At 34.6% G+C, this 144,179-nt stretch overlaps 8 protein-coding genes, 2 long non-coding RNA genes and 2 pseudogenes across 103 annotated transcripts; 8 read left to right on the forward strand and 4 right to left on the reverse strand.

The window, feature by feature from the left end:
* Positions 1–6,747: 6,747 nt before the first annotated feature.
* LOC145002994 (F-box protein At5g49610-like) lies at positions 6,748–7,353 on the reverse strand. Its single transcript, XM_078962161.1, has one exon. It carries the CDS (start codon positions 7,351–7,353, stop codon positions 6,748–6,750), a length of 606 nt encoding a protein of 201 aa, XP_078818287.1.
* Positions 7,354–7,894: 541 nt separating this feature from the next.
* LOC144999878 (receptor-like protein kinase FERONIA) lies at positions 7,895–10,886 on the reverse strand. 2 transcript variants are annotated; one of them, XM_078959038.1, is made up of 4 exons: positions 9,707–10,886; positions 9,509–9,601; positions 9,065–9,254; positions 7,895–8,161 (listed from the first exon to the last, which is right to left on the reverse strand). In XM_078959038.1, the coding sequence occupies exons 1-4, from the start codon at positions 10,431–10,433 to the stop codon at positions 8,062–8,064; spliced, it is 1,110 nt and encodes a 369-aa protein (XP_078815164.1). In that variant the 5' UTR covers positions 10,434–10,886; the 3' UTR covers positions 7,895–8,061. The 2 variants fall into 2 exon arrangements, with proteins under 2 accessions (XP_078815164.1, XP_078815163.1); XM_078959037.1 differs by having other exon boundaries at positions 9,065–9,257.
* An 11,120-nt stretch (positions 10,887–22,006) lies between these two features.
* Positions 22,007–32,791, forward strand: LOC145000534 (uncharacterized). 45 transcript variants are annotated; one of them, XR_013661292.1, is made up of 5 exons: positions 22,028–27,935; positions 28,039–28,092; positions 28,190–28,236; positions 28,431–30,836; positions 30,951–31,312. It is a non-coding gene; the product is annotated as an uncharacterized LOC145000534 (long non-coding RNA). The 45 variants fall into 45 exon arrangements; XR_013661282.1 differs by having other exon boundaries at positions 22,028–26,341; positions 26,578–26,624; positions 26,722–26,776; positions 26,891–30,836; XR_013661295.1 differs by having other exon boundaries at positions 22,026–22,706; positions 22,784–22,868; positions 22,979–30,836.
* Positions 32,792–32,865: 74 nt separating this feature from the next.
* LOC144999704 (uncharacterized) lies at positions 32,866–43,846 on the forward strand. 44 transcript variants are annotated; one of them, XM_078958876.1, is made up of 6 exons: positions 32,866–33,506; positions 33,605–33,647; positions 33,849–33,881; positions 33,998–34,045; positions 34,153–36,358; positions 36,438–43,846. In XM_078958876.1, the coding sequence occupies exon 6, from the start codon at positions 39,661–39,663 to the stop codon at positions 40,648–40,650; it is 990 nt and encodes a 329-aa protein (XP_078815002.1). In that variant the 5' UTR covers positions 32,866–33,506; positions 33,605–33,647; positions 33,849–33,881; positions 33,998–34,045; positions 34,153–36,358; positions 36,438–39,660; the 3' UTR covers positions 40,651–43,846. The 44 variants fall into 44 exon arrangements, with proteins under 44 accessions (XP_078815002.1, XP_078814989.1, XP_078815001.1 ...); XM_078958863.1 differs by having other exon boundaries at positions 32,866–33,745; XM_078958875.1 differs by having other exon boundaries at positions 32,866–33,647.
* On the forward strand, positions 42,659–45,649 carry LOC145002995 (secreted RxLR effector protein 161 pseudogene; annotated as a pseudogene).
* Positions 45,650–52,145: 6,496 nt separating this feature from the next.
* On the forward strand, positions 52,146–60,207 carry LOC145000879 (uncharacterized). Of its 4 annotated transcripts, none has more exons than XR_013661414.1 (4): positions 52,146–54,924; positions 55,069–59,489; positions 59,564–59,736; positions 59,858–60,207. It is a non-coding gene; the product is annotated as an uncharacterized LOC145000879 (long non-coding RNA). The 4 variants fall into 4 exon arrangements; XR_013661413.1 differs by having other exon boundaries at positions 55,069–55,570; positions 55,666–59,736; XR_013661412.1 differs by having other exon boundaries at positions 52,146–54,735; positions 54,839–54,924; positions 55,069–59,736.
* Positions 60,208–69,401: 9,194 nt separating this feature from the next.
* Positions 69,402–79,173, forward strand: LOC145002996 (uncharacterized). Its single transcript, XM_078962163.1, has 4 exons — positions 69,402–69,678; positions 76,607–77,131; positions 77,246–78,417; positions 78,463–79,173. The coding sequence occupies exons 1-4, from the start codon at positions 69,402–69,404 to the stop codon at positions 79,171–79,173; spliced, it is 2,685 nt and encodes an 894-aa protein (XP_078818289.1).
* A 2,190-nt stretch (positions 79,174–81,363) lies between these two features.
* Positions 81,364–82,655, reverse strand: LOC145002997 (uncharacterized). Its single transcript, XM_078962164.1, has 2 exons — positions 82,168–82,655; positions 81,364–81,982 (listed from the first exon to the last, which is right to left on the reverse strand). Exons 1-2 carry the CDS (start codon positions 82,653–82,655, stop codon positions 81,364–81,366), a joined length of 1,107 nt encoding a protein of 368 aa, XP_078818290.1.
* An 18,325-nt stretch (positions 82,656–100,980) lies between these two features.
* LOC145000497 (uncharacterized) lies at positions 100,981–102,399 on the forward strand (annotated as a pseudogene). The gene is made up of 3 exons (XR_013661233.1): positions 100,981–101,719; positions 101,794–101,973; positions 102,055–102,399. The product of XR_013661233.1 is annotated as an uncharacterized LOC145000497 (transcript).
* Positions 102,372–104,934, reverse strand: RAP (RAP domain-containing protein). The gene is made up of 3 exons (XM_078959728.1): positions 102,902–104,934; positions 102,680–102,762; positions 102,372–102,548 (listed from the first exon to the last, which is right to left on the reverse strand). Exons 1-3 carry the CDS (start codon positions 104,688–104,690, stop codon positions 102,459–102,461), a joined length of 1,962 nt encoding a protein of 653 aa, XP_078815854.1. The 5' UTR covers positions 104,691–104,934; the 3' UTR covers positions 102,372–102,458.
* A 28,561-nt stretch (positions 104,935–133,495) lies between these two features.
* Positions 133,496–136,261, forward strand: LOC145001303 (Oxidoreductase family protein). Its single transcript, XM_078960674.1, has 7 exons — positions 133,496–134,000; positions 134,604–134,774; positions 134,888–135,052; positions 135,136–135,300; positions 135,412–135,546; positions 135,734–135,831; positions 135,933–136,261. The coding sequence occupies exons 1-7, from the start codon at positions 133,821–133,823 to the stop codon at positions 136,120–136,122; spliced, it is 1,104 nt and encodes a 367-aa protein (XP_078816800.1). The 5' UTR covers positions 133,496–133,820; the 3' UTR covers positions 136,123–136,261.
* A 6,406-nt stretch (positions 136,262–142,667) lies between these two features.
* On the forward strand, positions 142,668–144,162 carry LOC145001125 (3-isopropylmalate dehydratase small subunit 1-like). Of its 2 annotated transcripts, none has more exons than XM_078960472.1 (2): positions 142,668–143,579; positions 143,999–144,162. In XM_078960472.1, exon 1 carries the CDS (start codon positions 142,797–142,799, stop codon positions 143,568–143,570), a length of 774 nt encoding a protein of 257 aa, XP_078816598.1. In that variant the 5' UTR covers positions 142,668–142,796; the 3' UTR covers positions 143,571–143,579; positions 143,999–144,162. The 2 variants fall into 2 exon arrangements, with proteins under 2 accessions (XP_078816598.1, XP_078816596.1); XM_078960470.1 differs by having other exon boundaries at positions 142,669–143,579; positions 143,989–144,162.
* Positions 144,163–144,179: the final 17 nt, after the last annotated feature.

Raw genomic sequence — 144,179 nt, forward strand, 5'->3', positions numbered from 1 at the left:
ATTTGTCAAGTGTACACCATTTATGCAAACCAAGAAGGGCACCAGCAACACCTCTGTAGTAAGATCTTGTTATTGATCTAAATGATTCTTGACCATCCTAACAAATATATAAAGAAAAAAGAAGAGATTTTTTTAAGATTTCTTTTTATAATAAATGTAACAAGAGAATAAGGTATAGAAGAAAAGAAGGAGACAAACTGTGTCCCAGATTTGGAGCTTTATTGGTTTGTTGTCAATGGTGATCATTTTAGTCCCAAATTCAACACCAATTGTTAAATCATGGTTATATTTGTCTAGTGTACACCATTTATGCAAACCATAATAACATATTGCCATTTCATTAACCGAAACATTAAACTATTACATCAAAATTTATCTATTACATCATGATGATAACAAACCAAAAGATTACATCATCCCTACCATACCATAATACCCTACAACTTACACTAAACTAACCATACATCATCCCTACAATGAAACAAACAAAACAAACCATCATCCACTTGCAGAATCCAAATTCATTACTAGGCACATGTGTATTGTCACGCATTGCAATTTGATTATCAGGTTCAAGAGCATTCGCAGGGGCAATAGGGACATCAACATTCACAGGGGCAATAGGGCCATCAACAGGTATTTCACCTTCATTAACAGGGTTATTAAAAGGAATAGCTACACCCCCATTAGCAACAGCTCCTAACTCATACATTGTTTCTTTATACCACTTATTCAATAGTGGTGGGTCAATCCAACGAAAATACCCACAGTCCTTCTCTTCATCCTACATAACATAGCAAGATGCATGTTTTTAACATAGAAAAATGGGAAATTTAGAGGATTAGAAGAATTTGAGTGAGTTTTGAAGATTCTATACTATGTAATTTGGGCAACCAAAAAACCTCCGACCTGGATTCTTTCGAGTCCATGATGTCCACATCCCAACCGTATCTCCACAATAGTACGTTTTGATGTTGGTGCTTGACGAACTCGACATCGATTTCCTGTTGCCAATTTGCCCTAATCGTTCGCTCCTTTGACTGGAGATTGAAGAAGACGAGCTCGATTCAATGATTTAGCCCTCTTAAATGGCACGTAGGATGTTATTTCACATGATGACTTCCACGTAAGCTGCCACATCAGTTAGATACCGGCTAACCTATTAAATATCTCGTTTTGATTACGTTTACAGGTATTTAGGACTAAATTGCAAAAAAAAAAATATAAGGGCTAAATCGATTATACGGGCAATACTTAGGGACTTTATTGCAGTTTTCCCTTATGCATATACATAAACATTAATATGCAAACATACACTATATAAAATTTATAATGATAAACAATTGTTTTGAGTAATGTGTTATGGTGGTGTGCACACTTACGTAAGTAGATATCATCGCATAAGTTGGTAAACTAAAAACAATTCATATATAATGAACTTGTACAAAATATTGAATGAGAAAAATAAATGTTTCGTATTTTAATATTAAAAAATGGATTATGTTCCTAGGAAATCCATAAGAAATTTGTGGGAATTTCCGATGGATTTCCGAGGAAATACATTAGTCGTCACAAATTTAGGGGAGATGCATAGGAAGTTCCAAGGGATTTACTAGGAATCAAACTCATTTTTTCATTTTTATTATTTTTTATGCGTTCCATACTTTGTGAAACTTTGTTATACATGAAATACTTTTATCTTACCAACATATGAATTATGCACATACATAAACATAAATATGTACACATACACTATATAGAATATATAATCATAAACAAATGTTTCGAGTAAGGTGTTATGGTGGTGCGCACATTTACTTATGTATATATCATGCATAACTTGGTAAACTAAAATCATTTCATGTATAATGATGTTGTGCACAATATTGAACAAAAAAATAGATGTTTCAACTTTTAATATTAGAAAATGGACTGCATTTCTAGGAAATCCCTAGGAAAAATTTGTGAAGTTCCGATGGATTTCCTAGGAAAGACATTATTCGTCACAAATTTCTAGGAAATGCATATGAAATTCCAAGGGATTTCCTAGAAAGCAAACACGTTTTTTCATTTTTATAGGTTCAAACGTTCTGTTTTTTGTTCCATATTTTGTGGAACTTTGTTATACATGAAATACTTTTATCTTACCAAAATATGTATTATACACATACGTAAACATACATATATGCACATACAATATATAGAATATATAATAATAAACAAATGCTTTGAGTAATGTGTTATGGTGGTGTATTCTCTACTAAACTCGATATGATTTGTTTTGTTACAAGGGAAAAAAATGTACGGACAATGACTGTATTCTCTACTAAACTCGATATGATTTATTTTGTTACAAGGGGAAAAAAATGTTAAAAAAATATTACTAAGGAAATACCGAGGAAATTTGGGTATTGATAAAGATCCTAGGAAAAGCGTAGGAAATACCGAGGGAATACCGAGGAAAGTGTAGTTAGTACAACTTCCATGGGAAAAATGTAGGAACAATGAGTGTATTCCCTACATAAACTCGATATGTTTTTGTTGTTACAAAAAAAAATTGTTAAAAAAAATATTACTAAGGAAATACCGAGGAAAGTTGGGCATTTATAAATATCCTAGGAAAAGTGTAGGAACTTCCGAGAGATTTCCAAGGAAAACGCGTTTATGGTTGTTCCTAAGCATTTCCTCGGTAATTGGTAGGTAATACCGAGAAATTCATTTTCCTCGGAAATATCCGTAGAAAATCCCTCCTTTTTCTAGTAGCGTTAAATGGACCCTTTTAATAAAAATAAAATAAAACGCATAAGACTTTTTTTCTAAATTAGAGAACCAATTTTGTAATTTATTTTGTACATTTTGAACAAAATTGCCAAAATGTATTGTGACCAAAACCTCAAGGCAAAATGTATATTATTCATTTCCACATTCTAATTTGATATATATAATACTTATAAAAGATAATATAAATTTATGTTATATATTAAATTGTTAATTAGTTATAAATATAAACCTTAGTTCTAAATTTATGTATCTTTTTTTATTAAAAAATATTATTTTAATAAAATAACATCTCACTCAAATGGATAATATATAAATATTTAATTTGGTTATAATTTTGTAATGAATACGTTTTATAATTTTTTTTTTCAAAATAAATATGTTAAAAACTAATTAGTTGAATAGTGTGTTTGATAAATCTATATAATTTAAAAAAAAAAAAAAAAAAGATATATTATGGGAGAATGTTCTTTTTGGTGTAAAATATTGTGTAGAAAATGAGCATAGAGTAAGATGAAATATTATTAGCACCATTTTTACATTATTTTGATGTCAAAAATGGTGTAGAGTTAGAGATGGTTTTATAAAATGAAAATTAAAACACAATAATTTGGACCCATTAACAATTGCAAAGGGTCAAAAAGCATATTTAGAGTTAACCATGCTAACTTTGAGTCATTCTGAAACCTAACGCAATTGCAGCAAAATTACCCAAGAGATTATTTGTAACATAATTATATAAATTTGCATCATCCTCCCCATGTGAGAAAGACTCGACCTCGAGTCTTCTTTATCGTCACATCACCTATGCACGATGATAAGTTTACCATGTCGAAAGTGATCGACATATTATAGTGGTCGGGAAGCTGATATCATATGCATATGTATTGTCATCGAGTATATGGAGAGAACCATTAACTTGCAACTTAAGCTTCCCAAACTGACCAATAGGGAACTTCTCCTTTCGTAAATGGATCTACATAAGATCATCTATAAATAACCTGCTTCCGATGCTATTAATAAAAATCTAAAAGTGGCATACCTAATAAAATTTATTTAGATTTTCTTCCCTATTTATCTATTGTGATGTTTTCTATTTATTACAATGTTTTCTGGTGTTCGATTTGTGAGAATTGTTGATCCATATGATACATAATGATAAAAGCAAATTGAGGATTTTATAAGCTTTGAATTTCGTGCTCTTTCATTAGATTTTTGTGGTCTTTGTTTTATGTAGAGGTGGAAAAACTAATACAACACACTACTCGACACAAAACAAACGGGGTTTGGTTATTTCAACTTGTTTAACTAAACAGGTGTCAGTTTAACTAAACGGGTTGACACGACATGAAAATTAAACAAGCAAAATTAGGGTTAAATAATTCAACTTGAAAATGGTTTATTTATTTTATATGCAATTTTTATTTTAATTATTAAGATGTATTTAATGGGACCAAAACCAAAACTATTATAAAGGAAAAAACTTTGGGTATAGTCGTTTTATAATATGAAAAGAACTTAGCAGCCTATATCAAGATTTCATTTTCATTTTTTTTCTTTCTTTCCCACACTCTATTGTCTCACTCGATCACTCCCCCTCCTTGTAACCTCACCTTTCACCTTTTTAACTCATACTCTTTCCATTTTTAACTTCGCCCTTTCACTTCCGAATTCCTACTTTTTCGATTTCACTTTGTTTTTTCTGCATCTCCAACTCCTAATCTGTCAATAAGTTTAGTGTTTCAACCCGGACACAACCCATTTACAAGGTCTAGCCCCTAAACCCACTAACCCGACACAAAAATAATGGGTTGACACGAAACACTATGATAATTTAAAATATTAGATTTAAGTCAGACTCCTCGACTCTTTTAATGTTTCAACCTGACACATTTGTGACACATTTGTCTCCGGTCTAGTTTTATGAATCTTAAAAACAATCACATAAAGTATTTGATTCTCGAAACAATCAAACAATATCTATCGAAATCCATACCATTAAGTGACTCCAATGGATTTAGCAACCCTATGTGACCACAAATCTGAAAATCTATGCAACTCACAATGATTTCACCAAAAATACCAAGACCAAAGTTCTATCTTAAAATTTTCCCTTTATAGCCTCAAAACCCTACAAATGGCCATCTCATAGGTATTTATACCTCTCATCAAAATAATCTATTTATTTAAAGAATAATTAAATATAATCTCTTTTAGAATTAACACTTAAGTCCCCAATAATGGTAATTCTCTCATGAAAACCAATAATTCTGATTTATCTAAATATTTCCCCCATGAAGGAAGTATATGTAAGTCTAAGAGCAAAACTTTTATCTTGATGGAGATCTCAAAGTATCTAGGTTCCATGATCTTTAAGGAAGAGAGTGCAGTTGGTTAAATTGGAGGACAACCTCTCTTTGACTTTGAAGGGGAAATTTTAAATGATAAATGTAAGAAGGACCACAAGAGGAAATTTTATAGTAGTTGAAATGATGATTATGAGGTGGACTTGCAATAGAACTTTGATGAATATGATACTAAATGCGGATGTAAGAAGTGTGTTAGGAGTGATACAAATTAAAAAAAAATTGAGAGAATGATGTTTGAGCCTTTGAGGTGGTATGCGCATGTCCAAATGAGACTACCATTAGTCATAGTCAAGAGAGTAGACTCATTGGAGACTGATTGTAAGAGAATGGGAGGACATCAAAGAAGAATGTTGGAGAATAATAAGAGGCTAGACATAAAGGAATTTACTTTTTTTTTTTTGGGACATAGCGGTTTTAGTATGGTGCCTGCAGTGGCATGAACAACACCTGATTTTTGGCTTTTCCGGATGCAGTGCAAATTTTTCCGACATTTTTCGATTTTTTTCTACTATCCTACTATGAACTCTTGCGTCCGCCCTATAAAAGGGTATGACGATGAAACATTAGGTAGATGGGCAACAAGTCTGTTAATATATATTGTTGATACCATAGGTTGTGTTTAGCTAAACGATAACAAAGGTATAATGTGTGTTGGATCGGCACCCCTCAACTAAAGGTTGATGGTTGAAGTCTTGATGGAGACTATGGAAACTATAGATGTAGATTTAGGAGTAAAGTAAAAGACATGTAAGTAGTCGTTCTAAAAACCAATCTATGTGTATATTGTTGATACTTTCTTTTTGCTTATATACATATACATTATTTACTTAATTATTTATTTATTTTGATTACTTTGTTTTGCGGTGCTACCCACATTTACTTACTCTACCTTGTTTGCAGGTTCCAGAGGCATATGTTTTTGTTTTCGTGGGGGGCATTACAACTTTATGCTCACTTTTATTTACTATATTTCCATGTTTCTAGTGCACATGTTGGAGGTCTTCTAGAGTGATATTAAAAAGGAAATAGGGTGATAGTAAATGAAAGTGAGCATAAATCTACCTCCCCTACCCCATTTTAATGGGATCACCATGTATGTTGCTGTTTTATCTCAATTATGGTCAAAGTACTAAACATATCAATTAATGTACTTTAAAAACTCAACATACCTCAATGTTTCCCTTGTGACATCTCCGTCACATCTCAATAGCTCCATCAACTAAAGTTACACCCGAAACCTCGCTAATAATTTCTAATAAATGCAATTTTCTCATCATAAGGAAAAAAGCGTCTTTTATTTGCAAATGTTAAAATCAAACAATGTGTCACTATAACAAAACTTGCAATTGGAATGTTCAAATAGAACCATGCATTTCATATAACTTTTGCAATAAGAGGTGGAAACATAAACTTGTAAATATAAAATAATAAATAAGTGAAATGGGTACCGAAAGTTAAATCTACTAGCTTTCACCATGCTGCTGGATTATAGGAACTGTGGTAGGCCAACAAGGAAGCACAAACGGGAAGACAATAGGAATCATCAAATATTTAACCTTTGCATCTTGAGGAAAACATGGTAACTTCAGTAGCTTAGTCCTCATGTTGTATTCCAAAATTCTAAGCGAGCATAGACACCAAAAGAAAACAATATTTCCAGACTCAATGTATCTCTTAGCGCCACTTGAATACGAACCACCTTAAAACTCGTTGTTCTTCTTTGTTCTTGATTATCATTACATGAATACTGGGGATTGCATGTAAACCCAATGTAAGTGGCTTTAACATCAGTAGGAGGTGGTGGTAGAGTGATCGATTGCTTCGTTAACGGATTACAAACAAAGTAAACAACCGGAGGACATAGATCAGCACAACACAAAACTAATCCGTTGTTTGAAGCTAGGTACTGTATAGTTTCTTGAAGGAAAGATAAAGAAAACCCTGGAGATTCAAACGCCATACACATCCCTACCGAGGAAGGACGAATCTTACGCTTTCCATCCAAATCATAATGAAGAGCAAACGACTCGTTGATTTGATGATGATTCAAATAACAGCGAACGAAATTTGAACTTGAAATCAAAGAACGAAAACGTACTGAGATGCATTTGCAGATATTGGCTGGCTTTAGAGGGAGACGTATTAGGGTTTCGATTAAGAGCTCGTCAGTGAGCTTATCAAACACTGATGATGAAATTGTTTCCATATTATGTGAAGAACCGTCGAACGTCTCATCCGAGTGTATCATACTACCACCACCTGAACCGCCCTGTACGTCGGAACTCCAATAATTTGTGTTACCGACCTTCAGATTAAATAGGTTACTATGGAAACACGTGTACAAGTAGTAGACTACGACGATAATGTTTCATGTGCGAAAGCATTAGACTCGTGGTTTACAAAAACTCATAAATTTATTATTTTTTATTTTTTAGACAAAATTAGGTTTTATCAAAAATCACAAAATCATTTACTATGTAGTTTTAATTTCTTATATGGTTGGTCATTTATCCATATAAAAAGAATTTTATACCCTTTTCTATTATTTCATCTTTTCTTTAAGTAAACATATTGAGAAGAAAATAAAAAACAAAATCAACCCTCTAACCTATGATTGTTCTTACTTTCTCTGTTTTAGCCCTATGCCTCTTTCTCTCTCGGTAGAGCCAAACCATCGTACCACCGGGCGAGAAATGGCTCCATTACTTCTTGAGCTATTCACTAACATGACTATAATGGGAGTGTGATTGTCACAAAACAACCATATTTCTCATAAATAACAAAAAAAAAATGGCCACATAATTCGTGAAAATGCCTACAAATTCCGGATATCACTTTTTAAGCGTAACAAAATGTGACTGAATTGAAGTGTAATTATACATCTAGCTCTGAGGACAGTACTAGTTGATGAAACCTATGGTTTGTTTGGTGGAAGCACATTATATCTTTCGCAAACTTGTTCATAGTTTTCGGACCACCATGTCTCCGCTCCTTTCTCCCCAAATCTCCTTCGACTGTAAATAGAATCACAAATATCATAAGCTTCATGATATATACAACTACTTCTCTCATCTTGTTCATCTATATTTTATAAAGATCTATTGGTTTACACATGTGTTGCCATTTCCACACAACACCAATGGTCAAACCTTAAAAGTGAACCCAAAATGTAACTTTCACTACATAATTTTTGAGACATCATCACATGATCATCAAGCATATATCTTAAAATGGTATGCGGTTTTGACTCCTAGAAAACAAGATTTGCCTTTTAAATGAGTCAGTGGAAAGTATCCTAAATCATTGAAGTGTCCAAAACGATCAACCCTTTGGCATGAATCCTAAGTGGGTCCAAATTTTTTAGAAAACGATTCTAGTCTGGTGTGGTTTTCAAGGTTTTTACACACCTCTAAGTTAATGCCTTGTCATTTTTGGGGAAAATTGTAGGGTTTACCAATGTACTTTACTTGCACTACTAATATAGGCCATGCATATAAATATTGGCAATGTAATTTATGTCCACTTCCAATATGGACAATATACTTTACTTTTTACACATAGCAACCCACTTATATCTTTTACCTATAATCGTACCATAGTTTTATTTCTTTACCGATAATAGCAATCTACTCTATCTTATTTATTAGTTACATATTGCTTGTATTAATAAAGAAATATAAGGAGGATGCTATTAGTGTTAAGAAACTCTAAGTATGTTGCTGGTATGTGTACAGAAATGTATGTATGTTGTTGTAAGGAATTGAATGGGTAGAATAACTACATTGCTGTTATGAGTAAAAAAACCTTAGAAAAGTGCTATTTATGGGTAAAAACCATATCGTTAAAAAAAAAAAAAAAGTAAAGCAGGTTACAATTTCATGCAATTTTCTCTTTTTATTAAAAATAATAGTATATACCTGAAGCGCACTCTTTTGACCTCTCTAGTTCCATCATGGAGAGTCCCTAAGATTATATGCACACCAGGCTGATATTGTTCAATCCATTCTTCCTTGTAGAATGATACACCAGAGTTCTCTCCCGATGGAGACACAGAATCCTTGCTTTCATCAGCCTCTGTCACATCATTGTTTATTCCCATTTGTACCCCTACTGCATTCAAATACTTGTCCTTAGTATGGGTATAGAAGACTTGTCATGTTGTAAGATTCTTCTAGATATTTCTATGTGACTGTTTGATATGTAGTTTACATCTTTATTTACCTTCCAAATGAGAAAAAAAAAAGGCTATCTCTCTCGTGTTTTAATAATTAATTAATGTTCTGACAATATATACAAAGATGGATACACACAAATTTAAATTTTTTTTACAAACAATTCAGTAGTGGAATGATTAATTTTACCAGAGTTCTCTTTGTTGGAGGGGACATGGAGCTTGTCAACCATGGTAGCAAAATTTGTTGTGCCTACAGTTTGCAATGAGCTATTGATTTTCTCTGCAAATAGTACAAAACATAATCACTTTGGGAGATTGCATTCTTATATTGTAATTAACGTTCAGCAAGAATCTATAGACAAAATCAAACAAGAGGTTGAAATACCAGGATTGTCTCCATTAGAGGAGAAGATAAACATATCAAGCATTCTTCCAAATATTGTTTTCCCTGCATCTTGCAACGACCTATTGATTTTCTCTTGCATGGTCATTACAGACTCAAGAGTGACCACAACCTCAGCCATGGTAGGACGCCGCTTTGGATTACTATGCAAACATATCTCAACAACTTGAACAAATTTCTTCAAACATTTTTGGGATATTTCACCCTTAATACCCGAATCAATTATACGCTTTAAGTTTCCTTCTTTAATACATTCTTGACCCCATCTTGCTAAATTCTGTTGCTCTTCATCAAGACTCCTATCCAACGCAGGCTTCCTACAAAGCACTTCCAACAATATCACCCCTAAAGCATACACATCAGACTTCCTAGTCAATCTTCCAGTGAAGGAATAATCAGGATCTAGATACCCAAAAGTTCCTTTCACAAGTGTGTTTACATATGTCGATGGCTGATTCGTTGGGCCTATTTTGGACAACCCAAAGTCTGAAATTCTAGCAGCCCAACTTTCAGTTAACAAAATATTTGAGCTCTTGACATCGCGATGTGTAACTCCGACATCAATTCCTGTACCAGTGTGGAGGTAGTCTAATCCACGAGCAGCTCCTATGCAGATCTTGAGTCGTTGAAGCCATGAAAGAGGGGTGCCGAGTTTATGGAGGTGGTCTGCAAGTGTTCCATTGGGCATATATTCATAGATGAGGATCATCTCTTTTTCGTAATTACAGTAACCAAACAGTGACGCAATTTGGAAAGAGTCTCGACTTCTGCCCAGAACTCTGATTCCCCTTGACTTGACATAGAATCCAACCGTTTAATGGCAGCAAGAACAACAGTTGAACCGCTGATGATGTTACCTTTGTAAACTTTTCCAAAACCCCCACACCCAATTACTAATGATTCGTCAAAGTTATTGGTTGCTGAGAGAATTTCAGGAAATTCGAAGTGGCGGCATGGTTGTGACGATTCTTTGGAGAAGGAGGTGGAGGGCTGAGTTTCATTGCCATCGATCGTAGCAGCTAACATGATTATTGATGGAGTTGAAACAAAGCAGAAAAGTAGCAATTGTGTGAGATGATATTGGGTTTCTTAGTCAGCTATAAAATATGGTAATCTTCCTGGAAATCGAGATGAAGCATTGAAGCCCAGTGCGACTGATGCTTATGACATTTTTGTATTTTTTTTTATATAACTAGTCGGATCCCTGATTTATATATAACCAAAACTACAAGTAAAGTAAATTATAAATTAAAGGATCAAAAATGTAATTACTAAAATTATAATTTAGAGAAAATTAAATATTGCAACGGTTAAAAACTTAAAACCAGTGAAAATGATAAAAATAGTCATTTACACTAATAGCATTAAAAAAATAGCTAAAAAAAATCGAAATTACAAAATTAGCCAACGATTTCACAGATGAATATGTCCCATCTGCGAAATGAGCATCTCATCTGCGAATGTACAAGCACCTAAAACACAACTGTGCTTTAGGTGCTTGTACATTCGCAAGTGCTTTTAATTTTTTTTTTTTTAAATTTTCTGTATATATAGGGGTAAAATCGCAGATGGAATAGGTCCATTTGCGATTTACTCTTACTCTATCTGCGAAATTATGGTTTTTTTTTAGTTTGACTACGAAAGGTTTTATATTTTGTACATTCGCAGATGAGATGCTCATTTCGCAGATGGGACATCTCCATCTGTGAAATCGTTGGCTAATTTTGTAATTTCGATTTTTTTTGGATATTTTTGTAATGTTATTAGTGTAAATAGCTATTTTTATCATTTTCTCTTAAAACTATAATTAATATAAACTATAAAATGTCTTATCCCCGCTTCGTTGGGGAAGCGGGAGTCATATGGCGAAACCAATGTACCGTTTCTGTAATAATAATAATAATAATAATAATAATAATAATAATAATAATAATAATAATACAAAAATACATAACGATTTTTCCTACATAAATTAGTGGAATAAATTTTGTAATTACTTTTCTACATAGGATTCAAGCCTACCAAAAAAACAAAAATCTTACATATAGTTGTTTTTTTTTTTTTTTTTTTTTTTTTTTTTTTTTTTTTTTTTTTTTTAAAGCCTTTATAGAGACCTTTTTTGTAAATTTAAAAATTACAAGGATTCAATCCGCCAAAATATAAAACTTTTGTTGTAGAGACTAAATCTACCAAAAGATTTTATAGGGACTAAATCTATCAAAATATAAAACTATTATTACAGGACTAAGCTAAATATAAAATTTTTATGACTGAAACTTTAAAAGAAGCAAATTCTACTGTTCATAAGAAGTTTCGAAATAATATATAGTATAATTTAAAATTTTAAAAATATAACTATCTTAAATTAACTGTAATGCAAGTTATAAACTATAATTGTAACTTAGTACACAAAAACTCATGTTGTGTCGTAGGTTTGAATGAAATGTGGTTATAAATTATAGAAAAAGAGAGATTTTTTCTATTATGATATATTTAAATCTCCATCTTTCATATTCTTTAGCAATAATCTTCGTTACGGGATGAATTTTTTTGTTTTTTTGTACAATTTTGTAAATTACAAAGAAGGAATGGAATTGAATTCCAAATTCAGCCAAACCCATGGAATCTATCAAACCAATGTTCGGTCCTGTTTGATATATGTTTGGCCGAGTTGAATCATACGTTTTTTGCTGACTCAGTCAATAAAAAGCGTTTGGTAATCAAATTGTGGGCATCTGGCTTAGCAAGAAAGAATCTGATTTGGATTGATGTGAGAAAATAGCTATCTTTACCCTTGTCCCACATTTTCTTTCAGCGCCTTCATCCTTCTCTTTTTTGTAACGCTTCCTTCTCATCAATTCTGCATCTTCCCCCCACGAATGATCTCCTCCACAACCAGCCTCCATCGACAATCTATTGCCTCTTTATAAGGTACGAAATTGACTATCCATTTATTTGTCATACATAACATTCATAAATTGTTTTTTTTTTTTTTTGAATTCTAAACTCTTTTTTGTATGATTTCTTCAATTTATCATAATATAAACATAGCCTAGTTTAAATTTTGGATTATGATTTGTTTCTTGTTCTGAATTTTGAATTTTGAATTCTAGATTCTGATATTGATTTGAATGTCTGTTCAATAGAATTTTGTTGTTTTATTCATGTTGTTACTAGCTTGAAAGTTTCAAATTTTAGTTTCTTTTGTTCATGTTTGCTGAAAATTTTTGTTGTTCAAAAGCAATGTAAGGTGACACCTGACTTTCAGGGTTAGGGTTTGATTTCATATGAAGGAAACGAGGGGGAGGGGTGATGGGTTTAAATCTCGTCCCTTCCAAACTTAAATCCATTTGTACAAGATTGGTCCCTGCCTCCATAAATCTTTTTCAAATTAAATCCAATAGTTACCAAACAGCCATTGCTCACGAATTTCTTTATATTTTAAGTCCTAATGTTACAATATAGACCCCAAATTCTGGAATGATATCATTTAACTCTTCATGGGTAACATTGATAAATTATTACGGATTTAAGGCTAAATAAAATAAAATATAAAATACAACTCGGGGTTTTAGGGCTTATTATTTATTTATTTATATTTATATTTATTATTATTATTATTATTATTATTGTTATTATTATTATTATTATTATTATTACTATTATTATCATCATCATCATCATCATCATCATCATCATCATTATTATTATTATTATTATTATTAACGGAGTGTTATAGATTACCGCATGGAATTTGTGGTCATAAAGGGCATTTTGGGAAATCGAAGGATAACCACATGATGATTTATATATTAGAAGTGAACGACATGCATAAAAATGAATTGACATTCTAGAAATGATATTGAAACATAAACATGAAGGATCTCTTGAACTATAAGTGGTTCTAGTGATTGTTTTAGCTTAAAGGGCAATTTGGGAAACATGGAATAGAATTGAGGATTCCATGGTTATTTTATGTACTTGCAATGAGATTAATGAAGGTTTTATGTGCTTGACAACATTTATTTGAATGTTCAATAAGTTGGGAACAAGCATTGTGAGCTTTGGAATGTTCAAGTGAAAAATGGACTAATTTACCCTTCTTTTAAACACTTGAGGATCATCATGATCTTAAGGTTTCAATGAACACTTAATGGATAAAGTGGTGTGTTTTAAGATGATAAAACACCTCCTAAACATGTGTAAGAACCTATACAAATGGTACAAAGTGATTTGGAAAGGGGCCTTCAAGAACTATGCAAGTATAATGTTATTTCCAGAAAAATCGAGTTTTGGGTATGTCCAGACATGAAAACACAGACCGTGTAAATGGATGCTTTAATTTACACGGCCCGCGTAAATCCCGGATTCGGAGATTTTATTGTTTTCTTCATAACTTTTGCATACATACTCGGATTTACACATGGTTTTCGCCTACATTCATATTTCGAGGAATAGTATGAAGGAATAAAATTTAATATTTGAGCCTTTGAGAGGTATTTTGGTCATTTTCCTGAGTTATGTCCATATATGGTGTAGGTAGTGTTTGAAGAGGATTGCTATAGGGATAGGAACTAGAAGAGCACTAGCTAACCTATGTGTGATTGAGGTGAGTACGTGTGTAACGCCCGATTCCCGGTACGTATTTTTAATATAAGTTTTGCATTTTTACACTGAGACTTGACGAGTTGGAGGCCCCAACTCGTCGAGTAGATGCAAATTTTGGATGCGGGTGGAAGAGTCTACTCGCTGAGTCAGAAGCCTCGATTCGACGAGTAGATCTGTTTGGATGAAACCCTAAATTTTAGGGTTTGCACCCTATTTAAACAACTTATAGAGTCTTTACTCCAGCCTCCATCACCCTCATACCCTCTTCACAAAACCCTAATCGATTATTGAGTATTCTTGAGTTTGTTGTGCCATTTTTTGTGATTTTGAAGCTTGGGAAGGAAGAAGAAGCTTTGGGGATGCTAGAGGAGTCAAGTAGATCCAAGAATTTTGCTTCATTTCCAGCTTATTTGAGGTATAAAGATGATACCTTGACTATTCATTTCTTGGATCTCTATTTAGGGCTATTTTTTACATTTTCCAAGTCTTAGTGAAGCCATGTTCGGGATTGTGTGTATCTATGAGGTTATACTTCAGATCTTGAACCTTTGAGGGTTCCCATGGCATAAAGGTGCCAACTTTATGGCCATGGGAGTCCCATGCACCTTGTAGACTTCATTTTTGGGTCTTTTGAGCTTGAAGACCCATGCATGGACGTAAAGTTCGTGACTTTACGTGCTATATCGATCCTAGGAGGTCAGATCTATGTTCTGGATGCATTAAGCCTGATTGAAATCGACTGGATAGACTTGGACTTTGGGGGAATCTGCGAGTCGGGTCAAGGTTTCCCAACCTTTTATGTTTCTGAGCAATCTGGTTGAGTCTAAAAAAGGACTCGACAAGATGGATGTGAATATGGACTTGAAGATCAGAGAACTCGACGAGTTCATGGATGAACTCGGCGAGATCATCCATGACCCGACTGTATGAAGAAGAACTCGACGAGTTCAAGGAAGAACTCGGCGAGTCGAGGACTAAATGTTCCAACTTGCATAAAGCGGGACTCGACAAGTTTAAGGATGAACTCGGCGAGTCATGAGCAAAATGTCCCAATTATGTATGAAGGAGAACTCAACGAGTTCTTGAAAGACTCGACGAGTGGGATCGAAGTTCCATCATTTTGTGGATTATGGAACTCAACGAGTTGGTGGACCAACTCGGCGAGTTGAGTCAACCAGATGTTGACTTTGACAAAAAGTTGACTTTGACCAAGGTGTTGACCTTGACTTTGACTTTGACTTTGACCTAAGTTGACCCTTGAGAGGGTTAAGAGTATGAAATGGTAATTAAGGAAGGTTGTTATGTGTAGAAGTTTGAGAGGAGTTGATCTCAGCATCGAGGACAGTTCAGTTACTTTACGATATTAATGTGAGTTACCTTCCAGTAGAAGTGGGTCGAAAGTACCAAAGTCGGACCACTAGTAAGAGTTATAGTATGGATAATTGTCTTTGTGATAATTATCTAGTATATTGTTATCTGTTATGATTATGTGCTAGTATGTTATGATGTTATTTGATATATGATAGGAGGGGTAGGAGAGACCCCAGTACCAGACAATAGGGTCGTAGGGGTATGCCATAACCCAAATACGTTAGGCAGTACATGTCTTGTATGTTTATGCACTAGAATGCTATGTGGTAGATTAGGGGATGAAATAGTCCCCAATACTAGTCGATAGGACTGAAGGGGTAGGCCAACACCCTGATATGCTAGACAAGGTACCAATCCACAGGACCGAAGAGGGTAGGTCAACACCCTGATATGCTAGGCAAAGCATCGGTCGACAAGACCGAAGAGGTAGTTAGTACCCAGTTATGTTATGCAGTATGTGTTATGTATGGTATGTGGTATGATAGGGGAACTCACTAAGCTTTGTGCTTACAGTTTTTAGTTTTGTTTTCAGGTACCTCTTCATCAAAGGGGAAAGAGCCAGCATGGTAGCAGCACATCACACACACAGGAGATTTCCACATTATGAGATTCTTAGGAGTGTACTCTGACATTACTACTATTTTCATGAGATGGTTTGAGACATGTGATTACGGTTTTATGAAATGATGTGACATGATGATGTTTTCTTATAAATGTTTTTCTAAATTGTTATATCAAAATGAAATTTTTGGCCTTGAAATTTGGGATGTTACAACGTGTTGGTATTTTCCCCACTTTTGGGTACATGGCAAAATGATTTTTATAATAATGAAATACTAATGCTTTGATATATGAAACTTTTTGAAGTGAAAGTGTTCAGTGCTTTTGGAAAGAATGTTTTGAAAGAATGCCTTGAGGGCAAGAATGTTTTTGAAAGAAAATAATGTTTTAGAAGAACAAATATTTTGATAACGTGTTTGTTTTAGAATGAGTATATTGATAAATACTTATGAAATGAGTGAATCGTGGAAAGTAATGACAAGAAATGGGAAGTAATGAAAATGAATCGAAAGTAATGAAAAGAATTGGAAAGTAATGAAATGAAAACTACTCGGGCCATGATACCTTGTAAGAGGCACTAGAGGAATCTATCGGGGTGGCGCCACCCCTTTGCGAGATAGATTTCCTAAAGGAAATAATGTCTTGGTGGATTGATTTGTTCTTTCCACCTTGGTATAGACTTAGGAGTAGTTCCTTTATTAGACGTAGACCATAAGTATAAAAATGGCAACGATATAATACCTGAATTAGCCCTTAATGATAAAAGAAATTGCAATATGGAAATATGACTTTTGAAATGAAATGAAAGGAAATGAAATTAGAAGATCTGAAATGATATTTATGACATGTATGAAATGAGTTTTCCTTGAAAATGCTTAAAAATGTTTTATGGTCTAAAACTTTGTTTTGCAAAAATGAAACATTTTTTTTATGAAAATATGATAAATGTTTTGGATCTCAAACCCATGTAACTCACGAGACATTATTGTCTTATGTATCTCTTTTTAATGTCGTGTATCTCAGGTTACACTTAACGAGAGAGAATAATAGATGCAAGTTAGAAGTCAAGTGATAGAGAATGAAGTGGAACTTGTTAAGTTCCCTATTAATTGTATATATGTAATTCTTATTTGCTTATTATGGTTATATTGATGCTTAACGGTAACATCCAGTATTTTAAATTTGTAAATGTTTTTGTGGGACCGGTTTATGTTAAATGTGGGTTAACACCCGAATGCTTTTAAAACCATAATACAATTTGGTATTAGAACCATAGTTTAAGCGAATTAGGATTGGATCATTCCACTACTAGGCTTAGACATTGGTTATGAAAAGTGTGAATGATACATAGGATTGTTATGCCTTAATGTAGGTAGTATCCTATGCAATGAATGATGATAAGAATTGCCTTAGTTAGATGCTTATCACACTTTGGATAAGTCTAGATGAAATCATAGAATGCTACATTGAGTGATTCCATAGTGAGAAATTTAAGTAATATTAGTGTATGGATAATCTAAACCAATGGATCAGAACCTCCTAAGTGGTGAAGTTAAGGTCGGTTATGTATGATGTGGTTATAATAATGTAGGGCCTGTACAATTATATACACATGGTACATACAGGAACTTGGTGGAAACATAAAGGGTTTTGTGAAATGTGGTAAGGATTCGAGTGGCTTAAGTACATACTGAATGCATATCTTGTGTTAGATAAGAGTCATGAAGGAGTTTAAAAGATGATTAATGGATAATGGGAAATTTTTGACAACTTTGACTTTTCTGCCAAAGTCAAACAACCAGCATGAAAATGAGAAATTAATTCGGATGCATTTGATATATGGTCGAAATTAAGTTATACGCTTTTAGAATGAAATTAAGTTATATGCTTTTAGAATCATTGGTAATGAGTTGGAAACGCCAATGAATGAATTGAACTGAACTATTTAAATTGTTAACAAACATTTAACTCAAAAGGGACATGGTTGGCTTTTGGAAAAAGTCTTGAATGGGACAAGAACTAGAACTCCAAAGTTATGATTAAGAAAATTAGTCGGAGTTGGTAATTAGGGGCGAGTTTATGTTATAACATAAGAGTAATTCCTTCAAGTTACAAGTTAGTTGACTAGAAATGAATGGAATGGGATAATGAATTCCATCCTTAGATGAAAGATAATAATCTGATATAATTATTGACATTTGAAGGTAAGCCAATGGATAAGTTGGTGAAGGGTAATATGATGACGAAAGCAAGATGGTGCACGAAAATGTGACCGATACAGCTTGGGAAAGAGCTTAATGTTTTTGTGATACTGTACATGACGTACTCCGCCCCCGAACGTTTCTATCGTTCCGGTTTGGGGGTGTGACATAAGCTTCAAATCACTCAAAAAATGGTTCACACACTCACACAAAGCTCAAGCTGACTGATTAGGATTTTCTGGACAATGAGAGACGATGAATGAGGCCACAAACGGGTGTTATGTTATTTAAATAGCGTGTTAGACCCTTAAAATTAGGGTTTCATTCTAGCAGTTCTACTCGTCAAGTAGGGGCTTCCCAACTCGTCGAGTAGACTTCAAACCCCGCATCCCTCTCTATCTCTACTCGACAAGTTTGGGGCTACCAACTCATCGAGTTGCCTTTTGAAATTGATTAAATATATATATTTAAATATGTACCAGGGATCTAGGTGTTAGACTATATATATATATATATATATATATATATATATATATATATATATATATATATATATATATATATCAAAGGACATGAGAAGTTTCAACAGAAAAATTCACTTTTTATAATTTTACCATGTAATTTTTACTTCTTTATAAATTTACCATTAAAGTTTCAACAAACTTTTCTTCTTTATAATTTTGCCACTTTATTTTTACTTTTTTTATATTTTTGTCACTAAAATTTCACTTTTACTTTTTTACAATCTTTTTTCTTTATTCGTTATCATTTTTGTGTACCGTGTTTTTCTATCTTTTATTTTTTTTGCTAAAAAGATTATGTTGCGACTTTTCTTACTTTTCTTACATGTTTTTGTAATCCATTTTCACTTTTGTCTCCCATTTTTCAACTTTGCTTTATTTTGATATTTTTTTCTTCTATTATCAACCTGGAATTCTTAAGATTGTCACATGTTTTCTAAAAAATTGCTAAATTCAATCAATTTTCTTTATTCTTTTTAATTTTCGTCTATCATATTGTTCTACCCTTTATTTTATTTATTTTATTTTTTTAACATTTATTTTCTTTTTTTTTTCTAAAAAATAAGGAGTGTAATGCACAAGCCTTTTCCTAGTTATATATATATTAATTCACAAACGGGTTGGTGAACAGGAACTTTTAGTAAATTAGAATTTTGCCACATGATTACTCCTTTTTACATATCTGCCACATTAATTTTTGCTTTACACGGTTCTAACCCCTGTTCTTTAACTGATTTAACACATTGGACACACCCACCGCCTTTAACTTTTAGTAAACTACTGGTCCCAAAAAACCTACTATTAAAAAAAAATAAAAATAAGAACAACATCCGATACTACGTAAACAACTCTCTACTACCATTATATATACATTACTATAAAAAAACTCAACTTCAACCCCAATAGTGTTAATAACAAATATTTTAATCATATACACACCTACACAAATATAGGCTGCATTACTAATACCACCAAAACAGGCCACCTCACACCCTAAATACAATTGCATGCAATGACTTATCTAACCTACTATAACAGCAATGCCACCCACAGAAATTTAGATACACACACGTCATTGATTAACGACACCCATAACATCCCCCCCCCCCCCTCTTCACTCTTTTCATAAATTCTATAAAAAGCCAACAACTGAAACACGTACAATAGGCATATTAAAAGATGAACAACCAACAATTCCACCACGTGCTCCTCTCACTCATTGCTTACATTCGAGAAGTAGCAGATCTTATTGAAGCAGCTCAGACGAAATTACAAGAAGCTTCGCATTTTAACCTAATTAATCAAATGCGAACCACAAAATTTTCATTCCAGATGCGAACACAGCTTAGTTCTTGAACTCTAAACTTGCGAAATCAAAAATTCATATGTTGAACCCATATGCGAATATTAACCCAATTGACTTCAAATTGATTCACAGATGCAAACACTCAATTGTTTTACTTTCGCAAATTGAGCATCAACAACTCCACAATCGAGTTTTTAAATTCTTGCAAACAACAATTTCACAGTCCTTGACTTCGCGTTTTTCTTCACGAATCATCCCTCAATCATCAATCCAATTGCGAATCAAAACTCATATGTTCTTGCTTTATCGATTCATCGACTACACTCATACAAATGCGAACAATACTCAATTTCAAAATCGATTGAAACTACTGGTCCCAAAAAACTTACTATTAAAATAAAATAAAAATAAGAACAACATCCGATACTACGTAAACAACTCTCTACTACCATTATATATACATTACTATAAAAAAAACTCAACTTCAACCCCAATAGTGTTAATAACAAATATTTTAATCATATACACACCTACACAAATATAGGCTGCATTACTAATACCACCAAAACAGGCCACCTCACACCCTAAATACAATTGCATGCAATGACTTATCTAACCTACTATAACAGCAATGCCACCCACAGAAATTTAGATACACACACGTCATTGATTAACCACACCCATAACATCCCCCCCCCCCCCTCTTCACTCTTTTCATAAATTCTATAAAAAGCCAACAACTGAAACACGTACAATAGGCATATTAAAAGATGAACAACCAACAATTCCACCACGTGCTCCTCTCACTCATTGCTTACATTCGAGAAGTAGCAGATCTTATTGAAGCAGCTCAGACGAAATTACAAGAAGGCTTCACCATGGATGAAACCTCTCACACCTGTCTCTCGACAGATGGTGACAACCCCATCTCCAGAATCCTGAAAACAATCCTGCAAGATACCAAAGAGGAGGACCAGTCCATGGAAGACAACATCTCCTTCATGCTTGGATCAATTCATAAACGAATTGGAAAATACAAACGCACAATCAAAGATACAACTGATGACTAAACGATGGCGTTGTCTTTATGTTTCCCTATGTTTATTTCCTTTACGTTTATGTTGCGTTCATTCCTATCCTTTAGTGTTATCATGTAAAATACCTTCCATATGGGTATATAAATAAATATTATATTACAAACCAACGTACCTTACATAAGCAGTTAACCCACAACCCTCCAATCCACATAACGTCAAACTATCCATTGACAATTTCCACATAAATATTTATCATCATTTAAATGCAACACAGCGCCAAAGGCGCACACTTGATTCCTGCTAGTTACATATAAAAAACCATATCTCATAATAATTATATTTTTAGCTGATGATAATAATTATAATGTGCTTAAAACAATAGTTTTGTGTTTGATTTATCTCTTCCATCGGATACCTTAACATACGCACACAAAATCCAGTAACTTCTATTATATTCTATTAAATTAAAATAATAATTTCACGATAAACGACATACAACGATTAAAATATGTTTTTGTGGAATTATCATTGACACGTATCATGATTCCATTGATCCACTTTACATCTGGTCCACAGCCCACCCACGAAAACGGTCCACAAAAAAAAAAAAAAAAAAAAAAAAAAAATACCAAACCGCCTCAAGTAGTTGACTTGTTCCGTGTTTGGCGCGTAAACGCGTAAACCAAACCGACATAGATGTTGTTATATATACACTCTCCCAACATACAATTTCGATTACAAATCAAATCTGATCTATATGGGTCGTAAGCTCTTCATGAATCTTTAGTTATATTGTTTATTTTGATTTTATATTTTGATTTAGGATTTGTTGCTTTGATCGATGGTTATGATGATAAATTCGTCATGGCAAATCTTGATCCGCAACGGTTTTCAGGTTCATATACGCTCTCTAATTTAAGATTTGATCGGTCGATAGTTTCGATCTGAAAGATCAGATCTTTATCAGGTGTTTCCAGGTTCTTCCTCTCTTATGCTGTTCTAAGTGGGTTCAGGTTCTTTTTCTAAGTATCTTCTATGAGGAGATGCGGGTTATAAATAAAATTTTATCTGCAAATCTACTTGCTGTGGCAGATCGATAGGGTTATTGGTCCAGATCTGCAAGAAATTAAAGATTAGATATTATTGACGACGACAATTCTTGGATCATGGTTATGGAAGATACATGATCAGGTCATTGGTTGGTAGGTGGGATAAGTTATGACAAATATTGTTAGCCTTGTTCAAGTTTCTACCTTGGATGATAATCTGAATCTGAATTAAGGCTCTGTTTTGCCAGATCCATAGGGTTTTTGGTCTGTAGGTGGGGAGAAACTGTCGGCAAATATTATCGGCCTACGATTACATTTTCTTTTTCTGGTAGCATCTTCTTTTGATAACAATAAAGTTTTGATTGCAAAGCCTGGTGTGACATAATGCCCTGTCTGTGTTTTTAGGGGCTGGAAATTAAGATCCGATAATAACATCTTTTAAAGAAGTCGTTATATCAAAGATTTTGATGATCAATTCATGTTGGGTGGAGTAAGATTTAATTGATAGTTGGTTGCTGTTATTCTGCCTTCTCAATTTGGTTTTGGTATATATGACAATCAAGAAAGGTTAATTAGATCCTTTATTTATTGTGTGTGTAGTGTTATTTTGCTGGTTATTGGGAAGCTACCATCTGCTCATCATGATTTGACTATTGGATTAGTTCATAAGGTTTGTTGGTAAATGAAAAGCAACATCCTTTATGGAATTTTCTCAATTTTCGTCTGTAAGCTGCTGATAATATGGGGAAGAGATCTGCTTGTGTTCTTTGTTGATAGGTACTGCAGAGATTCTGATTGTTGTTGATGGAGTCTTAAGATTGATGCCAAATAATAGGATTGTGATTTGTCTATGTAGGTTTGTTGGGTGCCAAAAATCATGATCCAGGCATCTTGATGACCATCTATTTTGCTGGGTTTTCTTCAAAATTTATGATCATATTCTTTTTAAAATTATTGGTATTCCCTGGTTATATCATATGATGTGGGTTATTTCGCCTTGCTCTCTTGTTGATAGGTCTAAGAAAAGCTTGGATATGGATTGGAACAGATGATTTACACTTGCAGTTGATTAGTATTTTTTCATGTCCTATGAACTTTTTTTTTTTCTTAGATCCTAAATGGCCGTCTTCAATTTTATGTTCCAGAAATAAGAGGATTGTAGTTGTGTCTGTGTAGGTTTTGATGCGTGCCAAATACAATGGTGCAGACATCTTCTTATTTGATCATTCTGCTGGTTTTTCTTTGATTCTTATGATCATTTTCATTTTGAAGCTTACTAGTTTTCATCTTTCCAACATGACAAGATCAGTTTTGTCTTGTTATCTTGCTGATAGGTCCAAGGAAACTTGAACATGGATTGAATACGTTGTGTAGTTTGCAGAAAGAACAACACATGAATTGATGACCTTTTCAGTTCGATAAGTCTCATGTGGCCCCATAAAACTTTTCATCCTTTTCTAGTTCTTGCAATGACTGACATCCTTAATTTATAGGTTCCAGAAATACTAAAATTGTGTTTTGTGTATGTAGGTCTGTTGTGCGTCAAACACCATGGTCGAGAGTCCCTTGTGATCATTTTTCTTGTTTTCCTACAATTTTTAACATCGTTTTCTTTTCTAGCTATAACATGATTGGTGTTCCATCCTTTGTCGATAATAAGAATCTTTTGTCTTGTTCTCTTGCTGATAGGTCTAAGAAAGCTCATATGTGAATAGGCCTTGTCCATCCTGGTTTGTTTCCAGCTAGGTCTATTCTGTCGATCCTTTTGTGTAATCTTGCTTTTGTAAATTTTGTAGTAAAGAGGCTACCCTTGGTAAAACATTTGTATATTTGGGTATGTCCATAGGCCGGATAAGTTATGATTGGGTATTATTATCTGAAGAGAGGCAGGTTATAATTAAAATTTTGACTGCGAATCTACTTGATTGACAGGGTTATTGGTCCATATCTGCAAGAAATTACGATTAGATATTATTATCCAAGCGACAAATCCAGGTTCTTTTTGTATGCCCATATATTCGATCATGGTAATATTTCAATAGCAAAGCTAAGCAGATACATGATCAGGTTATTGGTTGATCTTAGGTGGATATATTATATATGCCAAGATTGGTTGATCAGGTTCTTCAATTTTCTAGCTTGGAATTGGATGATAATTTTATTTTGATATGAATGTGGCACATCTTTAGGGTTATTGGTCTGTAGGTGGGGAGAAACTGTCAGCAGAGATAGTATTGGCTTATGGTTTCAGGTTCTTCTACTGGTAGCATCTTCTTTTGATAACAATACAGTTTTGATTGCAAAGCCTGGTGTGGCATAATTAATGGCATGGCTATGTTTTTTAGGGGCTGGAAATTTGGATCTGATAACATCTTCCAAAGAAAGAACTCATAATATCAGATTCTTGATTTTGATGATCATCAGTTCAGTTGTAAATGTGGGGTGGAGTAAGATTTAATTGATTGTTGGTTGCTGTTATACTGCCTTCTTAATTTGGTTTTGGTATGACAATCAAGAGAAGGTTAATTAGATCATTTATTGTGTGTGTAGTGTCATTTTTCTGGTTATTGGGAGGCTGCTTTCTGCTCATCATGTTTTGACTATAGGATGGTTATATCTCTCTCTTCTTTTGTCTGGATTAGTTCATTCTATTTGTTGGTAAATGAAAAGCAACATCTTCTATGGGTTTCTTCCTGAGTTTTCTGGATTTTGATCATCACCATATCTCATTGCTGGTTTCTATAGGCTGCTGATATATTTTTCGTAATTGGGGGAAAAGATCTGCTTGTTTTCTTTGTTGATAGTTACTACAGAGATTCTGATTGTTGTTGATGGAGTCTTAAGATTGATGCCAAATAATAGGATTGTGCTTTGTCTATTTAGGTTTGTTGAGTTGGGTGCCAAATATCAAGATCCAGGCATATTGTCTTGATGACCATTTATTTTGATGGGTTTTCTCTACATCTTATGGTCATATATTTTTTTAACATTACTGGTATTCTGTAGTTCTGTCATCATGATGAGAGTTTTTTTCGTCTTGCTGTCTTGTTGATAGGTCATGTATGTGGATTGGAAGAGATGATTTACACTTGAAGTTGATTAGTACTTTTTCATGTCCTTCTTGGTTCCTAAATGGCAATCTTCGGTTTTATGTTCCTGAAATAATAGGGTTGTAGTTGTGTTTATGTAGGTTTGATTGGTGCCAAATACAATGGTGCAGGCATCTTCTTATTTGATCATTCTGCTGGTTTTTCTTTGATTCCTATGATCATTTTCATTTTGAACCTTAGTAGAATTCATCTTTCCATCATGACAAGAATTTTGTCTTGTTATCTTTGTTGATAGGTCCAAGGAAACTTGAAGGTGGGTTCAGCCTTTGTGCCTCCTGGTTTGTTGTCACCCATGGCTAGCTGTTATGTGAATCCTTGTTGCGCATATATGGAATAAAAATAATACTATCATATCTGATTCGCATATCAGTTTGTGGTAAAGATTAAAAAAAAAAAAAGTTCGTTGTGCATTTTTGTAGCATAGTCAGTCGTCTTACTGTCTGATTTAATTTGGAAAGCTCAATCATTCATGGTGTAATTTGCAGAAAGAACAACTCATGGATGAAGCTTGCAGTTCAATAAGTCTCATCATGTGGTCCCCTAAAAACTTTTCATCCTTTTCTAGTTCTTTCAATGACTGACATCCTTAATTTATAGGTTCCAGAAATACTAAAATTGTGTAGTGTGTATGTAGGTTTGTTGTCTGCCAAACACCATGGTCCAGCCCCTTGATGACCATTTTGCTGGTTTTTTCCTATAATTTTAAGATCATTTTCTTTTCAAGCTATAACATGATTGGTATTCCATCCTTTGTTGCTAATAAGAATCTTTAGTCTTGTTCTTTTGCTGATAGGTCTAAGAAAACTCATACGCGAATAGGCCTTGTCCATCCTGGTTTGTTTCCAGCTACTAGGTCTCTTCTGTCAATCCCTTTTTGTAATCTTGCTAATTTTGTCAATCTTTTTAGTAAAGAGGCTAGCCTTGGTAAAGCACTTGTGAAGTAAAAATTACAAGCCCTGTTTCAGTTTTATGTATTATTTGTGATGAAAGTCGTGTAGATTAGAGCAATGGGGTTTCATTGGTGTCTAATCGCCTCATTGTCCAGGCTAGTTTGTAAGGCTTAATGATTGTACATGGTTCTATTTGTAGGTTTTGTTGAAAGGAGCAATACATGGTTGACATTTGCAGTTCGATTAGTATTTTGTCTTGTCCTAATTTTTTTTTTTTCATTCTCATAAAAAGAGTCTTCATTTATGTGTGAGAACTAAGAGGATTGTAGCTTTGTCTGTGTAGGTTGTTTTGGTTCCAAATACTATGGTTCAAGCATTTTGATGACCATTCTTCTCTGGTTTTTCTTTGATCCTATCTACCAACTTCCCATTCTTTCCTAGTAGTTCCTTTATCAACCAACATCCTTAATTACTTGGTTCCTGAAATAATAGAATATATCTTGTCTATGTAGGTTTGTTGGGTTCCAAAATACCATGGTCCAGGCATCTTGATGGCTATTTTTCTGGTTTTTTCTTGATGTCTTATTAGCATTTTTTGTTTTTGCATTATTGGTATTCAGTAGTTCCATCATGATGTGAGTATTTTGTCTTTATCTCTTGCTGATAGGTTCAAGAAAGCTTGTACGTGGATTGGGCCTTTGTCCTTCCTTGGTGGCTTTTCCATGAATCCTTTCTGTGATCTTTTAATCGTAAAAAGCAAAAGCCTCGTACAAATTTCAGATGATACTTTGTGAAAAGATGAGGTTTATTAAATCTATGGGTTTCTTAGTTGCATAATTGCGTCATCGTCTGATCTAGTTTGGAAGGCTTGATGATTTGACCTATTTCTACATGCAGGTTTTGCTCAAACAATAAACAACACATGGTTGGCATTTGCAGCTGATTAGTATTTTTTTTCGTGTCCCAAAATCTTCGTATCTTTCTCTTAGCTCCTATATTGACCGTCTATAATTTTATGTGCTAAAATTAAGAGGATTATTGTTGTCTATGTAGGTTTGCTGGTTGTCAAAAGCTATATTAATCCTGGCCCTTTTGATTTTCCTTTGATTCTTACAATCCTTCTCATTTTATACATTACTGGGTTTGAGTAATCCCATCATGACATGAATTCTTTGTCTTGTTATCTTGCGGATAGGTCCAAGGAAAGATGTGCGTGGATTGGACCCTTATTGTTCCTGGTTTGTTGTCATCTGTGGCTTTTCTTTGAATCCTTTCTGTTAGATTGCTTTTGTATAGTAAAAAATAAAGGTATCTTTTTGGTTTTATATGTGATGTGACATGTTCATGTATGTAGGTTTCACAGAAAGAACAACCAATGATTAACCATTTATTTGGCTGGGTTCTCTTCACATCTTATGATCATATTCTTTTTTAAATTACTAGTATTCCGTAGTTCTATCATGATGGGAGTTATTATTTTGTCTTGCTCTCTTGTTGTTAGGTCTAAGAAAGCTTGTATGTGGGTTGGAACAGATGATTTACACTTGCAGCTGATTAGTATTTCTTCATGTCCTATGATCTTTCTTTTTTCTTAGTTCCTAAATAGCAATCTTCAATTTTATGTTCCAGAAATAAGAGGGTTGTAGTTCTGTCTATGTAGGTTTGATCGGTGGCATAGTAAACGGTGCAAGCATCTTCTTTGATCATTCTACTGGTTTTTCTTTGATTCTTATCATCATTTTCATTTTCAACCTACGTAGTATCCATCTTTTCATCATGACAAGAATTTTGTCTTGTTATCTTGCTGATAGGTCTAAGGAAACTTGAATGTCGGTTCAGCCAGCCTTTGTGCTTCCTGGTTTGTTGTCACCCATGGCTTTTTTTGTGAATCCTTGTTGCGAATGGAATAAAAATAATACTATCATATCAGATTTGCATAATAGTTAGTGATACAGATAAAAAGAAGTTCAATGCACATTTTTGTAGCATAGTCGGTCATCTTACTGTCTGATTTAGTTTGGAAAGCTCAATCATTTGCGATGTAATTTGCAGAAAGAACAACTCATGGATGAACCTTGCAGTTCAATAAGTCTCATCATGTGGTCCCCTAAAAACTTTTCAACCTTTTATAGTTCTTACAATGAGTGATATCCTTTATAGGTTCCAGAAATACTAAAAGTGTGTTTTGTGTATGTAGGTTTGTTCTGTGCCAAACACCATGGTCCAGTCCTTGATGGCCATTTTTCTGGTTTTTTCCTATAATTTTAAGATCGTTTTCTTTTCTAGCTATAATATGAAAGCTCATATGCGAACAGGCCTTTGTCCATCCTGGTTTGTTTCCAGCTAGGTCTCTTCTGTCGATCCCCTTGCATAATCTTGCTTTTGTAAACAAAAAAAAAAAAAAAAAAATTAGTAAAGAGGCTACCCTTGGTAAAGCATTTGTGAAATGAACAAGCCCTGTTTCAGTTTCATGTGTTACTTTGTGATGAAAGTCCGGCCTGTAAGATTAAAGCAGTGGGGTATCATTGGTGTATAATCACCTCATTGGCCAGTCTACTTTGGAAGGCTTAATTAATGATTGTATATGTTTTTACTTGTAGGTTTTATTGAAAGAAGCAATACTTGGTTGACATTTGCAGTTCGATTAGTATTTTGTCTTGTCCTACAATCTTTTTATTTTTATTGTTTTTTCTTTCTCATAACGAACGTACGTCTTCATTTACGTGTGAGAACTAAGAGGATTGTAGTTTTGTGTGTGTAGGTTGTTTGGGTGCCAAATACTATGGTTCAGACATTTTGATGACCATTCTTCTCTGGTTTTTCTTTGATTCTATCTGCCAACTTCCCATTCTTTGCTAGTAGTTCCTTTATCAACCAACATCCTTAATTACTCGGTTCCTGAAGTAATAAAATATGTCTTGTCTATGTAGGTTTGTTGGGTTCCAAATACCATAGTCTAGGCATCTTGATGGCTGTTTTTCTGGTTTTTCTTGATTTCCTATTTGCATTTTTTATTTTTGCGTTATTGGTATTCTGTAGTTCCATCATGATGTGAATGTTTTGTCTTTTTCTCTTGCTGATAGGTCCAAGAAAAGCTTGTATGGGGATTGGACCTTTATCCTTCCTTTTGTGGTTTTTTCCTGAATCCTTTCTTTGATCCTTTTTTTGGTAAAAACTAGAAACCTCATATACCATTTCCACATGAAACTGTGATAAGAAGAGGTTTATCAAACCTATGGGTCTTTAGTTGCATAATTGTTTCATCGTCTGATCTAGTTTGGAAGGCTTAATGATTGTACATATTTCTACATGCAGGTTTTTCTGAAACAACACATGGTTGGCATTTTCAGTCGATTAGTATACTTCCATGTCCTAAAATCTTCATATCTTTTTCTTAATTCCTATAACAACAGTATAATTTTATGTTCCATAAATAGGAGGATTTTTATCTGTGTAGGTTTGCTGGTTGTTAAAAGCTATAATCCAGGCACCTTGAGGCCTCCTTTTGATTTTTCTTTGATTCTCACAGCTGTTCTCATTTTATAAGTTACTGAGTTAGAGTATTCCCATCATAACAAGAATTCTTTGTCTTGTTATCTTGCTGATAGGTCCAAGGAAAGATGTGTGTGGATTGGACTGTTGTCATACCTGGTTCCTGGTTTGCTGTCATCTGTAGCTTTTCTGTAATTCCTTTCTGTTAGATCCATATTGTATACAGTAAAAAATAAAGGCATCTAATTGGTTTTACACGTGATGTTACATGTTCCTGTATGTAGGTTTCATAGAAAGACGTTCCAATGATTAACCCTTGCCGTTCGATCAGTATCATATTGTCTTCTTTTAGTCTCAATTCTTTGTTTTGAAGTCCTTTTCCAAAACAAATAAAGAGTATTTTTCTTTTGTCTACGTAGGTTTACTGGTTTATCTTTGATTTTTATTATCTTCCTTATTTTTAGTGACACCAGGTATCTATCTCGCTTTTCATGATGAGATTCTTCCGTCTGGACTAGTTTTGGAATGCTTGATGATTGTACATCCAGGATTGGAGGAAAGAGCAACAAATGTCCAACAGCTGCCAGCTGATTAGTTTATTTTTTCACGTCCCAAACTCTTCCTTTTTTTTTTCTTCGTATGCTTTGATTTTATATTTCATAAGTAACTGGTTTATAGTTTTGTGTACGTAGGGTTGTTCGGGTTCCAAATACTCTATAATCCAGGCATCCTGATTTTTTCTCTGTTTTTCTTCTACTTGAATGGTCATTTTCTATTTAAATGTCACTAGTTTTCAGTCTTTCCATCATGAAAAGAAGTTTTTGTCATGTTATTGTGCTTATAGTGATAGGTTTAAGGAAACTTGTTGGTGGATTAATTGGATTATTGTCCTTCCTGGTGCATTGTCGGTTGCGGGTTTGCTTATGGAGTTAAAAAAAAAATACAAGCATGGCTTGATTGTTTGAGGTAAAAGATAAGAGGAGCTTTAATGGGTTTTTCTTAGCATAATCACCCTTTATTGTATAATCTGGACAGCTTCATGACATGTGGTGCACCTTTTTTGTTTCTAATTAACTGCAGTTCTTGCTGAAAGAATAGTAGATTGTTGACCCTTGCAGCAGTTCAGTTAATGTCATGGTGTCTACTAAAGCTTTTCATCGATTGCTTGGAATTCCTATATAGGTTCAGTAATAGTGAGATTGTGTGTTGTCTATGTAGATATGCTGATTGGCAGACTTCTTGATTAGTATTTTTCTTCTGTTCTAGTCTTTTTTTTTCTTACTTCCTAAAATTATGGTGTCCAGTATTATTTTCCAGAAATAAGACAATTGTAGTTTTGTTTATGTAGATCCGTTGGGTTCCAAATACAATGGTCCAAGCGTGCATCTTCTTGGCTGCTGGTTTAAATTTTCTTTGATTATTATAATCATTTTCATTTTAAACCTTGCTATCTTTTAATCTTTCCATCATGACAAGAATTTTGTATTCTTATCATGCTAATAGGTCTAAGGAAACTCGAATGGGATGCGACCATTGTGCTTCCTGGTTTGCTGCTATCAATGGCTGTTGTGTGAATCCTCATTGAGGTCTTGTTTTTGGTTTAAAAAAAGTATTTCCTTCTGTTAAGTTATCCGAACAAACAAACGGGCACAAACTGATAAACGAATGAGTTTTTTTGTTCATGTTTGTTCGTTTAACAAATTACATTGTTCGTGTTTGTTCATTTATGTTCGTGAACATGCTAAACAAACATAAACGAACGAATGTAGATGAACAAATGTAAACAAACATAATTGTACATATGTGAACATGTAATATAGTAATGTAATCTAACACAGCTAAAAATATATGAACATAAAATGAACTTATATGAACGAACATGAACATATGTTCAAACGAATGGGACCGTTGTTCATGTTCATTCGTTTAAGTAAACAAATAAAAATTTCTGTTCATGTTTGTCCATTTATTAAATAAACAAACTTTCCACTTTCAGTTCATTTACAATCCTAATTTCTATACTAGATTGCATGATACTTTGTGATAATGTTAACAGTTTTAAAATTTACAAACCAAACACACAATAAATTTCAAATCATCAAAAATAATTTTAACACATTTAAATACCCCCCCCCCCCCCCCCCCCCCCCCTTCCCTTCCCTTCTCTTTTCTATATATTCTATTAGATTAAAATTATAACCGACAATCAAAATATGTTTTTGTGGAATTATCATTGCCACGTATCAAGATTCCATTGATCCACTATACATCTGGTCCACAGCCCACTAAAATAACAAACCACCTCAACTAGTTGACTTCTGTGCTTGGTGTGTAAAACACGTTAACCAGACCGACATAGATGCTATTATATATACACTGTTCCACCATAAAATTTCCATCAAATATCAGCAAAAAATTAAGATGACAGTTCCAGGTTCTTTTTGTATGATCTTATCTTCGATCATGGTAATATTTCGATAGTAAAGCTAAGCAGATACATGATCAGGTTATTGGTTGATCTTAGGTGGGCAATGTTATGACAAGATTGTTAGCCAAGGATATTATTGGCCTACGATTCCAGGTTCTTCATCTGGTAGCATCTTCCTTTGATAATGATACCGTTTTGATTGCAAAGCCTGGTGTGGCATAATGCCCTGTCTATGTTTTCAAGGGCTGGAAATTAAGATCCGATAATAACATCTTCCAAAGAACTCGTTATATCAGATTCTGGATTTTGATGATCAACTCATGTGGGGTGGAGCAAGATTTAATTGATAGTTGGTTGCTGTTTTTCTCCCTTCTCAATTTGGTTCTGGTATCACAATCAAGAGTGGTTAATTAGATCATTTATTGTGTGTGTAGCGTCATTTTACTGGTGTTATTGGGAGGCTGCGTTCTGCTCATCATGCTTTGACTATAACATGGTTATATATATATATATATATATATATATATATATATATATATATATATATATATATATATATCTCTTCTTTTGTCTGGATTAGTTCATTCTGTTTGTTGGTAAATGAAATGCAACATCCTTTATGGGGTTTCCTCAATTTTTGTTTTGCTTGCATATGATCATATTCAAGACCATGTCAAATTGCTGGTTGCTGTAGGCTGCTGAGATATATGGGGAAGAGATCTGCTTGTGTTCTTTGTTGATAGGTACTAAAAAGATTCTGATTGTTGTTGATGGAGTCTAAGATTGATGCCAAATAATAGGATTGTGCTTTGTGTACTTTGTCTATATAGGTTTGTTGAGTGCCAAAGATCATGATCCTGGCATCTTGATTACCATTTAATTTGCTGGGTTTTCTTTACATCTTATGATCATATTCTTTTTGTAAATATTGCTATTCCCTAGTTCTATCATGGTGAAATTTTTTTTGGTCTTGCTCTCTTGTTGATAGGTATGAGATGTAAGAAAGCTTGTATGTGGATTGGAACAGATGATTTACACTTGCAGTGCATGCGTATTATTTCATGTCCTATAGGATCTTTTTCTTCTCAGTTCCTAAATGGCTGTCTTCGATTTTATGTTCCAATATAAGACAATTGTAGTTCTGTCTATGTAGGTTTGATGGGTGCCAAATACAATAGTGCAAGGCTTCTTCTTTGATCACTCTGCTGGTTTTTCTTTGATTCTTGTGATCATTTTCATTTTGAACTTTACTAGTTTTTATCTTCCCATCATGACAAGAATTTTGTCTTGTTATCTTTGCTGATAGGTCCAAGGAAACTTGAACGTGGGTTCAGCCTTTGTGCTTACTGGTTTGTTGTCACCCATGGCTAGCTGTTATGTGAATCCTTGTTGCACATATATGGAATAAAAATAATGCTATCATATCATATTTGCCTAATAGTTTGTGGTAAAGATAAAAAAGAGTTCATTGTGCATTTTTGTAGCATAGTCATTCGTCTTACTGTCTGATTTAATTTGGAAAGCTTAATCATTTGCGATGTAATTTGCAGAAAGAACAACTCATGGATGAAGCTTGCAGTTCAGTAAGTCTCATCATGTGGCCCCCTAAAAACTTTTCATCCTTTTCTAGTTCTTGCAATGACTGACATCCTTAATTTTTAGGTTCCAGAAATACTAAAATTGTGTTTTGTGTACGTAGGTATGTGTGCCAAAAACCATGGTCCAGTCCTTGATGACCATTTTGCTGGTTTTTTCCTATAAATTTAAGATCTTTTTCTTTTCTAGCTATAACATGATTGGTATTCCATCCTTTGTTGATAACAAGAATCCTTTGTCTTGTTCTCTTGTTGATAGGTCTAAGAAAACTCATACGTGAATAGGCCTTATCCATCCTGGTTTGTTTCCAGCTAGGTCTCTTCTGTCAATCTTTTTTTGTAATCTTGCTTTTGTAAATCTTTTTAGTGAAGAGGCTACCCTCGGTTTTATGTGTGTTATTTTGTGATGAAAGTCCTATAGGTTTTGTTGGAAGGAGCAATGCATGATTGACATTTGCTCTTTACGGATCTTCAATTATATTCTATATTTTGGTATCTTGATCTAGAGGATGTTTTTTTGCATCGATGTAGTTATGATAATAAAATCATTATGGCAAATCTTGATCCACAACAGTTTCCAGGTTCATTCCCTTGTAGCATCTACGTTCTGTAATTTGGATTTGAGAGATAGTAGATATGTCAGATCTTTATCGGTGTTCCAGGTTCTTCTTACCTCTTGTATGCTGGTCAAAGTGGTTTCAGATTCTTTTTGTATGCTCTCGTCTTTGATCATGGTAATATTTCAATAGAAAAGCTAAGCAGATACATCAGGTTATTGATTGATCTTAGGTGGGCTATGTTATGACAAGATTGTTAGCCAAGGAGTTATGGGTAACATATTGATCTGGTTCTTGAATTTTCTAGCTTGGAATTGGATGATAATTTGATTTTGATATGAAGGCTCTGTTGTGGCAGATCCGTAGGTGGGGAGAAACTGTCAGCAGATATTATTTGTGGCTTATGGTTTCAGGTTCTTCTACTGGTAGCATCTTCTTTTGATAATAATACAGTTTTGAATTTGCAAAGCCTGGTGTGGCGTAATTAATGGCATGGCTATGTTTATAGGTGCCAGATATTAGAATCTGATAACATCTTCCAAGGAACTCGTAATATTTTGATGATCAGTTCAGCTGTAAATGTGGGGTGGAGTATAGTTGGTTGCAGTTATTCTGCCTTCTCAATTTGGTTTTGGTATATATCACAATCAAGAGAAGGTTAATTAGATCATTTATTTATTGTTGTGTGTAGTGTTATTATGCTGGTTATTGGGAGGCTTCCATCTGCTCATCATGATTTGGCTATGGGATGGTTATATCTCTCTTCTTTTTCTTTTGTCTGGATTAGTTCATTCCATTTGTTGGTAAATAAAAAGCAACATTCTTTATGAGGTTTCCTCAATTTTGGTTGTGCTTGCATGATTCAAATTGCTGGTTCATCCACTTGTACCATCTATGCTGTGTAATTTAGATCTGTCAGGTCGATAATTTCCATCTCAAAGCTAGTTGTTATGTCAGATCTTTATGATCAGGTGCTTCCAGGTTCTTCCTCTCTTATGCTGTTCTAAAAGCGGTTTCAGGTTCTTTTTCTAGTATCTTCTATGAGGAGATGCGGGTTATAAATAAATTTTGATCTGCGAATCTACTTTCTGTGGCAGATGGGTAGGGTTATTGGTCCATATCTGCAAGATATTAAAGATTAGATATTATTATCCAAGCATTCATGATGACAATTCCAGGTTCTTTTTGAATGCCCTTATCTTCGATCATGGTAGTATTTCAATAGCAAAGCCAAACATATGCATCAGGTTATTGGTTGATCTTAGGTGGGCTATGTTGTGACAAGATTGTTAGACAAGGAATTATGGGTAACATATCAGGTTCTTCAATTTTCTACCTTGGATGATAATTTAATTTTGATATGAAGGCTTCATTGTGGCAGATATGTAGGGTTATTGGTCTATAGGTGGGGAGAAACTGTCAGCAGATGTGACGTAATTAATGGCATGGCTATGTTTTCTAATTAAAGGCCGAAATTTAGGATCTGATAACATCTTCCAAGGAACTCATAATATTTTGATGATCAGTTCAGTTGTAAATGTGGGGTGGAGTAAGATTTAATTGATAGTTGGTTGCTGTTATTCTGCCTACTCAATTTCGTTTTGGTATATATCACAATCAAGATTAGGTTAATTAGATCCTTTATTTATTGTTGTGTGTAGTGTTAATTTTCTGGTTATTGAGAGGCTTCCATCTGCTCATCATGTTTTGGCTATTGGATGGTTATATATCTCTTCTTTCCTTTTGATTAATTCATTCTGTTTGTTGGTAAATGAAAAGCAACATCCTTTATGGGTTTTCCTCGATTTTTGTTGTGCTTGCATGATCATACAAGACCATATCAAGTTGCTGGTTTCTGTAGGCTGTTGATATATGGGGAAGAGATCAGCTTGTGTTCTTTGTTGATAGGTACTGCAGAGATTCTGATTGTTGTTGATGGAGTCTTAAGATTGATGCCAAATAATAGGATTGTGCTTTGTCTATGTAGGTTTGTTGAGTGCCAAAGATCATGATCCATGCATCTTGATGACCATTCAATAAGTCTCATCATGTGGTCCCCAAAAGACTTTTCATCTTTTTCTAGTTCTTACAGACATCCTTAATCGGTTCCAGAAATACTAAAATTGTGTTTTGTGTACGTAGGTTTGTGTGCCAAAAACCATGGTCCAGTCCTTGATGACTATTTTGCTGTTTTTTCTATAATTTTTAAGATCGTTTTCTTTTCTAGCTTTAACATGATTGGTGTTCCATCCTTTGTTGATAATAAAAATCTTTTGTCTTGTTGTCTTGCTGATAGATCTAAGAAAACTCATATGCGAATAGGCCTTGTTCATCCTGGTTTATTTCCAGCTAGGTCTCTTCTGTCAATCCCTTAATTTGTGTCTTTATTTACTTTTGAGAACTAATTAAGAGGATTGTAGCTTTGTCTGTGTAGGTTGTTTGGATGCCAAATACTATGCTCCAGGTATTTTGATGACCATTTTTCTCTGGTTTTTCTTTGATTCTATCTGCCAACTTCCCATTCTTTGCTAGTAGTTCCTTTGTCAACCAACATCCTTAATTACTAGGTTTTAGAAATAATAGAGTATGTCTTGTCTATGTAGGATTCTTTGGTTCCAAGTACCATGGTCCAGGCATCTTGATGGCTATTTTGCTGGTTCTTCTTGATGTCGTGTTATCATCTTCTTTTTTTACATGTTGTTCTTCTGTCGTTCCATCATGATGTCAATATTTTGTCTTCTTCTCTTGCTGATAGGTCCAAGAAATCTTGTACGTGGATTGGACCTTTTTCCCTCTTTCGTGGCTTTTCCGTGATGTTCTTTTATGGTAAAAAGTCTGCATGATAATGTGTGATAAGAGGAGGTTTATTACACCTATGGGGTTTTTTAGTTGCATAATTGTCTTTTTTTTTTTGTCTATACCTTTACATCTTGGATCAGTTTGCGTCATGTTGAAAACTTTTTTGTCTTGTTTTCTTTCTGTTAGGTCTGGATTGGACCTTTTTCCCTTTGTGACTTTTTGTGCAAATCCTTTCTGTGATCTTTTTATGGTAAAAGGTAAAAGCCTCATGCCAGTTTCACGTGAAACTTTGCTAAAAGATGAGGTTTATTAAACTTATCTGTTTCTTAGTTGCATATGCTTCATTGTATGGTCTAGTTTAGAAGGCTTGATGATTGTATATATTTCTACACGCAGGTTTTGCTCAAACAACAACACATGGTTGGCATTTGCATGCAGTTGAATAGTTCTTTTCGTGTCCTAAAATCTTTATATCTTTTTCTTAGTTCCTATAATAACCATCTATGATATGATTCTATGTTCCTGAAATAGGATGATTGTTGTTGTCTATGTAGGTTTGCTGGTTGTCAAAAGCTATAATCCTGGCCCTTTTGATTTTCCTTTGATTCTTACAATCCTTCTCAATTTATACATTATTGGGTTTGAGTATTCCCATCATGACATGAATTCTTTGTGTTGTTATCTTGCGGATAGGTCCAATGAAAGATGTGCGTGGATTGGACCCTTATTGTTCCTGGTTTGTTGTCATCTGTGGCTTTTCTTTGAATCCTTTCTGTTAGATTGCTTTTGTATGGTAAAAAATAAAGGCATCTTTTTGGTTTTATATGTGATGTGACATGTTCATGTATGTAGGTTTCACAGAAAGAACAACCAATGATTAACCATTGCAGTTCGATCAGTATCATATTATCTCTTTTAAGTTTTAATTCTTTGTTTTAACACCCTTTATTAAAATAAGAGTGTTTTCCTTTGTCTATGTAGGTTTTTTTGAGTGCCAAATAGTGTGGTCCTGGCATCTTGATACCCATTTTACCGGTTTATTTTTTATTTTATTATCTTTCTCCTTTTTAGCTTCACCAGTTTTCTATCTTCCCTTTCATGATGAGATTCTTTTGTCTGGACTAGTTTTGGAATGCTTGATTATTGTATGGATCTCTACATCCAGGATTGGTGAAAAGAGCAACAAATGGTCAACAGCTGCCAGTTGATTAGTATTTGTTTTTGTGTCCCAAAATCTTTTTTTTTCTTCCTATGCTTTGATTTTATGTTTTGAAAGTAACTGGATTATAATTTTGTGTGTGTAGGGTTCTTGGGGTTCCAAGTACTCTATAATCCAGGCATCTTGATGATCTCTCTCGTTTTTCTTCTATTTAAATGGTCATTTCCTATTTAAATGTCGCTAGTTTTCAGTCTTTCCATCACGACAAGAAGTTTTTGTCATGTTATTGTAGTGATAGGTCTTAAGGAAACTTGTGCATGGTTTGCGTATGGAATTAAAAAAAGAAATACAAGCGTGGCGTGTTGTGTTAAAGATCATCACTAGCCCAATAAAACAAATATTATTTAGAAGACTTTAGCTTGTTCTAGAATGCTCTAGAACATTCTAGAACATTATGGAAGACTATGGAAGACTCTGGAATATACCGGAAGAGTCTAGAATACTCTAGAACGACATGGAAGACCCTGGAAGGTTATGGATCATTCTAGAAGACACTGGAGCAACCTAGACTTCTCCAGAACATGGAAGAACGTTCTAGAAACATATGGAAGGATGTAGAGTATGTTAGATAGTTCTAGAGTTATCTAGTATGTAGTAAGTGTATGCTAGTATCTAGAACCATCCTAAGAGGCCTACAAATAGGTATGGAGCTCATTTGCTCCAAACCATCCAAGAAAGCCTCAAAGAAAGCAAAGTGTGTAGTAGTCTCACAAAGTGTAAGTTCTCCTTAAGTGTCTTAATAAAAGTCTTGTTGTTTCCCATATAAAAGAGTCGTGTTCAACAATCTGGTATCAGAGCAAGGTTTCTTGATAGTGAGAACGAGTGATTCTCGTTGTATCGTGAGTAGTTTGTGACTCTGCAAGTTTAGTGTCGAAACTAGCTTGTTTGGTATTACCGAGGTACTGCCAACACGATGGGTGATCTCCAAGTCGTCGGAGGAATCAAGAAACTCAACAACAACTACAAAACGTGGGAAACATGTATGAAGTCCTACTTACAAGGACAAGATCTATGGGAGGTCGTTGGTGGAAACGAAACTACGCCACCAGAGGAAGACGTTAATGGTGCTTTGCGCAAATGGAAAATCAAAGCAGGCAAAGCAATGTTTGCCTTGAAGACCACAATCGAAGAAGAGATGTTGGAGCATATTCGGGATGAGAACACCCCGAAAGAAGCTTGAGACACGTTTGTGATGCTTTTCTCAAAGAAGAATGATACGAGACTACAACTTTTGGAGAACGAGCTATTATCAATCTCACAACGTGACATGACGATTGCTCAATATTTCCACAAGATCAAGTCGATATGTCGGGAGATTACCGAACTAGATCCGCAATCCATCATTGCAGAAGCTCGAATGAAAAGGATCATCATCCATGGACTCAGGCCAGAATATAGAAGCTTCATTACTGCTGTACAAGGATGGCTCATTCAACCATCACTTGTAGAGTTTGAGAATTTGTTGGCCAGCCAAGAAGCTATGGCTAAGCAAATGGGAGGCATCACGCTGAAGAGTGAAGAAGAAGCACTCTACACAAGTAAAAGTCGGAGGAATTTCAAGCCACCTTCTAAAGAAGGATACAAAAATGCTGACAAAGGGAAGAGTCAGCAAGGAACCTCACAACCATGGAGATCTCAAAAGACCGACATTAAGAGTTCTTGGGGGAGGAGGTTCGAAGGCAACTGCAACAACTGTGGAAAGTGGGGCCACATGTCCAAGGATTGTTGGTCAAAGAAAAAGTCTGTGGAAAGCAATGTTGTAACTTCCAAAAAGGAAATAGAGGATGAATGGGATGCTGAGGTATTATGTGCCATAGAAGAAAACGAGTTGGCACTCATGGCAATTATGGGAGAGCGTATCGACTATGAAAATGACTGGATCATTGATTCAGGATGCTCCAATCACATGACTGGCGATCAGAACAAACTACAAGACGTGAAGGAGTACAAAGGGAGTCGCATGGTACTTACAGCCAACAATGCACGACTTCCAATTGCTCAGATTGGAAAAACGACGATCATGCCTGGTAATAAAGCTGACATGGTGTCACTACATAATGTGTATCACGTGCCAGGTATGAAGAAGAACTTGTTGTCGGTATCGCAACTAACATCGTCAGGAAACTACGTCTTGTTTGGCCCACAAGATGTGAAGGTCTATCGAGATCTTAAAATATCATAAAAGCCAACGATGGAAGGACGGAGAGTGGAGTCCGTTTATGTGCTCTCCGCAGAGTCTGCCTATGTAGACAAGACTCGTAAGAACGAGACAGCAGATCTATGGCATGCACGGCTGGGACATGTTGGTTATCACAAGTTGAAGGTAATAATGGAGAAATCCATGCTCAATGGCTTACCTCAACTTGAAGTTAAAACAGATGGTGTTTGTGCTGGATGTCAGTATGGTAAGGCTCATCAACTACCATACAAGGAGTCAAATTTTAGAGCAAAGAAGCCACTATAGTAAATTCACTCAGATGTGTTCGGTCCAGTCAAGCAGACATCAGTTAGCGGGATGCGGTACATGGTGACGTTCATTGATGATTATTCGAGATATGTGTGGGTTTCTTCATGAAAGAAAAGTCCGAAACATTCTCAAAGTTTCTAGAATTCAAGACAACGGTCGAGGGAGAAGTGAGAAAGAAGATTCGGTGTCTACGCTCAGACAATGGAGGAGAATACACCTCGGAAGAATTTAATCGCTATCTGCAAGAATGTAGTATACGTCATCAATTCACATGTGCCAACACACCTCAACAAAATGGTGTAGCTGAGAGAAAGAATCGGCACCTTGCAGAAATTTGTCGAAGCATGCTACACGCGAAGAATGTCCCAGGAAGATTTTGGGCTGAAGCAATGCAAACTGCTGCCCATGTGATCAATAAACTTCCCCAACCAAGGTTAGGTTTCATCTCACCATTTGAGACATTATGGAACATGAAACCTACTGTTAGCTACTTCCGAGTATTTGGCTGCGTTTGCTACGTATTTGTGCCTAGTCATTTACGTAGCAAGTTTGACAAGAAAGCAGTCAGGTGTATATTTGTTGGATACGACAATCAAAGAAAAGGGTGGAGATGTTGTGATCCAACAAGTGAAAGATGCTACACTTCAAGAGATGTGGTGTTCGATGAAGCATCTTCATGGTGGTCCTCAGAGAAGAAAGTACTACCAGACTCGGAAAATATTGAAGAAGTTTTAAAACAAAAGATGGGGGAGCAAACTGCACATATTTGGTCAAGTGTTGATACACCTGAAGATCCGAGCGACACTGATGTCATTGAGCAAGAAGTAACTCAAACAAGTGATGCCGGTGAAAGGGAGCCACTGCCTCCACAACTTCGAAGGACGGAAAGAATCTGAAAGCCTAATCCCAAGTATGCTAATGCGGCCATTTTAGAAGACGGTGTTAAAGAGCCGGAGACATATGAAGAAGCAGTTAAGAATAAAGCTTGGCAGAAGGCAATGGAAGAAGAAGTTACAGCCTTAAAGCAGAATCAAACGTGGGAACTGGTACCAAGACCAAGAGATATAAAACCGGTTTCATGCAAGTGGGTCTATAAATTAAAACGACGCACAAATGGATCAATTGAGAGATACAAGGCTCGTCTGGTGGCTTGAGGGTTCTCACAACAATATGGACTGGACTATGATGAAACATTTAGTCCAGTGGCGAAGATAACTACTGTACGAGTGTTGCTAGCTCTTGCGGCTAGTAAAGACTGGAAATTATGGCAGATGGATGTGAAGAATGCTTTCTTGCATGGAGAATTAGATCGAGAGATCTACATGAACCAACCAAAGGGATTTGAGGATGCAGTTAATCCCACTCATGTGTGCAAGTTGAGAAAAGCTCTTTATGGATTGAAGCAGGCACCAAGAGCCTGGTATGGTAAGATTGCTGAATTTCTTACCCGAAGTGGTTATTCAGTTGCACATGCAGACTCAAACCTGTTCGTCAAAGAAAAAGAAGGGAAGTTGGCAATTGTGTTGGTTTATGTGGATGACTTGATCATCACCGGGGATGACGAAAGAGAAATCCATCAAACAAGAGAAAATCTATCGGTGCGATTCCAAATGAAAGAGCTGGGGAGCTTAAACACTTCTTGGGGTTAGAAGTTGATCGTACAAAGGAAGGGTTGTTCCTCTGCCAACAAAAGTATACAAGAGATATACTTCAAAAGTTTGGCATGTTGGAGTGTAAGCCAATATCAACACCAATAGAGCCAAATGCCAAGATATGTGCTCATGAAGGAAAAGAGTTGGACGATGGAACGATGTATCGACAACTAGTAGGTAGTCTTATCTACCTAACTTTATCTCGGCCTGACATTGCTTATGCAGTTGGAGTTATGAGTCGATACATGCAAAGTCCGAAGAAACCTCATTTGGATGCTGCCCGACGGATCTTGAGATATGTCAAAGGTACAATTGACTATGGTCTCTTGTATAAAAGAGGTGAAGACTGCAAGTTGGTTGGATATTGTGATGCTGACTATGCAGGAGACCATGATACCCGAAGATCAACCACTGGGTATGTGTTCAAGCTTGGGTCGGGACCAATATCATGGTGTAGTAAAAGACAACCAACAGTATCATTGTCAACCACGGAAGCGGAGTACAAAGCAGCGGCCGTAGCAGCTCAAGAAAGTACATGGTTGGTACTCCTAAGACAACCAATCTGCAATTCGGCTGGCAGAAAATCCAGTATTCCATGCTAGAACAAAGCATGTGGAAGTGCATTATCACTTTATCAGAGAAAAAGTCTTGATGGAAGAAATTGAGATGCGGCAGATCAAGACCGATGACCAAATAGCAGACTTGTTCACCAAAGGGCTGAGTACTGGAAAATGTGAAGGTTTTCGCTGTCAGCTTAACATGGTACGAAGAATGAGGGCTAGTGATTGAGGGGGAGTGTTAAAGATCATCACTAGCCCAATAAAACAAATATTATTTAGAAGACTTTAGCTTGTTCTAGAATGCTCTAGAAGATTCTAGAACATTATGGAAGACTATGGAAGACTCTGGAATATACCGGAAGAGTCTAGAATACTCTAGAACGACATGGAAGACCCTGGAAGGTTATGGATCATTCTAGAAGACACTGGAGCAATCTAGACTTCTCCAGAACATGGAAGAACGTTCTAGAAACATATGGAAGGATGTAGAGTATGTTAGATAGTTCTAGAGTTATCTAGTATGTAGTAAGTGTATGCTAGTATCTAGAACCATCCTAAGAGGCCTATAAATAGGTATGGAGCTCATTTGCTCCAAACCATCCAAGAAAGCCTCAAAGAAAGCAAAGTGTGTAGTAGTCTCACAAAGTGTAAGTTCTCCTTAAGTGTCTTAATAAAAGTCTTGTTGTTTCCCATATAAAAGAGTCGTGTTCAACAATTGTTTGAGGTAAAAGATAAAAGGAGCTTTAATGATTGGATCAATGGGTTTTTCTTAGCATAATCATCTTTAATTATATAATCTGGACAGCTTAATAACGTGGTGCACCTTTTTTGTTTCCAATTAACTGCAGTTCTTGCTGAAAGAATAGTAGATTGTTGACCCTTGCAGTTGATTAGTATTTCCTTCTGTTCTATAGTCTTTCTTTTTTCTTACTTCCTAAAATTATGGTGTCCAATATTATTTTCCAGAAATAAGACAATTGTAGTTTTGTTTATGTAGATCCGTTAGGTGCCAAATACAAATAAATGGTCCATGCATCTTCTTGACTGCTGGTTTAATTTTTCTTTGATTTTTATAAATTACTTTCATTTCAAAGTTAAAACCATACTAGCTTTTAATCTTTCCATCTTGATCACAAGAATTTTGTATACTTATCTTGCTGATAGGTCTAAGGAAACTCGAATGGGATTGGACCACTGTGCTTCTTGATTTGCTGCTATCAACGGCTGTTGTGTGAATCCATTGATCCATGCATCTGGTCCACAACCCATTAAATTGTCCACAAAAATACCAAACCGACTCAACTAGTTGACTTTTTATGTGTTTGGCGCGTTAACCAAACCGACATAGATGCTATTATATATACACTCTTTCCAACAAAAAATTTCCATCACAAATCTTTTGCGATGTTGTCCTGATGGCTGGAAACGGGTCATAAGCTCTTCACAAATCTTTAAGTATATTATCTTCAAGTATATTATATATTTTGATATTTTGATTGGGAGGATTTGTTCGACGGGTCGATAATTTCGATATCAAAGCTAGTTATTATGTGAGATCTTTATGATCAGGTGTTCATCCTCTCTTATGCTGTTCTAAGCGGTTTCAGGTTCTTTTTCTAGTATCTTCTATGAGGAGATGCGGATTATAATTAGAATTTCATCTGCGAACCTACTTGTTGTGGCAGATCAATAGGATTATGGGTCCATATCTGCAGGAAAATTAAAGATTAGATATTATTCCAAGCATTCATGAAGACAGTTCCAGGTTCTTTTTGTATGATCTTATCTTTGATTATGGTAATATTTCGATAGTAAAGCTAAGCAGATACATCAGGTTATTGCTTGATCGTAGGTGGGCTATGTTATGACAAGATTGTTAGCCAAGGAATTATGGGTATATATCAGGTTCTTCGATTCTCTACCTTGGATGATAATTTGATTTTTGATATGAAGGCTCCGTTGTGCCAGATCCAAAGGGTTATTGGTCCATAGGTGGCATAATGCCCTGCCTATGTTTTTATGGGCTGGAAATTAAGATCCGATAATAACATCTTCCAAAGAACTCGTTATATCAGATTCTAGATTTTGATGATCAATTCATGTTGGGTGGAGTAAGATTTAATTGATTGTTGGTTGCTGTTTTACTGCCTTCTCAATTTGGTTTTGGTATATATCACAATTAAGAAAGGTTAATTTTAATTAGATCATTTATTGTGTGTGTAGTGTTATTTTGCTGGTTATTGGGAGGTTGCCATCTGCTCATCATGTTTTGACTATAGAATGGTTATATCTCTCTCTTCGTTTATCTGGATTAGCTCATTCTGTTTCTTGGTAAATGAAAAGCATCATCCTCTATGGGTTTTCTTCCTGAGTTTTCTGGATTTTGATCATAACATATCTAATTGCTGGTTTCTGTAGGCTGCTGATATATTTTTCGTAATTTGGGGAAGAGATCTTGTTTTCTTTGTTGATAGGTACTACAAAGATTCTGATTGTTGTTGATGGAGTCAAAGATTGATGCAAAATAATAGGATTGTGCTTTGTCTACATATGTAGGTTTGTTGGGTGCCAAATATCATGATCCAGGCATCTTGAGGACCATTTCTTTTGATGGGATTTCTTTACATCTTATGATCATATTCTTTTTTAAATTACTTGCTAGTATTCCCTAGTTCTATCATGATGGGAGTGTTTTTTTTTTTTTTTTTTTTTTTTTTTTTTTTGTCTTGCTCTCTTGTTGATAGGTCTAAGAAAGCTTGTATATGGATTGGAACAGATGATTTACACTTGCAGTTGATTAGTATTTTTCGGTGTCCTATAATCTTTTTTTTCCTTAGTTCCTGTATGGCTATTTTCGATTTTATGTTTCAGAAATAAGAAGGTTATAGTTCTGTCTATGTAGGTTTGATCGGTGGCATATAAAATGGTGCAAGCATCTTCTTTGATCATTCTACTGGTTTTTCTTTGATTCTTATCATCATTTTCATTTTCAACCTTAGTAGTATCAATATTTTCATCATGACAAGAATTTTGTCTTCTTATCTTGCTGATAGGTCTAAGGATACTTGAGCATGGGTTCAGCCTTTGTGCTTCCTGGTTTGTTGCCATCCATGGCTTTTATGTAAATTCTTGTTGCATATGTAATAAAAGTAATACAATTATATCAGTTTTGCATAATAGCTTGTGATAAAGATAAAAAGAAGTTCAATGCGCATTTTTGTAGCATAGTCAGTCATCTTACTGCCTGATTTAGTTTGGAAAGCTCAATCATTCACGGTGTAATTTGCATAAAGAACAACACATGGATTATTGACCCTTTCAGTTCGATAAGTCTCATGTGGTCCCCTAAAAACTTTTCATCCTTTTCTAGTTCTTACAATGACTGATCACATCCTTTATAGGTTCCAGAAATACTAAAATTGTGTTTCATGTATGTAGGTTTGTTGTTGTGTGCATGGTCCAGTCCTTGTGATCGTTTTGCTGGTTTTTCTATTAATTTTAGAATTGTTTTCTTTTCTAGCTATAACATGAATGGTGTTCCATCCTTTGTTGTTACTAAGATTCTTTTATGTTGTTCTCTTGCTGATAGGTCTAAGAAAGCTTATACATGAATTAAGCCTTTGTCCATCATGGTTTGTTTCCAGCTGTCTCTTCTGTCAATCCCTTTGTGTGATCTTGCTTTTGTAAATATTTTTATTAAAGAGGATATCCTCGGTAAAGCTTTTGTGAAGTGAAAGTTATGTTGAACACGACTCTTTTATATGGGAAACAACAAGACTTTTATTAAGACACTTAAGGAGAACTTACACTTTGTGAGACTACTACACACTTTGCTTTCTTTGAGGCTTTCTTGGATGGTTTGGAGCAAATGAGCTCCATACCTATTTATAGGCCTCTTAGGATGGTTCTAGATACTAGCATACACTTACTACATACTAGATAACTCTAGAACTATCTAACATACTCTACATCCTTCCATATGTTTCTAGAACGTTCTTCCATGTTCTGGAGAAGTCTAAGTTGCTCCAGTGTCTTCTAGAATGATCCATAACCTTCCAGGGTCTTCCATGTCGTTCTAGAGTATTCTAGACTCTTCCGGTATATTCCAGAGTCTTCCATAGTCTTCCATAATGTTCTAGAATCTTCTAGAGCATTCTAGAACAAGCTAAAGTCTTCTAAATAATATTTGTTTTATTGGGCTAGTGATGATCTTTAACACTACCCCTCAATCACTAGCCCTCATTCTTCGTACCATGTTAAGCTGACAGCGAAAACCTTCACATTTTCCAGTACTCAGCCCTTTGGTGAACAAGTCTGCTATTTGGTCATCGGTCTTGATCTGCCGCATCTCAATTTCTTCCATCAAGACTTTTTCTCTGATAAAGTGATAATGCACTTCCACATGCTTTGTTCTAGCATGGAATACTGGATTTTCTGCCAGCCGAATTGCAGATTGGTTGTCACAGTGAAGTGGTACTGCATAGTCAACTTTTTGATGTAAGTCCTCCATTAGGAGTACCAACCATGTACTTTCTTGAGCTGCTACGGCCGCTGCTTTGTACTCCGCTTCCGTGGTTGACAATGATACTGTTGGTTGTCTTTTACTACACCATGATATTGGTCCCGACCCAAGCTTGAACACATACCCAGTGGTTGATCTTCGGGTATCATGGTCTCCTGCATAGTCAGCATCACAATATCCAACCAACTTGCAGTCTTCACCTCTTTTATACAAGAGACCATAGTCAATTGTACCTTTGACATATCTCAAGATCCGTCGGGCAGCATCCAAATGAGGTTTCTTCGGACTTTGCATGTATCGACTCATAACTCCAATTGCATAAGCAATGTCAGGCCGAGATAAAGTTAGGTAGATAAGACTACCTACTAGTTGTCGATACATCGTTCCATCGTCCAACTCTTTTCCTTCATGAGCACATATCTTGGCATTTGGCTCTATTGGTGTTGATATTGGCTTACACTCCAACATGCCAAACTTTTGAAGTATATCTCTTGTATACTTTTGTTGGCAGAGGAACAACCCTTCCTTTGTATGATCAACTTCTAACCCCAAGAAGTGTTTAAGCTCCCCCAGCTCTTTCATTTGGAATCGCACCGATAGATTTTCTCTTGTTTGATGGATTTCTCTTTCGTCATCCCCGGTGATGATCAAGTTATCCACATAAACCAACACAATTGCCAACTTCCCTTCTTTTTCTTTGACGAACAAGCTTGAGTCTGCATGTGCAACTGAATAACCACTTCGGGTAAGAAATTCAGCAATCTTACCATACCAGGCTCTTGGTGCCTGCTTCAATCCATAAAGAGCTTTTCTCAACTTGCACACATGAGTGGGATTAACTGCATCCTCAAATCCCTTTGGTTGGTTCATGTAGATCTCTCGATCTAATTCTCCATGCAAGAAAGCATTCTTCACATCCATCTGCCATAATTTTCAGTCTTTACTAGCCGCAAGAGCTAGCAGCACTCGTACAGTAGTTATCTTCGCCACTGGACTAAATGTTTCATCATAGTCCAGTCCATATTTTTGTGAGAACCCTCGAGCCACCAGACGAGCCTTGTATCTCTCAATTGATCCATTTGTGCGTCGTTTTAATTTATAGACCCACTTGCATGAAACCGGTTTTATATCTCTTGGTCTTGGTACCAGTTCCCACGTTTGATTCTGCTTTAAGGCTGTAACTTCTTCTTCCATTGCCTTCTGCCAAGCTTTATTCTTAACTGCTTCTTCATATGTCTCCGGCTCTTTAACACCGTCTTCTAAAATGGCCGCATTAGCATACTTGGGATTAGGCTTTCGGATTCTTTGCGTCCTTCGAAGTTGTGGAGGCGGTGGCTCCCTTTCACCGACATCACTTGTTTGAGTTACTTCTTGCTCAATGACATTAGTGTCGCTCGGATCTTCAGGTGTATCAACACTTGACCAAATATGTGCAGTTTGCTCCCCCATCTTTTGTTTTAAAACTTCTTCAATATTTTCCGAGTCTGGTAGTACTTTCTTCTCTGAGGACCACCATGAAGATGCTTCATCGAACACCACATCTCTTTAAGTGTAGCATCTTCCACTTGTTGGATCACAACATCTCCACCCTTTTCTTTGATTGTCGTATCCAACAAATATACACCTGACTGCTTTCTTGTCAAACTTGCTACGTAAATGACTAGGCACAAATACGTAGCAAACGCAGCCAAATACTCGGAAGTAGCTAACAGTAGGTTTCATGTTCCATAGTGTCTCAAATGGTGAGATGAAACCTAACCTTGGTTGGGGAAGTTTATTGATCACATGGGCAGCAGTTTGCATTGCTTCAGCCCAAAATCTTCCTGGGACATTCTTCGCGTGTAGCATGCTTCGACAAATTTCTGCAAGGTGCCGATTCTTTCTCTCAGCTACACCATTTTGTTGAGGTGTGTTGGCACATGTGAATTGATGACGTATACCACATTCTTGCAGATAGAGATTAAATTCTTCCGAGGTGTATTCTCCTCCATTGTCTGAGCGTAGACACCGAATCTTCTTTCTCACTTCTCCCTCGACCGTTGTCTTGAATTCTAGAAACTTTGAGAATGTTTCGGACTTTTCTTTCATGAAGAAAACCCACACATATCTCGAATAATCATCAATGAACGTCACCATGTACCGCATCCCGCTAACTGATGTCTGCTTGACTGGACCGAACACATCTGAGTGAATTTACTCTAGTGGCTTCTTTGCTCTAAAATTTGACTCCTTGTATGGTAGTTGATGAGCCTTACCATACTGACATCCAGCACAAACACCATCTGTTTTAACTTCAAGTTGAGGTAAGCCATTGAGCATGGATTTCTCCATTATTACCTTCAACTTGTGATAACCAACATGTCCCAGCCGTTCATGCCATAGATCTGCTGTCTCGTTCTTACGAGTCTTGTCTACATAGGCAGACTCTGCGGAGAGCACATAAACGGACTCCACTCTCCGTCCTTCCATCGTTGGCTTTTATGATATTTTAAGATCTCGATAGACCTTCACATCTTGTGGGCCAAACAAGACGTAGTTTCCTGACGATGTTAGTTGCGATACCGACAACAAGTTCTTCTTCATACCTGGCACGTGATACACATTATGTAGTGACACCATGTCAGCTTTATTACCAGGCATGATCGTCGTTTTTCCAATCTGAGCAATTGGAAGTCGTGCATTGTTGGCTGTAAGTACCATGCGACTCCCTTTGTACTCCTTCACGTCTTGTAGTTTGTTCTGATCGCCAGTCATGTGATTGGAGCATCCTGAATCAATGATCCAGTCATTTTCATAGTCGATACGCTCTCCCATAATTGCCATGAGTGCCAACTCGTTTTCTTCTATGGCACATAATACCTCAGCATCCCATTCATCCTCTATTTCCTTTTTGGAAGTTACAACATTGCTTTCCACAGACTTTTTCTTTGACCAACAATCCTTGGACATGTGGCCCCACTTTCCACAGTTGTTGCAGTTGCCTTCGAACCTCCTCCCCCAAGAACTCTTAATGTCGGTCTTTTGAGATCTCCATGGTTGTGAGGTTCCTTGCTGACTCTTCCCTTTGTCAGCATTTTTGTATCCTTCTTTAGAAGGTGGCTTGAAATTCCTCCGACTTTTACTTGTGTAGAGTGCTTCTTCTTCACTCTTCAGCGTGATGCCTCCCATTTGCTTAGCCATAGCTTCTTGGCTGGCCAACAAATTCTCAAACTCTACAAGTGATGGTTGAACGGGCCATCCTTGTACAGCAGTAATGAAGCTTCTATATTCTGGCCTGAGTCCATGGATGATGATCCTTTTCATTCGAGCTTCTGCAATGATGGATTGCGGATCTAGTTCGGTAATCTCCCGACATATCGACTTGACCTTGTGGAAATATTGAGCAATCGTCATGTCACGTTGTGAGATTGATAATAGCTCGTTCTCCAAAAGTTGTAGTCTCGTATCATTCTTCTTTCAGAAAAGCATCACAAACGTGTCCCAAGCTTCTTTCGGGGTGTTCTCATCCCGAATATGCTCCAACATCTCTTCTTCGATTGTGGTCTTCAAGGCAAACATTGCTTTGCCTGCTTTGATTTTCCATTTGCGCAAAGCACCATTAACGTCTTCCTCTGGTGGCGTAGTTTCGCTTCCACCAACGACCTCCCATAGATCTTGTCCTTGTAAGTAGGACTTCATACATGTTTCCCACGTTTTGTAGTTGTTGTTGTTGAGTTTCTTGATTCCTCCGACGACTTGGAGATCACCCATCGTGTTGGCAGTACCTCGGTAATACCAAACAAGCTAGTTTCGACACTAAACTTGCAGAGTCACAAACTACTCACGATACAACGAGAATCACTCGTTCTCACTATCAAGAAACCTTGCTCTGATACCAGATTGTTGAACACGACTCTTTTATATGGGAAACAACAAGACTTTTATTAAGACACTTAAGGAGAACTTACACTTTGTGAGACTACTACACACTTTGCTTTCTTTGAGGCTTTCTTGGATGGCTTGGAGCAAATGAGCTCCATACCTATTTATAGGCCTCTTAGGATGGTTCTAGATACTAGCATACACTTACTACATACTAGATAACTCTAGAACTATCTAACATACTCTACATCCTTCCATATGTTTCTAGAACGTTCTTCCATGTTCTGGAGAAGTCTAGGTTGCTCCAGTGTCTTCTAGAATGATCCATAACCTTCCAGGGTCTTCCATGTCGTTCTAGAGTATTCTAGACTCTTCCGGTATATTCCAGAGTCTTCCATAGTCTTCCATAATGTTCTAGAATCTTCTAGAGCATTCTAGAACAAGCTAAAGTCTTCTAAATAATATTTGTTTTATTGGGCTAGTGATGATCTTTAACAAGTTACAAGCTCTGTTTCAGTTCTATGTATTATTTTGTGTTGAAAGCTCTGTTTCGAGCAATGGGGTTTTATAGTTGTATAATTGCCTCATTGTCCAGTGTAGCTCGCAAGGCTTAATTATTGTACATGTTTCTACTTGTAGGTTTTGTTGAAAGGAGAAAATACATGGTTGGCATTTGCAGTTTGATTAGTATTTTTGTCTTGTCCTAATTTTTTTTTTTCATTCTCATGAAGAGTGTCTTCATTTATGTTTGAGAACTAAGAGGATTGTAGTTTTGTCTTTGTAGGTTGTATGGGTGTCAAATACTATGGTCCAGGCATTTTTATGACCATTCTTCTCTGGTTTTTCTTTGATTCTATCTGCCAACTTCCCATTCTTTGCTGGTAGCTCCTTTATCAACCAACATCCTTAATTACTCGGTTCCTGAAATAATAGAATATTTCATGTCTATGTAGGTTTTTTGGGCTCCAAATACCATAGTCCAGGCATCTTGATGGCTATTTTGCTGGTTTTTCTTGATTTCCTATTACGTAGTAATATTTTTTATTTTTGCATTATTGGTATTCTGTAGTTCCATCATGATGTGAATATTTTGTCTTTTTCTCTTGCTGATAGGTCCAAGAAAAGCTTGTATGGGGATTGGACCTTTATCCTTCCTTTGTGGTTTTTCCCTGAATCCTTTCTCTGATCCTTTTTATGTTAAAAACTAGAAACCTCATATGCCATTTCTACATGAAACTGTGATAAAAGAAAACGTTTATCAAACCTATGGGTCTTTAGTTGCATAATTGATTCATCATCTGATCTAGTTTGGAAGGCATGACGATTGTACATATTTCTACATGCAGGTTTTGATGAAACAACAAAACATGGTTGGCGTTTGCAGTCGATTAGTATATTTTTGTGTCCTAAAATCATATCTTTTTCTTCGTTCCTATAACGATTATATAGTTTTATGTTCCATAAATAGGACTGTTGTCTATGTAGGTTTGCTGGTTGTCAAAGGCTATAACCCATGCATCTTGATGACCCTTTTGATTTTTCTTTGATTCTTACAATTGTTCTCATTTTATACTTTACTTGGTTACAGTATTCCCATCATGACAAAAATTTTGTCTTTTTATCTTGCGGATAGGTCCAAGGAAAGATGTGTGGATTGGACCATTGTCATACCTGGTTCCTGGTTTGTTGTTATCTGTGGCTTTTCTGTGATTCCTTTCTGTTGGATTGCTTTTGTATAGTAAAAATAAAGGCATCTTATAGGTTTTATACCTGATGTGACATGTTCATGTTTGTAGGTTTCACAGAAAGAACAACCAATGATTAACCCTTGCTTTTCGATCATTATCATATTGTCTTCTTTTAGTCTTAATTCTTTGTTTTAACGTCCTCCAAAATAAGTAAGACTATTTTCTTTTGTCTATGTAGGTTTGTTAGGTGCCAAATAGTGTGGTCCTGGCATCTTGATAACCAGTTTATTGGTTTATCTATGATTTCTATTATCTTCCTCATTTTCTAGTGATACCAGTTTTCTATCTTGCCTTTCATGATGAGATTCTTTTGTCTGGACTAGTTTGGGAATGCTTGATGATTGTATCGGATCTCTACATCCAGGATTGGTGGAAAGAGCAACAAATGGTCAACAGCTGCCAGATGTTGCCAGATGATTAGTATTTTTTTTTTTATCCCAAAATCTTCCCTTTTTTTTTTTTCTTCCTATGCTTTGATTTTATATTTCAAAAGCAACTGGATTATAGTTTTGTGTATGTAGGGTTGTTGGGATTCCAAATACTCTATAATCCAGGCATCTTGATTTATCTCTCTCGTTTTTCTTCTATTTGAATGCTCATTTTCTATTTAAATGTTGCTAGTTTTCAGTCTTTCCATCATGACAAGAAGTTTTGTCATGTTATTGTGATAGGTCTAAGGAAACTTGTGTGTGGTTTGCGTATGGAATTTAAAAAAATACAAGTGTTGCTTGATTTTTTGAGGTAAAAGATAATCTTTGACAGCTTCATGACACGTGGTGCACCTGTTTTGTTTCTAATTAGCTGCAGTTCTTGCTGAAAGAATAGTAGATTGTTGACCTTATTTTGCAGTGCAATTAGTGTCATGGCATCTCCTAATTAAAGCATTTCATAGATTGCTGGGAGTTCCTATATAGGTTCAGTAATAGTGAGCTTGTGTTTTTTCTATATATGTAGGTATGCTGGTTGCTGAATTTCTTGATGGGCATTTTGTTGGGGTTCCAGTAATTCTTAACTTTTTATGATCAATCATTTTGTGTTCCAACACTATTTGTGTTGTACTCTTGCTGATAGGTCTAAAAAAGCTTGTAAGTGGATTGGAGCTTTTGTCCATGTGAATCTTTTCTGTGAGCCTGCTTTTTATGGTAAAAATTAACAAGAATTCTCATCTGTTAAACTAATGGGTTTTTAGTTGTATATTCTTGTCATTGTCTAGTCTAGTTCGGAAGGCTTGATTATTTGTGCACATTTCTACATGCAAGCTTTGCTGAAAGAACAACAGATGCTTGACATTTGCAGTGGATTTTAGTAGTCTCCTTCTGTTCTATAATCTTTGTTTTTTCTTACTACCTAAAATTACGGTGTCCGATATTATGTTCCAGAAATAAGATAATTGTAGTTTTGTTTATGTAGATCCGTTGGGTGCCAAATACAATGTCCATTCATCTTCTTGGCTGCTGGTTTAATTTTTCTTTGATTTTTATAATGATTTTCATTCTAAACCTTACTAGCTTTTCATCTTTCCATCATGACAAGAATTTTGTCTTGCTATCTTGCTGATAGGTCTAAGGAAACTCTAACGGGATTGGAGCATTAATGTGCTTCCTGGTTTGTTGCTATCAATGGCTGTTATGTGAATCCTCATTGAGGTCTTGTTTTTGGTTTAAAAAAATTAAAATCGTTGTACTAGATTCTCATACTTTGTGATTAAGTCAGATAAAAAGAGTTTTACCTTTTAGATTAACGAATCTGATTAAGTTTGGAAAGCTTATGGTGCATGGTGTATTTTGCAGAAAGAACAACACATGGTTGAGCCTTGCATTCTGAGGAGTCTCATGTGGTCTCCTAAAAACTTCTCATCCTTTGCTCATAGTTCTTACAGTGACTGATAATATCTTATGTAGGCTCCAGAAATATTAAGATTGTGTTATGTCTATGTAGGATTGTTGGGTGCCAAATTCCATGGCTTTTTATGAGTCCTTGTTGTGATCAAAGGTTAGGTAAAAGGATTTTCATTGAATAAATTCATGGTCTTTTGTAGAATAATGGCTTAACTGTGTGATCAAGTTTAAAAAGAGTTAATACGTGCTGTGTATGTTCATGTAAATAGGTTTTGCAGGAAGAACAGCCATTTTCGACTCTGCAGTTCAATTAGTATCATACTCTCTCCATTAAAACAAAATCTTTTGCTCTTGGTTCTTAGAATGGACATCATCCTTTCTAGAAGTAAGAGTAGTGTCTTTTTTTTATGTAGATTTGTTGGGTGGTAGGATCAGATCGATGGCCATTTCGCTGGTTTTTCTTTGATTCTTATAATCTCTTTTCATTTTTACATCACTGGCTTTTTAGCTTACGCTCATGATGAGCTGTATTTTGTTGTCTGCTGATAGATCTAAGGAAAGCACTACAAGCATCGACTTTTCTTTCTGGGGGCTTGCTGATTGGAAGTAAAAATACATGCATCATATCAGGTCCACATGATATAACATGTGATAAAATATTAATGGTGTTCTATTTATTGAACTAATGCCTTTTCAGATGACATATGGTGTCAATATAACCTTCCAAACTAGATGAGAAATGGTGACACTTCCCAATTCGATTACTATCATGCTGTCTTCATCCTTGCTCATATATAGTTCCTATAATGATCAACATCCTCGATCTTTAGGTTTCTAGTAATAATAAGACTGTGTTCTGTCTATGTAGGTTTGATGGATACAAACTACCATGGTTCAGGCATCGATGACCATTTTGTTGGTTTTTCTCAACAGCATAGATCATTTGTTTTTAACATTACTGGTAATTCTGTAGTCCTGTCATGATGAGAACTTTTTGTCTTGTTCTATTGGTGAAAGGTCTAAGAAAGCTCGTGCATGGATTGATCTTTGTCCTTCCTGGTTTGTTACCATTTCTGGATTTTCCATGAATTGTTTCAGTAAGCTTTCTTTTTGTGGTAAAAGGTAAGTAGAAGCCTCTTACCGATTTCACTTTCACATGATACCTTTTGATAGAAGGAGATTCATTGAGCCCATAGAGTTTTTAGTTTTTTTTTTTTAATTTCTTCAATAAACTAGTTTGGATGACTTGATAATTGTACAGATTTCTTCATGGCACTTTTTTCTGAAAGAACAACACATGGTTGACACTTGCAGAGTGTTAGCATCTTTTCATGTCTTAAATTTTTTTTTTTTTTTTTTTTTTTCTTTTTCTTTGTTTGTATGATAACCAACTTTGATTTCATGTTCCAGAAGTGGGTTGTAGTTTTGTCTATGTAGGCTCTCAATTTAAATCCTTTGCTAGGTTCTGGAAATAATAGGATTGTGTTGTCTCTATGTAGGTTTGTTGGGTGCCAAATACCATGGTCCATCCATCTTGAGAATCAAAATTCTGGTTTTTCTTTAATTTTTATTTTGCATTTTGTTTTTTAATGTCAATGGTATCTTTTGGTTCTGTCATGATGAACGTTTTGTCTTGTTCTCTTGATGATAGTTCTAAAGAAGCTCCGTATGTGGATTGGACCTTCAGTGTGTTTCCATTGTGAATCCTTTCTGTAAGCTTCCTAAATAGAGATCATAAAAGGTGAAAGGATTTTTATTTGATTAATTTGATGGTTTTTCCATAGAGTAATTGTCACAATGTCAGATCTAGTTTAAAGGGTCGATGATATGTGATGTACATGTTCCTGTATGTAGGTTTTGCAGAAAGAACAACCAAAAATAGTCGATCCTTGCAGCTGGATTAGTACCATATTGTCTCCTTTAAACCTTAATCCTTTGTTCTTAGTTCTTATATCATCCTTTCTAAAAGTAGAGTATTTCCTTCCGCCTATGTAGGTTTGTTGAGTACCAAGGCTTCCTTTACTGGGTTGTTGTCATCTTTATCATACCCTAAATTCTTTGTTCTTAATTCCCCTAATGACTATGACTCTTTTTCTGATAGGCCTATAAATAGCTTGTTCCTTGATTGGATATGACTTTCCTGGTTTGTTTCCATTTATGGCTCTTATTTGTGCTCTTTTTTTGTTTTAATTATAAAATAAAAACACCATACCAGTTTCACATGACAAAAGGAGTTCATTTGATTAAAACACCACTGGGATTTTTTGTTGAATAATCCCCTTATTAATTAATTGTCCGCTTTAGTTGGAAAGGCTTGATGATTATACGTATTTGGGGTTCCTTTTGACACGTGCAGTTGAATTAATTAATTAGTATTATGTCATGGCTTAAAACATCTTTTTTTCCTGGTTCCTATGGTGTCTTTCTTTGATTTTATCTTCCAGAAATAAGTGGTTTGTAGATTTGTCTATGTAGGTTTGTTGGGTGCAAAATACCAAGGTCTTCACATCCATTTTGCTGGTTTTTCTTTGATCTTTATGACTTTATCATCATTTTAAGCATTACTGGATTTCCAGATTTCCATAATGGGTCTTGTTCTCTTGCAGACAGGTTTAAGGGAACTCACACATGAATCGGGTGGTGTTCTTCCTGGTTTGCCATTCATGGAATTCATGATATCTGATTCATGTGATGGTTTTGTTTTATCGATTAATGAGTTCTTCCGTACGATAATTGCCTTGTGTTGTCTGATTTTGCATGGAAAGCTTAATGATACGTGGTGTACCTGTTTCTCCATATGGATTTTGAGGGAAGCAAAAAACATAATGGACCCTTGCAGGGCCGGTCCGTGGGCATGGGCAAGCTGGGCGACCGCCCCGGGCCCCCAAATGCTACAGGGCCCTAAGTTTTAACTTGTTATTTTTGTTATATATTACCAGCTCATTACATTTTTAGCCAATTGGGCTACTTCAAACCCCAATACTCTGAACAGGAACTAATCCAAAAGATGGAGCGTGGGAGAGAATGAGACTTACCAGGCATGCGTCCTAATTCCAAGGCGTCGTAACTCTTCAACGGTCAGATTTCTATAGAAAATCCAAACATTGCCATGGAAAATCCAAACGACGTCTTCTCCAAAAGCAAGAGTTAACGATCATTCTTCTATTTCTTATTCAAGATTTCAAGTTAATCTATTTCTTTCATTCTTTTCTGATTTTCCGAATTCGTCCACAACAACCATTAGTGAATCGAATGTTATTTTAGAATTAAGAGACTGATTGTGTCTTGTTCTTCTCACGATTTCAGAAAACGGGAAACTCTATTGTTTCCCTTCTTGTTGTCGATTTCCTTTTTCTAATATAGCACAATGGGAAGGTAATCCGGTTATTTGATTTATTTTAGGAATCTGGCCTAGAGATTTGAATTGAGAGTTCCAGTCATTGCCTCAATTGGATTTCTTTCTCAATTTCTAGAAATTTGAACGTTCAGTTTTCAGATACGACTGTTAGAGGTGAAATTGATTTATGATAATACGACTGTGAATCTCTGTATGTTCTATCGCTCTTGAAATTTTTTATTCTTTTTTGAAATTCGATTTTTATGAGGTTGTTCAAGTTAGAGACATAATCAAATGTTAATTTTTTGAGTTAGAGACAATTCTTGAACTTTATTGCGTAATTTCGATTTGTAATGTTAATATTCTTATTTTTGATTTATGAATGGTACTCTTTTTTTTTTTTTTTTTATTTCTATGTTTTTGATATGTATAAAATTTTATGTTGTATAATTTTTTCAACTACTTCTAGGTTATTAACAACAAGTATTCTGGATTTAAGCAATTCACCTAACAACTTTTTGTCGATGATAAATCTACTTCAGTTGGAGGTCAACAACTTATGTACAGGAACGTAACTGAACAAGTTAATGAAGAAACAAAGTTGATGAGACTTTAGTATTTTAATACTTCTAATATACGAATACATAAATTTTTTGAAATAGTGTAATATACGAATACATAAATTTTTTGAAAGGGCCCCATTTTTTATTTTGCCCCGAGCCTCCAATCGTGTTGGCCCGGTCCTGGACCCTTGAATTAGTTAAGATTAGTATCATCTAAATTAAAGCTTTTCATTCTTTGCTCATAGTTTCTCTGGTCCAGGCATCTTCATTACCATTTTTCTGGATTTTATTTGACATCTTATGATCATTTTGATTTTCAACATACTTGTATTTCTTAGTTATGGGATGATGAGAAGTTTGATTTGTTCTCTTGATGATAGGTCTTAGAGTGCTCGTACTTGGATTGGGCATTTGTCGCCATTTGTGGTTTTTCCATGAATCCTTTTCCTGAGCTTTTTTTTAATGGTAAAAAAGTAAGTCATCGTACCAGTTTTGCATGATACATTGTGATAAAGGGAGTTCAAAGTGTTTGTATCTCTACATGCAGGTTTTACAGAATGAAAAACTTATGGTTGACACACCAGCACAGATGATTAGTAATTTTTTTCGTGTCCTAAAATCTCTTTTCTTCCTGATTTCCGATATTATATTCCAAAAAATTAAAGAAGGATTGTAGTTTTGTCTATGCAGGGTTGTTGGGTTCCAAATACTCTAATCCAGGTATCTTGATGACCTTTCTGGTTTTTCTTCGATTTTTATGATCACTTTCATTTTAAACATTACTGTTCTTCGTGACTCTTTTATTTATTTATTTATTTATTTATTTTTTTTGTGCTGATAGGTCTAAGGAAACTTGTGGATTGGACTGGTTAATTGGTTGTCATCCATTCCTTTCCTTGTTAGGGGCTTTCTCATGGAATCATAAAATACAAGCCTCCTATCAGATTGCATATTTGTTTGTGGTAAAAGATAAGAGGCGTACTATTAATTGGATCAATGGGTTTTTTTTTCTCGGCATAATCACCTTAATGTCTGATTTAGTTTTGAAACCTTAATGATACATTGTGGATCGATCTACGTTCCTGTAATGATCATAAATCTTTCTTTTTGTAATTCTTGTGATGTTTTTCTTTTTTGACATTACTTGTATTCCATTCTTCCCTCATGATGAGATCTAGTTTGTCTTCTACTCTTGCTGATATGTCTAAGAAAGCTTGTACGTGAGAATCAGACTACTGTGCTTCCTGGTTTGCTCATTTCTGCTATCATATTTGTAGCTTTTTAATTTGTGAAAATGAAAATGTGGATTTCGGTTGGTGTCCTTCCCTGGCTTGGCTGTTCTATGAATACTTTCTAGGGGCTTGCTTTTGGTATTTAAAAATGCAAAGATCAAATCTGAATCTTTCTTTTTATTTTATTGGGTTCAATAGTATGTCTACGGTTTTAAGTTTGAGCAATAAGGGAATTTTATGTTTTGGTGTGAATCACTATGATCTTGATGGTCCTTTTGCTGGGTTTTCATTGATTCTTATGATCTCACCTTCCCTTTAATGAGTATCAATGATCACACATACTTCCTTCCTGATTTGATGCATGCTTATCATCCACATTTGAATCATCTGGACTGTTTGCCTACATTGAGAGGGGATGTTACACTACCAATCATTGGCTATAATAATCTTTGCTTGAAGTTCATGAAATATAGTATTATAGGCTTGGGGGATGTACTCTAAAGGGAAATTTCATCTATCATGTATATATTGCTGGCCTTGTGTTATAGTTGCAGACTTCTTTTAATTCAACGTGTGCTGCTAATATGCGTTGATTCATGGTTTGTTTTGTTTCGATATTTTCAAGTTTTAACTCTGCCTGGGTTTGGCATCATAGACCCAGCCGGTCCCAAGCCCGGAAAAAAGAGGAGGGTTCCACAAGGTATAAAGAGGCCTTCACTAAAACTTGTTTCATGCTTATGGTTATCTGCCACTTGTGTGGTTTTCAGTAATTTTTATTATTATTTTTTACTGTTTTAGCGTTTGTCGTTTTAAAAAATTTAACGTTTTAGGGTTTAATCCAAGAAGACTGGGAATTTTTCCATGGTCAAAATCCATGTGTATTTTGTGGGTAAAAGGTAAACAGCCGCAGAATTACCATGAAACACACTTGGGAGCAAACGGTTGGGTAATTATTTCCCACGGAACTTGTAACATACCACCCATGGAATTGCCATGGATAACTTCCTTGATTTTTTTGTAGCTGAATGCCCACAAACATTTTGTGATTCCATTCCCATGGAAATGTTTGTAATAGAGTTCTCATGGATTTCTATCGGACTTTCTACAAAAATTTTGTCTGGAACGCAAGAATAGTTGTTGATATATGAAAAATAGGTAAAAATTAAAATTAAAAAAAAAAAAAAAAAAAAAAATCGAAATTCTTTCCACTGCGGACACAAAAAACAATTCTTGCCGATGCAAACATCGGGACCAGGCTAAATCTACCCCTACCTGGTAGCCATCCAACACATGGGTAAAAATTGCAAATTTAACATCAAATAGGGAAAATCATTCAAAATCCAAATTTTTTTCTTAATATTCCACAAAACCTAATACACATAAGACTTAAATAATTGTCTAATACACAAACATAATATATATATATATATATATATATATATATATATATATATATATATATATATATATATATATATATATATATATATATATATATTGTCAAATAGTAATGTGAGAGCTTTTTTATTATTCATTTCCTTGTACTATGTATAGTTTAGAGTTATGTCTAAAATCAAATTAAGTTACATATTTTGATGAATTTAAAACAAAATTAAAGATAAAAGTCTTTTGAAAATAGAGATTTAGTATTTTGGCCATAGTAAATTCTTATTTTTATTTTCTCTCCTCAAAAAAAAATTATCCAACAATTTCATCCTTTATTATTTTAAAGTTAAATTATTTGTATTTTATAAGTCGCGATTTGGTCCCTCATTATATTTTGAAGTTACGGTTTTAGTCTTTATACTTTTCAATTTTATTAATATTACCTTTTATTTAAACATTATAAATTTTTACAACACTATTAATATTTGTAAATTATATCTATATATCAAATACAAATGAATTACTCTATGCATTAAAGTTACATTTTGTTTCATTACATAATTTTTTTGGGCTATGGTTGAAAACTGTCTCAAAATTTCTCCACAAACATTATCCATCTCGTGCTGCGTTTTTCAATATATCAGGCTTCCGCAGCATCGCGCGGACGGTCCAAACCGTAGTTAACATTAATGTTTCAAAAATGTCTAAACCATCAAATATAAAACTAGAATGATTTAGGTGGGTTTTCGGGTGGTCGGACCCGGTGTTGCTTGAAGTGCTTCATGTGCTTTTTATTCACATTCCTTTTCATTTTCAAGAAACAAACACATCGAATTCATAATCGTAATTCAAGAGTTCGTCAGAGCATTTGAATATTAAACCGAATCAGTTTTCATACATGATGTCATATTCAAAAGAAATTGACGAGTCGATGGCAAGTGATACTATCGTAGCTGAAATCAATTCATTTCGAAATGACGAACAAATTGATTTAATTACTTCAACTTATCAAAATCAACATCGAGACCTTCAAAATATATCGGTGTTCAAGGTGAAAATAATTTGTTTTAATATTACATATTACATTATAATTTAGAAAGTCCATTCTAATTTTTTACTCAGTATGTGTTAATCATATGTTACACTGCATAATCATAAACGATATGTGTTAATCATATGTTACACTGCATAATCATAAACGATATGTGTTAATCATATGTTACACTGCATAATCATATGTGATTATGCAGTCTAATACATGATTAAACATATATGACAATGTATAAATACAAATAACTAATGATACATGATTATACAATATGAAATATGATTAATAAATATTACAATGTATAATCATATACGATTATACAGTATAATATGTCATTAGTCATATATAACAATGTAATATTATGTAATTAGTCATATATGACAATGTACAAACACATGATTGATAGTTTCATTTTATTACTTCTTTTCATAGTTTTTTTAGTTAAAACCATCTCATTTTAGTTAATATTCATGCATATTTTCTCTTTTGTTATTTTTCACCTTTATCGTAAAAGGATTCGAATATGTTATTTGATTCCTATCATTATCTCCTTATCTAGTTATCTTGTTTTATGCTATTGTGTGATCTTATCTTTCCTTTAAACTAGGATCTGAATCTTTGTATTTAAACCCATTGAGGTCACATGAATGAATTAACTGTCGATCAATCTGTTTCTTTATGGTATCAGAGCGAATCGATCCAACCAAAGAAAAACCCATCATGGGTGCCACTACAGAAGAATCATCCGGCAGCAAGAAAGGCGATGAAAAAGACAGGTCAACCAATATCGATTCAAACTCACCCTACTATTTGCGTGCGTCGGATAATCCACGACAAATGCAAGTAAATGATGTTCTCACTGATAGCAATTACAACGATTGGTCTCAAGAGATGACTAATTCTCTGTTTGCAAAGAACAAGATGGTCTTCGTAAACGGAACCATTGAAAAACCAGACGAACAAGCAGACAACTACATGATATGGATGTGGTGTGATGCCATGATCAAGGGATGGATCACCACAGCCATGGAGAAAACCATCAGATCCAGTGTGAAATACGCTAATACCTCAGCCGAGATATGGAAAGACCTCAAAGAAAGATTTGAAAAGGAGAGTGAACCCCATGCATATGAACTCAAGAGAACCTTGACCATCACGCACCAAGAAGGTACGTCTTTTTCAGCCTATTACACGAAAATGAAAGGTGTGTGTGGGATGAGATCCAATCGGTGTGTCCTTTGCCTCGATGTACATGTGGTCGTTGTACATGTGATGTTGGTAAAAAGTTAACCGAGTCAAAGGAGAAAGAGAGATTATATGAATTTCTCTTAGGGTTGGATGACATCTTCTTGACGGTAAGAACACAAATTCTTACCACAAAACCTACACCAACACTGGGAGAAGCGTACCATCTCGTTGCAGAGGATGAACAACAATGAGCGATCTCAGCCACAAGAAGGGTGACACAAGAAGTTGCGGCCTTTCAAAGCCTAAGCCTAAACAAAAGAGAAAGCTCGTTTGACCCAAATAATCAACGAAACAAACCACCGTCCAAAGAAGTTAAACGTGGAAATCAAGACCTAAAGCATTGCATTGTGTGTGGGAAGAACGATCACAATAAAAATGGGTGTTTCAAGGTGATAGGATATCCAGACTGGTGGGCAGGTAAGGGAAAGAAGGAGAAAGAAAACCCAAAAGCCTCTTGGGTTGCTGTCGAAACAAGTCCAGTAGCTGGGCTAACGAAGGAACAATACCAATGGGTGGTCAAACACCTCTCGATTGACAGAAAGATCGATGGTCTTGAAAATACAAGTGCTCACATGGCTGGTAAGTCACTCACAGATAATTCTTGTATTGTTGATACAGGGGCATCGGAACATATGATCGGTGACCATCATTTACTTGAAAACACTGTCACTTCTGATTATGAGGCACCGGTTACCATCCCTAATGGTGCTCTAGTACCGGTTGAAGGGAAAGGGAACTGTAAGCTACCAAATGGATTAAACTTGAGAAAAGTTTTATATGTACCGAATTTTAATTGCAATCTATTGTCAGTAGGGAATTTAACTGACGATCTAAATTGTGCTGTGACATTCTTCGTGGGTTTTGTGTTGCCCAGGACCTGGACACGAAAGGCTTGATTAGTGTGGGTAAACGTCATGGTGGTCTCTATCGTATGGATTCTGAAGCAAAGAAAATAAAGGCAATGTCAACTGCACAAAACATGCACTGCAATTTGGCACAAGAGGCTTGGACACGCATCAGAATCAAAATTGCATAGAGTTAATTTTTTGCAAAATTCTAGTTTTAGTTTGAACAATAAAAACTGTGATTCATGTATTAAGGCAAAATTCACACATTTGCCATTTCCAAGTTCATCTAGTAAAACCTTAAATTGTTTTGAGTTAGTGCACTGTGATATTTGGGGTGGATATCGAAAGCCTTCTTTTACTGGGGCACGCTACTTTCTTACTATCGTAGATGATCACAGTAGGTCGTTCTGGGTTTTTCTACTCAAACACAAGCATGAAGAAAGTAAATGTCTTGTAGAATTTTGTCATATGGTAGAAACACAATTTGATAAGAAGGTCAAGAAAATCAGAAGTAAATATGGTGGGGAATTTGTTTCCAATGACATGCGTGACTTCTGTGCTTCCCAAGGAATTATCCTTGAAACATCTTGCATCAAAACACCCCAGCAGAACGGTGTTGTTGAACGAAAACACCGACACCTCCTTGAGGTAGCTCGATGCTTACGGTTTGAAGCAAAACTACCAATCAAGTTTTGGGGGGAATGTGTGCTCACAGCAGCTTACATTATAAATCAACTACCATCCAAATTTATCGATCATAAAACACCTTTTGAAATCTTACACCAACATAAGCCAGACCACGACTACATGAAAACCTTTAGATGCTTAGTGTACACTCGAAACACTGAGACAAGAGGAGACAAGTTTGAAGTGAGGGGGAGACCTGGTATTTCCTTGGGCTATCCTCATGGGCAAAAAGGATACCGTGTTTATGAATTGGAGTCTAAAAAGATTATTTTCTCTAGGGACGCAAAATTACTTGAAGATATATGCTGAAGTTGAAGAAAAACAGGTCCTTTTGAGCTCGCTATTGCCTCATATGATGACGTACAGTCTAGTGCTCTAATAACACAGCTGCGACCAGTACCACCTCCAACCGAAGTTGAAAATATCGACCACCTTGAATCAGATACTCCTCCTACAGAAATCGAGAATCTCGAGCCTAACGAAAGCCAACAAAGCGAAGTGCAGTCACCCAAACATTCTCGACCCAGGGCCCTACCGAAAAAGTATGATAGCTTTGAGGTTAATTTACCTCCCTCACTACTCCATGATCTTCCTCACCCTGACCAACACCCATCCACTGAGCACTCATTAGCGAATTACATTTCCTATGAGCGATTTTCGGACAGCCATAAAGCCTTCTTGTCTTCTATCAGTTCACACATTGAACCGAAACACTTCAAACAAGCAGCCAAAGATCCAAAATGGATAGCAGCTATGGAAAAGGAAGTTAAAGCACTAGAAGATAATGGCACATGGACGTTGGAGGAGCTCCCTCCAGGTAAACGAGTCATTGGCTCGAAATGGGTCTATAAAGTAAAATATAAACCAACTGGTGAGGTGGAACGCTATAAAGCTAGGCTGGTTGCTAAGGGGTACACATATATGGAAGGGATTGATTTTCACGACACTTTCGCGCTTGTTGCTAAACTTGTCACTGTCCGAACTCTCCTTGCCATTGCAACAAAGAAAGACTGGATTGTCCATCAGTTAGATGTGAACAACGCATTCTTACATGGTGGCTTACAAGAAGAAGTGTACATGCGGGTACCTGATGGCTTTGTGAAAGAAGGTGATCACAGAGTATGTCATTTGTGGAAGTCACTATATGGCTTGCGTCAAGCATCACGTAACTGGTACCAAAAATTCACATTTGCACTTGTTCAGCTGGGCTTTCAACAATCCCATGCAGATGCCTCTCTTTTTGTTTACCAACATGGTGATTTAGTTGTTGTCGCCTTGATTTACGTCGATGACCTAATCATAGCTGGAAATAATTCAGAAAAAATACAAGCTACAAAACGTACTCTTGATGAACTCTTTAGCATTAAAGATCTGGGACCCTTGAAGTATTTCTTGGGTATCGAAGTCGCCAAAACATCAGAAGGTTTGGTACTGAGCCAGCACAAGTATACGCTGGATATTCTTGAAGACTGTGGTCTTGAAGGTTGTAGGCCCAGTTCATTCCCAATGGAGCAGAATCTTCAACTTGATCATGGTGCTAATAGTGATCACATCGATGCAGGTCAATACCTTCGTTTAGTTGGCAGACTTTTGTATCTCCAGGCTACACGACCAGACATAGCATATGCTGTCAACATGCTCAGCCAGTTGTGGCTGATCCGAGACAAATACACTTGGATGCAACCATACGTGTTGTTCGATATTTAAAAACTACCCCTGGACAAGGTTTACTTCTGCCCAAAGATGGGGGATTAGAACTCGAGTCCTACTGCGACTCTGACTGGCTTGGTTGCACTTACACCAGATGCTCTCGCACCGGTTATTTACTATTGTTGGGAGGTGAACCAATTTCTTGGAAGACAAAGAAACAAATTGTGGTTTCACGGTCATCTGTTGAGGCTGAGTATAGGGCGATGGCTGTCACAGTTAGTGAAATCCTATGGATTCGCTGGTTATTGCAGGTGTTGCAAGCTCCACAAGCTAGACCTACTCCTCTATTTTGCGACAATCAAGCAGCTAGACACATAGCTAACAACCCGGTCTTCCATGAACGCACAAAGCACGTCGAGATGGACTGCTACTTTGTACGTGAGCGGGTTGAAACCAATGAGGTTTTGCCGGTCAAAATTGATACTAAATACCAGATCGCGGATTTGTACACTAAAGCCTTGGGTGTTGAAAGACTTTGGATGCTAACAAGCAAGCTGGGCATTAGAAACTTACATGCTCCATCTTGAGCGGGAGTAAAGGATTCGAATATGTTATTTGAATCCTATCAGTATCTCCTTATCTAGTTATCTTGTTTTAAACTATTGTGTGATCTTATCTTTCCTTTAAACTAGGATCTGAATCTTTGTATTTAAACCCATTGAGGTCACATGAATGAATTAACTTTCGATCAATCTGTTTCTTTATATCGAGTGTTTTCCAGTCTTTTCAACTTATTTGCAGGATTTATCGAAGACTATTTGTCATTAGAGGTTTGGAAGGAGTTCATAACTATTGGAGGCTTGCAATTTGTTCGTGGACTTGAAGTGGTGCAATTGGGCTTGGTGTCAATATAAACAAGGAGTGCGTTGGACTTAAATTTTGGATGAAACGACGATGACTTGAGCTAAGGAAGATCAAAGTAGCATTGGACCGTCTTTGAAGGCTTTGGAAAAATATAAATGGGCTCCCAAGAGGTTGTGCAAATGGTTTGGGATGTTAATGAACAGATTTGGGCTGGTTTATTAATTAAATGGGCCTAGGCACCAAGTCAGCGAGACCTATGCAGTCCGCGTGGATCGTGCTGTGAAGAATCCGAATTTTTGGCTTTAGTCCCTACTTTGAGAAGTTTGTTGGATTGCTTTTGGCCAACTTTTAGATCCGGAAATGAGTTCCTTTTTACTGAAGATTTGTGACAGAACTAATTGAGAACACTCTCAAGAACAACCTGTTTTTTCTCTCAAGAAGGCTTTGGAAGAAATTGAAGATTTAGAAGATTGGTGTAACTTCTTTTCATCTTGCTACTTAAACAATGTTTGGTACCTCTAAACTACTTTACATTTCTTTTATTTTGTCCATGCTTGGCTAGATTTACATTTGGTTAACTAGGATTTAGCCCATGGATGATTGGTTGTTTTGAAGACTTATGTTATCTTGTGTTTGAAGTTTATGGAAATGTTTTCTAGTCAAACATCTTCTTGTGTTTATTTATCCTTGATCATGAGCTTTGATGAATGAATACTTATTTTTGTTGACTAATGTCTTGTTTAAGTAATGGACCCTCAAATTAGTAAGCAACAAATGGTTTTTATGTTTGTTTTCATTTCATTTAAACCATGGAAATGTTTCCTCCATAATGATAATGTAAGCATTTGATTATCTTTTGGACTTGGTAACTCTTTGAACTTAAAGCTAATTGATTTTCACAAGATTATATGCTTCATTAATTTTTGTGACTTTAATTAAGGAAATGTGTTAAGAGCTCCTCTAACCATTTTAATAACAATGAAGAATTGAGGTAATTTGTGCTTAAGAATTGTTATAGCCAAGTTAAATTAATTCACAAGTGTTGTTCCATTTAGTCTAATGATAAGTCAACCATGTCATCTATATGGTTTATCCCAAAATCAACCAATTTCACTTCATTGAATTTAATCAAATCTTTTACTTGTTTACTTGTCATCCTTACATTCGAGCTTCATTTTAATTTTCTCAAGCAATCAAAAAGAATTAAACCCCTCATTTTACTTTTACTCTTGTTTTATAAGTACTTGAACAAATTATCTACATAGAGATTTAATTGAACCAATCTCCGTGGATACGATCCATTTACCGTTATACACTATTCAATGTGTAATATTTAGGGTATTTATTTTGTTGGCCTCGACAACCACCAAATTTTTGCGTCGTTGTCGGGGATTGGTTTATTTTTAATCAATTTGTTTCTCTATGCCCAGATCTCACTGTACAGATGACTTGATTTATAACCCGGAAATTGAAAAAGAAGCAAGGCGTTTGGCGAAGGAAAAAAGAATAGAACGTGGTCAAACTTCAAATCCTCGTGGGGATCCGGAGATTGAAACCGCTTCATCAAGTGATACGGAACCCGATTCTAGCCCCGACCCTCGCCAAGAAATTCCCGAAACACCACCCTACAACAAGATCCACCCATTATTGAACCAATTGCAATGGGGGACGTCGGAGAAGCTCCCAAAAGAACCTTCAGGCAAATGATGGAAACCGATGTTACCCAAACTCTAACCGGTATCAATTACCCTGTTTTGGAAGGAGGTTCGGAATTGAAGTCAAGTTTAGTTCGTCACCTTCCAACTTTTCATGGATTGGAGAATAAAGACCCTCATAAGCACTTGAAGATGTTCCACATTATTTGCACTAGTATGAAGCCACAAGGTTCGACTGATGACCAAATCAAATTAAGGGCATTCCCCTTTTTCATTGGCCGATAGAGCAAATGATTGGTTATTCGATCTTCCTCGGGGGTCAATCAACTCATGGATTGACACGGCAAGAGCTTTTCTTAATAAGTTCTATCCCACTTCAAGAGTCTCAAGTCTTAGAAATAAGATTTGTGGAATCCGCCAAGGTCAAAATGAGACTTTCCATGATTATTGGGAAAGGTTCAACAGCTTGTGTTATAGTTGTCCACAACATCAAATTCCGGAACAACTCCTTATTCAACACTTCTATGAGGGATTGTTGCCAATGGAGAGAAGACTAATTAATGCCTCGAGTGGTGGAGATGTCTTTAGCAAAACTCCACAACTAACAAGACAACTCTTCAACACCATAGCCGCAAATTCACAACATTTTGGCCCCGCCAAGATATGAAGAGAGAAACTCAACAAAAATTCAATGAAGTGGGGACGTCGAATCTAGAGTCTCAAATCAAAGATCTAACATCCGTTGTTCAAAAGTTAGCCATGGGACAAACTCCACAAGTGATGGTTTGTGGAATAATTGCAACAATGGGATATCCTACGGATATGTGTCCCATTCTCCAAGAAGATACGGAACATGTGAATGCTACGGGAGAATTCCAAAATTACCACAATAAACCATCTTGTTACCAAAATGCCTACAATTCAAGTTGGAAGCCAAATCTCAATATGAGCTACAAACCAAGACCATTGCCACAAAATGCATTGGTTAGACCTTCCTATCTACCACAACAACCTCATTACCAACACCCACAACCGCATTACCAACCCAAACCGCACCCTCCACATCATCATCAACAACCTCCTCAATTCCAACCGAGTAGCTCTGGAATGTCTCTTGAAGACATTGTCAAATCCTTAGCCACTACTACCCAAAAATTCCAAAAAGTGACAAGGACTAGTATCTCCAACCTTGAAGCACAAATGGGAGATATAGTTACATCCATAAGCAAATTGGAGTCCCATGGCAAACTCCCTTCTCAAACCGAAAAGAACCCAAATGTCAATGTGGTGACCTTGAGAAGTGACAAACAAACCGGAGAAAGTAATTCAAATGTTTGGGTTTGAGGCAGTTGGGTCATCGAGGTTAGCGTTCAATTGTTGAGATTTGCTAGTTTGATGTATTGATTGTTATCAATACTCCAGGAGGAGCATCAACTGATTTGTCAATTAGTTTCATAGTCGGTATGAGTAGCTACATATGGGTTTTGATCAGTAAGAGAATGGGGTTTCGGATGGTCATCGACGTGTCCTCTGTGTTTCAATTTATGAGTGGATTACTTAGAGGTTACGAGTTGTGTGAGAGGAAGATCTATGGTGGTAGCAAGACACTATGAGATTCTGAGACGGTGTATCGCGTTGTCTGAGTTTGATGTCGTGAGTAGAAGATCAGTGGTTGAGGCAAGCGAGCGTGAAATGATGTGATGGTGTATCAGGGTATCCGAGTATGATGCCCTAATTTGCTGGATTATTTTGAGACTCGAGTTTATGAGATGGCAAGTGGAGTACCAAGTAACTATTGTTCCAGTGGGAACCCATCAGCAAATTGTCATCGAATGAGGATTGTCCAAGAATGAGAATTGTATCGAGGGAAAGTGCGTTGAGCGACAATTATTGTTAGGAGTAGTGATGCTCGGTCTGGGTGGTTGGGTGCACCTGTCCATGATGGGTCGCGGAGCATGAATTTAGTAAATGCAATATGGTGATGGCTTAATGATCAGATTGTGGGGTAGTAAAAGAGTGGAAGGATCCAGGTAAGAGTAATCACTTTGGAATATCATGGAAAAAACATGAGGAGAGCCTATAGCGAGTGAGTGAGTGATGTAAGCCTGCGGGGATCCATAGCATTCACGTGTCAGTGAGTGAGTGATGCAAGCCTGTAGGGAGCCATAGCATTCACGAGTCAGTGGGAGAGTGTTATAACACTGTGGCGAGCCATGGTATTTACTAGTCAGAGCATGACGCAGAGGGGTTCTTAGGCTTGGGTAGCCATACAAATTGAGTCTTTGGGAACCTGGTGGCCGAACCAAGGACGAGACTGGGATCTTCGTGATGGTCAGGGACCATTATATCTCGAGTTAAGGAAGTGTTGATGAAAAACAGAAGGGATTGGGGGAGTAATGTACGCGTAGATTCGCGGATCACGGGCCGTGCGTTGACTGTCATATTAGAGTTGAGTGATGCCATTTCTGTTGTTGAATCAAACTCTCGAGGTTGAGTTCAGCTTTATTGTGTAATGAGTAGGCAGGATGAGGTTCCAGATTTTCAGGTGGATTTCATTTTTGAGGAAATGGTTTCCATCTGATGTTTGTGATCTGAGTGGGTCAATTTGTTGGTTTGGGAAGGACCACGAGACGCATGGAACTAGTGAGTGATAGACGATAGAGGTCGGAGACGAGGCAACTTCAGATGGGTTGTCGTAATCGCTTGGGGTAAGGCGAACCTCGTGACTTTGTGTGTCATATGATGGGCCGAGATAGCTAATGTGAGAAAGAAGACTGTAAAGTCGTTTTATTGGGTGTGCAATGGGTAGCGTTTGAAGCTCAACTGTCGGAACATTAGAGAGGAAGCGGAGGCTTATGATTATAGATGTCAGAGGATTGTTCTGAGCGGGTAGGATCATTTTCTTGTGTCTGAGGACAGAATATTGGGGTTCATTTTCAGATGGGTTCTGGTAGCAGTACAGGTGGAGAATCTTGGGTGAGATGTGACTTTTCCGTTCCCTTAGAGTTATGAGCTAGATTGATTAGTATGTCTGACATGAGTGATCAAGAGCCAATTATGGACAACGACTTGTCCCTATCTGTCGCAACAAGATAAAAAGAGTTGGAAGCGTTTTATCGGTTCTGTTATTCGATGAGCAATTAACAGGGTGATTTTCTGCATGAGCAGTCTGTTGGGGAGACAGACCACTACAATTTTTGAGTTCTCGAGAGTCAGAGTTGGTACTGCAACGGAAAAGGGGTTCGTCCTCCTCCGGGTTGGAACTTCTCGATGGGTTTTGTTTATCTTGGGAGATCATTGTATGTTATGAGATTTTTCGGTTTTGCTTCTTGGGGTCTTTAATTCGTTCTACGTGAAGACAGGAGCAATTTCGAGGGTGAAATATAATCTAAGTGGGGGAGAATTGTAATATCCTAATTGATCATTTATGAATTTTGAGTTTTATTGGTGGAGCTTTGAGGCTGTGATGTGTTTCTAGAAGTGTAGGGCTTCTCACCACCTTTCCAGGGATATAAGGTTCGTTGGAAACAGACTTGTAACGAAGAAGTTTCGATAGTTTGAAGTTTTGGTAAATTTAGTCCTCATTGTGAAATGTGTGGCAATTAAGTACGCGGGCGTAATTAAGTGTACGCTTGGCGTACTCATGTGCGTGGAAGGAACGAGAAGGCCACCTAGTATGTTGGGCGTACTAGGTCCAGGAAGAAACCCTAATATTTTGGAGTGTCCCTATTTAAGGAACATTATGTCTTCATATCTAGCCACCATTTCCAGACCTCAACCCTCTCAAAACCTTAATTTCCTTCCCTTGAGCTAGAGTAACCATTTGTGAGCTTCTATGTGTTCTTGTGGGATTCTTTGAATGAAGAAGGATTATTGAAGAGAATGGAGTTGGAGTCCAAGCTTTGGATCTGATCTTTTCTGTGGTTGGAGCATCATTTGAAGGTATAAAGCTCAGCGTTTTCTCGTCCTTTTTGATTTGTGCATAATATGGTCCATTTTAGGATTTTTGGTCCCAAAGCTTGAAGCTTTATGAGTTGTTGAACTCCAGAGCCTAATATATGTCCCTTTGAGTGTTTTATTGGAGTGGATTCATAAAAATGGAGTCTTGGATGTCAAAACCACCCCATGCATGAGATATGAACATTTTTGGGAATAAAGAGTGAGATTTTTTGTGTTTGGGACTTCCTCAGCCGTGCAAAGGCTTAAAGTCATGAACTTTATGGAGTATGAGCCTTTAGGGAGTCAATATCTGATAGTATAGCTATGGTCTTAACGGGTTAAGACCAAGAGAGTGGATTAAGCAAAACTGGGCGTACGCCCAACATAATTCCAGTACGCCTTGCGTACTGATCTAGTGTCCCTGATTAGGATTCGCGTGTATGTTTGTGTACGCTGAGCGTACCAAGGGAGGTACGCCTTGCGTAATCTAGTTGTGGGCTTTTTGGGCTAAATCTCATATTAGGCCTTTAGTATTGGCCCTGGATTTTGGGCTTGTTATGTTGGAGATTTTGATCAGAGAAATATATGTATATATCTTAGGCCTTTGTATTGGTAATTTCTGAATGGTAATTTCTGTGTGACCAGAGGGTCTTTTCTAGGATACAGGACCGGAGGGTCCAATCTGAGCTGTGAGACCGAAGGGTTCTCACTATTGACCAGAGGGTCTTATTTGTTTATACTTTGATATGTGCATACTCTCTTTCTGACTTATGATGTTATATTATTTTGCGTATATGTTGATCTTGTGTGTTTATACTGAGATATGTGATATTATGCATTCTGTCTTGTGGTTTATGTTGTATATTATCTTGTGCATTATTGAGATAGGACCGGAGGATCCAACCCGAGTCGTGGGATCGGAGGGTTCCACTGAGACACATTGACCGGAGGGTCTTATTCGAGTATAGTCATGAGAGGCTAATTATTGTGTGTGTTATTTTAAAGGACTCACTAAGCTTCGTGCTTACTGTGTTGTGTGATATGTGTTTCAGGTACTTTTTCAGAATCGCGGGAAGGCATCGACATGATTGTACACACGAGATGGAGTTATGTTTGAGGATCCTGGATTTTTATAATGGATGTGTTTTGATAATTTGATACTTTTAGATTTTTGTGAAATGTGTTAATGAGAATTATGTGATTTTAAAATGAAATTTTTGTTTGAAAATTTACGGTGTTACAAATCCACACCACTCGCTCATTTAAGAAAAAATCATCATTAGATGAAAACCATGAATTGATACCATCATGTTTAGAAAAACTCTCCATAGCTTTCACATCCTTAAATTCCAAAGATACCCAATGACCTCCCAAGTATCCAAACTTAATATCTTCAAAACCTTCATTGTTACAAATAACCCGCAGATTAGTAAGAGATTGGAATTCCTTAATTGTCCAAATTAGAAATAACTAATAATTATGTTTGATTGAGTGATCATCATCCAATACTAAAGCAGAAACATCATTAGTATTGACAACCATGTTGACAGTTTCACCATGTAATATCGATGCATAAGAAGGTTGTTTCATGGTAAAAGAATTTGTTATAGCATGTTCCCCATTACTCCTACCACCTCCATCCTTATTTTCATTGATTATTTCTATGAAACCTTGTGATGTTTTCCACAAGTTTTCGTTTACCAATCCAAATGATACATAAGTTTGATATCAAAGAATCAATGTTAATTGACTTAGAAAACCTGACAAACACATAAGGTTTCCCCATATTTGATAATCTAGAGGCAATGAAAACATCCAACACATTCCCAAAACATTCACATATCTTCCATAATTCTTTTTTTGTAAAGTGGGAGGGAAATTTTTTCAGATTACATCATGAGAATAAAAATTTCAAAAAAGCATTTGAATTTCTTGAGGCGTACCCTAACCTAAGAAAATTGCCACGATCCATCCAGCGTTGAGGAAGAGAGAAAAACTTACTGGTAGTCGACCACAAGAATCTCTACCAATGTTTGATCTCGTAGGAAGAGAGGGGTTGAGGCAATGATCGCCATTGTGATCACTGAAATCGTCAGACTTCTAACTGAAACTTGTCTACAATCTAAACACTTTTTGTTTTCGTGTTGGCTCTCTTTCTAGTAGTGAGTCATTAAAAATTATAATATTTTCCAAAGATCAATTCTAATATTTCTTCCAACATGTATTTAATAATACTAGTGTTGTAAGCCAAGATCTTAAAGAAAGTGAATCCATGGTTGACATAAATCATTAATAAAATCCAATCAGGGCCGGCCCTTAACATATGCCGGGTGTGCGACCGCACAGGGCCCGCATTGTTTGGGGGGCCCGATATTTATATAATCATATATACATATATATATATATATATATATATATATATATATATATATATATATATATATATATATATATATATATATATGAGATGTCGAAATTAAAGTAAACAAAAAATTGGTGGTTGACATGGTAAAGGCGCTTGACATTTATCATTTAGTCCCAAGATCTAAACTTGGCACAAGCAGTTTTGTTTTTTATTTTTATTATAATAGTTCAACATATCCTTTTATTTCAAACGTAACAAACACATCTATCACATAAGGAATTATCTATATCAAACCCATCTTTAATTAAATTAATATATAAGTCCAATTAAACTAAGTATATCACATAGAATTAGTATCTAACACAAACACACATTTAATTACTACATATAAGTCCTTAGCCTCTTTTATTTATTTGTTGAGTTTGGGCAATTCAGCAACAAAGGAAGACATAAGAAAAGGTTCGTTTTTTTTTTCTCTAATGGTAATATTTATAATTCATCATTATTAGTATTTTTTTATAATCATTAGTATTTTTTTTTCTAGTTTACATTGTTATTGGTATTGCTCATTCAACGTTTTGATATATTCAATTAGATTTCTAGAGTTCTTTTATCATAGTTTTAATTTTTATCGAGTATTTGGTTGATTATTGTTATTTTATTTTCAGAAATAATGCCTCCTAAGTATTTATCTGGTAGTCAAAAACGTAAAAAGAAAAAAAGAATTGAAGAATCAACAAAGGCTAACAGTGGTTCTCTAGATAAGTTTTTCCAAAAAAAACCTAAAGTTCCTTCTCAAAATCAAAATAATGATGATATTCCTGATAATTTGGGTGTTGATGTCAAACGAGATCAAATTACTGATGTTAATGTTGATAATGTTAATTTCGATGGAGATCGTGTTGATGTTGATGATGGTAATGACGATGGTGATAACATTGAAGATGATGGTGATGATGATGATGATGATGATGATGATGATGATGATGTTGATGATGATGTTAATGTTAATAGTAATAATGTTGATATATTCGATCCAAGAAATTGGGATGGACTAAGCACAGACATGGTGAAACGTTTGGTAGAGAAAGGTCCTAAAAGGGATAATACTATTGATAAGGGTCCACCTGATAGATTTTCTAGACGGTTTTCTGCAACTATGTATACTAGAACTCTGCCAAATAAACAGACATGTAACAGAGAATGGCTAGTATACTCGAAAGAGCTTGATAAAGTTTTTTGTTTTTGCTGTAAAATATTTAGAAAAGGGATCCCGAAAGGTCAATTAGATAGTGAAGGTTATGCAGATTGGCAACATCTTAGTACAAGACTTAAAGAGCATGAAGTTGGTTTAGATCATCTCACAAATTTAGCTACTTGGTTTGAAATGCGTGAAAGATTGAAAGTTAATGAAACAATTGATAAAGTGGTGTATGATCAATTTAAGAAAGAAAGGGAGCATTGGAAACAAGTACTATTGAGGATTATTGCACTAGTGAAATATTTGGCTAAATATAATTTAGCATTTCGTGGAACAAATGAAAAATTATATCAAAAGAGTAATGGAAACTTTCTTGGAGCGATTGAGATGTTTGAAGAGTTTGACCTGGTTATGAAAGAGCATGTGCGTCGTATCAAAAATGATGAGATCCATGTACATTATCTTGGCCACAAGATCCAAAATGAGATGATACTTTTACTAGCTGATGAAATTAAACGAGAAATCATTAAAAAAGTAAAGGAAGCAAAATATTACTCCATCATACTTGATTGTACCCCTGATACAAGTCACCAAGAACAAATGTCTTTGATAGTGAGGTATGTAAATTTCTCCTCCAATGATGTTACTGTTGAAGAATCCTTTTTAGGTTTTTTGAATGTTAATGATACGACTGGTAAAGGGCTCTTTGATATTACACACGATGAATTAAAATCTCTTGGTCTTGATATTGATGATATGCGGGGGCAAGGGTATGACAATGGATCAAACATGAGAGGAAAACATCAAGGAGTTCAAAAGAGATTTTTGGACATAAATTCTAGAGCATTTTATACTCCATGTGGTTGTCATAGTCTTAATCTTGCACTGTGTGACATGGCTAACAGTTGTAGTAAAGCTAGAGATTTTTTTGGAGTCATACAACGAGTATATACAATATTTTCCAATTCTACTAAGAGGTGGCAAATTCTGAAAGAGAATATCAAAGGCTTGACTCCAAAGTCATTGTCTGCCACTCGGTGGGAAAGCCGTGTTGATAGTGTGAAGGCTATTAGACAACAACTTCCGGATTTAAGAGAAGCTTTACTTGAAGTTGCGGAAAAAGACAACGATGCTAAAATCCAAAGTGAAGCTAAATCGCTAGCAAATAATGAGCTTGGTGGATTTGAGTTTTTGGTATCCATAGTCATTTGGTATCAAATATTGTACATGGTGAACTTAGTTAGCAAAAAATTACAATCAAAAGATATGCTTCTCGATGTTGCTATTAACGAAGTGAATATGTTAATTGAGTACTTCAAAGAGTTTAGAGAAACAGGGTTCTCCAAGGCAATTGATGATGCGAAGGAACTTTCCGTTGAAATGAATATTGATCCGGTATTCTCTCAAAAGCGGCCGGTTAGTAGAAAAAAACAATTTCATGAGAATTCAAGTGATCAAGATGTTGTATTTTCAGCCGAGGGGAATTTTAAAGTTAATTACTTTTTATATATTGTTGATCAAGCGAGTGCTTCTCTTAAAACAAGATTTCAACAATACAAAGCGTATGAAAATATTTTTGGTTTTTTGTTTCCAAAAAAAATGAAGGAATTTGATGACAAAGATCTCAAGTCATGTTGTCGCCGTCTTGAAGCCGCACTTAAGTCTGGTGAACAATCAGATATCGATTCTCATGAACTTTATATGGAGTTAAAGCTGCTTGACATGTTCTTACCGAGTGAAATTACGAGCCCTATTGATGTTTTAAAGTATATGAAAAAGGTCGATTGTTTTCCTAATGCAATTATTGCCTACAAAATCTTGTTGACTATTCCCGTAACGGTCGCGTCTGCAGAAAGAAGTTTTTCAAAGCTAAAGTTGTTGAAGTCCTACCTAAGGTCCACAATGTCACAAGAAAGACTTAATGGATTGGCGATAATAGCTATTGAGAACGTTATATTGGAGACTATTGATTATGAAGAGTTGGTGAACAATTTTGCTTCCAAGAATGCTAGGAGAGTCTCGCGATTCATGTAGTTGTCTAAGATTATCTATTGTATGATCGTTCTTTTCTTTTGCTTCATATTATAACAATTATGAAATAATTAATGAATTTTTTATATAAGTAAAAAATAAATATATATTTAGGGGCCCATTTTTTAATTTCGCACCGGGCCCCTAAAATCAACGGACCGGCCTTGAATCCAATTACATTATTTTTGCTCAAATTCGGTGAATAGTAAAATCAAGTTTGTTAAAATCTCGATTTTAATCTTACGGTCTTACGATTTTACAATCGTACAAGTGAAAAAAGATCCCGACCTCACTTCTTTAGTTTTATTATAAAGATGAGTATCAAAATTTTGTCTATTCAACTTGAAATCGAGTGTCACAAGTTGTAAGAAGTCTTCTAGAGCATCACCATTTTATCAATTCATCATAATGTGGAAAAAAGTAAGCTTTTTAGGAATATGTGTTTATGAGGATGATCCCAATGATATGGTTGCAGTGCTAGGATGCGGGGTTTCAGGTTTTCTTTTTTACTTATCTTGGGGTTCCGATTGGTTATAATATGTCACGGATTGCCAATTGGAAAGGGGTTGTAGATAAATTTAAAAATAAACTTTTAGATTGGAAGGCTCGTACCCTCTCTACCGGAGGTAGACTGACGCTGGTTAAAGTTGTTCTTGGGATTCTCCTGACTTACTACATGTCCATTTATAAGATGTCGGTTACCGTTGAAAAAATATTGGAGTCTCTTTGAAATAATTTTTTCATTAGTGGTGATGAGGAAGATAGGAAGATGACTTGGATTGCTTGGGGAAAATGTTTGGCAAGTAAAGAACTTGGGGGCTTGGGTATTGGAAGTATTTTTGCGCTAAATATTTCTCTTTTGTTTAAATGGATTTGGAGGTTTATAATGAAGTCTAACGACGTATGGGCTATTTTGTCAAAAATATTCTTGGGGTTGATGGTTCTATTGATAACCAGCCCCATCACAGATCTTTGCTCTCATTGTGGAATATGACTACCGACGTAGTCAGAAAGCTGTCAAAAAAAGGTGTTGACCTTTTTGCTTTGTGTAAGCGTAAACTTGGTAACAGGTATTCTACTTTATTTTGGGAGGACGTTTGGTGTAGTGAGCTTCCCTTAAAATTTTGGTTTCGAGAGGTATTGATATTGGCTAATATTTTCTTGTGGAGGTTGTTTTTGAATAAAATTTCCACCATTATTAATTTAGATAGATGAGGTATTGATATTGGCTCTTTATTATGTCCTATTTGTGGCGTCGATGTTGAAACTGTCAACTACCTTTTCTTTTCTTGTGGGATGGCATTGGATTTATGGAGTTTTCTTTCGAGGTGGTGGGAGTTAGATTTCCCTTTCTTTTCTTCCTTTTTTGAATGGTTATCTTGGCCTAATTTTGTTCGCTTATCTATCAAGATCAAAAGATGTTTGGATGTGGCAGTTACTACTATGTTTTGAGCGATATGGACTTTACAAAATAGATTACTGTTTTCGAAAGTTAAACCTCTTAAGGCGGTGATTCAGGATTCTATCCACTCTCAATCTTTTAATTGGATTAGCTGATTGATTTCGTGAAAACCCCATCTTTTGTAATCTCTTAATGTAATTTTCTAGCTTTTGCTATTTTTTATTGTTTAATGTCGTCGTTCTAAAAAAACTCATCTCGAGTTAGGTAGAACACACTCATAATTATCACTTTATACTCTTATATCTTATTTGTACATAATCAAAATGATCTTATTTCTAATTAAGATGTTTTATTCTTAATGTTTACGGTTTATAGCAGCAAAAATTATAAATGGTGTTTAAGAAGATAAAGTTGATTACACTATCTTGTGAGCAAATTTCAATATGAGTTCATTTTGATAGGATCTTATGATCCCTATCCGATCTTACGATACGATCTTGCAAAATGTAATACGATTTGAAGTAAGATCTTGATTTTGATAACCTTTAGTAAAAATTTAGATACAACTCGGATATAATAAATCCATGAATTTATTGTGAGCCCATCATCCACCATTTCAAATATATTGGCTAAAAATGATATCGGAAGAAAAACATCTAATTACAATTACTCATTCAGTATGAAAACATAATGAATAAAACAAATATTCGATTAACAAATTCTAATCTATTTATGTTCGAACTCTATGAATGCTAAAATACTACATCCAAATTTAACTTCTTCTTAAGAAATTATGATTTGTTATATAATGAATTCATCCTCATATGAACATCCTTATGACCTCTCAAATGGATTGGCTCAAAATCAGATCGAAAGGTGAATATCCGATAAGGATGATGACTCGTTAAAACCTTTTTGATATGATCACCGCCTTTAAACCTGTAAAATGCAATTGCCTCGTACTCTCTCATAACTCTTGTGTCTGAATCATATATTGCATCTAGTGAACTTATTCCATTATCTTCTGATCTCGTGTCAAAAACATGAACTCTCTCCCATGATTCGTCGTTAGTAAGAACCCAAAGCTCCCAAAGATGACTTGTTGTCCTGTAAGCAAACCCCAACTTTCTTTCAAACTTTATGAGATGGCTTGTAGTTCCAAATGGATATTCGAGGGTTTGAATAGGCAACGAAAAGGTTGTCCACTTTTCAGAATATGCCTCAAACTTCAAGACATCGTTGTTACTCAATGGCATGTAGATTGATCCCCTTGTGGTGATCGCTTGTTGGTTAGTTAGGAAGACACCAAAAGGCAATATTACAAGATCTAGTAGTCTCCATTCCCATGTCATTGAGTCGAAGATTTCACATTTATATGTCGTGTATAGCTTATCACGTCCTCGTAAGACACTGAAAGAAAGAAAAAAAAGAATCCAAAAAGCACCATTAGAATGATTGTGTTGAACATAATCTTAATTTGTTATAATTAAAGAAAATAGAAAACCCACAAATAAAACAAGAAAATATATGCAAGTAACATCAAAACAAAGTTCTTTAATCACATAAATAATGTAAACATGTATGTAGGTACTTACGGTTTCTTGGGTTCAGATAATCTCACGATCTTGTAGTGCAATATTGGCTTTGAACCCACCACAAGAATGGCAACATTCTTGGTTAAATACCTGGTTTTGGGATTTGGCAATGTCAAAACCTCCTTAGTTGTAGGTTTACAAACATGATATGAAACCAACTTATAATCCCGTGGATGAGGACTCTCGAAGACAATAAATCCTTGCTCTGAAGATGCTAGGATTTTAGCGTTGGGTGGCAGAAAACCAAGATCAAGACTGTGGGATTCACATGATGGTGCAAACTCGTTGATGTATTTGCACCCCTTTCTAAGGTTTTGTACGAGGAAACCAGAAACAATGTTGTTTCTTTGCTTGTACAAATTGAGAAAATACGATTCATATGTGAGTTTCTCAAATTCTGTGTTGGTACAACGCATGGTATCAAGAGTTTTTAGTGTTGTTCTCGAAAGAATCTCCATGTTCATGTCGTAAGAGAACTTGGAATCCATTGAAGAAAATTTAGGTTGACGCTAAATTACAGGTGGAAGAAGAGGGGGTTAAAGCTAAATTGCAGGTGGAAGAAGAGGTTGTTTTTCTGCGGATGAAAGGTTTTTGAAAATACATATATAATATATATACCCATCGATATAGAGTATGATTCGGAGTCTGTTCAGTTCTTATAATATTTTATTACTATTTTATATGTATGGAAAGTTCAGAAAAGGAAATCAAATATCCTCAATACTAATTCTTCTATCGCACTTAAATTACGACTAGTGTCATATTTCCTTCTCCTACCCCACGTAAAATTGTGACTTTCCTTCTCCTATCCCACTTAAAATTGTGACTTTCCTTCTCCTATTTCCTAGAACAAATATATGGTTTTTTTTCTCCATGCATCGGTCAATATAAAGTAACATGTAAAAAAAAAAGGCAGCTGATCTTTTTGAAAACTTATACATAGATAATAATAATAATAATAATAATAATAATAATAATAATAATAATAATAATAATAATAAGTAATCAATTAATACTTTTAGTTCTAAATGTAAAGATTTAACATTCTAACCAATTTTATATAGTTCAAAAGTGAAAAGATTTTGGAAACAGATTGTTATCACAATGTTTCCTTAAAATGTATATTGTGTATTATTGAAGTCTTACTATTTTATGTGTGTATTGTATGCTATGTATATATATGTAAATTAACAAATTTGTTACGACAATTATAAGGTAATATCATTAGACAAAATCATACAAATAGTCTTTTTTTTTTTTCTTTTTTATAAGGTAGTTCTGTTTAAAACGGACAAATAAAATTGACAAAAGTTGAAGTCGGATATGAGTTGTCATAAATTCTCGTAAAACATGGTCGAAGAATAGAAGCAGGGGTTGCAAAAGGGCCTATTCATTCGAAGCATCCAAGGGTGGGTATCTTGTTATTTATTGACTAATTTGGAAGACACTTTCGTATATAAGACCTAGATTTTCACTTCTAAAGAATAATGGAATTCTTTACTGCCACGGACCACGAGAAGTTTGTTGTTAATTGGACTATTGGAGCCCTAAACATCTTATGAGTTAGTTGTTAACCGAAGCCAATTTGTTTCAAACATCCAAGAATAAGTATATTACTTTTGGTTTGATGGAAACAAGGATGAAAGTATGTTAGAGACAAATGTTTCACGTTAGTTGCTACTGACCAAATAGATAGATATTATTTCCTAGTTTTTTAGACAAAATTGTAGATGTTTATGAAATATATTGGTTATATGTAACTTAATAATGTTTTTAAATAAATTATGAATTTGGTTAATGCCAATTAAATATAACATATGAGACTGGTATTAATAAAACCTTTTATAACCTACATGTTTCATATATTTGTTATGATATTTGCTTGGTAAAATACAATATAACCTAAACACCATTATGAGTATAAAAATTTACTATTTTATAACATCTGCTAATCGGATTGAACATGTACATGTTACAATGATTTCCCTACATATTCCACAAGTATCTATCACTTTCTTTAAAGATCTAGGAATGGATAACTAGCTAATTCTTGTATAATGGCAACCCGCAATCCTAGTACATTTTCACCTGAGGTGCCATCAAACCAATAAGTAAATACGATTTGCTAGATCTCAAGGATCTTAATTATATCCAAGTTTTCCATCTACTCGACCTAGTAAATATTTTGGATGTTTATTTTGGTACGAAGCTCATGATCATTGCTTTAATCATTCTTGTATAGCAAAGAACAATGAAGTTGTTTCTTGGTACTACCATCATCTTTTAGATGCATGTCACTTCTTTATTTAATGACAACTCTATGGAAACTAAGGTAACTGTAAGCACAATCTACTTGTAGTTCATCATTACTCCCCAAGTTACTTAGGTTGTTTCCTAGATTGACCATCGTGTTAATCCTTTTAATTGTTGAGTTGTTTCTTGGCCTTTCTTCCATCTTCCAACTATATGCCACTTAATCGTTAAGACATATGCATATTGACCCGCAAGAAGATTTTTCGAACCATGTGATTTTGTGGTCATTGGCTTGCAACTCACACATGACCTTTTGATTGACAGGATGGTAATTCTTGGTTGGAAACAACCTTCATTTAATCATTATATATTTTATACTAAAATATATGTAAAACATGAAATGCATATATATGGTCCTATGTAAGAACCTTCCTTTGCTGATAGGGAAATCGATACTATAACATAATGATGTTTAGTTGTTGTCTCGAATTAATCAACTATGTTTTTTGCTCATTACACCATTAGAGTTTAAATTTAACTGTTAAATTATCCATTTTTTCACCTGCAACACATTTTTGTCGGTCAATTGTTGATGTGGTAACTAAAAGGTAACTAAAATGAGTGAAAAGTACATACTCCCTCCGTCTCAAATTATTATCTACGTTTGACTTTTTAAGTTTTTTTTGTTCAATTTTGTTCTTAAATAATTTACTTTTTGTTATATAATTTTTCATGAAAAATATATGAATAAATTGTTTTTTAAATGTATTTTCATTGGTATAAATTTCATCAAAAATTATTGTAACATCTCTGTTCGGGTGTCAAACCAACAAATGATGGGATAAAATAATATTAATATAACTTAAATCACTGCTTTTTTTCTAATACTAAAGATAGTATAGAGTAAGCAGGGTCGGTCCACAGAGATACTGGACTTTTTATCTTGCCATATTTTCACACATAATACAAGTAATATTGAAATGGGGGTTTGTATTTAAACTTGAATTAAACTTCATAAATAAGAAAGATTGAAAACAAACGCAGTAGAAGAAGTACATTTTCGATTTTGACTCTTATATATGTATTATGTTGAAAGATGTAATATAATTATAACTCATGTTCAATCTAGGTTGGTAAGTTGGATATTAATAAACTCTAATATCCAAATTGGCAAAAGTATTTTATTCAAAATAAGCTCTTTAAATAAAATTTCATTTAATTGATTTAACCCAAATAAGCTCTTGCATTAAATCATTAAATGACATTAAGTTCTTGCACTAATTACCAACAATGTTTAACATTCCTCTTAAGCTTGGGAATATAAACATTTAATCTTTGATTGCACTAATTTTGATCTAATTACAACCAAGTAAGTGAGTGTTACTAACATCAAATCATAAAACATATACGAATTTCATGATTTGATTAACTAGATTGAATAGAACCCTAGTTCATTGATCAAGTGAAAAAGAGAACTAACCAAACACATGATTAAGATCAAATCAAAGATTACTAGATGTTAAACATAAGTTGAATTCAAGTTACAGTCTAACAACACATACTTAAGAATTCAGATTCGGAAATGATAATAAAATCAACCACACATATCTAGGTTGGACTACAAATCAAACAAGTTTAAACTTCAAATTGACTTACAAAAAGAAATTAAAGTGTTTTCCAAGTGTTAATCTACTTGCAAAAGCTCTGAAAATCGTCTCTTCTCCTCCCAAAATCCGACCTAACCTTCATAAAAACTGATTGTCCGAATTATAAGAAGACAAAACCACTTTAAAACTGCCGAGACGTTTACACGGCCCGTGTAAACCAAAGGGTTCCATTTACACGGCCGTGTAAACAAGAAAAGTAGAATGCTTAAGTCTTCCAGGTCTTCGAAGTAGAATGTCCTTGCATACACGTTTACACGGCCCGTGTAAATCAAAGGCATAAATTTACACGGCCGTGTAAACTCCTGTGAAACCAAATTCTTCATTTCTTCATTCTCTCTCTCTTCAAAGCTCCAAAACTTCTACAACTTTGTATCCAACTCTTGATAACTTCCTCCAACAAGATCCAACCTTCATAAGTCCCTGAAATATCCTAAAAGCGTGTGAATAGAATTGCATCATGAAAAATCCCGAAATTATACAAAATGCATGAGTCTAAACCTAAATGTAATGCACTTTTATGAACTAAAACTATAAAAAATGAATGCATGAAATGCACCTAACAATCTCCCTCCGGCACGTATCACAATATTGTCCGCTTTGGGCTCCCGACGTGAAAAACTTCCCAGGGGATCACCCATCCCTAGATTGCTCTCATCCGGACACGCTTAACTACAGAGTTCTTATGGGATCTGCTGCTCTCGTGACTTTAAAATGCGTTCTGACAGAGAAGGTATACACACCCTTTTTAAGGAATGCTTAGTTCTCCTTCCCAGCCGATGTGGGATTATGTGCAGCTAACTCGACCGCCTTCACCCTCTCCCCCCATTATAGGTTTTGACGTCCTAGGTGAACACATCATCTCGTGCCTTGACTCTGATACTATTTGTAACATCTCCCTCCGGCACATATCACAATATTGTCCACTTTGGGCTCCCGGTGTGAAAACATTGTCTCGTGCCCTCGCTCTGATACCATTTGTAACATCTCCCTCTGGCACGTATCACAATGTTATATAACACAAATAAAATTATTTATGGTCAAAGTTGACATAGAAAGACTTCAAAAGTCAAATGTGAACAATAATTTTGGGACAGAGAGAGTATAAACTTGCCATGTAGGTTTAGAAGTTAAACATAAATACATTCCTTCTCTTGTTCTTCACACTAAACAAAAACAAACCAAAAAACAGGGCTAGGGTTTTTATCGATCTTCTCGTCTTCAATCTTCAATATGTCAAGATCTAACTAACCTTCTTGCATAATCTAGTGTCATAACCCCGGTCGGCAGCAGAAAAGTCGAGTTGTGCTATGTAGTCATAGATCACAGTTATTGAACATACATTGAACAATACAAAATCAATATGAAAATATAAACTTCGATTATTATCTAAATAGAGGTTGCATTGTCATTGTCTACTAGTACCTTATCAAAATACAATACATACCTAATAGTTTGGCATTTACGAAATATAGTACAATAAGCAAAAGTTTCATAGGTCTTCAGTGTGCCTGTTCTTCCAGCTGCTTATGATCCTGGGAATACATGCGTTTTAAAGATACGTCAACAATAATGTTGATGAGTTTCACAGGTTTTTACTCCATGTGTTTTTATAACCAAAACGTATCTAAGTGCCTTCCTGATTTATAAAATAAAAGGATAGTACTTACAACCCTACAAATATGTATACATTGTGTGTAGGTGTTTACCTAACTTATTGGCACTTGCCAACCCTACAAGTGTGTATGCATGTTTACTTGATTTTTATATTATATAAAAAATATACTTGTAAAGCTTTCATTGTGAAAATCTTAAGTATAAGTTCTTACGTTACTTACGTGAATACGTTCTTGTAACCCCGTACAAGTGTGTGCTGTGTATAAGTTCTACCTGATTTGTGTGAATTTGTGCTTGTAACCTTATACAAGTGAATGTGTTTTTTATAATTGTTTACTTATAAAAAAAAATATAAGTTTTATAACAACAATAGTTCTCGTGATTCGTATAAATATATAAGTATTTATTTTTACTTATATAAAATACCAATATTTATCTATCATTCTAAGTATGTGATCATGCTACATATAGTCATATTTTAACGCATATGAGTGCTTAACTTAAGCCATATTTCAACTCATATGAGTGTTTAACTTAACCCATATTTCATCTTTTAGGTTATAACCGTTCTATAAGTGTGACTGTGTGTCCTTAACTTAAGCCATATTTCATCTGTTAAGTTCAAACCGTTCTATAAGTGTGTTTGTGTATCCTATACTTTAAGTTATAAAGTTTCTAGACACATTGTTTATTCGTTGTATAAATTTTTTAATAGATTTCTAACGAAAATTGAGCAACGTAACGGCTATAAATTGACCAAAACCAGGTTTTACCTACTTTAAAACCAACAATACCAATATATGTGTAAATCCAAAATATAAGTAAATATATTATTTTTAGTGAATAAATGACGATAACAACGATATAACTGTAATAACTAACTTTTATATATAGTTATAAAATCATATTTAACATTTATAAATCAAATAAATATTAAATATAGACAAAACATGTACTCTCCTCCGAACGCATTAAAAGTTTAAAAGGGGTCTAAATATTAAATATAGACAAAACATGTACTCTCCTCTGAACGCATTAAAAGTTTAAAAGGGGTCGTAGAACTCACTTCCGCTGCATGCTTTATCATTGCGTTGTTCGGATCAAAAACCAGGATTCGAACCGCCACTCGGGATTTCACGAACGGAACCTCGTTTTCACAAAGCGAAACTCCAAGGTTGTAGATCGTGCAAAAGCAAGTTAAAAAACTATTCGAATTTGCTGGAAAACTACCCGGAGGCTCGCCGGAAAATTCCCAAAAATTATTTCGTTGAAAAAAAAAAAGATGGTTGGAAAAGTGGCTTTCCGGCATCAGGTAAAGCTGGGACCTAAAGTTTCTTGTGGAGGGGCTTATGGGGGTCAAGTGTGATTTTAGTGGCCGGTGTTAGTGGTTGATGGGTACAGTCGGTGGCATTGTGATGATTCTTGGTTGTCGGAGTTGATTATAGTTGGATTTATGATGGTTGGAGGTAGGGGAGGTGTTATAGGGTGGTTGGAGTGCTTTGGTGGTGGTGGTACATTGTGGTGCAAGGCGGAGGAGTGGTGGATGGCGATGGTTCTGGTCATCGGGAAAATAAGAGAGAGAGAGAGAGAGGGAGGGGGAGAGAGAGAGAGAGAGAGAGAGAGAGGAATATAGAGAGCCTAGAGAGAGAAAAAGAATCTAGAGAGATTGAGAGAGATGTGAGGAGGGAGGGAGGGAGACCTCTTCTATTTATAGAGATCAAGAACCTACACAATCGTAACAAGTTTCGCTCTCAAAACCCCCCAAGTCGCACCACCAAAAACGCGACATGTGTCGCATTCTCGAACAACGTGTTAAAACCCAACGAAAAACAACTTCGTTCAAATTTTCTAAATATACTAGTCAGATGTCCTAAATGTGGTGTTTCTGAATATGCAATCAAAATTCCCGAACGAAAGGGTTACTATGTTAAAAACGTGTCTGAAGTTATTATCCAATTATATTTATAGTTTTATCGCTTCAACTGATTTCGCAACACGATTATAACTTCGTGATAAAAATATTCCGAGAATGAAATCAAATAATAACTTATATTCTTAGTCCAAAAACGTGCTCTAAAATACTTAACGAGATGTGTAGCTAACCGAACAAATTGATTCAACGTTCATTTACGGAAAACTCAGTTACATCCTTAAAAAGGATGTAACTTTCGCTTACGATCTTCGTTTTCAACGCTTTTTATATGCACGAAATCGTATTCTTTGGCTCTATCTGTTTAGATTATTATTTGTTCATAAGTATACATAACACATAAATCATATTTTCAATGTATTACTTAGATACTTATATATTGTGAGTAGTGTTTTGTTCGTTAACGATCAACATTCATCAAAGACAAAAAGGGTATTCTGTATGCAATTGTAAGTATGAAAACTTTATTTTCATGAAGATGGTGAAATACAGTACATCATGTCTATTACCAGGGGTGTTCACAGTGATTAAGACCGGTGAACGATGACTTAATTTTCTGGTTTGTTACATCTAGTCGTGGTAACATGTAATATTTAGGAATTCGAACTACATATTGTACCCACACGTGTTTGTTGGCATCTTCAAGAGTTGCACCCGAATTGTCGAAGACAAATTAATAAATCAAAATCCTAATTTTGTGAGGATAAGCGCTCTTAAGTGTCTTTTGCCAAAAAGATCACATGGTTGTGGTTCTTGATCAATGTACATGTAATGTATAGTGTTGTAGTGCTATGGGAGAATCCTTCTTTTTTAAACATCTCAATGTTGTACTCAGCGTAGAGTGGTATGAGACCATATTCCAATGTCTTACCACATATCAACAAGCACCAATTTACCTTCGTATTAATCTCGAGTACACCTACAATGTCTTCGAGTGTTTGTGGAGTCAACTTATGAATGTTGATAGGGCCGGTCCATTAGATTTCTATGCCCTGGGTGAAAAGGTTTAATAGTGCTCATATATGTGTACCTATCCCATATAAAACTTATGTTTATAAAACAAAAGGGCAACATTCCATTTTATTTTGAAAAATCTATGGGGATACAAACTAGAACTTGTAAAGTTGCAATCACCTAAAATGATGCATGTATTTTTATGTAGCAAAAACATTAGTTCATCTTATAATATAAAACTATACTTGGCATAGAAAGGATTAAACTTTAAATAAGTTTATGTTTTAAGTTGTTAGTGGAAATTGCTTGAATTTTTGAAGCAAATGATTCTGAAAAGTGAAAAACAAAGAAAACAAGAATTACTAGATAAATGACACTAGACAAATCCTGACATAACATTTAGTTCACAACAATAGCCTATCAAATCCATGAAACTATACATAAAACAACATTTAATTTTCAAACATCAATCTGACTTTTGGTTACTCAACAAATTTTGTAACACTCATAAAATTCTTGAAAATTTTAAACTTTTAAAATAAACCCCAAACCATCATGGTTTACAAATAGTTTTCAAAACGAATTCAATATCAGAGTAATCCCAAAAACATGAAGCAAAACATGAGGAGGTACACAATCACGCCTTCGCCTTCCCGCGATCCTATGAAGTACCTGAAACATAATCCAAAAGTGTAAGCCCAAAGCTTAGTGAGTTCCCCCAAAATACCAATACATAATAAATGGTACACAATACAACAACAACATGTAATTGGTACATAGCTTAACAGATTGGATTACTCCTAAGCACACATGATAAGTTTGCTTGCTTCACGGACCCACATCTTATGTCTAGCTTGCTCCCCGACCTGATTAGTCAACTGATTGAATACCGCTTAACCCTCAGTACGAGTCTGGCATGCCCTACCCGGCCCTCAACTCATATCTGGAATGCTCATGAGTCCTCAATATGAGTCTGGCATGCCCTCCTTGGCCCTCAACTCATATCTGGCATACTCCAGGATTTGTTATCTACATCACAAAGCAGTACTACCTCAACCCCCCCCCCCCTCACACACATACAGGATTTGTTAGCTACATCATAAAGCAGTACTACCTCAACCCCCCCCCCCCCTCACACACACACACAATATGTCGACATATAACAGATAATATCATATACAAATAAACATACAATATCGCTAGTAGTCCTACATACCTACCAAACTAGCATATCAAATCTAGCATGTATATCTATTCCATATCCGCATATCAACAAATATCAGGTTATCAAACCAATGGGCCAGCCTTGGTGCCTTCGACCCGAAAGTATAGTGAGGAAAACTCACCTCACAAGTAGTGCAGAACTGATGAGGTCTGACTCTGAATCTCAGATCTCGACTCGAATGCCTACAACCACTATGTGACCATTCCATCAAAATCACGAAATACCCAAAATGCCCTTAAAAGCCCAACTTGGTCAACCATGGTCAATAGTCAAAGTCAACGGTCAATGTCAACAGTCATGTTGACCCAACTCGTTGAGTGCACCTATGAACTCGTAGAGTTTCTACAGTACTCAAAAAAGATCAGGAAACCCTTAGCCAACTCGTCGAGTTGTCTGGACAACTCGCCGAGTTTTCCCCAGTTTAACACATATAGTTGATTCTTCGATACTAGGGATTCCAAGGCTCAGATCTAAACTCCAAATGTGTCTAGGAGGATAAAGTTTCCAACTTTATCCTTTAGGGCTACTCTAAATGCTCAAAAACCCATCCACGAGGCTTGAAAACTCAAGGGCTTAACCATTAAGCACAAAATCCTTGAGATATGAAACCCAACTTTTCCAGAAGAGATTCTAGCCTCAAAAACATCCCAAAGGTTGATGCTTTATATACATGCATGTCCAATGCATGTCTTGAACCCAAAATGGGTCTAAAATGGAAAATATGACCTAAAATCCATGCATGGCATCAAAGCTTGGCTAAAGACCAAGATTCATAAAGTTGCAAAATTTATGAAGTCCATCCATTGCAACATCCAAGAATAAGGAGAAAAGGGACAAAACTCAAGATCTAGCTACATAGATAGATAAAAGTCGGATCTTGAATACTTACAACAATCCAAAAGAGTGCGAAAATGAAGATGAGAGCTTACCTTGTTAGATCCTTGCTTCCTTCTTCCAACTTCTTCTCCTTTTTGCCCCAAAAGAACCACACTAAAACATAAAATGAGTGGGAAGGGTGATTAGGGTTAACTAGGGCCGCAAAAAGGGTTTGGAGATTGATAAAGGATCAACCCTAGGAACTTAAGGAGATTAAATAGGGTGTAAGACCCTATAATTTAGGGTTTCTCACCCAGCCGCCAACTCATCGAGTTTTCCTCACCAACTCGTCGAGTTTGTCCAAAAAGATACGCGGCCCAAAAGCCTTCAACACATCGAGTTGAAGCCATCAACTCGCCGAGTCCCATGGGAAACTTGCATTTTAAAGAATAAATCTCATACCTGGAAATCGGGATGTTACAAATTTAATGGTCATTACAAATCAGAACATCTTTCCTCCATGTTATTAGATCAACACATTAAAACCATGAAATTAAACACAATTTTTTTTAGAAAAGTCTCTTTAAATACTATAACAATGGTAAAGTGGTACAGGCATGTGACCTAAATTTCCAACCTATATATCATCATAAAATATGCACACTATATCTAAATTTAGAATTTTTGTTCTTTCGAAAAGATATTATAACCTTTTTCTATAATCAGACAATTAAACATTTGAACTCTAACATTTTTAACAAACTTTTATGTTGACAAATGCAACAGATAATGGAAACTTTCGGTAATATTTTTTATAAATTCAATCAATATCATACAACCATTAGATAACCCACATTCCACAAACTGATTTTGCTTGCATTTTGCTTAATTTCTACTTACTGCATAATAGAAAATAACTAACAATGGTGAAGGGGTGTGACAATATTCCACGAATGGTAGAAAAAAAAAGTTTTTTTTGTACAAAGTTGAATTCAGAAAACTTACCTCAATGCTTATTGTCTTCATCTATAATAACAACTAGAAGCGTTCCAGCGTGTTGTGTCGGTCGGAAATGGTGTTGTGTGGGTCGGAATGGTGCATGTGAATTGAAATAAATGTTAAAGTATAATATTATAATAGGAGGATGAACCAACAGGCATAGTTATGAAAGTAGGTTATTATTTCTTGTATGTAACTAAATTTAAATGCAGAAATAAACAACACATTTTATCTGCATTAAGAATTTAATACAAAACATTAAACATGTTGTTAAGAGGTTCTCAAAAAGAGTTTCCATGGGGTAAATCAGTACTTACCTAAGCAAAAGAAACATTGTAATCAAATACAAATAACCTCTATAAGGAAAATGATGTAACCAAGTTTCTCAAGTGATCTAAGTTGGTGGAGTGCTAATAAATATGATGTATGGCTTGCAATCAACAATAAAAAACTTCCCATTAGAATAATCATTTATAAGGTGAAATGAGGTTGTTCCATATGTACACATAAGTCTTCACCATCTTCTTATTCCAATCAATCTCTTCCCCACCTTCTAAATGACAATGGTATGACTTTATCACTCACTTCTGCTTGGTATTGAAGACATTTTATAAGACCATTTGGTTGATTGGATGAAAGTTAAGCATAATAGACTCTATCAACTAATTTTGAAGATATTTTTTCAAGATTTCATGTCAATTGAAGCACTTTAGTATCATCTTGGATCTGCATCACGATTGGTGAAGGGTGTTAACAAACTCCACAAGTTACCTTTTTGCCCCTTATCTTTTACCATGACTCCACATCCTCATGACAACCACTCTCCTCTTTTAACCCGTCTACTTCTTCCTTTGATGGGTGCATTTTTGGAATTTCACACAACTCATAAACCTTGCTTTGTTCATCATGTTTACCATCATCCAAGCAATACTTGTTGAGCCAAATTCCATTGCTAAAGAAGATTTCAAAATCTGATGGACGTCAAATGGCACATTAGTTAAAATGATGTTTTAGATCCAAAATCCTACGTATGATTTTCAATTTTTGAAAAAAAGCAACAGAACAATGGCGACTATTATTGGACAACTCCAAACATGCAAGATTCTTGAAAGCAATCACACATTTGTTAGGGCAAAACTCAAGAGACAGTTACCAAAACTCAATAAAATCCTTCTATACTTACACAAATAACTTCATATAGCCACTGTTATCCCTTCTAAAAATAACATAAACAAAATAAAATAACTCAATAAGGAAATACATTAAACAAATGACAATATATATCATCTATTTTGAAGATTTAAATATTACCTTGTTATGTTTTCTAATTTTTACAAATGGGTTGTCGGCTTCAAAGAAGATGATTAATTCATCTATAGAAGTTTTATAAAAATAACATTATTTTTATATTCAACCTAATAAGACAAAGAATTCGTGAAATCATACTAATTACACATTTCATCATCCCTTTTTTTAATGGACCCAAAAATACAAAAAAATAACAAATCAAAAGAATGACAATTTAATTCAATAAATATAAATAAAAAGATTACTTTACATGCAGGCATCCTTCTATGAACAACAATATCCCCACCATTCCTCCTAACGACTTATTATAAAGTATAATCTGTACCAAATAAAAAATAAGGTAAACTGATTGTATACAACTGTTATGTGTGCCAACAGCCCAAAGACATATGTACAGCCATAAATACATCTATTTGTCTCATACCACCTTATACCTACATCTATTTGTACCATTCCACTTAAACAATATTTAATCACTATTTTTCACAACATATATAAAATTTAACAAATTATATCAAAAATATATCAAATTGGCTGTTTATGATTGTTTATGATTGGAACATAAGTAACCAAGATTTCAGGTAGTAGCGATCCATTGCTTTGTTGTTGTAGTAGACATGATCAATTCTAGCAAATAAAAAATTTTAAAAAAAAAAAAAACATACTTTTTATGATGACAAATAACTACAATATCCTCAATATGTCAAAAAAAAAAACTTTCTTAAATCGAGTGCAAACTCCTAAATTCTATTAACTCATAAAATCACATAAGATCTTACAATTTCAAACAGATACAACTCAGCTAATCTTTCTGCTAGATGTACCTTTGCAAAACACTTTTCAAGCCAGCATGACTACTTATTATAGGATCCATATGCAAAACACATGATACTCTAATTAACTCAGTTACATCTTCTTCATCTAACACTGTACAATAAGGATCCATACCTATCAAACAACAGAGAAAATTCTGAACCAGTCAAATGGATTTTGTGAAAATGAAACGATTTTCTAACTTACTTGCAATTTATAGCTGTAAACTGTATCAATCTGAAGCTGTTCTAGCATAAGTCATATAATGGTCGATATGGACTTACTTTTGAATCAATCTCTTGGAGAACTATATTACATTGCAGTGAAGCAGTACTCTTTAAAGTTGACGTGTATGTGCCCAACAAATCACGTGGGTTAGCTGCAGAACCACCAATCACAAAAAATGCGGTCAAAATATAAAATACTGCATGTTAGGTCTTTATGAAATGAGACGTGGGGTAATAAATCGAGCATTTTACCAAGAAAAAAGAGAGTCAGCTCCAAGTGAAAGGAATTTGGACTCTCCCGTCACAACAAAGTCTTCTGGTAGTGGAAATTGGTTCCTCACTATGGCAAATTAGAATCCATGGTAAGTGCCTGTAAAAAGAAAGAACTTTTATCAAATAAAGATTATAATGAAGGTATACACCAAACGAAATTACTAAACAGAAACCTAATTTAATCAGAAACATGGCAAAAATGGCATAGCAGAGTGAAATTAGGTTTAAATTTTGTGCAATAGATTGCACCTGAAAGCAATATCGTATCTTAGTATGAGATCCCAAAAAACCCAAAATCTTATAATAATTTACAACTACAGGGAATTGGGCATTAGGATTTAACTAAATCTGAAGGTCATAGGGGTGTCAACATGAAGAGGTGGAATCGATGCCCTCTGTTTCTGGAAGTCGGATCGATGGATACTATAGCAGATGATGACCAACAGAGCGTGCGTACCATGAAAGCAGGTCTCCATCAATCGTAGAGAACACAACAGCACAACCTTCTTCCGGTCGGTAACCACCATTCACAGACCGAGAGCATAAATGGAGAGACAAAAAGGGAAAACCAACGTCGGTCGTTGCTCGCTACCAAACTAATCCAACAAAATTGAACAAAGAAAGAATCCCAATTTGTAGAGGTTTTGGATGAGTTTAAAGAGAGACAGTGGGTTTTGGAGGCATCGGTGTCGTCGAAAGCCACCGGTGAAGGAGGAAGTTTGTTTGTGAGAAGCAATGTATCAAAGGTTTCTGGAACAAATGAGAAATAGGAGAAGGAAAATAGGATACTATATGTATACGAAAGAAATAGAGGCGTTGATGAAAAAACCTGGTGATGTGTTATTGGATATGAGAAACGGTGGATTATAAAGGGAATACATGTGTCTATGTCACACCGAGTTTTATGTCACATATCCACAAAAGAATACATATATTGGCAAAAAAAATGCCCCCTATAAAAACTAAGAACGATTGTAAACAGCTCCATAGACAAAGGACCAAAATTGCTAAAACCTTTGCAACTTCACTGTAGCTAACATTGGAGAATTTTAATATATATATATATATATATATATATATATATATATATATATATATATATATAATAATTAAAAATTAAAAATTCTTTGGGACACTGCTTTACAACCAAAATTTTAGAAATCAAAAAACATTTATAATTTGAGAAAATGAGAAAAATAATATCATAAATCAGAATAATTACCTCAGTAAAGAAAAAACATATTCAAGAATTTTCTTGCCCTGTACCGACTTGTTGCTTGCTACGGACAAACCACGACCAATCTCCATGAAATATCGTTTCTTGAGTTGAGCAGCACTACGAAATTTATGTATGGAAGTGAAATAAAAAAATCAGAGAAGAGAATCGATAACTTGAATAAAAGAAATTAGAGGGGGACTCAGATTTTAAATCAAAAGCCGATATGTGGATTGAGGGAAGCTCGTCAATCTAGGCGTGCTGCGACGTTGCATTTCTCCATACATTAAATCGTGTCTTGTGTTGTAACATCCAAAATATGGTCCCAAAAATTTCTTTTTAATTAAGTAACAAAAACAATAATAACAAATCATATCCTTCATAAACCAAAGTTATTATATTAAATCAAAGTATCATCTAGAAACATGTTATTTTATCAGAGTATATGCCTCCCAGGCTAAAGCTTCTTGGGGTGTGTGTGTGTGTGTGTATGATGCAGTCAACCCGAGCTCTACCCTCCGCTACCGGAAGTACCTGAAACCAAACATGAAAAATGTAAGCACGAAGCTTAGTGAGTTCCCCAACCTTCCACATACCATACGTAATCACATACTGCAAACACTGGGCCACATCCGCTACATCGGGCCCTATCCGACCCCAGGCCCCGCCTGGCTTCAATCCCCACTATGTATATAGATTTGTTTCTCTTAGGCCCCGCCCGCTAAACACATACAAGTATATAAGTAATTCATAACACATAAGCTAACTGAGTCTACTAAATTCCTGTACTAAGGCCTTGCCTATCTTGGGCCTCGTCCCTACCCTGCTACTGGTGAGTCATGAAACCCCATCCATGCTCCTGCTGTTAATGAGATATGGGACCGTGCCCTCACTCACTCCTCTCCTATCTCGAGCCTCGCCCCTGCTCTGCTACTAAAGAGGTATGGAACCCCGTCCATACTCTGCTAATGATGAGATACGGGACCTCGCCCACACCCATCTCCCTACCGGGCACATACAAGTATCACACAGACAATAAGTATAATCTAACATGCAAAACATTCATTGGGCAACCCCGACATCGGACCTTGGTCCAGAATATCATACTAGCATACAGCGCCTAGGGCTAACCCTCGGGTCTTCCTACTTATAACTACATAGGTCGACATTGTGGCCTTAGAGCCATTCACACAGTGAGGAGACTCGCCTTACACTGCTGAGGCTTCTGTTGATACCCTCCTGAGTGCTATCCGATAACTCTCCGAACCGCTGCTCCTCTAGCTCCCCGAGCTACCAATACCAATATAACACTTAGTCCTAAATTATCCTTCCGAAGTCAAACTAAGTTAACTTTGGTCAAAGTCAAAGTCCTGGTCAAAGTCAACCTTCCAGGTTGACCCTACTCGTCGACTCAGCCTAATGACTCGCCGAGTTCATAACCTCAGAAACCATGCAACTCGTGAATCAACTCGCCGAGTCTTTCAATCTCCGATTCCTAGTCCTGTCCAACCCACTGAGTCACCACTCAACTCACTAATCTGACTCATAACCAGAAGGGATTTGGGTTTGCAACCCGACTCGTTGAGTCCATGAACAGACTCACCGAGTCCACTTGTGTCATCTACATATTGTTGATTACAGTCCATTCCATTGCTTCCCACTTGTAGATCTGGACTCCTAAAGCTAGCATTACACGTAAAGTTGCCAACTTTACGTGCATGCAAGGTGCTATGAAGCTTGAACACCAAATCCAAGCTAAAATGGAGGCATATGCCATGGAATGGAGCCACGGCGGGGTAAAGCTAGCAACCCTAAGCTTCTAAAGCTCAAGAGTGCCCAGATCTAAAGTCCAATACATCCTCAAAGGCTTAATACTCGGATTAACCTTGGGAATGGCCCAAATGTGATAAAATACAAGCTAAGAATAGGATCTAGATGAATAACATCCAAGGCATAAGCTTTATACCTCCAAACGTTCTGAAATGCTACCCAAGATTTGGATCTACTACCTCTTCTTAAATCACCAAGGATTTCCTTCTTTCTTCTAGCTTCAAATCACTAAAAAATGGCAAGGAAAGCTTAAGAACACTCAATGGATGATTAGGGTTTCGAGAGTAGGTGAGGGGAGTGATTGAGGTTGGGGTGGAGGCCTGAAATGATGTCTAAATAGGGCACCAAGTCCCGAAATTAGGGTTTCCCAATGCAGACCTGACTCGTCGAGTCAATCTCCCCAACTCATCGAGTCGGTTACTTAATCCGCGACACGGGACACGCTCCGACTTGTCGAGTTCTCCCCTGGACTCGATGAGTTGACCCTTTGACTTAGGGTTTTCCTTTCCCTTCTTGGTGCTGCTGGATTAGGGGTGTTACATGTGCATCGTATCTTTTAGCCGCTCAATTGAATTTGATTTTTAGAGTTGACGTCGTTATAATTGCACGTATTTTACTCTAGTGGATCACTAATTTGGCCCAGAATATATTAACATATACCATAAGAAGCATATACAATCTGATGCCCTTCAACTCATTGCTGCCCTGAGCAGTGGCCCAGCTCGCCCACTCCTTGGGCTGGCTCTGAATGTTGACTAACTCGGCATACCTGACTTACGCTCTAGCATACTTCCTCTCAGGTCTTCCTGTGGAAAACCCATGATGATGCACCCTCATCGTGATATACATTGCATTTTAATAGCCATATATGTCAAATGGGAGCCTTGATGATCTAGCATTTTAAAGAACTTAAATGTTGCTATTTACATATCTTGTACAAGGAAAGTATATTGTTATTGTCATATGTGGGTTGATTATAGTACGTTGTTATCTTTAAGTCCTTAAATGTCATGCATATTGGCATTTTAAAGGCCTTAAATGTCCCCTGCATAATGACATTTTAAAGTCTATAGGGACAAAACCTTACAACTAGGTGAGTGGTACTTCACATGGTCTCCTCTTAATGATTACAATCAGGGTTTGGGATATCAACAACCGTAAAAAGCTGATTAGCTGGGATGGTCTCTTCTTCGTCTCCTATGGAATGCGAGCTCGATAATGAAGACGACATGAGGGTTTTGTAAGCGGGAATCAAAGATGTTTGTCATGTTTGTCTGGAAAGGTAAAAGGGGAACGTCATTTTTTAATATGATCTGATAAGGAGATTCCTTACCACATCAACAATCGACCAACAAAAATGTGTTGCGGTTAACAAAATTATTAATTTAATAAGTAAATTTAAATTTTAATGTTGTATTGTGCAAAAAAAAAAAAAACATAGTTGGTCAATCCGAAACAGCTACTAAAAAAATCAAATTTCAAAATAGTTCTTAAAAAGGCAATTTCGGAACTAATTGAAACTTTAAATTCCAACGGAAAAATTGAAAACAACTTCTTTTTTTTTTTTTTTGACAAAAACAATTTTGAAATTCGTAATAAAATCATAAAACGTGTGAAACTTATCAAGATGACGATTACTTATATAAATATTTTCTTTTTAACATAGCCCAATACATCGATGCCCCAGCCCGAAGGAAGAAAGAAAAAAAAAAAAAAAAATCGTGCACTCAACCCTCACTCTCTGGTCTACGCCTTGCCGCCTTTGCCCGCTGCTACCCTGCTCCGTCTCCGCCCTGTTCCACCTCGCCACTTCCCCCCGTTGCCGCCCTGCTGCCTCCATTGCTTTGCCACCACTAGCCTGCCTGCTGCTATTTTTGTTATTTGATTGATAATCATTAGCTATTTATTGTTTTTTTTTTTTTGTCTATTGTTATGATTATTTAAGTTAGACTGTAGAAAATCTGTTTGTTCATCAGTACTTGTTACTTGTTAGTAATTAATATTTTGTTAAGGTCTGTTAATTTGGAGAATCATAGTTTAAGTAGGCGTTTCTGAAAATTTTCCAAATCGTTAATTGTTAACTGTTATTGATGGAGCAATGACAATCCCTTAAACTGAAGATCAACTTTGGATTATATTTTTATTAAATTAAAAACGGTTTAAACTAGTGAAATAAATCGTTAATTGTTAACTGTTATTGATGCAGTTTTTGTTAATAGGAAATAAGAATGCTTGAAGATAATAAGAAAATAATCGGTCTTTCATGGGAACCAAAGTTACCTTCTCTTTTATTTGGAGCAAAAAGTGGGTCCCAAGATGTACATGAAAGTAGTCTCGTATATAAGCCCAATTCAGAGCTTATTGATGGACTTTTTGTTCCACCTAATGACCCAAAAAAAGTCAACAAGTTACTCAAGAAGGAAGTTGGTATGTATATGTTCACATTCCAAATGTAGACATGACTTAATCCATTAAGACATCATTTAAATATATTTTTAAAGATGATTATGTTTGAAATGTATGTAAGTTTGATATGCCTACCCCTACTCTCACACCTGAATTGAAAGAGGGAAAGGAAATGGTGTAGATTTAGAATATTTCACCTCTAGACTTACAAAGAGGGAAAGGGAGGCGACTTTAGCTGATGAGCTATTATCTGATCAATCACTCAAAGTTTACAGGTGAGAATAATTAGTTTTGCAATATGGGTGAGAAATGAAATGGTGTATATTTAGAAGGGTTGTTTGTGTAAAATTTTACAGGAAGCGTAAGGTGAGAGAGATTGAAGAGAAAAGTCAACCAGTTGGAGTTGATAAATGGAAGATAAAAGGTAAAAGTTCATGGAAATGTGCAAAGCAAAGGACGCATTGAGTCAGGAATCATGGAATTTAGGCAAAGATTTGAATTTAAATTTAAATTTTGTTTGAATACCAAAATTTGTTGTGTTATAAACTTATAATGTGTATTATGTAAGCTAAGGACTTTTCAAAATCATCCACTTTAAAAACTATATATATCCTACACCCATACATGATAATACAAAAAAAAAAAAGAAATACACCATGAACACAAACAGACCTTTAAAAATATGACAATTAGATGAAAAATTGTACAATGTGGTCAAAAAAGTACAATATTGTCATGGTTTGTACACAAAAAACCAACTTCATATCTCTTGCACTTTCAAATTCGTGTAGTTTTGAAGAATCTCTCTCAGGTAATCCAGCTGTTCATGACTCCCTTCAAGTTCTTCCCACTTCACATTTCACAACATAAAATAAAATTATTTTATATTCAACATATATATATATATATATATATATATATATATATATATATATATATATATATATATATATATATAATTAAGGACATAAAATAACTTACTTTTTGGTGAGATACTGATACAACCTTCCATCCAGCAGCTTCAAGGTATCGCCTTTTCAGCACTGTATGCCCTAAAGGGTTTCCTGTATCCAAAAAACATTAAAAGAATTATTAGTTTATAAATCACAAAAGCATTTGTTTCTTTTTTACTTAATGGGCTTAATGGGTTAAGCACTTAATCTGGACAAATGGGAAAAAAGATATCATACTCATACTACTCACCTAAATTTCTAGAAAAATGTGTGGGCCCATCGATCTCCAATGCAAGTTTTAAATCAATCAAAGCAGCATCCAAAGTGTATCCATCCACAACATATTCTCTTACCCAATCAACACCAGTTGCAACAAGAAGACGCGCAACCTCTTTTTGAAATGAAGAAGTGATCTTCTGATTAAAACGTGAACTTCTTCCAGCTCGAATTATTTTATCTTCAATTTCAGTTTTAAGACACAACGACAAATGAGGGTATTCAACTTTTAAACACCGATTCACAAGATAAACTTGAGTAGCAAACATAATATCCTCCCTATATTGATCTGAAACATTTTGCTCTTCAAATTGCTCAAGTGTTTTCCAAATATTGAAAAAGAAACCCCGATTCATTTCTCCAAGAACAGCATACGACCAACATATGTTTCCGATTTCGTCCCTGGTGAATTCAAGAACAGGAAAGCTTTCAACTTCCAATGGTTCAAGATTTTTTGATGCTTTCTTGCACCTAAACTGAAGGGTATTTTGGTAAACATTATCAAGAGCGGAAAGCAACGAATCCACAGGCTCGAAAAGCGATGCGAAAGCCCATAGCACTTGAGCAAGTTCTTGTGGTTGAAAAGTGGTGATAATATCCGAACCTCTTTTTGATAATTCCGAAAATAACCCTGGAGCCGAATGTTGCATGGATGCAAAAGCACCGGAGATATTAGCAACATTTTGTGAGTTAAACTGGTCAACTTTGGTCAATGCAACTTCTGCAACTCGATCCATTTCAGACACGTAAAGAAGATCGCCTCCGATTTTCGATAGGGCCCACGCGATATTTGAGATGCCTTGAGCGGAACATTCCGGAAGATTCATCATGGATATACCCACAAGCATAGACATTTCTCTACGTCTTGCAAATGCAAGTCTATGAGTTCTTGGCATTAAGACTTTTTCCATGTTTTTAGCAACACGATGAATTGCTGTTGCTAGGTTTAATGGAGATAAAGGTGAAGGACTTAATCCTTTTCCAACTGCCATTATCATCTCTGAGATTATTTCAAGCACTTCATCTGCAGTTTGTGCTTCTACTATTTCTCTGTTTAGATTGATCTCTTTTCTTCGATCAGATGGGCCTGAAAATTGGGATAGTTTTTCTGCAAAAGTTTTCATTGTTTTTTCTTTCCTTTCGTTGAACATTCCACCTGCGATCATGCCCACGTTTCTTAAAAGTTGATCTTTATCATCATCCAAAAGGTTTTCGATGTTCAGTTCAACATCTTCATCTCCATCTTCATCTTCATCATCAGAATTGAAATCAACAGGCTTTGGCTTGTTAACAACCAGTTTCTTCTTGATCTTCTTCTTCTTTTTCTTCTTGGTGACGAGATTTTCCATGGCGTTTGTCAAACCTCGAGTTTGAATAGACTTGAGAGCAGATTTTCTAGCTCTTACGCACCAATCTGAGGTGTCTGTTTCTTCGAGTAATTCGGATTTTTCTTTTTGTTTTCTCCTTTTTGGGGGATCGATGTGTCCTAGAAATTCGTCTTTCCAATCCAAATTAGACGCTGTATCGTGCTCCACCGCCTCATCGTCGTCATCATCATCGACCACTTTGATGACGCGAAAGTCTTTATTTAGGTTAACAGAAACACAAAAACAGCTCTTTTTGGGAAGAAGAAATCCATGGTGGAGTCGCGAATCCGTAAATCGGAAGTGTGTAATGGTTTTAATCGAGTTCAAGCATGAGACTAGTGGCTTCGAAGATATATATTTAGGACCCAAAATTGGTGAATATAACATATTATCCATCTTACAGGTTTAGCTTCTTTCTTCTATGAAACGAGAAAACTTCAGTCAAGAATGCCCGTTTGAGCAGAAAGAATTCGCGATTTATGTATGAGTATCACAAGATAAATGGTAGAATGTGGAAGTAATTGACTGAAAAGCAATCACCTGATTTGCGGAATCGTTGTAGCTATACCCTGCTCCTCTTCGAACAAAAGAGAAGAACAAAGGATAAGAAGAATGTGTTTACGGCAGAGAAATGGGAGAGGGTTTTAGAATTGTAATTTTAATCGGTAAAAAAAATAATATAACTAAAAAGAAAAAAAAAAAATCAAATATTGTCTTTTTTTTTTAAGATGGAAGGTTAAAATCTATTTTCTTTTTCAGAATCTTAACTTGAGTCTGTCTTTAAAATTATTTTCTATCATCAAATGAGAAACATCATGAAGTATTATTTGTATAATAAAAATATTACATTTTCATTTTGTACGATAAATTCATAATTCATTATCTTCCTCTTTATTTCTTTTTTTTTTTCAAAAATACTTTGTTGTAATTGTATCGGTTGTCAAAAATTACGAGATACTTTTCAAAAGTATCATATCTCTTTTGCATGGTAATAATTAGGATGAGCTACATGTTCGGATAATTTTAGAATCGGAACCGTTCCAGAACTATCGGTTATGGAACCCGCACCAACGTGACTGGTTCTGGTTTCTTTCATAATATATAGAACTGTTTGAGACCGGCTCCAATTAACAAAATTTTGGAACAGTTGCATGTTGGGTATCAATAAGTATACATTTTTTTAATAAAGAAATTATTTATAATATGATAGATAATGTAACTTACTATACCTTTAATCCAAATTGTCACGGGCTTTGCTTCAAGCCATGGATCTCTACAAATGTGTGTGTGTGTATATACACACACACACACATTTGTAGAGATCCGTGACGCGAAGCAAAACCCGTGACAATTTGGACTAAAGGTGCAGTGGAAAATTGGTTTTTTCTATTGATTATGAATGTTTGATTGACCCAATCTCAATGTTTCATTTCACAAACCGATGTTATTAAGTGAATCTTGTAAAAAAAAATGGATCAACATAAAGTGAATCTTGTAAAAAAATGAATAAATATATATTCTTTATATGTTATACCCTAACTGAGTAAGTGTGTCGTTATGTGTTGATATAGTTAAAAGTTGTTTCCGAAAAAAAACATATATAAATGCTACTATTATAGATGATGTGAAACTTGATAATGAACGTTTATAGTCGAGACGGGATTTGTTATTATATTTTTTAGAGTATGATATCGATCCAATACTTGATGAAATAAATCGTAACACTCGGAATCCGGAAGGTCAACTAAGGAAAGAAAAACCCCAGGTCAAAAGGTCTACTCGTCAAGTCCAAGGATGGTGACTCGACGAGTAGAAGCAAGATTAGGACATGGATGGAAGGACCTACTCGACGAGTTGGTCTGGGTTTGGGAAACCCTAAATTCGGGTTTTGTACCCTATTTAAGCATCCTTAACCCACACCCATTGCCTCATTTACATCCTCCATTTATCCAAACCCTAATCCACAAACCCTAGTGCCTTGTTTGAGGTTGTGGGCCATTTTGTGTGATCTTTGTACACTTTTGAAGCTTGTGGAAGAAGAACAAGATAGAGGATTCAAGTAGAATAGAGTAGATCCAGAAACTACACTTCTTTGGCTACATTTTCTAGTAATCAAGTTTCTATCTTAGCCATTAGTTCATTAGATCTCTTCCTTTCTCTCTTTATAAGGGTTTTTGGTCTAAGAATGTTAGCATGTGGGGAATGGAAGAACCAAGTAGGTATTCTTCCAGATCTAGGACTTTGAAGGGCTATCATGGCATAAAGGTGCAAACTTTATGTCATAAGAGCCACCATGCAAGCTCTAAGATGTCATCTTGGTCTTTTAAGCCCAAAAGGCCATGCATGGAGGAAAAAGGCAGAAGCTTTACGTGTTATGGCAATGCTTAGAGTATAGATCTCAGTGAATATGCCTTAGTTTGAAGTATTTGTAGCTTGTGGACCAATATCTATGTCCTAAAGAATTAAGGTTTTAGCAAAACCCATTAAGAAAGACTAGTGGCGGGTAAAGTTGGAAACTTTACCCTTGAGAAGGCATTTTTTGTATATAGAAGAAGTATGGAGTTTTGATCTGGAGAATAGGGGCTTAATTTGTTAAGATGGCCCAAACATACAGACGGACTCGGCGAGTCTAGAGAAGGACTCGACGAGTTGAGTCGATTTTTCCCGATTTTGTGCAGGGCAGAACGTGGCGAGTCTGAAGAAGGACTCGACAAGTTGACTCGTTCTGCCACGTCTATGAGTAGCGAAGGAACTCGGCGACTCAGGAAGATGACTCGACGAGTTGATTCCAATGTTTTAAAAACCGGTTTGAACCGATTGGACCGGGAACCGGGAGAGACAGCGGTTCAACTACCACCGGTTTTATATTGATTTCTGAACCGGATTGAACCGGCCGGTTTTTAGAAAAATCGGTTAAACCGAATAAAAACACATGAAAAAAAAACTATTTACATAATAAACATTGATGATTTTTTCAAATCTATTTAGTTTTCTCTAAGTAAAAATATATGGTAAAAATTATAAATTCTTTTGATGTTTTTATATTCATCAAAAACTATATTTCGTTTCGGTATTATACTTTATTTTCTTTTTAACGTATATGGATTGATATAAAACACTAAAACTTATTGTTATATGTTATTTTAATGTATTTGGATTCATCTACAACTTATTTTTATGTGTATTTTTAATGTTTGAACTTGTAAACATCAAATTCCTAGTTTCTATATGTATGTATGTGTAGGAAAATAGAAAAAAAAACATGAAAAATATAGAAATCGGTTCACCCGGTGGTCGAACTGGTTAAACCGGTTGAACCGGGAACCGGTCACCGTACCGATTCAACTAAAAAACCGATTTTTAAAACATTGGTTGATTCAACTCAGAGTGTTAACTTTGACTTTGACTAAGCATTAATTTTGACTTTTAACCAGGGGTAAAATGGTCATTTTACCCTAAGAAGGATTATCGGTTCTTGACTAAGTATTATGTTTGTAACGATAGCTCGGGGAGTCAAGTGATCAATAGTTCGGGGATCTGCCAGCTAGCAGTGAGAGGACTATTCGCAGGATTCTACAGTCAGCTATGAAGTGAGTTTTCTCCAGTAGAAGCGGGTCGAAGGCACCAATGTCGGCCCGTTTATGTATGTTAGTGTATGTCGGACTTCGGTTTGACGTTTGGCTTAGTTCGATGTAGATTACATGATCCGAACTTCGGTCTGATGTCGGGGCAAGCCCGAGGAATATTTATTTTATATGTTATGAGTTGTGTGTTCCAGACTTCGATCCAATGTCGGGGCAAGCCCGATGAAAGTTTAAGCTTTCCGGACTTCAATCCGATGCCTGGTGGGGCCCAATGAAGGAATGCATGTTTAGTTATACTTGCTGTCTTTGTGATACTTGTATGTGTCTGGTAGAGAGGTGAGTATGGGTGGGGACCCGTATCTCATCACTAGCTGAGTGTGGACGGGTTTCATATCTCATTATTAGCAGAGTAAGAACGGGGCCCAAGATAGGTGGGGACTTGAGACTAGCAGTTATAGTGTTATGTTTTATTGTTATGTACTAGCAGGATTATATGTTTGGATGTGTATAGCAGGCGGAGTCCAGAGACAGGCGGGGCCTAGTAGAAATAGATATATATTCCGAGCGGGGCTCGATGCCAGACGGGACTTGATGTCGGATTCATCCGATGCGAGGTGGGGCCCGTGCGAGCTAGGCCCAATGTTTGTAGTATGTGATTATGTGCATGGTATGTGGTAGTTTTGGGAGACTCACTAAGCTTCGTGCTTACGGTTTTCAACTTTGGTTTCGAGTACTTCCAGTAGCAAGGGAAAGAGCTCGGGATGACTGCATGACACACACCACAACTTTTAGCCTAGGATGATTTACTCTGATATTTTTATATATGACTTTGATACGGTATTTTGTTATGATGATTTGAGATACATTACTTATGACTTTTATGAGATGATGAATGGTAATTATTGTTTTTATTAATGATTTAAAATGAAAATTTTGGACCGTATTTTATTAGTGTGGCCACATCCAGATGATATTGCAATGATGGTTAATTAAGTCTAGTGGTATTATTCACATTCGCAAATTAAGAAACCTATGTATTATAGATATATGAAATATAATTCATGCCTCATGTTCAATATGATTAGAATAACGGGAGATTAAGACAACAAGTCGTTTACTATTAAAGAGTTAATGAAAGTTTTGTGGAGATAGACATACATATATGGTTAAGGGAAATGATGTATTTTATACCTTTTTTTTCTTGTGCATATGAGATTCTGAAGGATTTAGTGTGCAAGAATCATTATATCGAACAACTTCTTCCATCACAATAAGGTAATGTTGCTCGAACATAGCGAGAATACTTGTTAAATTTTAGCATGTTGGTGATCATCGTTGTTAGATTTATTTTATGCATCATTTTAGCATATTTTCTTTATCATATCATGACACCTTGTATATATTTAGCATATATTTCCTTTTAATATTTTAGATTTATGTTGCTTTTTTATTCTATTTATGATGCATGTTATATTAGTTTTTGCATAATTTACGTTCTTTTTATATTTTCAAACATTACATAGCTCGTTTATAGACAATTTTACTCATTTAAGCTATTCTTATGCAGATATATGCAAGCGGATGATGGTATTTTTTAGTACCAACAAAATTACATAGAAAACTTTGCAACCACATTTGAAATCGCGTAGCAACATTCGTGGTTAAGCACCAAAAGGTCCAAAATGAAACGATTTATTTTTTTGCACTTTTACCAGCAATGCGTAGTCTTCATCAAATGATTAGATCGACAGGTAAACATTAGGGATGAGTGTGGGACGGAACCGGTACCGACCCGTCCCGTTCCCGATTTTCCGAATACCGAATTTGATCAAAAGTTAATTCCGAGTACCGAACTGAATTAACATCATCGGTACCGGGAATGAGACCAGTACTCGGTACTAGTACCGGTACCGGCGGTACCGATTCCTGAAATTCATGTATTTGGAGTACCAAGTATCGTCCCATATTTCTAAATTCGGTACGGTTCGGTACCGGTTTCGGTACGGGATCGGGATTTGGGACAAACTGTTCATCCCTAGTAAACATAGTCCTATTAAACTAAAATCTTGCGGATGTCTTTCTACCTCATTGATCTTTAATCTGAATGGTGGATATTAGATTTGGTCCAAATTTGGTGTAGTTTGGCATCGTGAACATCAGCATAAACCTTGTCCATAAAACATCAATATGGCAGCCCAAGTGATTTATATTAAAGGGATAATGACTTGAAAGGGTAACGAACTTTCGATTTTTTTCACATTTAGTCACTAAACTTTTTTTCGTTATCTATTTGCCATTGAACTATTGAAACCGTTCACATTTTACCCTTATGACTGGTTGTTACCGGTCATAAGGGTAAAATGTGATCAGTTTCAATAGTTTACTGGCAAATAGATAACGAAAAAAAGTTTAGTGACTAAATATGAACAAAATCGAAAGTTCGTTTCCCTCTCAAAACTTCAATGACTTAATGTGAACAAACTTCCTCTTACATTATGTTTTAGCAAATTATTTATTTTTGTTAAATTGTAGCAACATTTGTTGATGAAGAAATCTATGAAATAAAAAAATAAAAAAATAAAAAAAAAACCTTAAATAATATTTAAAAAAAAACAAAAAACCGAAACCGAAATAAAAAACCAATGGTTTGACATTTTCCAAAATAAAAAATCAAAATTTCCAATCTGATTTTGGTTTTACAAAAAATTGAACCATTCTCACTGATGTGAATTATGACCATTGGTTTGGCATGCGGAATTTATGACATCCAATGAATACGTAGTTACAACATCGTCTGAACTCGTAATTCATAGTAAGGGGTTAGAGTGTCATCGCATGAATACGTAGTTATAACATCGCCTGAACTCATAATTCATCACCTACAGGTTATGGGTCTGCTGGTGTTTCGACTGGGTTGTCTAGAATAGTCCGTGGTCGCCATCTATACTCTGGTAGATGACTACATCGCCACATTCCCGGTTAAGGTTATGGTATCTCCTTTCATCCTACATCACCTATTCATCATCATCTATTTACCTAATTATCATCACCTTTCTATCATCACCTATCTCTCATCATTTTATTTCATCACACACCAACTATTTCATCTACCCATGTTTCATCCGCAACATATTTGTAGATATAAAATAAATATACCGTTTAAATCTTTTAAAACATGTATAAAATCCTTCATCCAGCATAGACAACAAGTATTCAAATAATATGCACACATAGCACGTAATTTATATAAAATACTTCATATCTATGTGTAAGATGAAAGTAACTATATATACCATAAAAATCCCATAAATGCTTCCTAACTTCAAACCCCAATGTTTACTCTACCAAAGCTTCATATTCTCGGCTCTCTGAACCTAGAGGGGTCCAGATCTATAACACAAACTTGCAAGAGGGGTTTGAGAGATTCAAAACCCCAAAGATGAAGTGATTCAAGCCCTAACCCCAAAATGGAATCTACACAATAGGGAAGGAAAGGGGTTTATTTTTGTACCTCAGAATGAAGCTCCTTGCTTGAATAACTTAGAACAATAACCTTCCTTGGTCCCTCTTGCTGGAACTCTTCTCCTTTCTTGCAAAATCACACCAAAAAACTCAAGATAGCTCTTCCTCTCACTCTACACACTCAAGCTCGCTAGGGTTCTCACTTATGGGAAAGGTAGTCGCAATTGAAGGCCATAAGTGCCTTTAAATATGGCTCGGGCCCAAAGATTTAGGGTTTCTGCCAACAGCACGGACTCGTCGAGTCCATTCATTAATCCGAGTCATCAGTCGCGACCTTACTCGACGAGTTGAGGCATCAACTCGTCGAGTCTCTCTTCTTAACTCAAAAAAAAAATACTTAAATTATGATACCTGGAAATCCGAATTTTACATTTTGTTTTTTTATTTCATAGATTTCTTCATCAACAAATGTTGCTACAATTAAACAAAAATAAATAATTTGCTAAAACATAATACAATAGGAAGTTTGTTCACATTTAGCCATTGAACTTTTTAGAGGGAAACGAATTTTCGATTTTGTTCACATTTAGTCACTAAACTTTTCTTCATTATTTATTTGCCACTAAACTATTGAAAATGTTCATATTTTACCCTTATGACCGGCAACAGCCGGTCATAAGGGTAAAATGTGAACAATTTCAATAGTTCAATGGCAAATAGATAACGAAAAAATGTTTAGTGACTAAATGTGAACAAAATCGAAAGTTCGTTACCCTTTCAAGTCATTATCCCTGTTTTAAATCCCAATAAATTTAGTCTATTCTTTGGGCCCACGTTTGCAAATTAAAAACAACCCACGATCAATGTTTTTCTGAATAAAACGTGGCAATGAAGTTAGAACTTAGAAGAAAGTATGAAAGATTAACAAAATAAAAAACAATTAAAAAATACAAGAAAATCAAAAAGGTGTTTAAGGCATTCTTTTTCTTTTTCTTTTTCTTTTTATTTTGGGGGCTATACGCACGCATCGCATCGAGACAGAGAAAACAAATGAAGATTTTTTTAGTTTTGATTTTTTTTTATTAGTAATTTTAGTTTTTTTTTTTTTTTTATAATTTTTGGTGGTTTAGCCCTTTCAAACGGTTAAATCACCGATGTTGATATCCGGTTTATAATCATGTGAATGATTATAGTTTGCTATTCAACTTGTCGATTATGTTTCTTTTTTCTTTTTATACATATGATTTCTATAATAAAAACTAAAAAACAAATTCTATTGTTATAATCCTTTTGAATTTGATAACCTCAATTATGATTTAGATGATTAAATGATATGTTGATTATGTGGATAAATTAATTGGATGTTAAATTAACTAAAGTGGCTAATAATGTTATTGACTTCGTAATAGATGTTAAGTGACATAAAATCACTTCTGTTATATATATATATATATATATATATGAGAAAAGTGAATATACCCTTAAGGGTATATAAACTTATGTATCCAAACACACCATAATATGTCGTTTTGTTTGATATATTCATTATAAGGAAATCTGCGAAAAAAATCCCAATATTTTAGGTCAGTTTACGATTTAGTCCCAAATTAAATTTTGTTTACAAAAAAGGACAGATTACCGTCTAAAACTTCGGATTAACCCTTCGTGGCCGGTTTCACATATTTAGCCGGTATCTCGTCTTTTTTCGTTAATTAATCAAAATTTTGGGGCTTTTTCATTAATTAATCAAAATTTTAGGGCTTTTTCATTATTTATTACCAATAAACCAAAATATTTGGACTTTTCTGAAGATTACTTTTAAACTAATATATATTATATGATCTAATTTAATATGTACTATTTCATGTCTTCTTTCTTATGCTCTTCTAGGCTCACTGTGTGTTTTTATCGGTGTCGTCAAACCCAACAACAAAAATCTCACTCACAAGTCTTGTTAACTCCATCGATTTTCCAAAATTATCAATTCACAACTCTATGATCATCTTTCAATCTCCAAATAAAGAACAGAGAAAATCGTTATTGATTAGGGAAAATGACTCTTGAGGGTAATTAACTTTTGCGTTTGTACTCATTTGGTCCCTTTTCTTTTTTTTTTGTATTCAATATACCATTGAACTTGTTGTTGGTGTTTACCATAGTCCTTTTGACCGGCTTTTGACCTGTGATAGCCGGTCAAAGGGTTATGGTGAACACAAACAACAAGTTCGATGGTATATTGAGTACAAAAAAAAGGAAAGGGACCAAATGAGAACAAACGTAACAGTTGGTTACCCTCCTGATTCATTTTCCCTTTACTCATTTACAACAAATCTCACATCATCTCCTACTGATATTAATGACTTTATGAGATTCATTTTTGCTTCTCTTCAAAACATAACCTACGAAAGGATATTATTCATACATGTACAACTTTGTAATGCACTTAAATATTTATTAGGGGAATCTTGACTAAGCAGGCGCATTTCATGACTACATTTACATTTTCAATCAAATGATTTATCGTATCATGGATTCTAGACAAGTCTACAAACAAGTGGAACCACAAGTGCTATGATTTTTGAGTTTACTTAGTTTTAAGATCAAACTCATGGGATAAGATGTTGGATAAGGTGTCTAAGTTCATAACTTATTTGGTATATACTTGATCCGACTCGGCATGGTCCATTTGGGTTGCACTTCACCCAAACTATTTATGGATAATTTTATGAGAGTTATACACATATGATTATTAATATATTATAAGTTATAATATATTAATATGAAGTCATGTTATTTAATTAGTCTTAGTCTTAAATTAATTATGAATTAATTTAGAGATTAAAAAGAAGACTAATTAGATTGTGGGCTATTGGTTTTATATGGTGTGGACTAACACTCATTTGTTAATGGGCTAGGCTTGTATGGAAGTCCATGGATGATCCATGGAGCTTTTAACCCATGGATCCTTGGAAAAGGAAAGGTCATGGGTTATTAGGTTTCACCCTAACCATGCACACTATATAAGCATGCTAATGTTGCATGAAATAGCCACTAGTGTGTGTGTTTGTGTGTGGCTAAAATTATAGTGTGTATACACTCTCTCAAAGTTTTCCAAGTGTTTGTGGTGATTTGTGATTCCATTTGAGGCATTCACACTATTGGTGCTTGGCCCTCAAACTCCTTAAGAATCAAACTCATCAAAAAGGTACATAATCTCATCTAATTCTTTTATGTTTAAAAGTACCCCATGCCATGTTAGATAGGTTATGAACCTTGGAAAATTATTATTTTTCATGTATTTAGACAAACATAGATCCAAGGTTTATTAGGATTGCATGCACACTTAGGAAGTGTTAGATTGCTCAAAACCCAACATAAGATACAACATCAATATGTACAATATTATGGTGATGTGTCTACAAAAGCAGCATGATATTGTACATATTGATGTTGTATCTTATCCCATGAGTTCGATCTTAAAGCTAAGTAAACTAAAAAATCACAGCACTTGTGATTCCACTCGTTTGTAGACTTATCTAGAATCCATGATACGATAAATCATTTGATTGCAAATGTAAATGTAGTCATGAAATGCGCCTACTTAGTCAAGATTCCCCTAATAAATATTCAAGTGCATTACAAAGTTGTACATGCATGAATAATGTCCTTTCGTGAGTTATGTTTTGAAGAGAAGCAAGAATGAATATCATAAAGTCATTAATATCAGTAGGAGATGATGTGGGATTTGTTGTAAATGAGTAAAGGGAAAATGAATCAGGAGGGTAACCAACTCTTGCGTTTGTTCTCATTTGGTCCCTTTCCTTTTTTTTGTACTCAATATACCATCGAACTTGTTGTTTGTGTTCACCATTACCCTTTGACCGGCTATCACAGGTCAAAAGCCGGTCAAAAGGGCTATGGTAAACACCAACAACAAGTTCGATGGTATATTGAATACAAAAAAAAGAAAAGTGACCAAATGAGTACAAATGCAAAAGTTAATTACCCTCAAGAGTCATTTTCCCTTATTGATTATGTGGATGTCCCTTTTACCTAACCATGACTTAAATCGTGGTTCCAACACTTGGATGTTCCTATTACCTAACCATGACTTGAACCCATACACTAATGGCGTTGTCCATAGTGTTGTTAACAATAGAAGACGAATCTCACATGTTCAACCACTGATACATTGGCTCAAGTCTTACTTGGCACTTGTTTCCTTACAACACTATAGAAACCCCGACATAAGATAAATCCCACATGGTTCATCATTTATTGGTTTTTTTGTCAAAAAGTAAAGCATTTTAGAAGCCCCAAATAGACTAAAACGTAATAATGACAATTATTGTAATATTACAATAATTGCCATTATTACGTTTTAGTTTATTTTGGGCTTCCAGAATGCATTAGTTTTTGGCAAGACACAAACCCTGAAAATTAGGGTTTTCACACTCAGCTCCTACTCGTCGAGTTGGGGTCCTCCAACTCGTCGAGTAGACTCTAGAAATTACGCGACCATTAACACTCTCTACTCGGCGAGTTGGGGCCTCCAACTCGTCAAGTTGATCAGACAACAAGAATATAACTTAATTAAATATTATACCTGGGAGTCGGAATGTTACACCTATTGTAAGGAAACAAGGGTCAAGTAAGACTTGAGCCAAGGTATCAGTGGTTAAACCATGTGGGATTTGTATTTTGTTGTTAACAAAACTATGGACAATGTCGTTAGTGTATGGGTTCAAAATAAGGTTCGAGTCATGGTTAAGTAATAGGAACATCCGAGTGTTGGAACCGTAGCTCGTAGGTATACCAAATTAATATTTTAATAGTTTATGATGGATAGCTTGTTGAAATTTTTTTTACAATTAGAGTTAACATTCTTCATGGTTTTCAATACATCATATCGAGTTGATTTTTTTACATATGTTGAGTTTTTTAAGATTAATGGTTCATTCTTCATGGTTTTCAAGCCCTATTGTAAGGAAACAAGGATCATGTAAGACTTGAGCCAAGGTATCAGTGGTTAAACCATGTGGGATTCATATTTTGTTGTGTACAACACTATGGACAATGCGACTAGTGTATGGGTTCGAAATAGGATTCAAGTCATGGTTAGGTAATAGGAACATCCAAGTGTTGGAACCACAGTTGAAGTCATGGTTAGGTAATATGGGCATCCACGTAATCAATAAGGATTTTCTCCGTTCTTTATTTGGAGATTGAAAGATGATCATAGAGTTGTGAATGGATAATTTTGGAAAATCAATGGAGTTAACGAGGCTTGTGAGTAATATTTTTGTTGTTGGGTTTGACGACACCGATAAAAACACAGTGAGCCTAGAAGAGCATAAGAAAAAAGACATGGAATAGTACATATTAAATTAGATCATATAATATATATTAGTTTAAAGGTAATCTTCAGAAAAGTCCAAATATTTTGGTTTATTGGTAATAAATAATGAAAAAACCCTAAAATTTTGATTAATTAATGAAAAAACCCTAAATTTTTGATTAATTAATGAAAAAAGACGAGATACCGGCTAAATCTGTGAAACCGACCACGAAGGGTTAATCCGAAGTTTTAGCCAGTAATCTGTCCTTTTTTGTAAACAAAATTTAATTTGGGACTAAATCGTAAACTGGCCTAAAATATTGGGACTTTTTCGCAGATTTCCCTTCATTATAACGTTCTTAAACTTCAACTCTTAACTTGATTTATTTTCAAAATTTTTGAAATTTCATTATTATCTTTTTCTTACGTCACATGGTTTTGGCCAACACCTACTAGGCTATATATATATATATATATATATATATATATATATATATATATATATATATATATATATATATATATATATATATATATATATATTGTAGTTGAAAATGAAAATGATGTAAGAGGAAGATAAATGTGTAATTTATAAAAAGCATGAAAGTAATTAAGTTAGAAACTAAATTATAAGAAAATTGGACAATTAGAATGTATTATATGATACAAAACGACGTAGTATAGTGAATTTGGGTACGTAAGTTTATATACCCTTAAAGGTATATTCACTTTTCCCTATATATATATATATATATATATATATATATATATATATATATATATATATATATATATATATATATATATATATATATATATATATATGAATGTAATTCGCATATAATTATTGAGAGCTTGTTCAATAATCAGTAGTGAATTAATTTCAGTTGAAGAACTTTTTTTAATTTGATAATTTTATAACATTGTTGAAAATTTGTAATCAAATGCTAAAAAAAATAGGAATTATTATTCACTAAACTTACTAACGAATATGATCAACCTAAAAAAAATTAAGAAAATATTTCACAATCATAACTTATTATCATGATTTTCCAATAATTACATGATTTTGATGCAAATGCCAATTAGGTTATTTTTACTTTATTTTGTAAGTATAATTAATACATATAGACAAGGAACGAAAACAGTAACAAGTCCAAAGTTAGGGACAATGTAGTTAAAAAAGAATTAGACCACGAGTGCAATTTCCACAGACAACCAGAATGACTTTTTTTTTTTTTTTTTTTAATTTAATTTTATATTAATAAGGGTATAACTTTTATTGCTCATTTAAAGGCATATCATTTTTCAAATTACATGTCTAGTTAGTTTTTGGTTTGAGCGGACATCATCGACAAATAGGATCATTTTTGTTGGTCAACTCACCCAAATTTATCCCTTGCACACTTTATGGAAAAATTCCTCTTGTGGATATGAAAAAACATTGTTAAATAAGTCTTATAATGATGGTTTGAGGTGAATTTTATTGGATTCTCCTTATAAGGATACGAAACATGATAATATTGTCTCTACAATGTTGGTTGAATATATGGCACATCAATAAAATATCGTAGACCATTTAGAAATAAGATTCGACATGATATCTATTAGGATGCTAAAAGCTTTGAGGGTTTGTTGCTTCCATCTAAATTCCATATAACCGATAAAAATGGTATTATATTAATCATTAATTTTGACTTTTCGATCTCTATTCCCTTAGCACACAAACACTAAGCAGGTAGCCTGGTTAGACTTTTTATTATCAAAATAGCAACTAAAGTTTAACTTATTAAGGTTAAATTATGACAAGTGTCATAATTAACTTACAATTATGCCTACAAATATTTCTATCCAATAAAATTATAACAAGTGTCATCATTTTATATTTTTTAAATTAACTTATTAAGGTTATATTATGAATATATCAAATAAGATAAAATTGAATGATCGATTTGTCAAAATTTTAATGAGTATGAATAATTATAAACATGAAAGGTAAGAGGTAATTTAATTTCTGTTAACCATGGCATTCAGTAAGTCATGTATAACAATACATTTAATTAAAAAAAATTACTTAACTATAAAAATAAATGAGATATTTTTATTTTGTCTTTATTTACTTAAACAAGATAATAAACCCAAACTTGCCGATACTCATATTTGAGTTGGCAATCCAATCTCCAAATCTTATCATTCGTATCCACATTTAGTTTTTATTTGACATTATGCACACTTGTCAAACTTTATAAAATCCAAAAACTTATCCATAATCGTTTATGCTATAAACAATATTATTTTGATATCCAAAGCCAATAATGTTCATTTGGATAATCGCAAAATAATTGTATATACTAAGAATATTAATAAGGATATCAATACACGTCGAAAAGGTATCGCATAAAATGGCCGACGAATAATCTAAATCTACCCAGAAAAACATAGCGAGAGCATCTCCAATGTAAACTTCTTTATATGTCATTTAAAGAATTATTGACCTCTTAACAAAAAGCTTTTTATCATGTAAGTCATTCTCAAAAGATGCAAAAGCTTTATACAAAATTTTATATACTTGGGTAAAAGTTTTTTTTATCAACTTGTTAATTGAAAATCTAGTTGACAAATACAATGTCTTTAAAAAAATTATGCATTGGACATGCTGTTACAACCTTATAATATCCTAAGATAGTATTATAATCTTCGACAAAGTATATAAAGCTTTTTATTAAAATTATTCTATTTAAAATAAATCAACAATGACCATCATAACATTTTTATTATCAATTCAACGAGCTATCACAATAAGATGACGTTTTTTCACTACTACTTTGTAAGTGATTTTTATATAAATCAAAGTGTTATGTTTATTTTTATAATTTTTTTTTTGGAGTGTTTAAGGAATTATCACTATTTCTTAAAACTGATATTACCGTTTGCCCCTCCCCTCAGGTGCACTTACAAAAGCTAAATAAAAGTCTAAGGCGAAAACAACAACAATGTACTAAATCAAATCCAAACAATTTTTCTAGTTTTCGATCTATATCAACAAATTATCGATTTCTAAGGCTTTGGGATAATTTGGCACAAACGAACCCCAACAAAACACTAAGATACGTGTTTATAACACCAATACATGCCACTAATCCAATAAATAAACTCATCCATTGAAATCGTTTGTTTTCTCCCTTGGTTTCCAAATTCTAACGTAAAACTAAATAAAACTATGAGAGAATCTTACCTCAACGATTATCTGGATAACCTATAAACTTAAATGGAATCCTCCTTGATTGCCACTTTCTTTCACAAAAAAATTCAAAAAGAAAACTCCTACTGATTTTTTTTTCTTTAAATACTCTGTCTCAAGAATTACCTTTTGATGAGAAAATTACAATAACGACAATAATCTCTTAAAAAAATACCCAGTTAATAACTCACCAAAATAACTTATTAATAAATAAATTGTGCAAAAACCTAATTTTTATCACCTAGACCCTCTTAGGCCCAATTTATATTCAGGTATAACATATGTCTTAAGGACACATATAAACTAGCGTTATACTTGTCTAGTGGCCGGTTTGACCGATGTAAAAAAATATATAAATTTCACTTTTTTTTATAACATCTTACTTTTATTTGTTCTCAATATAGCATCTATCATTTGTAGTAGTCTATCATCAATAATGGTTTATTCATGCAAACATGTTAGTTGTCAAAAGAAAAACGTACATGCATTCCCTAAAATCGTCAAATTGTAGGTTTCTTTTATACCATATCAAGTTGTGATCAAGCATTGCAACATAGCATCTATCATCTGTAGTAGTCCAACATCGGGCCCCGTCCGACATTGAGCAAAGCTCGGTATATATATATATATATATATATATAAACATATCAACAAATACACATAAATAGTCACATAACATAAGTGTATAAACATTCCTCGGGAGATTAGAACAAATCTCTCAAATACTAGCTTCAATAAAGCAAAAAGAGTTCACTAGCAAGAGAACTTTGACCAAGGGTGTAAGCAAACCGTGAGTAAATACCATGTCATGGCCAACATAAACCATACATGAAGCAACCAAAAGTAAACAAAACTGGGTGAGCCTCAAGATGATAATATTGGCTACACCCAGGGTCTTTAAGCAGCAGATTAGAACAAATCTCTCAAAGACCAGGTTCAGTGAAGCAAAAAGAGTTTACTAGCGGGAGAACTCTAACCAGGGGTGTAAGTAAACCCTGCGTAAATACCATGTGATGGCCAACACAAGCCATACGTGAAGCAAATAAAAGAATATGTGCAGTAATAGCAAGCATTCATACCCACAAATACAAAATAAATATTGTCAACGCCGCCGGACTCCATGCCTTTCAGGCTGCCCTTGGGGCAGCAAATACAAAAAATAAAGCAAGAAATAGAGAAAATTGTTCAACAAAGTTACATCAAAATAAACCAAACACAAAAGCTACTTACCAACAGAAGTCTTATCATCATTGGGGGAAGGCTCCTCGTTCTGAGACTCCTGATAGAGATCACAAAGCCCAGCCACGTACAGGGCGCCCAAGCGAAGATGGCCAACAAAGTCCATCTCCGTGAAAGTCACTAGGGAATCTTCCATCTCTAGAGTCTTGGCCACCACATTCTCTTTCGACTTCGGGTCGACCTCCCCGGCGAACACCTGCTCCCAAACTATCTTCTTACCCTGCTCCACACATGTCGCAACACAAGCTTCTTTTACAAGAACCAAGCCTTGGAGGAATTGTGGACTTTCAATCAACCTATGCATAACCAGACTGAGCCCGTCGCTAAGGATCCAAGAAATATCCCTCTCCAGCGCTCCCTTCAATGCGTTCTCGGTCACCAGATTAACCTCCAGCTCTGCCACCCACTTGCTCAAACTGGTGTTCTCCAATGACAGGACCCTCACACAATCGTTCAAGCCCTTCACCTCTTCCCCCAGTTTCGCCGCTTGATCCGCCAAGTTCGCTCTCTCAAGTAACACCGCCTCCTGCCTAGATGTAACACTGATTTTTCAAACAAAATTTTCAATTTTTATATAACATAATTCCACTAATATTCATAAAAACACCCATTTTACTTGTTCAATAAAATAGTACAAAATCCCAAGATCAACATGTAAAACTTCAAACGTGTGTGTACGGATCAAGCCGGCGCCTTCCCGCGGTCGTCACTAACACCTGAAACAAATAACATCAACACTGTAAGCACAAAGCTTAGTGAGTTCCCCAAAATACCACATAAAACACATATTAGCCACTCGAGGCTATAACTCTGTGGGTCCGTGCACCCAAACTCTGTGAACCCTCAGGTTCTAGCTCTGATAAACATGCACCACATAAATCACATATAAATCATGCAGTACAACACATAACATACATAGCATACGAATACTCTAACACATAACTCTGGTTACCTACTCAAGGTAAAGTATAGTGAGGAGACTCACCTCGTGTGTCTCGGTAACTCGTAACCCTGAAATCACTAAACACTCGATCCGCCGAGCTGTAGTCCCCCTATAGCACAATACATCTCTAATTAACACTCTCCCAATCTAGAGTTGATCACACTATAACAAATCACTCTTGGTCAACGCTGGTCAACGGTCAACTTTGACCGGACTCGGCGAGTGCACCATGGCGACTCGGCGAGTCCGTGCGCATGCACCAACTTCCCTGGAATCCTCCCTTGACACGTCGAGTATTTCCCCCAACTCGACGAGCTCCACCTGGCACGAGTTGTGGGGCCACCACGACTCAACTCGCCGAGTCTCAAGAACAACTCGGCGAGTCCAGTTTGACTCGGTCCACCTGCCTATCCTGACTCCCCCTTTGACCCACTGAGTTCACTCATCCCAACTCGGCGAGGCCACTCACTGAGTGGTTGTGCAACATTCAAGCTACTCGCCGAGTCTGTTCTTCGGACTCGGCGAGTCCATGCCATGCACTGACTCAATCTTGCTCAAAAGGCCAGATCCAGTCCACTAATCCATAGATCCAGTCCCCCCATGCTTATTTAGCACGTAAAGTCACGACCTTGATGCATAAATAACCTCTACATGATCACAAATGATGATTTTGACTCTATTACTTCAACACAAGGCCAAGGACTCCATTTTCACCCATAAAGCTTGATGAGTGAGGCCCTCTGGACCTCTATGGATCCAGATCCATGGTCTCAACTCAAAGAGGGGTCAAAAGGGCACCAAATCACCCCATAAATGATCATATTAAACCCTAACTTGCATCAAGTTTCACCAAACAGAAAATGGTCCGAAAATAATACCTCTAGAGTGATGATCCAAGCTCCAAATCCATGAAATAGCAACCTCCTTTGCTTCCTCTTGCCTAGAGCCTCCTTCTTCTTGCTAAGCAACACTCACAAGGTCAATATTTGCTCTCAATCCTTCACCAAACACTCAAGGACTCTATGGACACACTCTGGGGGTTGGATGAGTGCAAATGACGGCCATAAGGCCCTTTAAATAGGCCACAAACCCGGAGATTTAGGGTTTCACTACACAGCGCAGACTCGCCGAGTCCATACCTTGGACTCGCCGAGTCCAAGCGCGCATCTTCGCTCAATCCCGCGTCTCTACTCGGCGAGTCTGAGCCCGGACTCACCGAGTCCCTCTACAAAATGACATAATTAAACTTTCATTTTACCTGGTAAAAATCCGGATGTTACACTAGACCTCAAATTGCTTTTATAGGCATCCAACTTCACCACTTGGTCCTTCAATTCTTCACATTCAATGCCACTCCTGTCCAAATTAGACTGGAGGGCCTCCATCTCAAAGATGCATTCAGTGGTTGCGACTAAATAAGACGACACTTGGGCAGCAGCGTAACACAAGCCATCAGCCATATGCTCATCAGACAGGACACTTAGGGCCTCAATCATGGCAGAAGGAAATGTGTGCTAACACCACTTGAGAGCGATGTCATGATCGGAGACAAGATCATGGGCAATTAGTCCCCAAGCTGGCTTATAAGCATACGGATGAGAGCCCATCAGCAGGGGTGGTTGTGGTTTTACCATAAGAGATGGAGGCAAGACCGTGAGGAGGTGAGACCAAGTCTTTATCCCAGCTCCTTCAATTGTAGGAACGGGGCTGGTTTTCTCGGTGCTTCCTTCTCCCGTATGACAGGGTGGTTCAGTCACCCCAGTTTGCGTACCCTCCAGCAGTTTCGGAGGACCTTCATCGGTGGCATGGTTGGACTCTTTAGACCCCCCCCCCCCCCAGTAAGAGACTCAAATTACGCTTCATACGTAGAGGGGGTGGTGCTAGTTTCCTCAGTTTGACCACTGGAAGAGGCTTCCAAAAGTACAAAATGTCTCTTAACCCGATGAAGACTCCTCGGGGAACCGGACGGTGTAAGATCCTTCTGAGAAGAACTAGTGACGACAACGTCTTGTAGGGTCGGATCCTCACTAGCACCGGTAAAACTATTAGAACCGGCTGTCGTCGTAAGTCCTTGGCCAGAAAAAGTAGAAGGAAGAGCCTCCACTAGGTCAACATCACGAACCTGAAGCTCGCTGTAAAACAGGCCTTGAAGAGCTCTCTCCAAAGAAACAGTCTCCTTCACACTTGGTAAAAACAAGAAACAATGTCGGTTTAGCCAAAGCACCGCCTCGAACATAACCTCCAATCTTCTCATATAAAAAAAGAGTGTCGAAGAGAGGAAAAAAAATACCCTCTTTCTCAAAAAATAATTCAAGCATCTTCCTATGAGCCCTCCAAGCAGCACCCATCTCGCCAATGAGCGGCGACCAAGAAACTGTGAAGCCAATATTCACCGGTGATGTTGATCTTCTCCAGGGCATCAACCAGTTCCTTGCCAGTGCCAAACAACACGGGGGCACAGTCGATGTACACCTTAGTCCTCGGATAACTAAGAACCAAGAGATCGTTGTTCACCCACAAAATAAATCAATTTTTTAAATGAGTTAAAAGAGAGACATATCAAAACTGAAAAACAAAATAAGCAAAATGTGTTGAACACGACTCTTTTATATGGGAAACAACAAGACTTTTATTAAGACACTTAAGGAGAACTTACACTTTGTGAGACTACTACACACTTTGCTTTCTTTGAGGCTTTCTTGGATGGTTTGGAGCAAATGAGCTCCATACCTATTTATAGGCCTCTTCGGAGGTTCTAGATACTAGCATACACTTACTACATACTAGATAACTCTAGAACTATCTACCATACTCTACATGCTTCCATATGTTTCTAGAACGTTCTACCATGTTCTGGAGAGGTCTAGGTTGCTCCAGTGTCTTCTAGAATGATCCATATCCTTCCAAGGTCTTCCATGTTGTTCTAGAGTATTCTAGACTCTTCCGGTATATTCCAGAGTCTTCCATAATGTTCTAGAATCTTCTGGTGCATTCTAGAACAAGCTAAAGTCTTCTAAATAATATTCATTTTATTGGGCTAGTGATGATCTTTAACACTCCCCCTTAACACTAGCCCTCATTCTTCGTACCATGTTAAGCTGACAACGAAAACCTTCACATTTTCCAGTACTCAGCCCTTTGGTGAACAAGTCTGCTTTTTGGTCATCGGTCTTGATCTGCCGCATCTCAATTTCTTCCATCAAGACTTTCTCTCTGATAAAGTGATAATGCACTGATAGATTTTCTCTTGTTTGATGGATTTCTCTTTCGTCATCCCCGGTGATGATCAAGTCATCCACATAAACCAACACAATTGCCAACTTCCCTTCTTTTTCTTTGACGAACAGGCTTGAGTCTGCATGTGCAACTGAATAACCACTTCGGGTAAGAAATTCAGCAATCTTACCATACCAGGCTCTTGGTGCCTGCTTCAATCCGTAAAGAGCTTTTTTTTTTCTAGAACGTTCTACCATGTTCTGGAGAGGTCTAGGTTGCTCCAGTGTCTTCTAGAATGATCCATATCCTTCCAGGGTCTTCCATGTTGTTCTAGAGTATTCTAGACTCTTCCGGTATATTCCAGAGTCTTCCATAGTCTTCCATAATGTTCTAGAATCTTCTAGAGCATTCTAGAACAAGCTAAAGTCTTCTAAATAATATTCGTTTTATTGGGCTAGTGATGATCTTTAACAAAATGCCCTCATGAGTAAGGCGATGTGATGAACTCTAATGAGAATATATTCTAAAATCAAACTAAACACAATAAAAAACCAAGTAGAACATGAACTATTTTTGTAATTTGATCTTTGATTAATAATAACTTGCAGATATATACAGCTAAAATTAAAAATAAACATTATCATCTTAATCAATGAAAATTAAATATAGAGATTATAAAAAATAAATATTATCATATTAATCAATCACATCACTCTCGAAACAACGAGTGTAAGGTAGTCCAAGCTCAAGTAAATGGATACAAGTTGTCAACCAATGATCGCTAATATCCAAGAAGATCAATTAATGAGAAGAAACTTTGATTATAATATATTTAAAAATTATTATTGTTTAAAATCCATTAGAGAAAAAGGATTTTCACATTTTTTTGTCTATTACATTTTTTTAAAAAGGTCATGATTATCTTTAGGAAAAAGAAAATGATAAAGTGATATCTTCAAACGCAATATTTCAACTATCATAAGATGTTAACAGAAACATTCCATCCTCTCTCTCTCTCTCTCTCTCTATATATATATATATATATATATATATATATATATATATATATATATATATATATATATATATATATATATATATATATATATATATATATATATATATATATATATATATGTGGTTATGTTCATTTGAGACCACCTATATTTTGTGAGACCGTGAGACGCATTTTTTAATTTTTTTAATTTTTTTTAATTTTTTTTTTAGTTGATTCATGTTCTGAAAATAATATTTAATTTTTTTTTTTGATTTTTCCATTTATTTTGCATTTTAAAATTGTTTTTAGAATATGTACAGTGTAATATTCTATTTAAAATATTTCACGTATTTTTCAAAAAAAAAAAGATTTTTTTTTATTATTTTTTATTTTTTTTAGTTTATTCAAGTTCCGAAAATAATATTTAAAAAAAGAATTTTTAGATTTTTCCATTTATTTTGCATTTTAAAATTATTTTTTATCATATGTTAGTGTAATATTCTATTTAGAATATTTCACGTATTTTTCAAAAAAAAAAAACGGAATTTATTTTATTTTATTTTATTTTATTTATATTTTTTTTCTATTTTTTTTAGTTAATTCAAGTTCCAAAAATAATATTTAAAAAAATAATTTTTGGATTTTTTCATTTATTTTGCATTTTAAAATTATTTTTAGATTTGGTCTCACGGTCTCACAAAATTAGAATGGTTTCAAATGAACCTGAACCTATATATATATATATATATATATATATATATATATATATATATATATATATATATATATATATATATATAGTTAGGTTCATTTGAGACCACCTATATTTTGTGAGACCGTGAGACACATTTTTTGATTTTTTTTTATTTTTTTTAATTTTTTTTAGTTAATTCATATTCCGAAAATAATATTTAAAAAAAGAATTTTTTGATTTTTCCATTTATTTTGCATTTTAAAATTATTTTTAGAATATGTACCATGTAATATTCTATTTAGAATATTTCACGTATTTTTTCAAAAAAAATAGAATTTTTTTATTTATTTTTATTTTTTTAATTAATTCAAGTTCCGAAAATAATATTTAAAAAAAGAATTTTTAGATTTTTCCATTTATTTTGCATTTTAAAATTATTTTTTAGAATATGTCAGTGTAATATTCTATTTAGAATATTTCACGTATTTTTTCAAAAAAAAAATGAATTTTTTTTTATTTTTTTTTTAATATTTTTTTTAGTTAATTCAAGTTCCGAAAATAATATTTAAAAAAAGAATTTTTGGATTTTTCCATTTATTTTGCGTTTTAAAATTATTTTTAGATTTGGTCTCACGATCTCACAAAATTAGAATGGTCTCAAATGAACCTATATATATATATATATATATATATATATATATATATATATATATATATATATATATATATATATATATATATATATATATATATATATATATATATATATCAACAGCACTATCTATATAGATATAGTTATTCATTCGGTATCACTTATCAATTTGAGAACTAAAAAAAAAACAAATCAAGACCTTTTGTCTGAGAAGAGAACTGAAATAAATAAAAAAATTATTAAAAAACTAAAACTTGTTCAAAACGTATTATTTTTATTTAAAAGATGGACTATTATTGTAATAACATACTTCAATGATCAACACGTTAATAGTACAATAAAAAATTAAATAGACCATGATCCGGTCCTAAGAAATTAAATATTGTTAAAAATCTAGTAAGAACCAAAAAAAAAAAAATTATTAGTTTTAATTTTTAAATAAAAATATACAATAAAAAAATTAGAATATTATCTACTTTACCACTCAACGTCCCCATGGACCATAAACTGAACTTATATAATAAAAAATTTTGATTTTAACTCTTTATTCAACTCTCCGTTTAGCCACTTTAGGAAAGAAATAACCATGGAGGCGATATTTTTGTTTATGTTTTTAGCATTTTTTTAGTTTTGTTTCCTCACTTTTTGATATGCTGACGTTCAAAAAATATCATCCACTTAAAAATAAGGTTTTTTGATTTTTACACCCTTGTTTTAATTGAATAAAAAGAAACATGATGATGACATAAAAACCAGATTACTTGTTTTTAAATGGACATATCAAAACCATATATGGAAATATCATCTCCCCTCTAGCAGAAATATAACGGGGCCCTTTTATATTCACTTAATGTGTTAAAAGATTTAAGATGAAGATATTCAAGATTTCTTTAAACGGGAGTGATTTCAATGTAATATTTTTTTCATAAACTACAAATTATATTTTATAAAATTATATAATATAATATTTTAAAACATAATCATACAGTATAATATTTTAAAACATAAATTATTTTTTATAAAGAAAAACTATTATGGTTATCAACTTTTTTTCTTTAAAAGATAAAAAGAAACTATTCAACAATTGTAATAAACATTTTTATGGAGTATCATTTATTTGTTCAGAAGAAAACTTAAAAACATGTATTGGCTAAAAAATAACGTGAAGTTTGTCATGCAGCTCTAAAGTCATTGAGATAACATATAAGATTATAGATTTTATACAGATTCAATTAACGTAGACACTATTACAGGTTCAATGAACCTGGACACAGAGGAAAATCGGGAAATGAAATAGAGACGTTATGCTAATCTTTAAGGTACATCGCACGACGATCCTACGTGATATCTCAATTTAATATAGCCGTCGTTACGTCCTTATGACTCACCAAACATATCTTAAATACTATTTCTTTTTTTAGAAAGTATATATATAATATATTATATTTATCTAATTTGAGAAATCAAATATCCTTTTACTGGTTCTACGCATTTTCCAACTCATATACTATGACAAACTTCAAAATCAAGATAATAAATTTTAAAAAAGTATTTAATAGATTCTACATCTTATTATTTTATGAGTGAGAAGATAGCAAATGATATGAAAATATTTGATTTTTCATCTAAATTTTATTTTAGTAAACACATAAAACTAATATATTAAGATTTATATAATAACTTTATAAGGTAAAAAAATCGTGATGTAGAACAATAAATTTAGCTCACTTAAACCATTACCATTACACATTTTAATTGGTTAAAAAACATAGAAGATGTAAATGAAAGTTGATAGATTTTTTGAGATGTTTAAACCAAAAATTGATAGACATTTGATTTTTTTCATTAAAAAATGAAAGATGTAAATGAAAGTTTTAATTTTTTATTATGTTTCTAGCGGAACATTTTTTTTAAGTTATTATATATGATGTAATAAGTAGTTCATTAATTTAAATATAATATGTTTAATGTGATTGAGATGTTAAAAAACAAATTGAATTAAAAAATAATATTATAAGATTATTAATTTAAACATTTTGTTTATAAACTTTATTTATATTTTATTTATATTTTATAAATAAAATATTCTATTTTTTTCTTTATGATATCATTTTTGTGAGATCTAATGTTTTATAAAAAATTATTATTTATTTTTGACATTATCATTTAATATGTCCTAACGGTACACCCTTTTACTTTTCACCTTCAAAAATAATATTTTAAGCTAAAGAATTTAAACATTTGTGTAAAATATCTTTATTCTATTGATATTTTATAAATAAATTATTTTATTTATTTTTCTTATGATATTCCCTTTTCTGAAAAATAAAACTTTATATAAATGAATTTTTCCTAACGGAACATTTTACGCCATTAATGAACTTTTTAATGATCTCGTTAGTTAAAGTAATATATGAATTAAGTAAATATATTGAAATGGCAAAGATATAAAATAAAAGGCTAAAAAGTTACAACCAAATATATTTATATAGACAAAGGAATGTAAATTAAAATTATAAATTTTGAAAAAGATGAGGTTTTTTAGAGGTTTTCGTAATAGAAGATTTTAGTTAGGCTTGGGTGGTGTTTGTTTTTTTTTTTCTAAAAAACTTCTTCTAACTAATTATTGTTACACCGGACAGCACACGCGCAACACTTGGTCCTTTGCAGTTGTTTGTTTTTCAGAAGATTTCAGACTTAAAAATTGTTGCGCGTGTGCTGCGTGACACAGCACTTGATCATCTGCTTCAAATCTCTTGACACCTTATTTTAACTTATTGTAGCAATCTGCAGACGTTAAAAAACAAACAAACTTTTTATTACATGTTGCAGCCGTTTGGTCCTCCTCTTCTGCTACAAAGGTTTGCAGAGGTGGTCCGCAGACTTTAGACATTTTCGCTTCGAAAAAAACGATACCTTAGTATTGCTCAAAATAAATGGGTTCATAAGCAGTCAGTTTAAAAGAGTTGTCGGTTATGAAGACAATACTTACTTTTGGAAAAATAGTTGTTGTGATGAAAGACCTCTAAAGCTGAAATGCCCTAATTTATATGTGTTAGAGAAGAACAAAGACCACAAAGGGGCGGACGTAAAAATACAAAGTAGGTGTTATCGGGATGAAATAGGTGTTGCCTATACATGAAAAATAAGTAAAAAAAATCAAAAAATTTCCCACTGTAGACAAACAAATTAGGTGTTGTCTGTGCCACGCCGAGAACCCCTTAACGTGGAGCTGCATGTTTCATGTAATGATCGAGAAAGATTATGGATGTATTTGTTTAGCTTGAACATTTGTTGTTTTCCTGATCACTTTTCTTTTTCTAATAGATTTGCTTATCACACCAAGGTATTTTGTATGTTTTCATGGATTTGAAAGAATTTATGTTGTATTTTGGATTTGTGTTTAATTTGGATTTTGTATGGTGTTAAATATAAGGAATAACAATGTATTTTTATTGATTTCTCTATTATAGCATCATTACTTTCACTTTTTCCTATTAGAGAATTGTATTTTATAAACATAAACATTGAATTGAGCAAAAAATAATACAAATGGTAAAATGGTCATTTTTCTAATTCAGCATAGCAATTCGGAGGTTCCAACCAAATAACATATTAAAAATTCAGACCCTCTTAGAAATTTAAACATTTTAAAAATTAAAAGCTTAAAAGTTCAAATCCGATCAAACAGTCCTTAAGTATATATATATTTTTTCTGTTTGAAAACCAAATCATTGTGAGTTTTCCAAATATATAAGGGTCCGAGGTTCCTTTCCTTTACAATGGATGTTTAGCGAAAACACAATTGCTAATAATGTGCTTAATTTCTTTTCTAAATTTTAAAATTTCTTTTATCCACTCTTTTTTTAAACAAAAAAATGTTTTACTTTGACAAATAACCGCCACTTAACAAATAAAAACTATATCAATACGCTAAGTAACTTTTTATGGCATATTATTATTATCAAATGCCGAACATACCAAAATGTGTATTATCATAATAAGAGTATAAAGTCATACGTTGCAACAGTTTGCCACAAAAAAGTTGCCCCTTATTTGAACATTACTTTGAGATATACATTTAAAACATAAAATCTACAACAAAATTCTGATTTATAAAACTATAGATTTTGAAAAATTGTTCTAGTTGTCTTATGATTAACCAAATTTTATCAAACATTCACATAGATGATTATTTGATTATAAGAAGTTAAAACAAAATAATCTCAACAAAGACTATCTCATTTTTTTGTTTTATTATAGTTAGGGGTGAGAATCAGTTCAGTTAATAGATTTTTTAGTTTATTCGAATCGGTTTACTCGATTTGAATTTTTTTCGGTCCAATTCGAAAACCAAACCAAATGAAACTTGAATTCCTCTAGAGCAAACCGAAAACCAAATTATAATTCAGTTTGGTTCGGTTTGGAAATTGAGAAAACTAAATATATATATTTTTTAAATTAATGTCGCAATTTTACAAACATAAATTACAAAGGTTCAAACATAAAAAACTAAAATTCCAAACATAAAAATCTAAAGTTTCTATAATTGTTAGGTAGGATTGAAAACGAAAAGTGAAGTGTACGTGTGAATCATGAATTCGTGAGGGTTATGAGTCGTGAATACAAAATAGTAAAAATCCTAAATTGGTAAAAGGGCTAAAATGTTTTTTATATTGATTATTTAATACTTTAAGTTAATATATTAAATATAAAATATATTTTTGTAATTAATGCAATTGGAATTCTTGGTTTGCTATGGTCTAAAGTTGATGAGACCAAAACACAAACCAAAAACCAAATTCAAAATTCAGTTTTGTCTTCAACCAAACAAACAACCGAATTTAAATATGATTTGGTTTGAAATCAATTTCAGTTCGATGTGATATTTGGGTATTTTGGTTTCGGACCAAATAATTTTCACCCCTAACTTCAATTTGATTATTAAATACTACACATAGACACCATAATATGCGTCTTTATTAGATATAAGCACTACCAAACTAAGTTAATTTCCAAATTGTTCAATAAGACGGTAAAAATTGGTAATATTTAATTATTTGTACGGATATTTGATCGGTGATTATTTTTCTATTTTGGCAATATATATATATATATATATATATATATATATATATATATATATATATATGTGTGTGTGTTAGTATTAACCGGTAAGAAAGTAAAATACTAAAATATTATTTCATAAATTACTAAAATTGAATATATTTAATATAAATTATTAAAAATATAATATTATGGTTTATTACATCAATAAAAATTAGATTTTCATTGCATAAATTTGTATTTAACTTTTTGAAATAAGTCAGAAAAAATAAACATAAATATTAAAGTTGATAATATGAAAGCATTATATATTTTATTATTTTTCTAGTTTAACCATTCAATTTTAACTTATATTAAAAATCCATTTGATTTTGGTTTCTATAATTTAGTATAGAATATAATTTTCATATAAATACATGGACTATTTCTATAATATAGTCTAAAAACATAAAAGGTTTTACTAAAACTAAATCAAGACCAAAATTGAATGATATTTAAAAAAGAAATTATAAAACAAAACTGTAGAAACCAAAATCGAATGTTTTTCCAAAAATAAAAAATATGAACTTTGTTTTTGGCATATATCTATATATTTGTTTATAGATGACAAAATATTATAAATTTTACTACATTAATTTTTTTTTTAAATAAACACTAAAAATTAAAAACCAAAAATAAATAGTTGTTGCTTCATATGATTTTTTATTTTTTTTATTTTTTTTTATCTTGTTAGCTTTATAAATAAAATGTTTGACTGATAGGATTTTTCTCATATGGACCTAACCCGCATATTGTACTTTGTGCATTTTCCTTGTATCGTCGTTACCTCCCTTTTCAATTTCCACAATCTTCTTCCTTCTTTATGATTCGTAGATTAAATGCAATAGTCTATGAATTTAACACTACTCCTAGAATCTTCGTCCTGATCCTAAAGCATTATTCCTTCGTCTCTTTGTATTATTATAAATTGTGATCAATGCAGGCAACAATAACGACGTGAAATAAAAATTCACAAATACAAAACAAGTAATCGCAATTACCACAGCTGAATTTGGTTTCGCGTTGATCGAGTTTGAAATAAATCAGGTGAAAAATGGGAGAGAAAATGGTGAAGTATGGAATCATCGGTGTAGGAATGATGGGGAGAGAGCATCTCTGTAATCTGTACCATCTCCGGGGCGAAGGCGTCGCCGTCGTTTGTGTCGCCGATCCAAACCTCGCTTCTCAACAGATTTCGACGGAATTTGCCGAGTCCTTTGGCTGGCCACTCAAGGTACAACTCCATATTGCAGAAATACGTATGAATAGATGTGTGGTATATGCATACATGTACAACTCCCTACTGCTGCAATTCAACAAACACCTACATCAGTTTCATCCATTCATCGCTGCATCCTGCATGCATATACTGTTACGACGAACTAAAATTTTACAAACTGATTTTTTTTAATTTTACAAACTGACTCATTATTTAAAATTTTTCATTTTACATAAAAATTGTCAGATATCTCGATTAATTGGAAAACTATTTGCATACATATATATGATGCTATAAGATCTGAATCAACTCTGTTCAGGAATCATTGAGACATATTCTCGTTCTTTCAAGAATTGATAACAAATTTAGTATCGCTCCTATGAAAAGTGTAAAACATTTTCATTTTTAGAAGGTATAAATTGGAGATTTATTTGGTATCTAATGAAATTTGATTCACCACTAAAATGTTCATGAATCACTGGTGACAACAAATTTGGTGGGTCCTGTGAAAAGTGTAAAACTTTTCATTTTTAGGTGGTGAATCGGATATAGTATTGCTTTCAAAATATAAACCTGTAATTTAATTCACGAATTTTAATACCTAGATTGTTGTAACAGGTATTTTCAGGACATAAAGAACTTCTAGAGAGTGGGCTATGTGATGTTTTAGTTGTTTCAACTCCAAACATGACTCATTATGAAATCTTGATGGACATTCTCAACCACCCAAAAAGTCATCATGTATTAGTTGAGAAGCCATTGTGCACAACTGTACAAGATTGTAGACAGGTAATTTCCGTAAATACCCTTCCTCATAAATTCAAACAGGACCAAAAGAAAGATTATGATTGGTTATTTACTTATAACTTATTCTTGCTTGAACTTGAATTAATAAATTTTAGGTGATAGAAGCTGCAAAAAAGAGACCAGATATGTTGGTGCAAGTTGGATTGGAGTACAGATACATGCCACCTGTAGCTAAATTGATGGAGATTGTTAATGGTGGAAGATTGGGAAATATTAGAATGGTTTCCATTAGGGAACATCGGTTTCCGTTTTTAGTTAAGGTAATTGTGTTTGTTTGTTTTAGGTTTCTTGTAAAGATTAATGTTCTTGATCACCAATGTGTTTTTACCTTTTTTTTTTATAGGTGGATAACTGGAATAGATTTAACTGTAACAGTGGAGGTACTATGGTTGAAAAATGCTGCCATTTTTTTGATCTTATGAGGCTTTTTGTTGGTGCAAATCCAGTTCGTGTAATGGCTTCTGGAGCCATTGATGTTAATCATAAAGATGAAGTCTATGATGGGAAGGTATTGTGTTCTTGATATGCTATTTGTGAAAAGTTTGACTTCCAAGGTCAAAATCCCTAATATTTACCTTCGAATCGACATCTATTTATGTTTTTTTTTTTGTGATTTCAGGTGCCTGATATTATCGATAATGCATATGTTATTGTTGAATTTGATAATGGGGCAAGAGGGATGCTTGATCTTTGTATGTTTGCAGAAGGAAGTAAAAACGAACAAGAAATTTCGGTTGTTGGTGAAATAGGAAAGGTATTATATACAACAAATTTTGAAATCTTTTGGATCAATTTCATTAAGTCAACGTTAAAGTCAAAATGAAAAAAAAAAAAAAAATACTAAAAGTGCAATGCTATAATTGGTAGATTTTTCAAAATGTGATGCCTTAATAAGGAAGATCTTAAAGATTGAAATGTTTTTTTGGTTGTTAAATTTTCAGGGCGAAGCATTTGTTCCTGAGAATCTTCTTCGATATGGTGTGCGAGTTGAAGGTAGAGAAGGTGTAAGAACCATGAGAGTTGAAGATGATAGAATCAAGTACGTTTATTAATTTATTAATTTATATTTTCTTATCAATTTTTTAAACTATTTATATGTTTTTTTTTTTTTTTTGATTTATGGATAATTTGTTTTTTTAGATATGATGGGTTGCACCATGGTTCAAGTTACTTGGAACACTTGAACTTTTTGGCTACGGTCAAGACCCAAGGGAAGAAAACCGTGGCGGTTGATCTGCATGATGGGTTGATCGCGGTGGCTATTGGTGTTGCAGCACAGCTTTCGATTGAGTTGGGAAGATTTGTGAGTATTAAGGAAGTTATGACATGATAATTTGATGTTGATTTATTTTTGATTATTTATTGTCAAAAGAACATTGGGAGCTTCAAAAATTATCATGTGTATGCTACTCAAAGAAATGGCATGTATTTTGATCAATTTAATTATAATCATGTTCATTGTGCTTGTATTAATATTTTCAAACAAGGGTGTGTGTATGGATTGGACGTTGGGAACTAAACCGAAACCAAAAGTAAGAAACAATGGTTGATGGTTTGGTCTCAAAAGGATTAGATACTTGAGTTTGGGTTAAATGTAAAAATATACACATACGATTATTTTACGAATTTGAAAAGGTAAAAGAAAATTGATACGGTTTTTGTTTTGTGATCAAAACGAGAACCCGAAATAAATATATTTAGAACCACGATAAGAAGAGTACATGTTGAATAATTATGAGACCACTTCATAAATATGCACGATATATTATTAAATCCAGTTATTATGGTAAGAGTATAAATTATTGATGGACCGATTTATAGAATATTTACTTAACTTGTGGGTTGTGTTTCCGGTTTGACTCAAGATACTCAAGATCCCTTTCATCTCTCACATTAGGGTTTATCTCCATCTATAAATATATGTGATGAGGAGCAGATCAATACACACGAAAATACACATGTAAATTCGTTTAGGGTTTGTTGAGGGATTTTAGAAAGAGTTTTTGAGATGAACTGGAAAACTCTTCCTAGTCTCTAGATCCGAGAATCTCAATGGAACAAGGTATGTAATCATTCTTTCATGTTTAAGTTTTCTTTTAATCAGATTCGAGATTAAAGATCCAAAATTATGCTTCCAGGTTTTATGTTTTGGTTAAGAAAATAACTAACAATTGGTATAAGAGCCTACTTGAATCTGTTATTAGAAACTTGGATTGGTTTTAGTTCTTTTGGTCTTCAAACTAAAACATACATGCATGATATATGTTATTTTACTCTTCATATTGTTGTTGGCATATTCTTTCTTAACTCTTCCTTATAATATTATGATTTGTGTATGTACTTCGCTTTTGCATATGTATGTGATTCGGGTTGATTTAAAAAAAATACATTTTATATAAAAATTACATCTCTTTGTAAACCTTTTGATTCTTCAATTGGATCTTAACCTACGTATTAATTTTTTAAGGTTTTAACTTCTTAAGGGTAATTCAAATATTATATATTATATATTGATTTTGTCAAATCTTTTTTAGAAGAAGGAAATCATCCTTATATATATTTTTGGACAGTGACAGCATGTATATTTATTTTGTTCTATTTTTTGGAACTTTAGATATGCATGTATCATGTATTAGTCACTGTGATGCTGAATACTAAAAGTTTGACATTTCATTGTATTATGTTACAATATATTTAGGTAAAAGATGTCCAAGTCATTTTTTTAAATGACATTTTAAGCTGCAAATTGTCTCAACGTGACCACAATATTTGGATTTGACAATTTTTTTGGGTTTTTTTTTTCAAGACAGTAATCAAATGTATATTTATTCCATTTTTTGGGACATGTATATGTACTTATGTACATATTTGGTCATATACTCTATTTAAACTAAAGTAACATCTTGGCCTTTAATTATCCTCATATGTAAATCAATGAAATCCATATATATTATGGCCGATTAGTCATATTTTTTATGGCATTAGCAAATTTTGTTTCCATTTATTCTTCATAAGGTTCATACAATAAAATTTTATGAACTAACAAGGTGTTTTAATGCAAATTAAAATAATTTGCGATAATGTTTGCGGCATAAGACTAATCCATGTCTTTAAGATGCATTTTTGTGCATATATTTAATTTATTATTCATTGTTGATATGGATTAGTCCATGGATTTTTAAACACATCTGGTTGTAAAAAAAAATTATAACATCGACCTATGTCAACACATCTTGACATTTTGTGTACAATTTGCTTACATCTAAATTTTTATCTCGTAGTTTTAGAGATTGATTTAAATTATAAACCATTGTTTGAAGAGACGTATCTTGTTGATTTATTCAACTTGTCGCCTATTTAAATTATTTTTAAGGTTGTCAATAAATTCAATTATAAAAATTTATATTTTGATTTATGTGTTTATTAATGCGGATATCAATCCACCCAAAGGTAGGTTGATATTTGGCTGAATGAACACATATATAATAATAAACATGAAACCATTTTTAAGGCTACATGTCACTAATAAGTCAATCCAAAGAGAGGTTTATTAATTGGCATGATTTATTGTTAATGTTTATTATTATATTTTATGGTTTTTGTGTTTATTAATGCGTATATTAATCGACCCAAATGCAAGTTAATATTTGGCCGAATAAACACATGTTTGATTATAAATATACAACAATTTTTAGGTTACATGTCGTTAATAAGTCAATCCAAAAAGGGGCTTATTAATTGACATGATATATTGTCAATTCTTATTATTAAAATTTATAGTTTATGTGTTTATTAATGCGGGTATTAGCCGATCCGAAGGTAGACGGATATTTAACCGAATAAACATATATGTGGTGATAAACATGTGGTGATTTTTTTTTTGTTTCATGTAATTAATAAGTCAATCCAAAGAGGGGCTTGTTAATTGACATGATTTATCGTCAATGTTTATCTCTAAAACAAGTATATCTCTTGCAAGTTAGTATTATTGTTCAAAGACTTGATATTAATGTTGTGTTATACCTTATAAAGATGTCATAAATTGAATTTATTGATTATTGTTTATGGATTAATGAGCATAAAAATAGATTAACTTATGTTTGAATTATGGTATTATATTTGTTAACATTGATCACATTTATTAGTTATGTACTCATTGAGATTAATTTTAAGGAATGGAATGAGGGCATTACGTTAGTTTTAAATTGTATGGGTATTGACTTTGCATTTTTGGATAGAGCAACATTCTTTGAGGATGTTGAGTTTTGGGGAGAAACAAGGTTAAAACATTGTCTTTAAGGAGGAATCAATCTTGATTCCTATTATTGCTTTCGTTAGTATGCAAATTATGGAAAAGTGATCGACAATGTTATTCAATCTCCTATTCAGAATACACAAACTATACAACCTCAACTTTGGATATCATATGCGTGGCACCACATTTTTCATCAAATTTTTTTTTTATCTCTTTTGGTTTTGAGGTAAATACAATAGATGATTTTGTGTATCATAGATTAAGTGGGAGTAAATTTATCTTTTTGATTTTGGGTAGATATATATGCAACTCAAGTTTGGATCATAAGAAAGCAACCAAATGGATTTGAGATATCTATATATAACAAAAGTCTATATGCTTAACTATAGGAAATTCAGATGTTTTGGAAATCATTTTTATTAAGAATTTGATTTTATTAGATGCCAAAATGGTTACTGATCCATATCAGGATACTTTTACATTTTAGCATTATAAACCATTTCATGGAATAGACTTCGGTAGCTTCTTCCATAATGGCAGCATAATTTGTAGCATGGAATATGGTTGCGGAAATTTGTCACGAGGCTACACATTATTGGTATTGAAAGACCACTAAAGTTGTGATAATAAGTCAACAATGTTATATTCCAACAACAGAAGTTCTATTAAGTCAAAGCATATTGACATCAAGTTTCCTTCTATTAACACAATAGTGCAAAATAGAAATATATATAACACATATGAACAAACTCCATGAAAGAGTATCCACTCATAAAGGGATTACCTCCCTAGGTCTTTCATGAGCATACTAAACATGTTGGTGTGATATTTGGTTTTAGTGGGAGTTTTTTGGTGCTTTATGTTTTGTTTAAGATCAATTATGTTTTTATGTACATAATTAAGAATTCAATTAACTCCATTATTAGTTGCACTTATTTGAAGTTTGATCTCACTTCAATTTAAAGAGGAACTCATTGGAAACCGATTTAGATTTTAAAACCACACATCATGTTTAGTCTATGTCGTTAGTTATATATGTATATGTGACCATTGATAGGATTAGCTACGTAAATTGTAATGAATGCCTCTTTGATCCTATACTATTATGATTAGTGGACAAGATTGTTTAAGGGTATCAATGTTATAATAACATTCATTAAAGCGCTTATACAGTTATACGTACACTTATATATTCGTGATCCAGTGGGAGATAGCTGAATAATTATGGGACCACTTCATAAATATGTACGATATATTATTAAATTCATTTACTATGGTAAAAATATAAATTGTTGATGGACCGATTTATAGAATATTTACTTACATTGTGGGGTTCCCGGTTTGACTCAAGATCATCAAGATCCCTTCCAACTCTCATATTATGGTTTATCCCCAGCTATAAATATATGTGATGAGGAGCAGATCAAGACAGACAAAAATACACATGTAAATTCATTTAGGGTTTGCTGAAGGATTTTAGAGAGAGTTCTTGAGATCAAGTGGAAAGTTCTTCCTAGTCTCTAGATCCGAAAATCTCAATGGAACAAGGTATGTAATCATTCTTTTATGTTTAAGTTTTCTTTTAATCAAATTTGAGATTAAATATCCAAAATTATGCTTCCGCATGTTATGTTTTGATTATGAAAATAACTAACAGTACATATAGACGTAGAACTTTACTGAATTGATTTAACTAAATATAGTATATGATTGATCCTTGTTTGGGTAATCAAAAAATAAGAATAACTTGAGCCATTGTTGATAAAAGGTGAATAATGCCCTCTCACATACTCATAGATAATGACGGCTAACCTGTCTAAACTAGACGATCTTTAATCCATTCCACAATTGTAGATGTGGAAAATGAGAAGGGTATAGATAGTTGTGAGAGTGGTTTGAAACTGAATAAAATGTAATGGGTATTCATAAGGTTATTTTAAATATAAAAATTAAAACATAAAAACCCTTGAAAAATTAGTTGTATCAGTGAGGTGCGAGAATGGTATGAAAATGAGTAAGATGTAATGGATATTTATAGGCAAGAATCTCATCTCTTTTTGGTACATCCACACCAATGTGGTGTGAGATTGTCTCATATTAAGAGCATGACATTGTGCCCGGTGCAGCATGGCCACATCAGACATCAGCCATGTTTCCCCACCCCGTTTACATACCTTTCACCCCAAGGGTAGGGTGTCATTTTTCACCTTCCTCCAAAACTATAACAAGATATCTCTTCCACATCAACGTCCACTCTTTCTTCTCATTACATCCTTATACCAACTTCAAAGATATATTGCTAAATTCACATGATATTGTTTTGGTAACTTGTACTATGTGCAATACATATACTATTGGTTCATACATATATATATATATATATATATATATATATATATATATATATATTGTTTCGTAATAGTCTTAAGTGTGTGGGGTGGTAAGGATTGTCACACCCTCATTCTATTCTAAATAGCTTCTTAGGTGTTGTTTATTTTTTCTAAAAAATATTTCTTATCACTTATTGTTGCATTGTGTTGTACTTGACTTGACGATTCGCAACTGTTTGTTTTCATAAGACTTCTAACTTAAAAGGGTGTTTGGATGTGTTCAAAACATTATTATCGCAACTGAAAGTTGCAAATAGACCTGACAATGGGGCGGGTTTGGAGCGAATCGACCTTGATCCAAACCCTTTTAACAAATTTCAAAATCCGATCCAAACCCGCTCTGTAACCCGTAGGGTTTTGAGTAATCAAACCCATACCTTATCCACTGAATCAACAAATATCCAAACTCGCCCCATAACCCGCAGGTTTTTTGAATAATCACATTTATTAAATAAAACTAAGTTTTGATTTAGAAAACACATTATGTACTCGAGGACTTTCTATTGGAATTAAAATCATTATTTTAGTTTCTTCCGATTGGTTTTTGACCGTCGATTGCATTGATAGAGAATAGCAATTACAAACTTTCTTCCGGTTGATAAATGACCTTATTGATTTATAAATGAAATTGGTGATGGCATGATGAAATATAAATGAAATGAAATCCAGACTCTTAGGAGAATACTGGAAGTCTAGAAGTTGAGTTCTCGAGTCCTATGTAAAACTCATTTAGTCTTTGGGCTTTTCTCTTAGAACTTCCGATTGGAATTTAATGTAAACTTTAGGCAATATAAAATATAAATTTATATTTCTAAATCTTATATGGGGCGGGTTATAAATGGAGCAGATCGGTGATGATCCATACCCGACCCTTTTAATAAAAGGGTTAGCGGGTACGGGTCGTTAACGTGTAAATGGATCAAAAATTACGTTCCAAACCCATATAATTGTTAAGGGTATGGATCGGATCAGGGTCAAAACCCGCTTCATTGTCAAGCCTAGTTGCAAAAAAATTCTGGAGTATTTAGTGTATTTAATTCTAGTTATGAGGATCAAAGTGATTAAATTTCGCACCCTTATAAATGATAATAATAATAAGTTGTCAAAACCAAATTGGTTTGTGATTTGACTTTTTAATCAGTCCAAAAGAGAAAAAAAAATGGTTTTTTAAATATAGAAACAAAAATATCTTTCCTCTACAAAGGCCCAAAATAATTAAGCCCGGCCCATTACATTTTGTCAACCACTGACCAAGCACTCAAGCTGGCAGGCGGCGCTGTAATCCATTTCTAAGCTTGTAAATTCGGTCGTCTGTTCTACCGGCGTCTTCTTCCTCCACCTACCACCACACAAGCAACAATGGCGGCCGCAGCGTCTCTTGCTAACCCCACCACGTTTGCCTCTTCCTTACCCCATGGTCACCACCACCAAGCGTCTGTTTCTGTCTCCACCTTCAGTTTCTCGAATTCCAGAAAACAACGCTCATTCAAATCCCTAATTTCCCAATCTATCCTGGCTTCTACCTCACCGGTAACACGCCATACATCCATCGTCGCTGCGGCGACATCTGATTCATCTTCATCCGGTTCCGCCACCTCATTTCACGGCCTGTGCTATGTCGTCGGAGACAACATCGACACCGACCAAATCATCCCCGCTGAGTACCTAACCCTGGTCCCATCAAAACCTGATGAATACAAGAAGCTAGGATCTTACGCTCTCATCGGACTCCCGGCGTCGTACGAGACTCGATTCGTTGAGCCTGGGGAGTACCAGTCGAAATATTCGATCATCATCGGTGGAGATAACTTCGGTTGCGGCTCCTCGCGAGAACACGCTCCGGTGGCTCTGGGGGCCGCTGGAGTAGCAGCGGTGGTGGCGGAATCATACGCGAGGATATTTTTTAGGAATTCGGTTGCAACAGGAGAGGTTTACCCATTGGAATCAGAGGGTAGGATTTGTGAAGAGTGCAAAACTGGAGATACGGTGACGATTGAGCTTGCACAAAGCCTTCTGATTAATCATACAACAGGGAAAGAGTATAAATTGAAGCCGATTGGTGATGCTGGACCTGTGATCGAAGCTGGTGGAATCTTTGCATATGCACGAAAAGCTGGAATGATTCCTGCTTAGAAACTTGAGGTATTGATCATATTCACCATTAACTGAATAAACACTGATCCTGATATGTTAGTATCTGTATAACTTTCTCAATTGGTGAATTGTCTTCATGTTATTTGATGTTTGTTAAATATCTTCCTTAGGTGGTTTTGCTGAAAAATGTGATTTTTAAAAACTGAAATCACAACACACTTTCATCATCTTTTCGATTCTTCCACATTACTAATTTCTGTAGTGATTAAATCATTAAAAACCATCTTTGTGATATTAGGGAAAATTATGGAAAAGCAAAATGTATCTGTTTTTTCACTGTTTTATCGATTTAGCCATTTAACTATTTTGTTATCTGATATAGTATTCTACTTTTGCATGTATGTTGGTTGTTTTCTGGGCATTTTAGTCATTTCACCCATCTAACAACACCAAACAGTTCTTTGCAGGTGACTGTATCTGTCCATCGATACTGATTCAGGTCTTGTGACTTTGTGATAAATGTTCTCACTTCACTTTTCTTGCATGCAATTTTCATTTATTTCTCCTTTGCGACTTGTATAATTGACCCAGATTATGAAAAACAAATAAGATTGTTTGCTTGATATTTGCACATTGTTTTGTGATTTA

The sequence above is a fragment of the Lactuca saligna genome, chromosome 6 (assembly GCF_052625555.1).
Source record: "Lactuca saligna cultivar CGN05327 chromosome 6, ASM5262555v1, whole genome shotgun sequence".
Taxonomy (NCBI): Eukaryota; Viridiplantae; Streptophyta; class Magnoliopsida; order Asterales; family Asteraceae; genus Lactuca; species Lactuca saligna.

Bases quoted from the DNA above. Each gene is read 5' to 3' on its own strand.
- LOC145002997 (XM_078962164.1), bottom strand. From the start codon at position 82,655: ATGGATTCCAAGTTCTCTTACGACATGAACATGGAGATTCTTTCGAGA. The intron at 81,983-82,167 runs GTAAGTACCTAC...TCTTTCTTTCAG, and splicing joins TTATCTGAACCCAAGAAACC to TGTCTTACGAGGACGTGATA.
- LOC145001125 (XM_078960472.1), top strand. From the start codon at position 142,797: ATGGCGGCCGCAGCGTCTCTTGCTAACCCCACCACGTTTGCCTCTTCC.
- LOC144999878 (XM_078959037.1), bottom strand. From the start codon at position 10,433: ATGATCCTCATCTATGAATATATGCCCAATGGAACACTTGCAGACCAC. The intron at 9,602-9,706 runs GTATTTCAACCT...TACTATTTGCAG, and splicing joins CTCTAATGGAGACAATCCTG to AGAAAATCAATAGCTCATTG. The intron at 8,162-9,064 runs GTATATACTATT...TTCTATTTACAG, and splicing joins GTCAAAAGAGTGCGCTTCAG to TCGAAGGAGATTTGGGGAGA.
- RAP (XM_078959728.1), bottom strand. From the start codon at position 104,690: ATGGATAATATGTTATATTCACCAATTTTGGGTCCTAAATATATATCT. The intron at 102,763-102,901 runs GTGAGTAGTATG...TTTTGGATACAG, and splicing joins ACATTTTTCTAGAAATTTAG to GAAACCCTTTAGGGCATACA. The intron at 102,549-102,679 runs GTAAGTTATTTT...TGAAATGTGAAG, and splicing joins TATCAGTATCTCACCAAAAA to TGGGAAGAACTTGAAGGGAG.
- LOC145002994 (XM_078962161.1), bottom strand. From the start codon at position 7,353: ATGGAAACAATTTCATCATCAGTGTTTGATAAGCTCACTGACGAGCTC.
- LOC145001303 (XM_078960674.1), top strand. From the start codon at position 133,821: ATGGGAGAGAAAATGGTGAAGTATGGAATCATCGGTGTAGGAATGATG. The intron at 135,053-135,135 runs GTAATTGTGTTT...TTTTTTTTATAG, and splicing joins GGTTTCCGTTTTTAGTTAAG to GTGGATAACTGGAATAGATT. The intron at 135,832-135,932 runs GTACGTTTATTA...TTGTTTTTTTAG, and splicing joins GTTGAAGATGATAGAATCAA to ATATGATGGGTTGCACCATG.
- LOC145002996 (XM_078962163.1), top strand. From the start codon at position 69,402: ATGCCCAGATCTCACTGTACAGATGACTTGATTTATAACCCGGAAATT. The intron at 77,132-77,245 runs GTAACAGAGAAT...AAGGTTATGCAG, and splicing joins TCTGCCAAATAAACAGACAT to ATTGGCAACATCTTAGTACA. The intron at 78,418-78,462 runs GTTGCTATTAAC...TACTTCAAAGAG, and splicing joins CAAAAGATATGCTTCTCGAT to TTTAGAGAAACAGGGTTCTC.
- LOC144999704 (XM_078958833.1), top strand. From the start codon at position 39,661: ATGCTTTTCTCAAAGAAGAATGATACGAGACTACAACTTTTGGAGAAC.